Source organism: Empidonax traillii, unplaced genomic scaffold, assembly GCF_003031625.1.
Source record: "Empidonax traillii isolate 1590-97213 ecotype Southwest subspecies unplaced genomic scaffold, ASM303162v1 scaffold353:size574767, whole genome shotgun sequence".
Classification (NCBI taxonomy): Eukaryota; Metazoa; Chordata; class Aves; order Passeriformes; family Tyrannidae; genus Empidonax; species Empidonax traillii.
In genome coordinates, this window is record NW_020955546.1 from 366,930 (window position 1) to 510,336 (window position 143,407).

The 143,407-nt window shown below is 46.1% G+C and overlaps 3 protein-coding genes and 2 long non-coding RNA genes across 9 annotated transcripts; 1 reads left to right on the forward strand and 4 right to left on the reverse strand.

Moving 5' to 3' along the window:
* Nucleotides 1-24,647: 24,647 nt before the first annotated feature.
* Nucleotides 24,648-41,423, reverse strand: LOC114061727. Its single transcript, XR_003572195.1, has 3 exons — nucleotides 41,265-41,423; nucleotides 33,020-33,023; nucleotides 24,648-24,659 (listed from the first exon to the last, which is right to left on the reverse strand). It is a non-coding gene; the product is annotated as an uncharacterized LOC114061727 (long non-coding RNA).
* A 744-nt stretch (nucleotides 41,424-42,167) lies between these two features.
* KLHL3 (kelch like family member 3) lies at nucleotides 42,168-95,475 on the reverse strand. Of its 3 annotated transcripts, XM_027892463.1 has the most exons (16): nucleotides 95,439-95,475; nucleotides 87,641-87,706; nucleotides 75,191-75,307; nucleotides 72,102-72,208; nucleotides 67,402-67,523; nucleotides 59,699-59,861; nucleotides 57,308-57,417; nucleotides 53,029-53,145; nucleotides 52,113-52,262; nucleotides 49,786-49,903; nucleotides 48,888-49,085; nucleotides 47,978-48,079; nucleotides 45,323-45,451; nucleotides 43,381-43,521; nucleotides 43,044-43,187; nucleotides 42,168-42,818 (listed from the first exon to the last, which is right to left on the reverse strand). In XM_027892463.1, exons 2-16 carry the CDS (start codon nucleotides 87,679-87,681, stop codon nucleotides 42,790-42,792), a joined length of 1,788 nt encoding a protein of 595 aa, XP_027748264.1. In that variant the 5' UTR covers nucleotides 87,682-87,706; nucleotides 95,439-95,475; the 3' UTR covers nucleotides 42,168-42,789. The 3 variants fall into 3 exon arrangements, with proteins under 3 accessions (XP_027748264.1, XP_027748267.1, XP_027748266.1); XM_027892466.1 differs by lacking the exons at nucleotides 87,641-87,706; nucleotides 95,439-95,475 and adding an exon at nucleotides 83,025-83,116; XM_027892465.1 differs by lacking the exons at nucleotides 87,641-87,706; nucleotides 95,439-95,475 and adding an exon at nucleotides 82,729-82,787.
* HNRNPA0 (heterogeneous nuclear ribonucleoprotein A0) lies at nucleotides 75,285-96,641 on the reverse strand. Of its 2 annotated transcripts, none has more exons than XM_027892469.1 (3): nucleotides 95,439-96,641; nucleotides 87,641-87,706; nucleotides 75,285-75,307 (listed from the first exon to the last, which is right to left on the reverse strand). In XM_027892469.1, exons 1-2 carry the CDS (start codon nucleotides 96,280-96,282, stop codon nucleotides 87,669-87,671), a joined length of 882 nt encoding a protein of 293 aa, XP_027748270.1. In that variant the 5' UTR covers nucleotides 96,283-96,641; the 3' UTR covers nucleotides 75,285-75,307; nucleotides 87,641-87,668. The 2 variants fall into 2 exon arrangements, with proteins under 2 accessions (XP_027748270.1, XP_027748271.1); XM_027892470.1 differs by lacking the exon at nucleotides 75,285-75,307 and adding an exon at nucleotides 84,055-84,101.
* Nucleotides 96,642-102,814: 6,173 nt separating this feature from the next.
* LOC114061726 lies at nucleotides 102,815-110,853 on the reverse strand. Its single transcript, XR_003572194.1, has 3 exons — nucleotides 110,249-110,853; nucleotides 109,712-109,872; nucleotides 102,815-104,304 (listed from the first exon to the last, which is right to left on the reverse strand). It is a non-coding gene; the product is annotated as an uncharacterized LOC114061726 (long non-coding RNA).
* On the forward strand, nucleotides 104,269-109,291 carry LOC114061724 (neuropeptide Y receptor type 6-like). Of its 2 annotated transcripts, XM_027892468.1 has the most exons (4): nucleotides 104,269-104,373; nucleotides 106,524-106,601; nucleotides 106,692-106,724; nucleotides 107,720-109,291. In XM_027892468.1, the coding sequence occupies exon 4, from the start codon at nucleotides 107,735-107,737 to the stop codon at nucleotides 108,857-108,859; it is 1,125 nt and encodes a 374-aa protein (XP_027748269.1). In that variant the 5' UTR covers nucleotides 104,269-104,373; nucleotides 106,524-106,601; nucleotides 106,692-106,724; nucleotides 107,720-107,734; the 3' UTR covers nucleotides 108,860-109,291. The 2 variants fall into 2 exon arrangements, with proteins under 2 accessions (XP_027748269.1, XP_027748268.1); XM_027892467.1 differs by having other exon boundaries at nucleotides 106,692-109,289.
* Nucleotides 110,854-143,407: the final 32,554 nt, after the last annotated feature.

Genomic DNA, 143,407 nt, shown 5'->3' on the forward strand with positions numbered 1-143,407 from the left:
CTGGGGCTCTCCATGGCCAGATGCTCAAGGGCAGCAGGATTCAAGGCCTCACAAAAGTTTGCTGGCTTTTAAACACCCTGGTGGGCACCAAGCTCTTTGAAAAACCCAATCCCACCTAATCTCTTTTAAAAATGTAACACCAATTTACTTCTCCACCAGGATATGTGCAAATTAGCTCAGCTGTGGAAGATGAGCAGGAAGGCTCAGGCACAGAGTTGCCATGGGCACCTCGTGCCCCAGAAGTGATGCTATCCTGCCTCCACTGCAATCAGTGGGCATTTCAGCACCTTTTCCTCCAAGAGCAAACTTTCTGATCTTATTCACCGTGCAAATCACTCCGGTTTTCGCAAAACCAAGAATCCTCCGGGCCACCTCACAGAGCTCCGTGTATCTTCCAAAATGAGGCATCCTAAAAACCCACCAGTTAATTTTGTATCATTACTCCTCCTAATTAAAAGCTTTGTCAAGGGAATCTATTGCCTTTTTTTTTTTTTTTTTTTTTTTTTTTTTTTTTTTTTTTTTTTTTTTTTTTTTTTTTTTTTTTTTTTTTTTTTTTTTTTTTGTATTTTCTGCTCTCACGTTGCAAAATCCTTGACATTACACTGTGGCCTGTGAAGACACAGAATATTAATGCCTCCCATTCTAGAAAAAATATATTGAGTCTGCTCCACTGTTTTGACCTTTTCAGTACATTGTATTTTGATTAACTGGCCAGCTGGCTCCTGCCCCACAGGTTTGCAAGGCTACAACAGAGGGACAAAGAGGTGGGAAAGCTACCAAATCACATTTGTGATCCCCGGGAAGGGTAAAGGGGTGTGATAAAACAGCGGATCTCACAGACTGGCTGAGGCACAGCGGAAATCAGAACCAAAAGGCCCCACTGTCATCACAAACACCTTTTCCCTCTTGCTGTTCTGTATCTCTTTCTCTCAATAGCCTCTGCCGGAGCTGCCTTTCCAGAGAGCCAATTAATTCAAGTCACAAATATCTGCCCTGAATTCTTGCAGGTAATTAGCACCACAGGTTATCAACAGGAAGCTGGTACCCACAGGCACTTCAGATAATTGTGTTTCAATATTGGCACATTTCTGCTTACCACAAAAGGTCACTTCAGTTTCTCTTCTCTATTTTCTCCCTCTCTTTTGCTAAATGAATGAAAAAAATCGTTATCATTATTTTGAATGCCCTAAACAGTTGGCAAATGCTTTGGGCACTACAGGACGGACATGAGTGACATGGGCACTTCAGGTGGTTGCAAAATTATTATTTTCTAACCCTTGGCTTCAGATATAACCCTCCTCAGCACACCAGTGAATGGAAAAGGAGCACAAAATCTAGTTAAATACTCATGCTCCTGAATTCATTTCAAAGAAAAACAGTGGAAAGAATACATAATTATGATGTAGCACAACTGTTGGTCACTTTAACCAATGTCTGCAATTTAGGTAAAGCTGTATTTAGTACTGCACAAATTTGGAGGACTCTTTACCTGTTACAAGAAATTTTAGAGGGTAACCATTCATTTAATCATATGATGAATAGCTTCCACAGACTAAGCATTATACATGAAGGACTGTGTAATTACTTTGTAAATATAGGATTATATCTGTCCTTGAAACAAGAAAACAAATTAAATCAGCCTTGCAAAATTGTACTCCCCACTCAGAGTGAGTGAGTAATTCTATTGCAAAAATAGATTACAAATCATCCTCTTCTTTGCAGAATGGTCACAGTAAGAGGACAGCTGGGATGGTTTTGTGGCAGGGCCAGATAATTTCAAGGCCAGGCTGTATTAAGTGTTACATTTCAGCAACAACAAAACCTTCCCAGCAAGAAGTATTTGAGAATGTGCAATAACTTCGTAGTTGCCTCGGACTGCTGAATAAACCAGGTATTGGGAAAAAAAGTCACCAGTTTTGCCCTGCTAAGTGAGAGTTATGAACCAGAGGCATCACTGCTGGGTCAGTTTTGGGGGTGAAGAGGGAAAGCCGTAGCACTACAGCAAGAGAAAGCCAAATTTATCCCCACACAGAGAGGTTTGCACACACAATCCTGTGTGACACTGGTCTGCCAGGTACCAAAATGAATCAAAGCAATCTTGCAAATTTGCTTTCTGAATTACCAGAGACACGATCTCACATGGAGTGAGAGTGAACAATGGGAGTGCTCCAAGTTGTTTTAGTTACTGCCTTTCTATCATCGATGCATTATTGCACTTAAGAGTTCCTTTACTGTGTCATTAAAATTAATGAATTCTTAAAGACACAGAACTGGTGGGAGGTGTAACAGGGAACATTAAAATCATACTCTTGTTTCAATCCCTCACGAAACCGGAAAGCTGACCATTAATTTACTGAAGTCTGCAGAGGGCTTGAGACATCACTGCCCTTAAAAAAAAAAAAAAAAAAAAATGAAAAGGGGAAAAAAAGTGACACTAGCTCAGTAAAAGAAAGTGCAGCCACAGTGCAATTCCCAGTTGCCTTCAGGAAATCAATACTCACTTCATACGGTAGAAAACTTTTCCTTTAACCTTTACTCAAGGTACAAGAGTACAATCGATCCCGGGGTCCAGTGACCTTTCCCAGTGACACACAGAGCCCAGACCCTGCATGTCCAGCCCCTGCTTGAATGTGCCACCACAGGTGTCCTTGGGGGTACAACACACTCAGCAACAGGATGACCGTGAAGAAGGGTCAAAACTTCTTGTTTACAGCCACCCCAGAAACTCATTGCTTGCCTAAGAAAGCAACAGACCACTCAAACACAACAGATTTTTTTTTCTTTTTTTTTTTTTGTTTTCTCCCCCCCCCCCCCCCCCAACTTGCTGTTCTAAGTCATGGGAAGTTTTATGCATGATCACCTCCTGCTGTGAAAAGCAGTCAGGTACTCTTTTCCTAAAGGAATGAAGCAAAATATCAGGACAGAAGGTCACCTCAGCTCACCTACTTTGAATGAGGATTGTTTTGTTAGACCAAATTATTTTTATTTTTAACGGGGTCAGTGAGTCATTTAAGCTCCTATGTACAAAATATAAATGCTTCTCACTGCTGCCAACTGCCAGAGCAGAGTGAACATTATTCCCAACCTCACTCACACCTCAAACCTCCGGCAGGAATCCTTCAAAGCAATGCCAACTGCACCTCTTTGTGGTTCACACCTCTGCTGCTTCCCTGGGTAAAAGCACTCGTGACAAGAAGTTACCTGTTCCTTTACCATCAGATTACCAGTGGCTGATCCAGGGAGCACACCTCCTTGGCTTGAATTAAAAACTGTCTTCTGTCCAACCATGAGAGTCACTGTTGTTTAAGCAACTACTCTTCGAAGTTTCCACCTATTAATTTCCAAGTTCATAATCCCACACAGTTCACAATCTCCCACAACCCTTGGTGGTGTAAGTCAGACACAAGATGCACACCTGCACAGAGTCCAACAACAGAACTGAGCTCTGGACCCCTGTGCCCATCACGGGGGTTTCCCAGTCATAGAGAGGGTGATGCTCTTTGCTCACACAGATATGATGTGAGGGACTCAGTGGATGGTGGCAATCTGTCTGTCCACATACCTGAGAACTTCGTTTTGGTTTGCTTTTTGACTGATAACGCCTATTTGCAGTGTATTTATTTCCACCTCTAGCCCTGAGCACGTTCAGGACACTGTTGCACACGTGTCCAGGTGCCCTGGAGATGTTCAGGTGACAGAGATGTGTGTATGTGCATGCACACTGCTACAGTTACGTGATTTTCTGCTCCCCAGCTCTGGGCAAGGAGGGGGTTGGGTGTGGGTGGCATTTCTTTCTGCCTCCTGAAATGTGTCAGGATGGATGTGCTGGTGACGGTTGCCTTAGAAACCAGCCCAAGTTACAGTGCCTGGCCGGGGCAGAGCCTCTCGTGTTGCCAAGAGCAGGGAGGAGGCGAGGCAGGTACAAATGTTCTTGCTGAGAAGTGAAAGGTTTCTCTGCTCTGCACACAGCAGGAACACCACGGAATGACAGCAGCAGGAGCTCAGAGCCCACCAGCCCCTCTCCAGAGCCAGGGGGATGCAGCACCAAGCTGCTGCCAGCCAGGGTCTGACCGCCCCAGGAGGAGCCTTGTCTCTCTCTCCAGGCAGAGGAGAGCAGGGTTTTTTTCCCTAGATGAGGTTACAGCTCCTGTGCCTCACAGCTGGGAGCAACAGGATAAATTCTGCCCTTCCACCCGTCGGTAGCTCAGCCTGCCAGCTCCACTCCTCACCACTACACTGGCACAGCAGCTCTGCACTTCCAGTGTCAGTGCAGCTGCTTGCAGAGCAGGACAGGGTGGGTTTCATCTCTCCACTGCTCACTGTGGCTCTGTTCTCACAAAAAGAGTGTCCCTTCAGCTTCCTGCATCACTAGACAGGACCCTCAGCTTGGCTCCTGGTCCCCATCACCCAAAAGTGCTGCTGCAAAGCCTTTCCATGGGGTGCCAGGGCCATGGCAGCTGGTGCCTTTGGAAGCAGCCAGCTCCTCGTGGCTCTGCTTTGCCATCCCAACCTCACACTGGCAGCAGGTGGGTGAGAGGTGCTGCCTGTTCCCACCTCTCCAAGGCCAAGACCCTGCCAAGAGGGTCACCAGCAACAGAGCAACCGCTCCGATGGAAACAAGGACCCAAGTTCTTCATCCTGCTAACCAACAAACATTTTATAGGTGGGCTTTTTTTTTTTTTTTTTTTTTTTTTTTTTTTTTTTACTTTAACCAATAAAAAAGCCCCATTTAATTGAATTAGGCAAGTTTCCTTCCATCTTTTATGTGTAAACACAAATGACACGTAATGGTTGCAGATAGCTCTCCTGATGCTTATAGGAAGTGATCTACATATGCAAAGGCTACTGCTATGATCATCTGTATTTTAATTACCAGCACTGTTCTGCTAATTTCAAGATCTACTAGAAACACACAAAAATCAATGTTTGATAAATGGGAAAAGGCTTCAGTGGGTCAGGGAGGATTATTTCTGCACTTTTGCAAACTGTGCAAGAGAAGTAAACAAAGATTTTGGAAGATATTTACAGTAACATATTTGAGACTATCGCTTTAAAAAAGAGGGTTAAAATTTACATACATTTATGCCGAAACTTTCCCAAGATATTTGAAATCATATTCATTATTTTTTAAGGGAGAGGGAGAGTAAGGAAGGGAGGGGTAAGAAAATATACAAATATTTGAAACCCAACTTTAGTATGTATTTAAATCCTTTTCAAATGCAGTCTAAAGGTCTGCAGTCTATGCAACCACTGCCTTCAGTGCCATTTTTGGCAGTTCAGTGCAGTATTCAAAATCCACTTAATGCTATGAAAAGGAGCAACCTTTTTCATGAATTCTGATTTATTTAATATTGAATCCAAGTCTAACACGGCACAGAAGCAGCAAAAAAATAGGCTCGAAGCAACAGCCAAACTTCCTTTCCGCTTTGACAGGTGAACAAGCAGTTATTACATCTCTGCAGAGCCCCTTCCAGACTCCGTGGAGCTGAGTTTCCCTATTAAGAAATGCAATTTCACCCAGGTGCTGCAACAGCAAAATACGACATGTCAGGTCACGGCTAACAATGGAGACGTGAATGTGAACACAGATATAACTAACTTTTTTTTTTTTTTTCTTTCAGTGCAGCAGTAATAAAAATGGAAATCAAGTCCAAAGCTGGAGCTGCTGCCGAGCCTTGGCCAGCACTGAGTGGTGCCAGTGGCCACAGTGCTGGTCAGAGCACGTGGGGGGCACAGTGGGGGCACGGCCATGCCTGGTTTATGGAGGGTCAGGGGCACCACCAGAACACCATGGGATTGTTTTTAGGGCAGGCAGCTTTTCCCCAACAGCATGCACTGCAGCTCTTCAGAATCACAGAACTGTCTAAGTTAGAAAAGACTTTTAAGATCCTTTAAGACTGTTGAGTTCATAAAGCCAGCACTGGAAAGTCCACCAGCTTCTGCCCCCAAGAGCAGACAGTTCCTGGGCTGGCAGCAGCCCAGGGGGCAGTGACAGCAGCAGCCAAGGGGTGCCAAAGTGTAAAAAGCGACAAAGAGCTTCCCCCTCTGCAGGAGAAAGAGCTCACCCCACGATGAAGAGAAAAGGCTGATTGATTTATCTTGATATCCTGTAATGAAACTTCATAACAAATGCAGGCCAGGGTAGGGTTATCAAATAAAGCAATTATTAGATCCACGAAACAAGCAAGCAGATATATTGAGCTGAGCTCCCAAAATTAAGATGCCAGCAACGGGCAATTACTTATCCTGGCTTTTCTCTGGGGTTGAATTAAGGATAGTTAACTTCACCAGGGACATTAGTTCCTTGAAATGGTGAGGATGACTGATGTTCTGTAAGTAAATCCATTTTACTAATTCACATTCGTCTAATCTACGGACGTGTTTTGCTAACTTTTGACCAGGAGCAAGTCCCCTCTTCCTCAGTGCAGAGGGACAAATCCCCAGATGAAGCAGGGCAGCAAAGTCAGCTGTAAATCTGACCCAGAGAATTTGCACTGCATTTTTCCTATATGGATATTGCCAACAAATAAGGCTGGTGCAGAAAGGGATTTCAGTAAAGAAAAAAAAAAAAACCAACAACAAAAAAGGGTCCCTGTGATGGGGTGTCCTGCAAGACATCCCACCCCCAGCAAAGCTGCACTGGCCTGTTCAGGGCTGAGCCTGGTGTTTAAAATAAGAGGAGCTCTGCAAGGAAAGTACAGATCAAGTCACACTTGCTGGGTAAATTCAGGTCCTGAGGCTACAGTCCACTTAATGTGATAGGGGTGTGATTTGTGAAGCCTTTTCTCAAAAAGACATTTTTCCTGCTCAGATCAAAGCACCAGCTTGTCCCATCTAGCCAGGGAAGGGAAGCAATTCCTGGCTGTCATCTCCCCTGCATCCCCTCCCCTCTGCTCTTCCTGCAGAGGACACCAAGTTACAACTCTAATTTCAAAATGCCCTTCTCACTTGCCTCTTCCATCAAAGGCAGCTCCAGATGTTGTTCCTGCAGCATTGCCATGAGCACACCCAGTTGCTGATTACATGGATGAGGTGGGGGCAGAGCAAAATGGAGAAATATCTTAAAGATAATAATAATTAAAAGGATGGCTGGGAAATAGTTGTTTGAGATTGAGCAGAGTCATCTTAAAAACCAGGCAGAGGACTGGGAAAAAGACTGCTACATGTTCTCTCCTCAAGGTTGTATTCCTCTGTATTTTATCCACCACCATTGTAATTCTGTTTCTAAACCTAATAAATTTCCCATAAAAACCCTCTTTTTTCTCAGACCTGTGACTGCTGATTCAGGGAACTGTCATGTTTGTTTCCATGCCAGCACTGGTTCACACCGTACTGAAAAAAGCAAGATAAAGACTAGAAAATAAAAGGCAACTTTGTGCTTTTACCCAAAAGAAAGAGGCAGCTTAGGGGGAGTTGACAGTCTTATTTTGCTGATCATCAGTCTTTGCAACAGGCTCTGTGACCAACTAATGAAATGCAGGCTGTAAGAACCACGATTCCGCAAGAAATCTGACCTCTCCTACGCCGAAATGCAGAGATAAACATGGGATCTAGTTCTGCCCATCACCATTCCATTCACCCCTGTGGAGTGCTGATTGTCTCTGCTGTACTGTCCAGGCTGAGCACTCACACAAACGTGGGTGTTGGGGGTGGTAGGAACACAACAGGCACCTCTGCCCTACCCCAAGGACCGTGGTACACATTCCCACCAGGGATGTGACGCTTCCAGACCAGAAAAAGAGGATTGTTTTCTTTCCTTCCAGCTTTGAAACAGACTCCACCTTTACATCAGTAAGAGTTGTATTTCCTTTTGTGAGCAGAAAACAAGATCCTCCCTGACAGTGCCCGACACACATGGTACCACCAAAGGGAAAGCCTGGAGCCCCCCAACCCCCCAGCTTCTGACACTGCAGCATCGTTTCAAAGCACACAACAGCACTCCAGGCTGTGCTCTGCCTCTGGGCTTCCTTCAAAGCCTGCCAGGAGCGTTTCAGCGAAAATGCTGGGTGTTTTTTGATCCTGGCATGTGCTCAGCAGTAAGTGGTGTGACACCACCAAACTTGGTTATTTTGCCATGCAGAATCAGACATTTGCACCCCGTGTTCCCACCAGATGCCTCTCCCTGGGCAGCCTCACCTGCCTCCTGACACTCCTGCCATTCCCTCTGGTCACATTTACCTTCAAAAAAAACGCATTGATATAAGTCAGATTTCAAACATTTGTTTTCACTGGCTCTTTCTCTCTTGGGTCTGCTCTTTACATGCTTCTCTCCCCTGAACCCACCGTGTGTCACCGTGCCAAGAGAAACAATAATTAACACACGGATATTCAGAGGGCGAGAGGCTGCACAACAAGATCTGCTGTGTTTGTGCACGTTTCCTTTTTCTGAGGTTGTTTCTCTCATAACAGAAGCCTTGGAATTCTCTTTGAAGCTGTTTTAATTGGGGTAGAACTGGCTTTTACCAGCTGTAAGAGCATCACTGTTTGTCACTGAAGAGGTGCCTTTTGATTTGGTTTGTCTGTTCGCTGATACAATTCGCTAAGTGCCCAACCTCATCCTAATTTATTTATTGGCTCCTCTCAAGCAATGGCTACAAGTTAATTACAGCTTGCTTTTTGCAACACAAAATCACGGGCTAAAATGTTTTTTTTTTTATCATGATCAAATCCTTGGATTACTCCGTTAGTTGCGACTGGGCCTAATCACGAAGAGTATTCTAATTCAGTAGATAATTTCTCTGGTTTATCTTTGTGGTCACAAGCCTGGCAGAAAGTAAGGTGCAACCACTGAGTGTGCTTTGGGAGCGACATCCAATATCTGTGTGAGGTGTTCTCCATTTAAATCTACCACCACTTCCGCTATTAAAAAAGAAGCAGGGCAGCAACTCAGCCCTTTTTGTAATAATTTATAACCTCTCAGCAGCCAGGAGCACGCTGCACAGAAACTGCTGCATGATTCAGCTCCGCCCCCCACGGGCTCAACTTTTGTTGGCAGATTTGTCAATCACGTTTATGGGCTCCTTTCTGCCGCACCGTCAGGAATTCTCATCCCATTTTGATCTGTGTCATAAAAATGTACCGGGACTGATATACACCCAAGGACTTTCTGTTGATTTGTTTCTGTCGCACAAGCGGTGTCTAATTTATTTATAACTTATCTCATTCTATTAGATCACTTTGTAATCATATTTAATTTAGATTTATTCCCGACAGCTCAGGCTGGCTCCAGGCATTTAATTAAATTTTACCCTCTTAAGCCACTTAGTCAGTCTAGATTTTAAACATGATGTAGTTTTTTTCCTTGGACAGCGCTTTTCTATCCATAACCTTTGAATTGGTAATTTGTGCAGTTGCGTCTTACATGACATTTTCAAGAACTCCTTTAAAACCTGGCCTTGATGCTGTGCAGTGCCAGCACACAGGGAAAAGCCCAGGGAGAGGATGCCCAGCACCATCCAGCCCTGCTTTGATGGGAACCACACCGTTTAGTCATCACTTTACCACGAATATTAACCTGAAATTGAAATCACCGTGGCAGAAGGGATGAGGCCGGAAGTAAAGATAATAAACCTAATGAACTCTGCTATTAAATTAAAAATTCTGCTTCGTTTTGAAGGTATGAATTGAGAATTAGCATCTGTGTTTCATGAAAATCTGAGTAGGAAAATCTTGAATGCTCCTAGACTGCAATTCAATTCAAATTATTTCACTTCATGATTATTACCCCTTAGTAGATGGGTGTGAAAGTATTTAGAAAAAATACAAAATATATAACTGAAAATTAAGATTAGAAAATAACTTTAATTACAATTTCTATCAAGTGCTTTGTTTTTCTTCCCTGAATTTTTTTAATAAGCAAAAAAACCTCTGCAGGAACAGAATTCTTAATGGTTCCTTAAGAATCCTTCTTCACTTGCTGATTACTGGAATTGTCTCTCCCCTTCTGCTGGTCCTGGGAAATTATTCCAGAGAACACACTTGAAATTTCCTTTTGTCCTGCAATTTGCCTCCCTTTTGTTCCTCAGCATTGAACAAAACCCTGCTAGTTTCACGTTTGCTTTTCTCCCTCCTGCAAATCCCCCCTGTTAATTTTCTCCTGCCACTCTATCAAGTCTGATAGCATCAAAAATGCAGATAAGACCTGACCCCACAACAGCCACACACCTCTGCACACACTTTCTTGTAGCCTGGAGTTCCTAAAGCACTTGACCAACCTGCCTGTCCGTGCTCAGGGCAGAGCACACTGCAGAGACAGCTGGGCTAATCAGAATGCAAATTCAGTGATGAACTAGTCACTTAAATCCCACTAATATATCTTAATTTTTCACCCAGCAATATGATATATGGCGCCAGCGTAATTCAATCTTCTTCCATTTTTCATGAGTTAAATAAATCACCCCGAGATAGAGCCCTTCAACCTCCATATTTCACTCTCTGTGCAGATCTCCTTCAAATGGACGCAGAGGAAACTCCACATCCCACTTCATCAGCTCCAGGGAAGTTGAACTCAAGTAAAGGTTCATCCCAGGAATCTGCAGGTTGCTGGACACAGGCAGTCCCCCAGGAAAACATCCTGCCTTTGTGAGTTGCTGTTTCAGAGAAAGCACAGGGAGAACCTGTCAGTGAGGAGCTTCCCTGCTGCTGCCAGAGCCCAGGCACTGGGATAGGAGTATTTACACCCCTCCTGTAATTCTTGGCTTGTTTTTTAAAGCAGAGTGGTCGTTTCCACCCTTCCTCCTCCAGCCCAGCATATTCACAGCATCCACAGAAACGTCTGGATCATTTTAACATCAACATCTTGCCTTTGGCACTGCTGGGGAGGGGCAGCAAGTGCCACGAAGTGCACTCTCCCAAAATTGATTTCCAAAAGGTTGACGAGGGCTCTGATTTGTCCTGTGGCCCAAATCACCACCTGACAAACCTGGGCCACCCAGGATTTCTGTAATGCTGCTGCTGGATTTCAGTCATGTATCGTGGCACCTCAGGCTGCTTGAATGAAAATATCACAAAAATCTGATTTTCTTCTCACGTTTTTCACAACACATGGCATAAACACCCACTGTTACAAGCAAAGATCACAGAATGAGCCTTTGGAGGTAACAAGCACTATTGCTACCAGAGTAATCACTTGTAAATCTCAACTTTCGTAGTGGTTGCTATGGTTTAGGAATTATAAATTTATAAGAAATTTTTCTAGCATTCCATACCATAGAAATTTGTGGTCACAAAAAAGTAGAAATCAAGAAAAATACATTTAATTTACTTGTTTTCTGGCTTTCCCCTCTCTATCAGAGGTCATTTTGCTACAGAACAGTTGCTCTCCTGCCTCTGGCAGAGCTGCTTTTGGTTGTTTTCCTTTCGTCATTTATTTTCAAAGCTGCTCTATAAACTTCTTATCGATGCATTTCTAATAACCTTAACAGACTTTTATCAAGGAAAATGATAAGTTTCCACTGTCGAGAGGCCTTTCTCTGAACCTCAAGTCCTGACATTTTTTTGACAATTTATCTAAAGTCTATTGTCTTCTATTGACTTTTTTTTTCAGCTGCTTCCAGAATGACGACACTTTTTAGCTCTGACAGTTCATCTGGCTTTCAATGCTCTCTCTCTCTCTCTCTTTTGGTTTTTCCCTACCATACATAAATCTTGACAAAAAAATCCCCCACTGTACTTTGCTAACAATGCCTCACTTCGAATGTGCTCCATTAATTTCTCCGATTCTGTTGCTCTCGCTGCCTCAAAAACCAGAAACAACGAAACATTTCCACAAGTTTTTGAGGTTCTCATTTGAAATCCAATTTAGGTATGTTTTCAACATGTCAGCCTGTAGGACGGGGACCTGTTCCTTGCTCTCATCTCCCTTTGGGGATCACTAGAAGATCACGGCCCATGAGCCACAGCTGCTTTGTACCCGCTGGAGCCAGGGAGCATTGGCTGTGTCCCTTGGGCATCCCAACCCCTTTGATCCATCCAATTCCTCGTCTCCAGCTGGTTTAAGGTCTGACTCTGCACCTTCTTTGCTGCCAGCTCATTACAAAGTCCCCTCATGTTCAGCAGTGAGAGATGAAAGCATCGTTTACAGGCTTTGCTGAACTGGAACCACATGTCTATTTTCCTTCTGTAACAGACTTTTTTCTTCAATACAACTCCATTTTCCTACATGCTCTTTCATTCTTTACACACAAACGATTTGATCAAGCTTTACTCTCAGTTCTCTGCAATAAGGCGTTTCAAGATTTATTCCAAACTTATGTTGCTGCAATGTCATGTTAGGAAGCAAATTAAGTTTATTTTTGTATCACTTTCTTACAAAACTGTCTTTTCAAAGAGAGATCTCTTCTTCTAAACACCCAGGGTTTTATTCCCTTTCCAGTTCCCATCACCCTTGACTTCCTTCGTTCCTTCTGTGCCTTCACATTTTGTTCCTCACAGACTAATGAGGTTTTTTCCTTCAGAACATTCTTATAACACCCACACACCACAGTTTGGACATCAAAGCAGCTCAGATTTCCAGCTTCCCTGTCTCACACACTCTCACCAACCCAGAAGATGCTTCAGAAGCCACTAGCCCGATCCAGAATTCAGCACTATGGGCCTGTAGCCCCTCACTGCTCCCCGGCCCGAGCAACGTGGGGGCTGAACCAGGGCTTGATGTCAGTCAAGAGAAGAAGGAAGCTTTTGAACTTGTTAGACAATCTCTTCCACCTTTCTGAAACACTTTTCACCATTGCCTTCCTTGGGAAGCTTCTGGCACATCTCAAACTCCTCGCAACCCCCTGCCATGGATCTGTGCCCACTGACTGTAGCTGTATCTACACCGGTAAGAAATCCCCCTCTGCTCCATAAAGGAGTTTTTTAACTATCACTTGCAGTTGCTAATTTTAAATTCATAGTCTGTCACCGCTGAAAAACCTTCTTCAGCAACTTCTGCCACGTATGTTCTTAGCTATTACATCAAACCCTCCTCTGCTACCAAAGAACAGAACAAATAAATTCTAATCACATGTACAAACCTCCTTCCAATATTTGCCAAGCACTAAATCAACTCTTTATCTTTTCTCTTATTATTTCCCAGCATACTCTTAAAGCTCAAGAGAGCCAGAAAATGAGAGGAAAAGTGCAGAGAGTGCTAAAAGAAAAGGGGGGATGGGGGGAAATACAGATTTTTTTTTATTCAAGGGAGAAATCAGAGGTTTGAGTGATGGCTGATAACAGGCTAGTTGTGTTTAGGATGAGGAACCCAGCACCAGATTTGAATCTCATTAAAGTCTGAAGTTCAGAACTAGACCACAGCCTTGAGAAATATATTGGGTGAAAAGGTTTATTATTATCAAAGCAGAAGATGGGTAGGAATTTTATGTAGCAGATGTAAGACAGAGAAGAGACTCTGTCTTTTCTTCACATAGATCTGTTTGGCACATGCTGGCCCAGCCTCTTTCCAATTTAATCTCCCCTCGGTTTTCATTGTTACTTACTTATGGCACAGTTACAGCCCTAAAGAATTCAAGAATCAGATTCAGGGTGGAATTTTTCTACACTTCCAAATGACTTATGACCATGAGTCCCTTTGTTTTTTCATGGTAAAGGTGCTCCCAGGCACGTATGAAACCTTTAATCTGCCAGAATTAGAGGCAGCAGCAGGAGTGTGGCTGTAGTGGGTGACAAATGTCGTAGCAGCACTGGAAGCAAAGGTACTGCCTTGCTCTCAGAGCCACGTTAGCTCAGCCAGAGGCAAACTGCCTTTGCTTGCCCACACAGCTCAGCTAAACACCCCTTCAGGAGCAGAGCTGGGGAGAGAACAAGAGGTGGCCCCAAAGCCACTAGAGAAGCAATCAGATGAGAGCTGAAAGCCCCTGCTGACAGGCTGCAAAGTCAGAGAGAAACGGGATCTTTGGAATACACAAAGCCAACATGAACATAAAAGCTTTTTTCCTTACTAAAAAAAGAAAAAATAATCAAGAAACCCCACACAAGTGCAATCTCAGCATCCAGCGTGCAACTGCTCACGGACACGCGGATACTTTTGCTTTTCCGGCTCCGAATCTGAATGTTGCAGAGGAGAATATATTTAATCTGCCCTGCCAAATGTATTGCTATAAATAGGACACAAAGCTGTGAGGAACATGTAATTTTCCTTTATTTTATCTGAGCCATTCTTTGCAGTTCTCATAATTCTCCTGACTGAACCCCACCAGCTTTCTGCATCGCACGAGGATTAACAAACCCATAGTGTTCTCTGGGTTCCTGAAACATTTGGAAAAGAAGTTCACATAAACTGGCATGTTCCTAGTAGTATAAAATGGAAACTAGACAGTGTGGGAAGGTGCATGTGCTATAGGGGGCTATGGATGGGAGCAGAACCCATAGTCCTGTACTGGAGAGCACCAGTATTCCCACACATCCTGCACAAAAGGTGCACAAGAGGACACATTTATGGACAGAAAAGTAGGATGTTACTATACAGGGTGCAAGGGACCTCTACAGCAAGAAGAGCAGTTGAATTAAGGGTGTTGTGAATGAGGAGTGGTCCCAAAGCATCCAGTGGCATAGGAAAATGGTCCTCATGCTTATATTATCCTGCTCATATTTGTTATGAACTTTTGGTTCTTTAAATTCAGATTTCATATATATCATTACATAACCTTTTAATAAGCAAACAAGCTTACTCTGAAAAGCTAAGCAGCCAAATCCTGCTAATTCCTGCTAATAACTGAGATTCCATTACAAGTTCCTGAAGCTAAAAAAATTAGTCAGTAAACAAGCAAATAAGACAAGCTGAAAAACAGAGTATCACAAGCTGTTCTTTAGGGGAGTTCAGTCACTTGTAGTTACTTGTGGAAAGCAGACAAGTAGTTTTTCACTCTGTCTCACCTGATGGTCAGAGGGAAGGGGGAGGACAGAGCCACCAACTCATATTTTCAGAATGGCTCCATCCTCCTCACCAGAGCAGCAACGTGGCGCCTGCTGCAAAGTGGTGATCAATCAGAGGGAGCAAGTCCCAGCAGGACAAGGAAGAATTTTAGCAGGCTGCAAATTCAACACCATTCCTACAGGTCCTGTTACATGGCCCAAGAGGGCTCCGTTAGATCAAGTGACACAAAGCCATTAAGCATTGTATTTCCCCAGTGCAATTCCAGTAATGAAACACCTAGAGTTAGATGAGCTACCCTGGCCAGAGAATATCCAAGCTGTTGCTGCTCAGGAGCTGTGCCTGGATTGCAGGGAGTGACACGTGTGAGCCAGTGGAGATGCAGAGCCAGGGGCCAGGTCTGCAGCAGGAGGACAGAGCCCAGAGCTCACAGCAGCAGATAAGGGAGTGAAAACGGGGGGTTGTGAGGAGCACGACAGCCTGAAGGGGCTCAGCTTCCCAAGGTGCCCTTGTGGGAGAGCTGCACGCTCTCGAGGTGTCACTTTGGTGCTGATCAGAAGCGATGGGCAGGCACAGATTCCCCCCCTGAGCAGCTGAAGCGATGAGATGCGAGGGGCTGCTGAGGCAGCAGCGCTCACGCTGACACCACGGGCTGTGTGTGCACCCTGCTACTGCCAGCCTGCAGGGTGCCAGGGCGGGCTGGCACTGACAGGGTGCCACATCCCATAGCCACTCAAGTGCTAACAGACCTCGGGATCACCCCTCTGCATCGAAAGGTTCCGTTCAAACAGGCTGTGAGGTCACAGGAGAAGAGGCGAGAGGGGGATGTGCTGGCAGGGAGGGAGAGCACGCTCTGCTTGGCAGGCTCCAGGTGACTGGGCACGGGGGTTTCCCAGACACTCAGAGCCCTGGAAGACAAAGCAAAAGGGAAAAGCTGGCCATAAAATGAGTTGGCTGCGTTTGATGGGGCCCTGGACCTGGTCTACTTGAGTGGCGTCCTTGCCTGGGGCAGGGGGGGTTGGAACTTGATGATCTTTAAGGTCCCTTCCAATCCAAACCATTCTATGATATCCCTGGAGTTCAACTGTGACGAGGAAATGCAAGCAAAGGCCAAATGTGCCCAAAGTTGAGGAACAGCCCCAGCAGCTGTTTGCCAGCTTCACAGATACGAAATGCAGCTTCAGCACCCGGGAGAAAGCTTCCAGAAAGCTTCCAGAAAGTCCCTTTTTCTCAGCAATTCTGCAATTAGCTGGTTTGGCACAATAACCACCCCTGCACATCCCAAACCTTCTTTATAATAATGCCAGGAGCAAAAGCAGGCGGGTGGGTTGGCAGGGAGCCCAGGGAGAGGGGAGGCTGGAGTAGCCCCCACAGTGCTCCCTCCCCCCCTGCTCCAAACCCTCACATCCTCCCAGCACAGAAGGGCACATGATTTTCCACTTTTCATTTACGATTTATTTTTAAAAGCACCGTATAAATCCTAGTCTACATGAAGCCATTTCCACAGAAGCACTGCTTGCCAATATCTGCTTTGAATGAAACGTTTCCTCTGATTCCGTTGCTGCCAATTGCCAAACCACGAACATCTTGAAACGAGGAACCTTGCCCAGGTCCTGGGCAAGCTACTGGTGGGACACAGAGATACCAACCAAAATTAGACTGTGTGAGACAGGGAGAGAACAAAGTTATGAAGAGGTCCAGAATGCTAGAAGAGCTCCAGACACTTCTGGTCTCCCTCTCATCCACCTGCTCCCCAGAGATACTGTTAAGGTCCTGCCTCACAGCAGAGAGCTGACAGAAAACAGTAAAACTAGGAAAATTCTCATTTTTAGCCCAGGTTTATTCTGCTGAAGAGAGGCCTCCTCTATTATATTTTTTTTCAGACTTCAGGATCTGATCACATCACTTTAGAAGTTTCCTTTTTTTCCCCTGAAGATAACCCCCTGTCACTGTAATTCAAATGCTTGCACTTTAATATCAGCCACAGGCTACTTCTGGAATTATATACATACATACATATATATATATATCTATAAGAATGACACATCCAAAAAGATGAGGAAGTCAAATTATTTTCCCTGCTTTGATGTTTATTTGTGTTCTGTACTGCGGGGCACTCGTGCAATATGCACAGAAACGCCAGGAGAATGAGTGAATCCTGTTCAAGTAATTTAGAGGATGAAATGGTAAAAGAAACTGCTTTGAACATAGCCCCGATGGCACTTTGGGAAATATACTTTCTGATCTGCAAATTGTCACTTTTTCCCCAGCTTGGGCTTGTTCCCACCAGGGCAAGGCTGGCCATAAACCTGCCAGGCAGGACTGGGATGACTGGGATGGCAAAATACTTCTTTCTGTCAGGGTTAGAGAAGGCAACAGAGGAAGATTTTATACCAAGGAATTATGTACTTTGTTTTTCTTCAGAGGCCTCTGGATTTAAAAACTTCTGTAAAAAAAAAAAAAAAATCTCATCTTTGTACATAATTTACAAAATTGGTCCAAAGTTGCCAGGGGAATATGGGAGAGAGCTCTGTCCCTACACGTTGTTTGTATGAATGCCACACCAATGCCTATGGTTCAGCTAAATAAACTCAAGTATTGCAAATATTAATTGAAATCCAACCCTTGGCTAATGTGAATTAGTGATGGATTATAATGCTACATCATGATAAGCGGCTTCAAAATATTTCAAACAGATTGGGAAAGTTGTTCTCCATTAGATTATAAATACTGCTACAGATAACAAGCCATAAAAGCCCATCACTTCAAAGGGGATCTTCTGGCCATTTTCTGGCAGAGGAGCTGAAGGGGCACTGTTTGCTAAGCCAAATTTGAAAGCAGAAAGCAAATCACACCATCTAGAATTATTATTGATTCCTGAAGTTATTAACTTAAAGGATTACCTTGTTCACTTCATTTTTAAGGACAACACATTAGCTAGATATAACAAGGGATAAGATAGGCTGAGATTTTAGCTCTGAACATTAAGGGCCTTTGAAGATATGCATGAAATCCCTATAAAGACCTTTTTTTTCTCCCCAGAACAGTGCTGGGGACAGCCAGGGAAGAGCAGAGGGTTGACCTGGGCTGAGAAAAGGGGTAGGAGCTTTGACAGGAAACAACTTCATGTCTGAGACACCCAAGCGCCTCCCCATGCCTGCACAGGACACATCTTTGTTAACAGTTTGAGATAGTCATTATTGACAGACCCACTCAGGGTTACACCAGCAGCTATGCAAGGATGTAGTTAAAAAAGCAGGGACCAAAAAAAAAAAAAAATCCTTCCCAAATGAACAAATCACAGAGGATTAATGAAATGGGGCAGCCAAGGCCTCCCGAGGGAACACCAGACTAAATTAAACTTGCCATCAGCTGATCAGCATGAAGTTTTCTTCTCAGCAAAACCCATCAAAACAGATTTCATTGCAAAGCACTGCTTAGACAACCAGTTTTCATTAAAGGGTTTTTTTTTTCCTGCCTTCTCAATCAGACGAGTCAAACTCTTGCCCAGTCTCGGTGACACCTTTCACACTGACCCAGAGAGAGAAGGGTTTTTCTGACTCCCTCTCTGTGATCAGAGCTGAACTGTCATGCTGAGACCTATTTTGATTCTGAAAATAGAGATAACCCCATAAATCAACCTGAGTCTGTATTTAGTTTGTACTGTCTCATCCCTGATAACAGAGATTTCCAAAAAGTGCTTCATGAGAAGGATTACACTGCGATGTGTCTGTCCCATCCACTTGTAAGTACAACCCCCTTTCCCAAATTCCCAGTGCACTCCCTATGGGCAGCTCGTCTCAATGGCTACAAATCTCTCATATAAACCACATAACAGGTAGTGACACATTTACAGCACTTTTCATCTTTACAGCACTGTGTGCTGGTCAGTTTTTATTACACTTACCAGACAAAGTGCTTTCCTTCGTGTCCACCAGGAAAGAGATCTTTTTTTTTTTCCCAGACAAGCTTTTAGTCTGGCCATCTGTAACCGTACAATAAAGATATATACACATTTTTCCCTATTACAGTAATTGATAGAAAAAGTTAGGTCTAAGCCCATGATGTTTCTGTCTCCATTCCCAGCTAGCCCAGCACATCATTCTGAAAATGTTATTTTTATGGTGCCTTAGTACTTGGCACCATCTAGGCCTGAAGTGCTCCCCCAAGGGTTTGCATTAGGCTCAGGAAGGATGAAAGAATGAACTAACAAGATCAGAGCTGTTGCAGGTTCAGCTTTAGGGGCCACGGAAAGTAAATTTCTAGTTTGTAACACTTGCTTATTCCTCGAGTTATTAATCTCTCCAATGCAGTATTTATAGCTGGGCTGGCTGCTTCCCTTTCCCCCAAGTAAAACTGTCACTACTTTAATGCTATAATAAGAAGCTTGATTTCCTAAAGTATAACTTCAAAGGCAAACTTTCTTCTTCTGCTTGATAAAATATTAATGGGGAATAACGAAGCGCGGTGACGTCGGGCAGAACCCCAGGAACCCCACTGGGGCTCTGAAGCAGCACAGTCCCTGGCTGGCAGCTTTTGTTCTTGCAGGTTATTTAATAAAGTTGCCTGCAGGAAGCTCTCTGCCTTATTTCCCAAGTTGTGACCTGGGACCAGAAGTGTTTTCCCAGCACAATCCATTCCCTTTATAACGCACATGCCAGGTCACATCAGGAGAAGCAACTGCAGAGCAGGTTCCTTGTCCTCTGAGGGGACAAGCTGGGAGGGAGGAAGGAAGAGGCAGGAACAGGCCAGAGCAAGGTATGGCTTAAAGCCTCCCCAAGAGAGTGCAAAAAAGATGCATCCACCATCCCAGGCTGCATCTGCCAGCCAGACCCCCTTGCAGATGATACCCCAAGGTCACACACGAGCTACAGCCAAAGATGCTTTTCCCTTTCAGCTGAGGAGGGTCTGGTGGGGTTCCCTCAGCCAGTATTTGATACACAAATATATCACTTTAGTCTGTCAAATAGAGCACATGCCCCTGTCCTGTATTTTCAAGACCAGTCCATGCTCCTGCATCGAGATGAATTTGCAGGACCTGCACACAAAACTACTTGAGGAGTTCAAACATGTAGGATGGCTGGGAAGCTGTCAGGGGAAAAGAAAGCTGAAGAATAGCTCAGACAACAGCTCTTGCTGGGGGTTGGAAGCCATCAGGTGCCAATCCTGGACAGGCATCTGCATTGCACAGAGATAACAGGGGTGCTGAGCTGAGAGGGACATCATTTCAGACGAGACCTCCCTGCCTTATCGTGACTGTCCGGCTCTGATGCGAGTAGATAAATGCAGCTGTGCTCTCTGGTGACTCATTCCAATTCTCATTCAGGGTTTCAGGATTTTCTGTAACTTCTTTCTCCTGCATTGCCAAGACTTTTGTGTGAAATGGAGATGCTGTAAGGTTTGAGACAAGCAGCTCAGCCTGTGTGCTGCCTGTGGGCAAATGCAGCAGGGCCTGGGTCGAGACAGCGGGACTGGGCTATGCCTTGGTGGTGGTGCTGCTTTCACTGCTTTCCATCTCATTTCATAATGACTGCTATAACTGCTATCACAGTCCCCAAACACTCCATTTCAGCTATTTGTCAAGCACTTAGAAATGTTTTACATCTGAAGGGCACTACATGAACAAAATGGATTATTCGCTACTGGTGCCATCCCACAGGTTTAATGTCACCCCTGGCTGATCTCAATAAGCATTTCAGCACCCCAAGTCATAATTTACTAAAGGAATATCAGCTTCTGGCCTCCCTAGCAGGTCCAGTGCTCCATCCTCCTGTGATGAGCCAGAACCACCCTGTGCCACCACTGCAGCACTCACCCTCTCACGTGGGAACAGTCGAGTCGCTTATTCAGCCTCTCACGGGGGAATATTCATTAATGTTTACTGATGTAGAATGCACACACTACATTAGTCACAATCCTGTAAGTAAACATGTTTTTCATCCACACCACATTAATCTTGAGCCTATAAATAAACAGAGCACAGTCATAACTTGCTGAGATACCCCCTGCAGAAAGAGAGTTACTGTACCAGAATACAGCACAGAGCAGGACTGTGGTGTCACAGAGACCACGGCTTTGGTTATTACTGTATTATGGGAGGGTTATTTAAAGGAAAAATGGGGATTTGGAGGGGCAGGGTGGGTATATTTCTGTACTGCAGTGCTGATTTTTCGTACTGTCTGGTTTTAAGGTGTGAGCTGCTGCCCACAGCAGTTTTATAAGAACAGCTTGATAATAAATCCAGTGAAATAAAACTTGTCCCATCAAAAACACCTGAACGACTGGATCACTCACAGGGACTTTTCCTTACAAGATGAGGGATATACAGAACCATCTTGCATTCCCACAGTAACCCCTCTGCTTGCCTGTCATACTGAAGGAAAAGCATCACACTTTCCAAGTTCAATTCCCATAGGAATCACTTTACCAGCCACAGAAATGTGGCAGCTGATCAGCTGCAAACCAGCTTGGGATGGAGAGGACACTGTTCCCAAGTAAGATGACAAGGAATTATAGGGAGGCAGAGTATGGATTTGAAGGCAGTGTGAGTGGATATTGGTGCCTACCTAAAAAGCTGTAAAAATCAGTCCTTAACAATCCACTTTAGCCACTGACCAGCCAAGGAAACGCTGGCAAAGGAAGGAAAATAAAAAGAAAAACCTTTAAGTTGATGGAAAGGCACAGAAAGAAAAACCAAAAGGAAATTGAACCTGTTTAACCTCAAGCAAGTGGGCCTGGAAACTTGAAAATAATTCAATATAGGGAAAGAGAAAGGAAAAGGGAGAGGGGAAGGGATTAGTATTTAATCTGAGTCACAGTTTCACTAGTTGTGTCTTGTTCCTTAGCACAGCATTGGGCTAGACCCCAGACAATTTTATCTTTACGATAAACAACATTTTCTTTTACCACGTGATAAACCTACAGCTGAGAGTATCTTAAGTCTCACTGTCTGTATGGACCTGCATCTGCACCTGAATTATGCTCAGGAGGCCACAGAGCAGAGAGCACTGAGCCCTACTCAGATGGTTGGTAACATGATGCACTGGCTATTTTAATTAACTTTCCCGCTGGGAGCTGGCTGTTTATACACAGCCCAATAAAACGTGTTCTTAATTTTTAAGACCTTAAAGACAATGAGACAAAATCAGAGCAAACAATTTAGGCTGTCCCTAGGGATCAGGACTGCTGTGCTCCTCTTTCCCCCATGAGGAGTGACCCAACCCAACAGCACTGAAGGAGTGCAGATGATGCTATAACACAAGATTTATTTGATATACACAGTGTCTTTAAAGCATTACCTTTACACTCATCATTAATGAAGCTGATTTGGTTATTAGAGGCCTGGAAGCTGTAACAGGGGGTGATATTTATGTCCAGAACATCTGTGTGTGTGTCTGACAGGAGATGCACTCCATCAAAAGCAGACACAGGTGACTAAACCATTGGGCAAGGTGTGTTGACTTTTTATTTTATTTTACAGTAATGAAACATAACAAGAGCACCAGAGGGACACATTTTCATAAGCAGACAAGCAGATGGGTGAAGAAGTTTGACTTGCTATAAAATGCTCATAAACTGCCGAGCAGCCTGAAAGGCCCCATGGAAAGAGTTGTCTGTGCTGCACAGGGCATTCCCCTGTCAAAATTCCACATTATAAGTGACAGCCTCTCCCTTTGGCATTTCACATCCTACAGGTGATAACCCTAAAGCGTGGCTGCTGGCCAGAAGCCTTACCCTGCCAGATCACATTTTCCTCGAATTCCTCCAGATTTCCCTCTTACACAGAGTGGGGATGGGGAGGGCAGAGGTTTAAATGTGAATTGCTCATTCAATTCATTTCATTGCCTTGTGGAAATAATGTGTGTTTTTTTCAATAAATTGCATTAGAGTGCCCAAGGTTCTCTGCTTCACGTGGTCCAAAAATCCCACACAACTATCACCTGCAGATTAGGCACGTAGACCACCCTAAGTCAAACCAAACCAAACCCAGGCTCTTCCCCACCTGCACTGCACCAGTCAGACAGACAACTGTATCTTTTCCATGCCTTCAACTGGAAAAATTCATAGTTTTATGGAACACAGTGGGGTTTAGTTGTAAATCTGTTTTGGTCCATGTCTGTGTCTGGGCTGTATCTCAGACTAGAGCTGAGATCTCCTAAATCTGCTGTGCCTGTACTGCAGCTACACTGCTAGATTTTAATGGCAAAAAACTGCTTCAGAGCCTTTGTAGCTGTGATCACTGAATCCAGCCAGAATACCTGCAGTAAAGCATGAAAGCAATAAAAATGCCAACAAGCAGAAGGGAGCACTAAGTGGGGCACTCCTCTCTTCCCAGACTGCCACCCACAGCAGCCCTTAATGGCAAACCCTTCTCCTTGTGCTCACAGCACACGAAACACAAATTTAACTTATCAAAACAGCGATCAATAAGGCGTTTCTCAAATCACCTAGATTCAGGAGAAACGAGGAAAAATTAATTAGCGTTGCTTATCCCTGGGTGAGGGCTCACACTGAAGGTCTGGATCGATTCTTTTGAATGCAGACGCTGAAAGGCAGCAACACCACCCTGATGGGTGGATGGTGGCACTCCTGGAATCCAGGCAGCTCCCTAATAATGTTCCATAAGCTCTTTATTGCTCCAAAATGCTTGTCTCAGAGCAGCAACCACGGTCAGCCTGCTTCCAGGGCTGCTTCCTGTCAACAGGCCAACCTGTTGCTTTGCTTTGCTCGAGTTTTTGTCTTTGGGATTTCACATGCAAACTGATTTTCCTTGGTTATCTGTGTTCATTTGCAGGAGGCATAAGTCATCAGAAGCAGACACAGATGAACACTCCACTGCTCATCGTGGGTTTTCTTTTTAGCACTGACACAGCGTAACAAGCCAACTTGAGAAATGTGTGTTTATAACCAGTCAAGCAGACAGAAAAATCTGATTTGCTATAAAAAGCTTATAGCTGCTGAAAATCTTCAGGATTTGCTGGAAGGACTCATCTGTAACAAATCATGCCAGGGTACTAAAAGGGCTGATCCTGCTTTGTCCGACTGATGTCTCAGCATCAGTTTTACTTCAGTCATGTCAGGGCTGTACGTAAGGAGGTGCTCTGTGATGGGATAGACAGTGTGGAACAGCTGCTGCAGGGGAATGGACCAGCACAGATGTTCCAGGGGTTGTGACAGAGCAGCCCTTCTCTGAATGCACGTTAGCATTGGAGCAGATTCCCACCACATGTGCCAGCTGGGTTCATTTGAAGGGATTCTGCTCCTGGAGATGTCCCTGCAATGCAAACCAAGGCAAAAGGAAGGGGGACAGGCAGGGGAATCGCTTCAAAAACACACTGTCACCCAAACCACGCCACTGCCATAGACACAGCCACACACCCAGAGCTTTCCTGGGCAGACAGACACCTAACGAGCAGGTCCACAGTCACCACAGAGTGTTTGTTAACCCCAAACTGCTGATACCCTCCAACATCAGCCCCTGCCTCAGCTACATCATCTGAGTGATTCCAGCTCTCCAGGGCCTGAACCCCTCCAAAGGAACAGGAGACTGAGCCTCAAGTGCTCATGTCAGAAGCTGTTGTTTGCTGTTGCCTCCAGATCCAGCCCGTGCTGGAGGAGATGCTCCTGCCATCCTGGGGGCTTTCAGACCTCCCCAGCACACAGAGGCACCCCCCAGCTACCCCTCAGAGCCCTATTTCCACACCCCTTCACCTCATCTACACCCAAAGGGACTGTTTTGCTTTCTACTTGTTGCTAATCCCGTTTGCAAGCACAATTCAAATGAACTTGTCTGCAGGCTGTAACATCTCTCCATCGTCCGCAAGCAGAGCGCACAGAATATAAATCTTTTAGTCTTGACAAGCAAAAAAAAAAAAAAAAAAATCTGTTAACATTCTTCTGCACCTAAAATGAGATCTGCAGAGACACAGAAGCGTCTAAAAGCTGCCATGGGCTGTTGGTCCAGTTGAACTGGAAGCATATCAGAGGCAAAAAGCCCTTTCAAGAGAGGGGAAATGCCTCGTCTCTCCTCTGTGTGGTTTTTCTCCTGCTTCAGGGGCACACAAATTGTATCCTGATGGGGAAAAAACTGCTCTTCACTTTAGAATTTCTGGTTTTGTGAAAAGCAGTTGTTGTATTTTTGGCTCTGAGTCCCTGGAAAGCTGGATCAGAAATGGGTCAAGGTACTCCAGCTATCCAGGCTTGCAGGGCAGGTACTGTGATAAGAATAAAGTGCCTGTTCAGTATAAATGAAAACAAGAAATACCCGCTAAGAAACAGCAAAAAGAATAAGCTGTGCAGATTCACAGTGGATTTTGACATTCTAATATGACAGATATCCCTAAAAGCTCTTCAGAAGAGACTTCATCAGCCCTAAACACTTACCAGATGAAGCTGTTGGGTCCACACCTGCATGTCTGCTAAATGCCAAGTTCCCTGTGAGAATTCAGCTTCCCACTGGCGATGTGGAGAGCCCCAACACACAGCCCTGCTGTGGGAAGGCACCAAACTCACCATCATCCCCACTCAGGTAACACTCCTGCCTGCTTTCCTGAGGTTGAGGAGGGGGAGCATCACCGAAAAACATATTCCTCTGCTTTAAACCCCAGCAGTGATGACTGGAATCCATAAATCAGGTTGGAAGGTTTTTTTTTTTTTCCCCTGACTTCTGGGACTGCTGCAAGCATAATTAGGTTTTGGGTTTACAAAAAAATAGCAGCATCTGTTGCCTGCTCTGTGCACGCTGCCAGTCTGAGGGGACTGCTCCGAGCTCACTACAGCTTTTGTTCTCACAAATAGAGAAAACTTTGCCAAGCCTGGAGCAGGGCTCCTGGCCAAGGGCCTCAGAGACCCACGTTGGATGTGGGACTGGGAACAGAGGAAGGGTATTGACCTCAGAGTGCCTCATCCCTTAGTTCAATTTAATTTGATGAGCCTCAGTTTAAATTAATCCAGGGAAAACTCCCAATAACAGCTTCTGCCAACAATCCCATTACAAAATAATGCTGGCATAAAATAATCACAAACATATGCCTATCTCTCGCTTTAAAGTCGGTTCCAAGAACTTACAGGCTGGCCAAGCCCCTTGCTAATTAGCAAGGAAACATCCTCTTGTTTCTCATCCTCACCCACAACAGAGGAAAACATCACAACAATTCCACCAGAGCAACAGCATCTCCAGCAAACTGGTGAAGGGTTGGTAGAGGGGCATCTGTTGATAGTTCTCCTCCACTTTCTTAAGGAGACTCTGGGTGAGCTTCTCAGAGACAGGGGTGACCCACTGGATTATTTGGTTGTAAGCAGCACTGATTCCAACCCAGGGGACCGTGTTCTGCCAGCTCAAATGTGAATACAATTTTAGGAATACACTATGTATGAGAGTAGAGTTATCCAAATGGAAAAAAAAAAAAAAAAGCTGAATGTTTAGAGGGGGAAGAGTCAAATTACCTGCCCTACCTCATACCACAGCTCCAAATCTCTCCCAAACTGTGTCTAAAACTCGTGCAAAGTTGCCAGAGGTGTTGCCTTCATACACCAGGCTCTGCAGTCCTGCAGGTTTTCTGCTAAGGAGCTTTGATGCCAAAAATACCAAGTCTGCAGTTATATCGTTTGCCTTTTTATTTTCTTATCTACTTTTCCAAAGAAGTAGAGGAAAGAAACGCTTAAAATAAATTGATGAAGGACTAATTAAGAAGTGCCTTGAACTAAAAAGAGTAAAAAGCCATTAAGTGGACATGTTGAGCAAAAATGTTATAATGATATGCTACATCTGTATGATTAAGAAGTTAAAATGAACTATGAAAGGAAGGTAGTTTTAAGGCAAAATAATGGAACTATTTCCAGCACATTTCAAACAAAAGGCTGGTAACATGAGTTGTCAAACATTTCTGAGATCAAAAGACAAAAACCCTACCTCCTGGGAAGTTTAAAAAAGTGAAAAGAAACACTTCTGCTTGCAGGAAGGAGGGTAGCAGGCACCAGAAATGAACATTTCTTTCTCTCAAGCAAGTGCTCCTGGGCCAGCAGAGTTAGATCCAGAGGAGACCACGGGGGATTCACAGCTGCAGGTTAACAGAAAGCCACCACAGCTCAATCCCCTCTCGTGTTCTGCAGAAAATGGGAAAAATAGTCAACACCCCAACCACGCTGTGCTGAGACAGGCAGCTCTGGGCTAGAAAAACTTGGTTTTCCTTAATGTGGCACACTCCTGTCACTGCTTTGATGCTCCCTCGATGCAAAATGGTGAGGAGATAAAACATTTTGAGAACAGCCTGAAATCCCCCCCCAGTGCCTCGGCTCTTGGAGTGCTTCTCAGTGCAAACTCCTCTGTAATTAACTCCTCCATTAGCAGCCATCAGGCTACTCTGTGGATACAACCACCTCCTGGTCATCTCCAACTGCTAATCTGGCAATTTTGTCAGGGACCATCTAGATAAAATTAATTGTGGAGTCAGGGTGTAAGTGTTCCCGAGTGGCTGTGTTTTGATAAAGCACTTCTTCACCTCTCTCTCAGCCTAATCTTGTTTAACCCTCCGGTATCAGCCATGAGAAGACACATCAAGTCCAGCAATATCTTTTGGGTTTGTTTTTCAGGGGACTGAAATACTGCCATAAACAGCAACCACAGCCCAGGCTGGGAAGCCTGCTGGCTCAAATACCCACGGGCTGCAGAGGAATTTCACGTGTAAAGTAAATGCAAGATCGAGCACAGCCATCGCTGCGACAACGGCACTTACAAAGGCACTTCGTGCTGCAGAAATAACTTGGGAGCTGCACGAGGAACAGAAGAACAGGCAGTTTATGGTGCAATTAAATGGAGACTCTGCATTGCTTCACACGTTGCTTGGACTGGAAGGGCTACCAAGACTACCCACTTTCTACCAGAAGACCAAGAAGTACCAAGGTATCCTGAGTTTACCAGTAGATTACTACTGGATTTATAATAGCGACTACAAAATTACCTGAATTAATATAAATCCCAGGCCAGCTGATGATTGCTCAGAGATTTAGGAGGTAGCATGACTACTTAGAGGGATTTTACTGTAAGCAAACTTTATGAGGCCACACAGAGTCAAAAACAGAGCCCTGAAAAAGGACTGGGAAAATAAATATATGTATAGCATCGAGCATCTAAATGAGGAATTCCATAAAGCAAACAGCAATAAAGACCTTTAGAACACATTAGGCAAGTGTTAAATGAGGGTAAATATTGTTGCTAGTTTACAGCAAACAACTGATAGGCTTTAGGAGGCCTGTGAGGGAAATATAAACCCACTTCGATCTGGTGTGTACAAACAGCAAAAAAAAAAAAGCATTTGCAAGCAAAATTTTGTTCATGCCTGTAGTATCACAACCAGCAGCTGCACTGGCTAATCTGATCAGGAGTGGCTTCGTTTTGTGCATCCAAAATGAGCTTTCAGGTAACAATTTTCCCAGAGACACCTGTGTGACAAACGCTTGGTTCGTACCAGTCTGCTACTCGTTTTAAAATGGTTTTATCTTAAAGCCACTCTCGTCTCCAGCCTAGAAAGGTCCTTTTGCAAGCCTATCTCTGCAAAACTGATGCCATCTTGTGGTGGAAGAAGCCTCGGTCTGCTGATGGATTCAGTCTCTTTAAACAGCCCAAGATAATCCTTGACTAACTCGGTGTTACAGGAACAGTGACTGCTCTGCAAACTGACGTCTCTCCTCCCAACCTTCAAACTGCATTTCTATTGAACTGTAAATGGTTATTCCAGCACTGTGAAATTAGCTCGAGTGTGAGCTCTTAGAAATTGGAAGTGCATGCAGATTTCTGCCTGGTTCGTAGCTGAGGTACCAGGTGCCTCCAGGGACAGCCCAAACCAAGGCTACAGCTTCCAGAACCACCCCCCTTTCACAGTAAACAACTCCATTTCTTCTCTTTTGCTGAGCCTTTCTCTCACAAACTCCCTACTTTCAGACATCTCCACTCCTGCCCTGCTTTTGGCTTCTTCCAAAGGGTACAGGTAGAATAGAGGGAATGGGAATTACTTGCAGAGTAACTCCAGAGCACTGAGCTTGGGTTACCATCAGTGGGAACCTTCCTGGCTTCACTAAAATTCACTGACCAAGAGCCTGCAGCTCCAACCCAGGCTCTCCCCATCACCCCTGCTGTGCCCTGTACCAGGGATGACATCTCCAAACACCATCCCTTCGTCTGCCTTGGAAAGATCCCACCTTCCCCAAGGATCCCCTCCTGCGTTTCAGGTTGCAGAAACACCATGTTTTCCTGGGCAACAAATGCAGCTAATCAGATCTACCTGCTCTGCAAAAGATATGGAGCAAGGGGGAATCTCACTGTGTTCTCTTTTCCTCTTATTTAATTTGCTGTTCCTTTATTAAGTGTTGGATTTTGGTTCGTATAAAGGTAAAAAATACTATCACACAAATCTTAATCTTATAACAGCAGCCTCCCTTGAATTACTTGATAATTAACCTTTAGGCATAACACTCATCTTGTTCAGTTATACCTTCATTATCATCAGATTCATTAATTTCATCCTCTGTGTGCTAAAACACTGCATGGTTAAAGGCAGCATTTAGCAATTTTTACAGTCTTGGTGAGGTTTTCCCTTCTCTACTGGAGAGTTTTGAGAAGCATTATTGCGCCACGAGGATCAAGAAATAATTTTTCCTTTGAATCCTTGAAATATTCATGTAATAGTTAAATTATACTAATATTAGTACTTAATTATTTGATTGCAATTTCAGTACATGCTGAGCATAGTGAACTGCCTTGAGATGGACCCTGAAGGAGAGCTTTGCCAGGGCATGGCTGGGTGAGCATCCTCCCTGCACGGCTGGAAAAGCTGGGATCTGCTGCTGTAGGGGCTGCTTGGCCCCTGGGGCGAGAGTTTTGCTTGCTGAAACACTGCTGTCAGCAGCTGAGTTGGCTAATCCTCCTGTGAGTCAGGGCCTTGTAAGCAACCTGTCTCTTTTGATCCCACAGTTGTTCTTGGCAGTGCCTCGCATTGCCAGGCTGCACATGATTCCCCCATCTTCCAATCCCACTGTTACTGTTTTAAATAAACCCCTCTGGAAGGTGTCCAAGAGATCAGACAGACAGACAGACAGAGGGAAGTAGAGGATGGAAACCATGGAGGTGATGAGCTCCAGAGGAGCTCTGTCCAAGTGACACAGGTCATGAATCCAAGACACAGCAAAGTCACCACATCAAGGCTGGCACAGTCCTTCCAGCCCTTCCAGGGTAAGCTCATCAAATTATCATTCATTATAGCCATGACTGAGTAAAATGGGGTGTCACACCATTTATCTTTGAAACACTGAACAGCACCTGCTTGCAGAGCGTGGCTTTGATGAGATTCCCCCACCCTCCCCTACCCTTCCAGATGCCCTTCAAGAACTAGCACATGAAAATGAAGAGTCTCAGCCTACTCCTGTATCAGCTTATAAAAACTCCAGTACAGCACCATCAGAAGAAAAAGGTACTGTGTGAACAGAACATTATCAGACCATTTCACTGCCACACAGAACATGCCTGTGCTCTGTGACCATTAAGAAGAACAAGCACACAGTTTATAAAAATACCTGTACATGTTCCAGCTGGAGGCACAGTGACCAGAACAGCTCAGGTATCAAGCACAGGGATTTTTTGTTGTTGTTGTTGTTAGATTACTTAATTAAATGTTGTGCTATAAGCACAGTATTTCAGTTTCTCAGTAAATCGACATCTTTGGCAAGAGGTAGAGATTAATGCAACACCACTTGTAGGTGAGAAGTGATACAGCAGAGAGACATTCCCCTGCCATACTGAATATATTTGGTAAAGAAAGGAATTAAGTGAATACACATGCAAATACAGGCAGGCCAATTTAATACTGGCCTTCAAACTCAAGTGCTAACATTTGTACAGCTTATGCTTTGCACATCTCTGTGTACTTTTAAGCTACAGCTTCATTCAACAGGACAAGTATGAGTTGCACTAGAAGGGCAGCAGAAGTGTCTCTCTGGACACAGGAGCACAGATACAGGATGGGAAGTGGAACTGAAAATGTATTTGATGAAAGAAAGATTTGTAGGTATTATTTTAAGTTTATAATACCTGTTTTAGAGAAGAAAGATAATTCAAATAAGACTGAATTCTGAAAAAGACACAACAGAGACAGAATCTGGCAATTCAAAGGTGTCCCACCACTTGGTTATGCTTGTTTTCCTCTCCCATCCCTTTAGAAAGCCAACCTCAGACACCTGGCATGTCACAAAACAGCACTTTCTCAAGGTCTTTTGGGGGTTTCTCATGGCTGGTTGGGGACAGCATTTAACTGAGATAGGGAGGAGCGAGCTGTGCTGATGTGCTCAAGCCCTCAGCTCCTCAGCAAGGTGGCATCCAGGTGGCATCATATACCAGGCATGACTCCTACAGGGAATTTGTCTTTCTCCTTAAAAATAAAGAAATAAAGAAACAATCCCGACTTCTCAGCTATTTACAAATCTGCAGTCCCATGAAGTGCTTGTGAAGCCTCCTGCTATCCTTACACTGCTTTGATCTGGGCTTTGGACCAGCTTTTAATGACACTTCTGAGTGACTGGTGGTGGGCTGGCACTGCTGCAACAGAGATGAGAACAGGGTTTGGCTCTGGACTTCATGACTGCAGAATCATGCCCAGCAAATTAAATTAAATTAAGTCATACTGAAGCCTGTGACCACTTAGGAAGCATTAAAATGTCAATTAATTAAAGCTGGATTTACCAAAGGTGATGAAGCAAACCCTCATCTGTTAATCTGTCGAAATCTGATACTGAAGTTTCCTGAACAGTTTAGGGGATGTTTTAAGTTGATCAGACAATGGAGAAGGTTACTTTTTTTTTTTCCACATTTCATGTAAAGCTGTTTTCTGACCCACAGAGAAAAAAAGGGCTTCAGAAAGTAAGTGATTACCTCAAGAAGCCACGATGTGACCAGGTTCCTCTAATAATGCCATCCATAAATCACAGGATTTGGGGAGTCAGTTGTAGCTTCATGAGATAACAAATGTCAAGGAAAAATATTTAATTGAAAGGGCTCAATTAGTACTAAAACTGTCTAATGTACAGCATTTAAAGTAACTGATCCTGATTCTTTTACATTTCCTTGGGATCAAAACCAGACAAACTCTCATTAAATGCGACAGGGACACTGAAGAGGAAAAGGTGTTTTCTAGGGAGAGCAGAATTAGAGGAATCTGCTCCTGATTTGTTTAAATGGCAATTATAAAATGAGATAACTGCAGAAAGACACCGATTTCAGAAGTGAAGACCTGCTCCTTACCAGCCACGTTAAGAACCGGTGGCATGTGCATGTCTCATCTCACATATCTTTTAAAAAAAAAAAAAAAAAAACTAATTAAAAACATGGCATAGTGTCAAGCTTTTGTGTAAGTCTAACTCTCATTTCCATAAACTAATAGAAGCTTTTCTGGTTCATCAGCAAGGCAGTGACAGCACAGGCAATCATTCCCTTCTTGGACAGTGCTCACTCCGGGTTGTGATAGAAGAGGGAGATGCCAACAACCTCTTGGGCCTCATTTCTTGAGTTTCAGATCAAAAAGCCCTCAAGGTAGGAGGCAGAGAAAAGCAAATAAGGGACTCTGATTTCCACCAAGACTCATTCTTTGCCCTGCAACCACCTGTACACGCCCAACCAAATCCCACTCTCTGACCTCCGGAAATTACTGAATGCTGCTTACAGAGCTGAGTAGTTTGTAGGTAATGCCACTGAGACTGGAAATTTAAATGTTGCTTCCATTAGATTTGAAGCCCAGAACTCAGCAGATGGAGAGCAGCATTCACTCACCCTTCCTTGTCACCTGCAACCAAGGATCAGCACAGGCTTTGGCAGGATTCAATCCTGTAAATACAGGAGGCAAAAGACCAATTTTTTTCCCAGGCATCCCTTGGCATGTCCCTGATGGAGAGACAGTCTCAACCTCCTTTTTCTTTTCTCTATCCGTAGGAGATGACTTCTGCTTTGAGGTCTTTGAGGGGATTGGAATTAGCAGAGAATCAGACTGTGAAGGGGGGTAAATCATAGAATTGTTTAGGCTGGAAAAGCTCTTGGAGTTCATCAAGCCCAACTGTTTCCCCAGCACTGCCAAGGCCACCACTAACCCACGTCCCCAGGTCCACATCCACAAGTCTGTTAAATCCCTCCAGGGAGAGTGACTCCAACTGTCCTGTGCAGCTTGTGCCAGTGTTTGACAGTCTTTTCCATGAAGACATTTTCCCTAATATCCCCTCTAAACCTTCCATGGAACAACTTGAGGCTGCTTCCTCTTGTCCTGTCCCTTGTTCCCTGGGAGCAAAGCCCAATTCCCTCCTGGCTCCCCTCTCCTGTCAGGGAGTTGCAGAGCCAGAAGGTCCCCCCTGAGCCTCCTTTTGCCCAGGCTGAGCCCCACCAGCTCCCTCAACTGTTCCTCATCAGATTTGTGCTCTAGACCCTTCCCCAGCTCCTTTGTCCTTCTCTGGACACACTCCTGCACCTCAGCATCTTTCTTGTTGTGAGGTTTCCAAAATGAACACAGTTCAGTCCACAGCACAGTTCAGGACACCCCTAAGAGGTCACAAGCAATCAATATATGCTTAATTAAGGCTACAACTCCACAGTGCACAGCTTTTGACCCTAAGATCAACCTAAAGGCTTCCCCCTCCCAGCAGCTGGGGCTCAGCTCACTTCTGCTTCAGACACCTCATGCTGGAAAAGAGGTGACAAACTACGTGGCTTAAAAAAAAATGTCCCTTAAAAACTCCAGCTTCTTGCCTGCAGCTTATTTTTAATGTATTTCAACAGATGAGGGGCTCAGATATGATGAAGCTGAAGAACAGAGCAGGAAGGGTTTCTGTCACAGGGCATTTGATCCAAAGCTATCTGGAAAATGCAGCACAAGTGCTGGAACTGTGAAGTTGCAGCGCTTGAGAAGAAAATGTTAATTTTTCCTCCAAAAAAAAAAAAAAATGCTGTTTTCAGGAAGTCGCCCTGCACTGAGAATGTCTCTTGCTAGCCAGGCTTGTGCTCATTTATTTGGCTGTGCTGACCCCCAGAGTCCGGTGCTCTGCACGGCACATCCCAGCCCAGAATCCATCGGGTCACTCCCCTGCTTTCCACACACCGACACTAATTCAAGGACATGGAATTTTTTCTGGAGTGATTGCTCCCACAGGCTGGGGATGATTGCACCCTGCCAGCACCAGAGACAACACACATTTACCCCACGGTGACTCAAATTGCAGCTTGTGTGAGAAGCTGCAGAATTAACTGGATAAGGAGGGGGGAAATTACACAGTCATTACGATGCAGCAGGTAGGGAAACTCATGGGGAAGCTGCCTGATTATATCTGATGTCTCCAGACACACACCTGGCAAAAACCGAATTAAGCACCCACTGGGCCACAAAGGAATCCTTTATTTCTGCTGCTTGAGTCCAGGGGGAGCTGATACTTCATTTTATTTTATATTATACATTTTAGAACTTTCCAATGACGTTTTTCTGAAATAACTGTTTGTCATGTTAACTATCAAACATACCAATCAGACATCATTAAAGGCACAGAAAACAGAGGTGGATTAATTTGGGTTAATTAATGATTGCTGCATAAGATAAATTGTTCAGATTACAGCCACAATGTTAAAATCACTGTGATGGAGACCAAAACTTCTCTAGCACAAGAGGACACATTTTTTTATTGGGAAAAAACCCCACTTCAAAAAGTGAAGTGTCTTTCTCTTGCACATACCACTAAAAAAAAACCCATATAGCTTCCTTCACCCAAATTCAGGTCTCGTTGTGGATGAGGGTTTAAGGCTTGTTATCTATGCAAGTTTAATATACCCACATACTTTTTTAACTTTTAAAGCTCAATGACACCTTCAGCCCAGGAAAACAAAAATAAATTAATTTGTCTTCAGGTAAGAGGCATTTTTCACAACTCAGATGGGAATTGTCCTCCCTCTCACCCCTTCACAAATGACAACCTGATAAATCTCTTATAATCTCTATATACCCTCCTGTGAAGACGGGATCTTTATTCTTGGCTGTGCTCTACACCCTCTGCCTTTCTCTGCTCCACCCTTTGGACTGACATTTGTCACCTCAGCTGCTGCTGTAGCTCAGGGGACATTTGTAGGCAGGGACATTGTCCCCAAATCCCCCTTTGTCACCAGCATGGAGCACTCCCAGGTGGAGGCACAGAGTGCTCCCCATCTACAGAGCTGGTTGGCACTGATAGTGCACACACAGGGGACAAAGGGAAAGTGCTGAAGCATTAAAAAAAAAAAAAAAAAAAAAAAAAAAAAAAAACAAACAAAAAAAAAACCAGAAGGTTAAAAAAAGAGTCATAATAAATGGCATCCTGGAAAGGAACCAGAGAGTGGTGTTACTTGATCTATCATCCAGGACCGTTTACTAGTGAGAAACCCTGCGTGAGCAAACAGGTTGATGGCACTGATGGATTATCCATGCTGGGGACAGCCCACTGGGAGCCAAACCAGGACTCCCACCTGAACTGAGCTGGATCCCTCAGCAGTGGCACCTGGGCTGCAGCCAGACCTCAGTGCATCCCACCATCAGCAGGATGGCAGCAGGGAGACCCACATTCCTTCAGTCAGCACCTGAGGCTGCAATATTTTTCCATAAACAAGTGTGTTAAATGCCAGCACTAGTCAAATATAGAACAGCCACTGAGGAAAAGATCCAGCTCCAAGGACAGGCTAAGCCAAGGTGGTGTATCCTCAATGCATCATCTCCTTGTAGGAAAACATCCCCTACACTTAAGGGAGGGGTCCCAGAACTTTCTGTTTTTCCAGCATAAACTTTGGGAATACAGAGAGGAAGCACAATGGAGAAAACAAGACTCAGCCTCACTGTGACCTCGCCCAGGTACCACCACCCACAGAACACCTCACACGAGGGTCCTGCCCAGCAACAGGGGCTGCACCCACCTCTCTCCAAACAACAAACCATCCCTGGGACACAGGGCTAAGAGCTCCCACCACTTCGTACCTGCCATTTCTCCTGCAGCTCCATCCTCACTCTGCTCAGCCGGCAGGGCTTTGGTGTCCCTTTCCACGACTTCCACCGCTGCAACCTCCACAGAAACTGCTCCCTGTTTTCAGCTCGTGGGACGAGTTGTTTGGGACCAGCAAGGAGTATAAGGCACTTCTTGCAGAGAAAAAGCAGGACACAACCCAGAACAGTGACCAAAGCTCCCCTGGGGAGGGAGGGGAGGGGTGGATGCAAGCGAGGCAGCAACACCTGTGCTTGAACCAACTGATCCCAATTAAGGTTAAGTTATCAAGCAGGTGCTTCTGCTTTAAGTAATTTGCTTCCAGAGGGTTTCCCACTATTTTATTATTTAACAAAGCATATAAAAACAATGGTTTCATTTTGTGTTAGATAAGCCAGGTTATTCCCAGTGTCACGTAGGCTTTCAAAAAAAGAAGCGTGTTTTACATTCGAGATACAGATATTAGAAATAGCTTATGTAACCAGTCACTTGAGTGAATTTTGAGCCATTACCACTTCTTTCAGACAAGCCTGCTCGTGCTACCCTCTCTTGCAGGCTGTTAAACCTCCCTTTTGCTTGGGTTGTCCATGGGATGGGACTGGACCATGACACACCCTGCAGCCTTTGCTGCTTCCAAAGTCAGAGATAAAGGGAGATTTTAAGAACTGCAGAGGGGAAGAAAATGCCCTGGTGCTGTGACCACTAAATTACATTCCTGCATTTGTCCAGTGGGACAAACTCACCACTGGGTGAGACAACATTGTGGAAAGAGGATAATGTAAAGAAGCATAAGAAATACATAGAAAAGTAATATTTAAACCACTTATGGTTAGAAAAGAAGAACAGATCCTTTGGGACAGGTGTTGTACATGTTTAAAAGGGCCCTTTTAGAAGATTTACTGATTTAAAAAAAAAAAAAAAAGGATGCTCTAGCATTTAAGACCTGTAATTCACTGAGCAATATGCTGAGCAGAAGCTGGGGAGGTCTGCAGTGAAAGAAGAAGGCTCATATTCTGTAAATGGAGGCCAAATCAGATGCACTGAGTGAGCCTCAGCAGCTGTGCCAATTAAATCTCATTCAATTTGCTGAACAAGAACGTTGACATTAATCACTTTGGCAAATTTCGTGGAATATTTCGTGTCACTAAGTAGTTAAGTGATTTTGTGCTTGTTTACAGTGCAGAATAACATTCTGTGAGGCAATATCATCAGTCACTGAGCAACTGTGGGATGCTTTGGGAGCCCTGGGTGGTTCATGGCAGTGTGTCTGCAGTGGTCTTTTCCCTCTCACAGGCTTTTTCAGAAGCATCCAACAGATTTTATTTTTTGTAATTGCAAATACTTCCCCTTCTGAGGTGAATGAGGCGAAGTGGCAGCCACTACTATGAGGTCCCTGTCCTGCCAAGGGTAAAATCTGGGGTGGAACACACGCCAAAAGGTTAAAATGTAGGCTACAAAAAGAAACAACAATAGCAGGGGGAAAAAAAAATCAGACAGCAAAATCAAGGCAGTGAGATTTTTTTTTTCCCTGTTTTGCAAAGGCTTTTCTTCAGCTGCAGGTTCACAGATTTATAAGTTTATCAGTTTAAATGTGAATAAAAAGGAGCCACCTGTGCAGGAGAAAAGTCATTTTGAAGTAAAATAAGGAATAATTGTGAAGTCCTCCAGCTGCACAGAGCAGCCCACAATATGTCATTATCTGCTCATCAGGTAATTAAATTTCAGGATCCCACATGGTAAATTTTATGTCATACATTGGTATTAACAGATGAGGCACAAGGAACATTTCTGGAAAACCAGAGAGCTCAGTGAGATGTATTGTAAGCATAAGGCAAAATGAGTTGGGCAACTTGTTTAATGTATTACTTTATGGTGTTATTAAGAAATATTGAGCCCATGAGGATAAACTCTCCTTTTTCATGTTTTCTCTCTTCCCAATTGCATTCCCTAAAAGGTTCTGCCTTCTGCCATCTGAAGGCAGAAAGCAGAAAGCCCTGAACCAAGGGCTTTCCCACCCCCAAAAGAAATGCTCTTCTCCTGCACCCCAGAAGGAAAACAGCTTTTAAATTCCCTTGGAAAAGGAACAGAGCAGAGTCTGAGACAGGATCAGGGCAGCATCTCCTCTCAGCATCAGCACGTGTGGGTACCACTACCCCAGGCCAAAGGGCACCAAGTAAATCCAGGGTTTTTATCTGCTGTGATTAAAGAGGGGGAAAATAAAGTCAATTGGAGTGATGAGATTGTTCCTTGCTGTCAGAAGCCAATGAAATCAAAACAGACCCTGAAAAGTTTCATTAGTTCAGGTTTTATTCAAATTAAATGATGGGGAACTACAGTGTGATTTTCTTTCATAATAGAAATATGAATGTTTCTTGAGTCATTCGTCGCAAGCTGGACAAGACAGCTGTCAAGAGAATTACTTTGCAAAGTCCTTGGTCCTCCACACTCATGCAAAACAATATCTTTAATTTAAAAAACAAGGTTAAACAGCCTACCAACTCATTATGGTATACTGCCAACTACTGAACCAAGAAAGCCTCTTTTACAAAACCAAAACATTTCACACCCAGGTAAATTATTTCACAATCGTTCATTACTCTTAAGGGTCTTCTTATACATAAAATATACAAATAAAAATTCTCAATATTTATTTATTTATTGTCACGGTAGAGGAAAATAATTTATAAACCCATAAACAAGATAAGAGCAGATGAAAAAAAAAAAAAAGTGAATTAGCCCATATTCAGACTGTAATGCCTAGCACACTCCCAGCACTGCAGCTTTGAGCAACAAGTTATGCTCATGTGAATGTGACTTGGGGGCACGATGTTATACCAAGGGGGCGACTGCTTCGATAATATGTTAGTAACAATCCCAAAGGCTAATCTAGCTGTTGAACCATCGTGTCAGCTTGGTGAACAGGCATTGGGTATTAAGGGTTTTGGTCTCCAAGCACTGCAAACCGAAGAGCAGTGCTGAGCTTTCGTGGTGGTGTCACCCAAACGCTGCCAAGTGTATTCGTGGTAATTACACGCTGCACACATCTGTACAAAGGAAGTGTTTGGGTAAACTGAACGAAGTGAAAATTGGGTTTAATCACCCCCAATTTGTCTATTAGGCACGAATGGAAAAGATGGACTTGATTCAAACTTTTCCAAACAACAGATCGCTTGAGGCGAATCTATCCTGCCCAGTGGGGTGTGCACCCACAGGGGATGCTCTTGGGGTTTTGGGGGGGGCACATCCCCAGGGTGCACCCTCTGCAACAGCAAAGCCACCTTTGGGAAAACCCAAGGCCAGAAAATCCCAAAGGGGGTCAAGCACAAGGCGATCCCAAAAAGAGGGGACAACAGCAGCTGAGGAAAGCCTTCATATTCACAAAGGATCAATGCGAGGAAGCAGCCCAGGTTTGGTGTGTAAAGTTTTACCAATCCTCCTGCAATAACTGGGCTGGTTTTGGCAGCCTAGGGGCTTGTGCCTGCACTGTTTTGGGCAGAGCATCTCCATCTTCAAGCAGCTCACACAGGAGCCAAGAAAGAGAACGGTCGAGTGACAGCTTGTCCCCCAAACCTACCGGGAACCAATCATGTGGCACAAGGAAATAAATCAGAGTATTGAAATCGTTGCAAAATAACAATCTAAGAGCGTACTGGTGGCTGAGGTAATGGGTTTGAATTTATCTCCTAATGTGGAGCCCAGTGCTGCCCTTCTCATAGGTTAGAATCAACACAAGAGCTATCCCAGATCTCAGTTCCAACACGGCATTTCTCGTGCAGAGAACGTACAGAGTCACACCCACACCAGCAAAAACCACACTGGAGTGCACGAATCGGATCCAGAATTTTAACAGAAGTGTCATTGACCACCATAAAAAGCAATCAAAAAAAAAATTCTTTAAAATCTGTCTTATAAAAATATGTACAGTAAAATTTGTTAGCGCTAACGCTACGTTTTCAGTCCTAGAAAAAGGCAATCTGTAAAGGGTCTGGCTCAGGTGCTCAGGATGAACGATACAAACACGAAACCACAGGCCAAAGAAAAATTCCAAAAGCATTTCTGGAGCTGGGGGGGGGGGGGGGGGGGGTGTTACAGCTGGTTCATCACATTTTAGGGTTGCTGGTATTGCATAGCTGGAAAACGAGGTCACTTGACTTGCATAACACTGCAACTGTTTGAGAAGGAGAGAAGGAAACGTGTCGTTTGCCATCGAGGAGAACTGGCTGCAGCTGGGAACAGCATCACTCGTCCCTGGCAAAGGCTGGGAGTCCTAGCCCTGTCCAGCAAGCCACAGGTCTAGGCCAGCAGTGGGCAAAAATGCCATTTTACAATAGCAGAAAAACACCTAAACCTCTTTTCCTCATAAGGAAAGTATCTTGTGAATAGATGGACAGCAGGGGATAAAATTATCCCACCTTCAGGCATATCCACTTTCTACATCTGACAACCACAGCAGATTTCAAACTTGCTCCTCTCCAGCAGTACCTACTGGATTTTATCTCCAGCCCACAGAAACTCAAGAGTCCCTGAATAATATTTGCTTTTGCTCCAGTGAAGCCACAGGTGTGAAAAGGTTGGCTGGGGACTGTTCCCAACTGCTGAGCTGTGGTGGGGCTCTGCAGCAGCTTACAGAGTAGTTTATTTAGCTTTATGTCTGTACAGATCTGTCCAGCCTTGTCCAGTCACCTCAGCCTAACAAGAGATGCTCCCTCTGACCAAAACCTGTCCTGTTTTATCCTTTATTCCCACAGGCTGCATCAAAAGGAACCACTTTTGGGCCAGGGAATTTGAGTCTGTCCAAACTGGGGCCTTATCACCTTCCTCATGTCACTGTAAAGATGCACCTCAGGACACTGATCCACAGGCAGTGGCACTCAGGGATACATTCCTGCCAGGATACATTCCTGCCACCCTCAGTGGCTTTGACAGTAAGCAAAACCTCAGAGAAGAGCAGCATGTCATCCAATTATTTTGGCACATCTCATTGCAGATCGTAAAACCCAAAGCAAAATGTTTAAAGGGTATTAGAGAGATGAATAATTTTTTTTTTTTTTTAATTATTGTTTTCAAGATTTCTGAGCTGGCATGCAATGGAAGGGTAGACATCAAGAATAATACTGCCTTTTCTTTGGACAGCTTGCCTCTGTGAAAACAAGAACACCCAAAGAGGAGCGGGAGCTACCTAACATCCCCCAGCAAGGCCAGTCCCTCTGTGGAGGGGGTGACACAGCAAAGGTAGGTGCTGTTTCCCCCACAGTGAACCCACCTTACAAGGACTGTTTCAACTCAAAAAACCAAAGATCTACATATTTACAGAAGTAACCCACTCCTCTACTAAAGCTGCGCAAGATGATGTAGCGTGGATCCCTCTGAAAGAAACTTTCAAATATTTTTCTTTTCCACTGTTGAAGGTCATGAGGAGCCTTTCTGATAACAGATCTATGGAGACAGAAACCAGTAGAAAAACACTGGCCAGCTGCCCACAACAAAAAGCCTCAGTAGATCTACAGGAGAGAAACAAACAAACAAAAACCAACAAAACAAAAACCCAACCAACCAACCAACCAAACCAAAAAAACAACAACAAATAACAAGAAAAAGACTAGAGAAAATATTTTTCCTCACTAGCTCCCTTTAGCTGGGAAGCTTCTGAGAGCCCACTCCCTGCCAGAGCTCACAAGGAGACACAACAAAGGATTTTGAAGTCAAACATCTTCTTAAATGGAAAACTTAGAAGAATTTGGTGTATAAGCAAGACAGCTCTCCTACAGCTGGAGCTACATTTGTCTGTTTTGAAAATTTTTGAAAAATGAGTTCTTCATACTAATAGAGGAATGCCTTCAGTAAGGGCAAGATTAAAATAGCAATTACAGTGACAGTGATTAGTTAATCTCCATGCTCTGGAAGCATTAAAACACTGCAGGTATTTCACTTGGCTCATTAATCCCTGCTTGGGTGACAGAGGGTTCTCTCTGTATGGAATGTCTCCACAATAATGGCACCATAAGGTATTTTTTTTTAACATCTAAATGCTCTATTATGAAATGGCATTGAGAAGCTGGACAGAGCTAGAACAGGGGATTTCAGCACAGCTGAAACGTGTGGGTCAGGAATACTTTCTCTTCAAGCAACATTTGTTTCACAGGAGCAACAAACCCTGTGGGAGCAGCACGTGTTTTGTGGGGCTGGGAGGTTTTATGTGGCTCAGGGGCTGAGACTGCAGCCCCGAGGGGAAGGCACTGCCCAGCAGGTCCCGTCAGGTACAGCACACAGCATTCATGGCAAGTAGAAAAATCACAAGGTATTTATTTCCACCATAGGACAAGCATTTCAGGGGTACATACAGGCAGTCCAGTGGCACGTACAAACGTATGACTGAGACAGCGTCACACTCGAGCCAGAGCACCCTGTTCCAGTCCATTTCTGCTGACTGTTTTTCTCAGTTGGAACTCAAGAGGTTTCCACTGCCAGTAGTGAAGTCCACCCTCCAGGCACAGTGAGTAAGTAGTTCAGCCAACAATGTGCACGGAGCATCAGTAGTGAGGAAATCCAGGAATGTTCACGTTTACTCACGTGCCCAAACGTAGCAGTTTTGTTTCAAACAGGTAATTCCGTGCCTGCAGTCCAAGCACAGCGTTTATCTCGGGACACGCCACTGAGAAGAACGGTTGATTGCACCACAGAAAACAAGCAACACCTCGTGTCTAGCATGGAACATGTCCCCCAGAGGGCTTTTCACTTGGCTATGCAACCCACCACGGGGTGGATGATGCTTGGAACGTATCACTTGTCATGCTAAGACGTTGACGGCAATGAGATGGGTCAAGTCAGAGGTCGGTCACCTTCCCAACGCCACCTAGCTGGATCCGCTTCACTTCTGCTCCTCACATTGGCTTGATTGTGTGTCACAAGGGTTTGTGAATCACAGCCACACCTGTTGTAAGGATGGACAAACAGACACAGTTACTGCTGGCTGGCTCAGATCACCCTGCAAAGCCAAAGACCAGCAGCAGGCCAGCAGACAGAGACGTCAGCTATTTCTACTGAGACCAACATCAAACACACACACAAAAAAAAGTAAGATTAAAGCTTCAGGAAGCACAGCCCTCAAGTTTATGCACGAGCCCAGCTGTTGCCAGCTCTCCCACTGGTTGCCTACCTGCATAACTCCTCCCTGTGCTCATGCTGGTCGGCAGCAACGTCCACTTGTCCGTGCTGGGGTTGTAATATTCCACCGAGGCCAAATTGCAGGAGCCGTCGTCGCCTCCCACCACGTAGAGCAGACCATTCACCGCACACACACCTCAAAGCAGAGCACAGGCGGTCAGACACGGGCTAACTCACCCCCCAGAGAACATCTCATGCCACATTCCGATCCATTCCCAAGCAGATGCTCTGTCTTCCACTTTTGTCACTCACGGCACCGGCACATTCACTGCGTCAAAAACCTCACAGGCAACTGACCCAAACACTGCAGGAAGGTGTGTCGTGGTTACCTGCATTCCTCCTACACATGTTCATGTCTGCCACTTGCTTCCAGGTGTTTGTGCCTGGATCATAGACTTCCACGCTCTTCCTGACCAGGGGACCGTCGTGGCCACCGGTGGCGTAGAGGAGCCCGCTGAGAACACCCACACCTGCCAAGAGAGCCCAAAGTCAGCATTTAGGGTGGAAAAAAAATCTGCTCATTTTTTTGAACGCTTCCAGGGTTTGCTGGACCAGCTTGGGATTCTCTCTCTCCCCCTCCTGGAAGGAACATCCTGTCTGTGTGTGCCCTGCCTGTCTCACTGCCCAGGGAGGTAGTTTTAGGTGGAAAAGCTTTTAGAGCATTTCTGAGTCTTTTACTCTCTTACTTGCTTAAATTAGTTTACTAATTAAATTATTTCTTAGAAGTATAAAATAAAAGAGCTGAATATAGTCAAACGCCAAGGTGCTGCTAACCCAGGCTGCTGGGCTCAGATGTAGTAGGCTTTACTCACCACTGAAGAGACTTCCCATTTTCCAGTGAACTGGGAGACACCTTGTACAGCTCAGGAGCCAGGATTTATTCTGGGGCTTTTTCTGCCCTTCCCAAGTGATGTTGGACTGTCTCAACCAGACCAAGGATTTGGCCCAGTAAGGTGGATATTTATGGCAGTTAAAGATTAATTATGTGTTTGCCAGAGGTGAACCGTTAATCTCAATGCCATGCTGGGATCTCAGTACCTCTTGGTACAGAGTGAGATGTCTGGTCAAAACCAAACCCAGCAGCAGCAAGTTAAGAGAGTCTAGAGAAGGGAGAGGTGATGGTGATAGACCTGTCCCCAAAGAGTGGTGTGGCTGGTGGAGCTTTAATTCATCAGTTGGTCGCAGTTACATTCTGGCCTGTTTTGGGGTGAGGGGGGAGCAGTAATGCTCTAATTGTTTCCTTCCCCACCTTGTGTTGCCATCCTGCAGCTGGAGCACGGCAGCTGCTGTGGTTTGTGCTCCTGCTGGCCATGGCAAGCCTCAGAGCAGTGTGACACATCATATTTTTGGCACGGGATACACCACCAGGGGATGTTCTGGTGGCACAGCAGCTGCTGAGCCCGAGTGGTGCTCCCATCCTCTCCTTTCCCAGGACAGAACAGACCCTTGCCCAGAACAGACCCTTGCACGGAGACCAAGTTGAAAACCTGTCATTGATTCTGTGATTCTACTAAACCCAGACAGTGCCTGCACATCCCCACAGCCTGGACTGGGGCCACCCCAGGGAGTTGGGGACACCTGTCCTGGTCCCCACTAGATGTCAGCACGGGGACAGCAGTGCCGGCAGCGCCGAGCACAGTGTCATTTCTGGAGCTGAGCAGCAGATCGTGCTTAACATTATGTACTAAGTTAGAAACCATCAAGACTAGAATATAATGCTTTTATAACATCTTTTCCTCTAATCCTCCAGATCAGCTCTTGCCAGCAAAAAATACACTAAAAATTAGCTTAGCAGGGGCAATCTGAGATGAATTTTGGTCTGCACATCACCCAGTGATGCAAAGGTCTGCAAAGCACCCCCTGGATGCTTGCAGGAAGATCCAAAATGAAAATCCATCCAACAGCCCCCCCAGTGATAGCAGAGAGGGAGGTGTAGCTTGGCTCTCCCGTGCTCAGCTGACCCTGCAGCTGGTGATTTGGGGGGAGGGAACTCTTTGCTTACAAGTGAGACACATCTGTCAGCAGAACTACTTAGAGACACCAAGCATTATTTCATTCATCCAGAAATCACTCACAATTTGGCGGATTTTGTCGAAATCAGGAGAGCTGCTGAGAGCTTCCAAGCAATTACGGTTTTACCCCCTCCCCGTGGGCAGGAGGGCAAATAACAGGCTGCACTTGCCAGCGCAGCCACATTTTTAACTTCCCTTCCAAGAGCAGAGGAGAACCAGGCGCTCATCTGCTCTTCAGAACACATCTGGGAGCCAGTACCTGCCCCGCTGCGCCGAGTGCTCATGTCAGCCACGTAGGTCCATTCGTTGGTGGCGGGGTTGTACTGCTCCACGGTACTAAGGCACTGACGGGACGCTCCATCGTAGCCCCCCACGGCGTAGAGCTTCCCTGGAACACACACACACACACGGGCATTGGCGTCCTGGCCACCACTGGCTCGTGCTACCATCACAGCTGACAGCCCCAGGTGAGGATCCTGCCCGGGGGAGGCCCTGGGAGAGGTGCCTGAACCCACTGGGATGTCTGGGGAGGATCTGGAATGGACTCCCAGACCAGTGTGGCTGTTTGTGAAGCTGGTAAAGCTGTCAGCTAAGACAAGGGCACAGCACAGCAGCTCAATTAGAAGCCAGCAGCCCAGAGGGTTTTCCAAATTACTTGTTGGCCCAGGAGAAGAGGCAGCACCAAAGCGTGTTCTGCTGATGGAGCGTTTCCTCCCTTTCAGGTGCCACAAGGCAAGGTGTGCTGTCAACAGCCAGCACTGCACATTAATTACGGTGTCACATGAGCAACAAATATGCAATAGCCTCCTACAATAATGTAATACCTGCAAGGAAACTTAGACCTGATTTTGGAGAACTTGGGCCAAATCAAAACCCAGCAATGCTGCCAGCACAGCTGAGACCAGCCTGGTCACTCGTGCCAGGTGATGACAAGACAGCAGATGCCCCAGGACACCCTCACAGCACAGTGTGTCCAACCCTCCCTACCTCCCCTCAGGGCAAGATGAGTAACAGAGACTTTCTGAGACCAGGGGAGCACAATCAGATATCCTGGGACTGCATCACACATGAAACAAGGCTGATGCTCCACCTTGTCCTCTGTTCCCGGGCCTGACTGATACTCTGTCCTTGTCTCCCTGTATCATCTATCAGCCTGTTTTGCATTTAGGCAGTAAACTCCCTGAGCAGAGAGGAATTCTCCTTACTGAAACAGCCAGCACAAAGGCATTCTAGATCAAGTCCAGGTTTCTTAGATGCTACAACCAACAACCATTAATAAAGCTCAACAGATATGTAGAAAAATTCTAACCTGAACAAAACCCAGAAATAAGACCAGTTTTCAATCCATAACAGCAGAGCCTGGCCACAAAGGAGCTGTGCAACTCTTTGCATGCACAAGACTCCCTCCAACAGCTTTTGCGTTCTCCTGTTTCTGGATGTTTGTAAGGCTCCAAGAACAACCTGGCTCTTTTTTTTCTCCCTCAGGTTTACTCATGGCCTCCTTCTGCATCTTCCTGTCTCAGTAAACATATTTGTGTTGTTGGTCTGACCCACCTGGTGTTAGTCAATGAATCAGGCAAGAGTGCCAGACCAAGCAAGGCAAGATCAAGTTCCCTGGCTGGCATCAATTCTTAGGTATTTTCAGTATCCACAGAAATCAGGTCAATTTTTGCCACATTCAGACAAGCCCTGTGGATTAACTGAAGGCTGCAGCTTATTCCCTACACCAATATGATCAACTCTTGTCCCAGTCACATGCCCTCTTTTTTTTTTAATTATGGACTTCAACATGTGCAAGACTTATTTGCACTTTCAAACAAAGCAAAGAAAAAGGATTTCCGAAGTCTCCAGTAGAAAATCTGCCCATAGAAATTAATCTCTCAGGTCCATACTCAATATTTGTTCTGCATTCAAACCCCTTCAGCAAATCCCAGCAGCCCAGCACTTCTCGAACGTGAGTCAACTTTGAAGGAGATGGTTCTTAAATATGCAAATTTAAGTTAACAACACTATTTATTCTGACTTTATCTCCTCCTCTCTTCTCACTTAAACATCTTTCATGTTCATAAACGCATTTCATGTTCGTAAAAGTCAAATACATTCCATGTATTTCCCATGTTCACAAACACATTCCCATGTATTATATGTCACAAACAGGCCAAACCAAACCACTGCAAAGCATGGTCTGTAACAGGGCTCGTGCCAGTGGCTGCTCTGAACTGCACTGATTGGAAAGTGCTGAAGACAAGGTTAAATAAAACCTTACACTCGCTTCAGAACAGATTTGGTAAAGGAAGAAATTTCGTTCTCCTGGATCCAAACCAAGCTGCTCAGTCCCAGCTCCCTGCAGTGTGGTGCTGACACAGAGGTGCCAGCAGCTGCCACCCTCCTCCCAGGCACCCTCCGCAGCACCAGCCTGTGCTGCTGCCAGTCCCTGCTCACTTAAGAGCCAGAGCAGAGCATGCCTGATGTCAATAAACACAGGTTTTAGTATTCCTGCCAACCCACCAGCTTGGGGCTGTGGGACAAACTGTGTTCCTGTTTCTGAGCAGATTTTCCGTGATGGGAATTCCATCCACGCGGCGCCTGCCGGGAGCGACGGCAGCCACTGCACAGCAGCACCGGCTCTCACCAGCCACAGGCAGCCCGGGAAGAATAAGTTTCCCAGGAACCTGCCCACACCTAATGGCACTCACAGGAGGCACGGGCTGGTCTGAGGCTCTTGGAAAGCTACACGTGATTTTTCACTAAGATAAAGAAGAGAATGGAAAAAGTTGCGGCAATTACATCATATAAAATCAATCTTTCCCAACTAGTCGAGTTCTTGCAGTTCCCTCCTAGTGGACTTAACCATTCAGGCTTCTGTTTGGCACAGGAACGTTTGCTTGATGGAAATGGCTGCTGATTTTCTTACCCTCCACAACTCCAACTCCAACACTGCTTCTTCTTGTGTTCATGGGAGCCACAAAAAACCACTCATTGGTTTTATAGCTATAGGCCTCAACTGATGCCAGACCTAGTTAAAAAGGGGATACACAGGTTTTCTAATTAAAAAAAAAGAGAAGAAAAAAAGATTGGTGTTGCACTTTCATCTGCCTTCCGCCTCCTCCCAAGCCCGTAATTCCCGCCACGCTCCTGCAATCCCATTTCCTAATCCCTTGCCTTCCAGGCTGGGATGAGCATGTCAGTGCCACTCCTTCAGCTTCAGCAGCTGGAAAAATGTTACCCCATCACCCCTGCCCTGGGACTGTTGCCTCTCTGAGGAGACACTGAGGTGGAGCAGAGTCCAGATTCCATGCCCCAAAAGCCCCACATCCTTTCAAGCATCACAAAATGTCCATGTAAAGCTTTAAAAATTCCCCCAGACCCTGCTGCACCGTACTCATCAGCAGCTGAAACAGTTCAGGGCTTAACCAAGTGGCAAAGCTGTACAGCAGAGGCAGAGGTGTGAATCTAAACATGCAGTTATGCCAAGACAAATCCCAGGCGCGCACACCCTGTAACGTGCCTTGCTGGTGTTTTATTCATGTCGCTATGAAAAATTTAACTGAAACAAGGAAAAAAAAAATCCCTTTTCAGTCTGGAAAAAGCGTATTCATACAGAGAACGAGACTAAGAAAATAACTAGAGTGAGATTCTCTGCAATTGCTGATGGCTCAGAACCTGCACGTGGTCGGTTACAACACGCAGCAAACCCCATTTCTGGGACAGGGACCTCACCAAAGCTCTGCAATCTTTGCGGGGCCTCTGCAAACGTTGTTTTGTTTGTTTGTTTGTTTTTTTTTCAGGTCAGGCACTGCCTGGTTTTCGCTCAGCCAACCTACCAGTGCTGCCATCAAAGCCGCCCACTGCGTACAGGAGGTCATTGAGCACCGCTGCCCCCAGAGTGCTCCGTCTCTCCTGCATGCTGGCTATGGATGTCCACTGGTCCTTCACGCCGTCGTACACGTCCACCGTCCGCACCCGCAGGGACCCATTGAAGCCCCCGACGGCATAAACGTTGCCAGCCATGAACACCACCCCTGGCAAGAGAGGAGGGAGGTTTTACAGCGGTTTCACAAGCAGTTTTGGGAGCAGACGCCTGCCAGGGTGTGGAACGCAGCCGGGAACATGGGCACGGCTTTGGCGGCTTCGGCAGGTTAAGAGCGTTGAAGCCGAGCGTGGTAAAACACACGAGTCATACGGGGGGTGAAACGCACACAAAACCACGGCAGCAGAAGGCACAGATGGATTTCACACCTGATTGAGTAATTCTGTGAGCCAGAGGGAACACCAAATGGTGATCCACACTCTTGTCAGATGTTTTCAGAGGAACGCTCCCAACTCAAAGATCTGCTCGCCGTCACCCACTCCTCGGCACCAAGAGGGACTGACTCAGCTCCTTTGATCTCCACTAGGAGACCAGCAAGGCAAACTGGATCCCTGTGGGCTGCCAAGCCAGGGGGATGGGAGGAGGAGGAGAGGAAACACTGATGGAGGAGCAGCCAGGAAAGAGAGATGATGAAGGGGAGACAGTGGCTATGGAAGGTGGGCAGGCAGAGAGAGGTTCATCCACCCGAACGAGAAGGGAAAAACATCTGTAGGGAAAGAAATGGCAAAACCAAAGAGCTGTTTGAGGTCAGGGGCACAAAGGAAGGCTGAAGGGATGGCTAAAACGATCCATCCAGTGCTGAAGAGCTGCATTAGGGAAACAAAGAAGGTGGCAGCAAAAGGTCCCGTTACCTGCTCTGCATCTCCGTGAGGGAAGCTCAGCCACCTGGTCCCAGCGCTCCTCCTCAAAATCATAGCACTCCACACTGCGAATGGCTTTGGGGGCTTGCCCACCCACCACGATCATCACCTGGGGAGGGAAGAAAAGAGCTGGAAAACCTCAGACAACCCTGAGCAGCTGCTCCCTGCAGAGAAACCATCACCACAACCTGGTCAAGAGCAGCTGCCAAAATACATGGGGCAGGCCAAGTAGAAGCCTCTGCAGCAGCACTTATGTCAGTCAATTCTATTTCAAGGGGGAACAATTTATCTCCAATTTAATGCATGTTAAATATGGCTGCCCCATTTACCCTTCCTCACCATGTCCAAGGTGGGCAACCTGCCCAATTTCCCCTTGAAATACAAAACCCTTTTGGCACCAAAGCACAGGAAAGACCCACTGTAAAAGTATTTTAAAGTGAAGAAGATTCCAGCAGAATTTCCACTGCCAGTCCACTGTTTAGTCATTATCTCCATGGGGGTGCTAAAAATAATCACTGCCACTTAGCAAATAAAACCTGACAGCTGTGTTGCCACCTGTGGGGAGGTGACACTCAGGGAAATCACCACCTGGGGTGCTCAGCTGCTGAAGGAAGTGATTTGTCAGCTTCATTAAGGCTTTTGTCTGCCACAGGTACTGATGCAAATTCAGGAATTAAACCCTAAATTCCTTTCAGATAAGGAAGAGCTGCATGAAGGTGATCAAGGGCAACCTCAGGAGCGCAAGAACCGCTCTGCTGAGTCAGGCTAAGGGTTCATCCAGCCCCAGACTCCACCCCCAGCAACAGCAAGTGGTGGACACTGGTGAAAAAGTGAGAAGGCCAGAAGATCTGGACAGCATGCAGTGTGGTTCTTCCCAAACTTGCCATGTCTGCTGCCAGAAGACAAACCTCCCATGGGGTTCAGGCCCCAGGAGATGGGAAACTGGCTTTAGCCTCTGCAAGGCAGCTGAGAGTAGCTGAGGGGATAAGATTGTCACTTGAGGTCACTTGGGTAACGAGCTCAACTCCAAGCACAGTTCCTTTAAAAGCAGAGAGCTGGACAGCAACTTCAAGAACTTGAAGAGTATGAAAATAATAACCTGTTTGATCTACAAAGATGAGAACATGACATTAGAAAGCAAATCGAGTGTAAATTAACAGCCTGACTACCAATTGTGTAACAGTCTCCCATGGAAAGCTGCAGAGCTTCACACGATTACAGAATTAAGAGATTTGGCGGCAGACGATAATCCCTCATCAGCAGGACCAACAGGCCAGATGAAAGTTTCTCAGTAAAAGGATTGCTGAAAGATCATCACCTTCTTCCCTTTCTCCACAGTTCAAAAGAAGGGAGGAGAGACCTGCAGAAGATTTGGGTTTGTGCTCACGGGTCGTACTACAGAGGCTGTTGAGAACCTCTGAACTCACTGGTTTGCTGTTCCTTTTATCCCCCACTACTTTAATGTCCCTTGAACAAGGGACATGTCAGCCCTTCATGACAGCTGTGTTCTACCAACTTCATCTCAGTGAGAGCAGAAAGGACACAACACGCTGACTCATATAGCAGAACTACAATTTCTCAATGGACAGTCCAATATCTAAACATCACAAACAGCACAGATCTCATGCACCATCCCACAGACCAGCCTCCACACCATTTGTGCTTAGAAAAATCACACGGTGTGATTCTGATGTCTTAGAATCTCCAAAATGCTTATGAACAACTCCAGCGACAGTCTGTCGAGAGAGATTGTGCCAAACTGTGTTTATCTCTGGGGCACAGGGAAAATAGTTTCTGTGGTTGTTTTTTTTTTCCTTCTTCACTAATAAAGTGGTGGCCAGAGTGGTGGCCTGCAGGACAAATGGGGGGAGCAACACGGATTATTTATTCAGTTGCTGCTTTGAGTCTATTGAAATTCGCTTCAGACTTCCTGCCCCACGGGGCTGGGTGCTGTTGTTTTCCTGATTTCCTGGCTTCTGACTATGGATACAGGAAACAAAAAGACACCTACTGTGACCCTCCTCAGCAGGGCTCCACCACACCTCAGCCAGCCCTCCCAGCGCTGCAGCCTCTCCGCGGGTCAGCGAGTCACAAAACCGCCTGTGGCTGACAAAATGCTTCGGCCTCCCCTAACAAGCCAGCTAAGCTCAGCCAGCTTAATTATGTATCCTTGCTGGGCACAGGCAATGCCAGAAGAGGGAGTAAAACACTTCAAAGCACGATCATGGAGTTGGTAAGATGTAGCACGGCAAGGCAAAGACAGAAAATGCCACCCATAAAGGCGAGGGAGGTGACACGAAGTGACGAGTTCTGCTTACCTTTGGCAAGCTCACAGGAGTCCTGGGCTTTGTTCTGGGATTCTTTATCAGTTGCCTTTGATCCAGAGGAAGCAAATGATATTTCATGGCCTCGATAAGGAAGTCTTTACAGGTGTTGTTATTCTTGATTAAAGCTTCTTCTTCGACTGTCTGAGAACACGCACACACACACGAAAGGTCATTTAAACTCCATTACCTGGAGGCACAGGTCACAAGGAGCTTTGTGGAAAGAACATGAAACCTGGAACTTCCCTTCCAAAGCACCAACATTAAACAAACAAACAAACAAAAAAAATGCAGAAGACAAACATAGACTGACAGCTCTTCCCAAAGAAAGACATCCAAGCTTCTCACTGTTTTTCCAAGACCACTCACAAAGAGAGAGAGTATTTTATCACCCTCTGCCAGACACTTAACTCAGCAGAGGAGAGCTGGGCACAAAATAAGTAATTTCTTTGATGTGAGTCAGAATTTTTAAGGAGAGGCAGCATTTTTTATTCCATCAGAAGATACAGCTGAGAGGGGAAAAAAAAAAAAAGGCACATGATGGGTTCATCTTGTGAATGCCAATTTTATGCCAACTGTATTGATTTTTTTAGGCACATGATAAAAGAATTGTAGTTAAAGAGCCCACATGCCAACCCCTTCTTCAGGGATTCTCAGCTCATTATCAAGGCCCAGATCCCAGGAATTAACTTAGGAAGAACAGCTCGATGCTTCCCCCAGAAGCATTTACAAGAAGGTTTCTGACTGAGAGCATTGATTTCAGAGTCCAAACAGTTTTTGCTTTTATTCCTCTGTTTACAGACTCAGCAACACCCCAAATTACCCATCTCAGGCACAAACAGCCAAGCCATTGATTAAGGAGCCACCAGCAGCTTAAGTGCAATTTCTAATGACTTATTTGCAGACTGACCTGTACCAGGTAATCTCTGGGCAAAAGGGGCAGGCGAACATGCTCCATCAGTTTAGCCATGTGCTCCAAGCGAGATTCCTTCTCGTAATTTATCCAAGAGATAACTGCTTCGAACACCTACACAGACAAACTACAATTAAAGGGGGAAGGGAGAACTGGCTTGCACAGTCACCTACCCAAAATCAGAAGCACTGTGATTTTGCAGTGTGGAAGGAAGGAGGTGCAAGACCTCTATCAAACAGATCGAGTCGTGACTATGCACAGAGCACCACTGTGGCAAAGAGCTGAGCTGACCATGCATGTTAACAAGCAACTTCCCATCTAGATGTGCTGTATCACTCCCAGAGCTAAGTGCATGTCCAGGGCAATCATATACCTCTCGGACATTAGGGCTGGAAGGCAGCCAGGAAACTTAATGAGCCTGCTGACATTTGCACTGGACATTATTCATGAAACCAGCCACAACAATTACTCCTGATAACAGAGATCTCTCTCCCCAAGGAGCCTGGCCACACAGTAAGTCACTGCACTCATATTTAATCACTGCACCAGTTCCACCCCAGAAGCCAAGCAGTCTTGAGGACAAGTTCCCCACGCACCCAGGACAAGCCCTGCCTGCAGCCATGGGGGCTCTGCACTCCGCTGCTAAAAATACTCGGATACTCCAGCTGGGAAACAAGAGCGCACTGGGCTTCTGGTCTGAACCAAATTCTAGTTGTACTTCCAGATCCAACTGGTTGAGATAAGCATCCAGAGCCGGGCCCCGTGACGAGGTGCTCACAAACAGCCCATGGGCAGGCGCCAGCAGAGCCCTGCGATGCACAGGCAGAAGCGTCCTATGTGGGCTCCGGTATGAATATGCATGTGCTTATGTAACTGTGAGCCTCACTCACAGAGGAAAGGCCTAAAAATGTCATCAGGAGTGGGAAAGGCTCTCTGAACACACAGCAAGGCAGGGTAGAGGGGCTGGTGCAGTCTCAGAGGCCGCACAGCAGGATCTGGATCGCTGCAGTGGAGTTTCCCCACAGGGGCAGAATTAAATTCTGATCTGCAGCTCAGATCTCCAGACAGCATCCCCCAAGTGCTCTCACTGCCCTGGGGGCTGAGCAGAACCCTTTCCCACAGACCCTTTCTTTTTTTCCCCAAAAAAAGCATCACTAGCCCTTCATCCCAGCGCACTGGGTAAGTGCTCTTGGTCTCAGCTTCCCTCCGGGGTCACCAACCGGTCAGGCCAATTTGCACAGATAATTTTTTTCTTTCTTTCCATCCCTCCCACCACTTCCCAAGAAACCATTTTGCTTGGTCCAAGGTCACCAATTTGACTAAACCAACCAGAACTGAGGGCACCATCTCTCGGCTGTGCCCTGTGGTTGCCGGCAAAGGTGTCTGCAGGAGGTCCCGGCAGACACATCCTCCCCTCGAAGAAGAGGCAGAGCAGAGAGGGGTTTCTTCCTCTTGGGCTGAACTTTATACTTTTAAAGAGCAGTAAAGCACCAGCCTCATTTCCTGTGCCACCAAAGCCCCTGCTGAACTGTTTGGAATTCAGGACACTTCGATGAGGATTTAAGCAACACGACAGGGGAGCCGTGTAATCAAACCCCAGCAAATGCTGGGGAGAAGAACTACTGCAGAGCCTTAAAGCATTTTAAAGTTCAAATAAATAGGCAAACAAGCAATTTAACTTCGGCTATGGGGCCTTTAAAGTAGAAACTGGGTTGCTGTGAGATCTTTTTAATTGCAAATGACTGTGGAAGGAGGATAAAGCAAATGTTTAGCCGACAAACAGGATTTTCATTAACCTCTTCTGCACTAAGGCTGAGCTACAGAGCAGGTCACAGGGCTGGGACAGCCCATCTGGACAAGATGACACTGAACAAGTCTCAAGGAAGGTGAGGCAAATGTGCACTAGGAACAAACTGGAGACCACTCCTGAGTTAGGCAAACACTGATGCTTTCCTGCTGTGCCTACCCTAAAAAATATCAACATTTTTTTAAAAAAAAATCAGATTCTAGTACCTTCCGTCGGCTCCGACTCCTAAATTTATGAGAAGAGGGGGGAAAAACTTAACCCAAGACAGCAATATCTCCATTTAAAGGCCACATCAGTTTCCACTAGTGCTGTGCCCTCCTTCCATGAGCTGTGCCCACTGCAGACCCCAAGCAGCTGCTGCTCCCCCAGGAGCCAGGATCCTGCTGCCAGGGTGGGATGGACCAAAGCAGTTTTACCCACACGGCTTGATTTGGAGCTGAGGTAGCAGCTGGCACCTGCCTGGCTGTGGGAGCAGTCCCAAACTTGGGAGAAGTAAATTTCCAACTCTGTGGAGTAGAAGGGTAAAAGCCTGGAATATCCCCTCCCTGCACACTACCCATGGAAAGAGCCAGCCCAGATGTTTTCCCAGTTATTGGAGATTCCCAGGAGCCAAACCATGCATCAGCTTCTGCTGCATGTCAGCAACATGAGTCAAAGAGCCAGTTACTGGACTCCGTGTAGAATCCACAATCCAAAAATCCCAACCCTTTTAAAAATTTCTTTAGCCACTGCTGTGAGCTGGCAGGAGCCCATTCTCAAGGGCTGAAAGCCCCTCCATTTCCCACATCTTTAGTTAATGCAAATAAAGGTGATTTTTATAGGAATTTTTTTAGCTTGCAGTGTCATAATTAAAGAGCCAATTAGAAAACATTAATAAAACTGTCTTCCAAGTACTCAGTTATAACAAAAAGAGCAGGCAGGGACCAAAGCAAATCCTTGCCCTGTGCTAAAAAGGTCTGTACAAGTGCAGAGGTTGATACAACAAGGGAGAGAGGAAAGAAAGGAGGAGAATCTTGGAATGATGGGGAAATTGAACTGTTTGCCTACTTAAAAAACATCTTGTTGCTTCCAAAGAGTTCTCCCTCCATCACCTGTGCACATGGATACATCTGTGTATGCGTAGACTGGCATACACACACACTTGCATTTACTTTTATATATTTTTTTTATAATATATATCTCAAGCCTTAGCAAATAGGAAGAACATAGGTGAGGAAAATGGCTTGTCTGTCATAAAGTTAACATGGAACAGCAGCCTAAGAGCCCGTCCTCAATTTCCAGCACTTCTTTGGACTCCATAAACATTTCATGTTTATGTTCCATTCCCATTTTCTGCCTCTCTGCCATTATTCAGCTCTGTTGTTCTGAACATACAGCTTATGCTTACATTTCCTTCCACTGCCCTGCTCCCTCAACTTTTACAATCAGCTAAAGAAATACTGGGTTTGATTGTATAAAGCTCAGATGAGGGAAGGGAGCACTTTGATTCCTCTGGGCACAAGGCCAACAAAAGCTTTTTTTTTTTTTTTAACAATGCTGCACAGGACTGGAAAAAATTGGTTACTAAACTTGCACTTCCCTTTGCAGGCTGCTGGGGCTCGTCCAAAGCTGTTCTGCTGTGAGTTGGTGCCACTTTCCCCTCTCTGGCCCTGCCTTTGTGTCACCTCTGAGCACCCCACGGAGCCGGCTCAGCATCTGAACGGAGCATCCCCTGTGTCCCCTCCTCCCGTGGAGTGGGTTTTCTGGGAAGTTCTACCATCCCTGTGTGCCCCAGCACCCAGAGGGGCTCAGCAGGAGGAGAGCACACACCTGGATGTGCAGCAGCACCAACATGCCCAGGGCCAGCCTCGTCCCACCCAAACAAGGGTCCTGAAGGTACAAACCCCATCATCCCCAAGCTCTCCTGTAGCCTCCCACAAGGCACCATTTACATCAACCTCCTCCCCAGGACTCCAGACCATACAAGATGTGCTGAGCATTTCAAAACAGTATCAACCAGTGCCTTTTCCCCCCCCTCTTCCATTAAAAACACTGATGATGTTAGAAAAACGTTTGTTTCCTTCCTTCCTTCCTTCCTTTTAGTTGTTCCACCCAACATGCAACAGCAGCCAATACTCCTCTCTGGCTTAATGAAATTCACCTTTTCTGAGGTTTGGCAGCAGGTCATGAGTGCTTTACACAACAGCACATGGGAGTTTCCTAGTTTTCCAGGGAGAGAAGGTATTTGGTTCTGACCCCTAGGGCTGTTGGAAGTGATATAGATCTGAGAATCATTCCTTCCTTCAAAGAACAACCAAATGAAGGTCATTTTTATGTGTTTTTAGGATTTGCATAATTTTAATTTTCCTTTTCACATGATCTCTGTTGCAGAATGGCCCCTAAAGAGCATACCATGAGAACACTCCTGGTGTAAGATCTAGACACATTCCAGCATTCTTACATTCGCTCTTGCTACACAATTTACTGTACCTTTTCTTCAGAGGACACCGTGAGCTTGTCGCTTGATATTAAACTGCAAACCTGGTCCAGACTAAGGCTGAGAAATTCTTCTCCTAGCATCACCTCAGGGAAGTGCTGCTCTGTTCAACAAATGAAAAGGGGGAACAGAAAATTATAATGAAATCCATGTTTTCAGTCAATGGAAGGACGGCAGCAACTCTACAAGTTCCTTTCTCTCCCTTTTCTGCCTCCAGATCCCTCCATGCTGTAACTCTGGGAACCACTTGAAAACAAAATGCATGTCACTGATCATAACCCCAAACTGGAAGAATTATGACTGAGGATCATCAAATCTGTCATGCTTTACATCGAGCCAAAAGGCACAGGAAAGAATTACTTTCCAAAAAATAATTTCTAGGTCAACTGTGTCATTAGCCAGTTGTAGGCAATTTTGGTTTTTGCATGCATTTCTTACATAGACTGCCAATTTAATCTCACCTGCCATTTCTAAGTCCCATTTATCTTGGGCTGAAATACAGAAACATGAAGCTCAGACTCTTTATCTGCAGGAGCTTTTTTCGAGCTCTAATCCTGCAGCTTTGAGAAGTTCAGACTCACTTATCCAAAAATCTCCCCCAGCAGCAAGATCTGCCTCGAGTATTCACATCTGCAAAGTGCTCTGCCTGACAAAAAAGCAGCACCATGGGGCCATGAGCTGGCTTATCTTCTGGAGAGGAGCCCTTTGGAGTTGGCACCTGAGCGACCCTCTCACCAGAGCTGGACTCTGGACTTGGACTTGCCCAGTCACAGACCCTACTTGGCGTAATGGGGACTAAAATCCCACAGCTAAGCCAAAGGCTCTGACTGAAAATAGCAGTATGTGGATAAAGTTTAATACTCTGTTGTGCTGGAAGTATATAAAAGATCTAATGAACTCTTCTGGCCTGAAACACTTGAGAGGCAGGAAACACTCCTCACACAGTCAGCTGGAGGCACTCTGACTTCTGGACAACATCTCACAGTCATTCATTCTGGACAGTTAAAATATATTTGATCTCTTGTTATTAGCTGCAAGCAAGTAAGAACATTTACTGATTTTAATAAAGTAACTGGTGCCCGCATCAAGAAGGCTCCTCCACCCACTGAAGTGATCCACTGGCCAGAACTAAGCATTTGTCAAGTAAGTGATCTCCTGTAGACATGGAGTCTTGAGCTTGGGGACCTTCTGCCTTGGTTTAAGGCTGTTACATAAACAACATAGTGAAAAGAATTTTAATGGCATTTTTATTAATGGAGTTCCATTAACATTACATGGACTGCTGTACTAACTGGGACTTATGAAGGCCAATAAAACAACAAAGCAGACTTTCTAATTGCCAAACAACCAAATAAATATACAGTGAATGCACTGCTTGTTGGGTTAAAGATTAAACAGGGCCTGGAAGCAAGGATAATGAGATATTACAAGCAGGCTTTTATACAATTAACCATTCCTTCCAGGGTACCTTTTCCTCCAGGGGATAATACAGCCAGAGCTGCTGAAAAGGTTTTACTTTTATTTGCAGGAGAATAGGGGAGGACTCAGTGGGCACATTTTTATTCCACTGAGCCTACTTATGGTCCTATTAAGGACAAAGCCATTGACAAGGACAATTTTGCAGGACAGAGCAGGTGCCCTGGGAGACAGCAGGTGTATTTATCCCCATACAAATTATCAGACAAGCAGAAAAACAAACTGAGTGGAGAAAACCACCAGCTTTCTCCCAAGCAGAGGTCAAGGGCAGCTCTGCCAGAGAAGACTGGAAAGTACTGGGGAGTTCAGAGCTTGGGGCTGCCTGAAACAGCTTTACATTTACAGTGTAGAGGAGAAATGCTGGGAGCCATTGCCTGCCCCTCCTCATTGCAACCAAACACATCCACTCCCAAGGAAACATGAGCCTTTCCACCCGTGGGGTAAGTGCACAGATCAGAGCCTCAGACTGCCTGGCAGTTTTAGCTGAGTGCTCCCACTCCCACCCACAAGATTTCATTTTGCCCAGTGCCATTTATTCCTAGAATGGAAATCCCCGGCGTTGCCTGCTGGGCAGGGTCCATGGGGAGGACACCAGCGTGCCAACACTAACCTGTCGAACAGGCACACAAACAGCTTGCTGGGATCACACTCAGGAACCCCTCTGTGGGCTGAGATCCACAGGATCAGGGTTTTTTTTTACCTCACGAGGAGCTCCCCCCGTGACCAAACCACGTTTCACAACTCGCAGCGCGACACAAAAGTCACAGGTCTAGAACCCCGTAAAAGCATTCCCTTCCCTGTTCCAACCCCACAAGCGTGAAGTGACCAGCCAGGGCATGCAGATCTCGCTCAGACCACAGTTTGCTGCAACTGGGAGCAGGTGTGACCCCGGAGAAGGGCTCCCTCACCTGCGTAGGCATTGGCCTGCTGCAGCAGCTCGGAGCAGGCGTGCACGTCGGCGAAAGCTCGGATGCCCAGGCAGTTCGTGGGGTGCAGCTGGGACTGAAGGAAGTCACAGCAGTTTTTCCTAACGTCCATCAGCTGCAACAAACTAGCAGCCGGCAGCAAAACCTGCAGAGGCGAGAAAGGGGAATTATTAGAGCGGGCGGCAAAGGGCGTTTGATTCACAGCTTGAGCAAATTGGATGCAATTCCCCTTTCGGGATCCCTCGCGGGGTAGGAGAGGGGAGGTTAAAGGCTCAGCTCTATCCATATGCAGAAGATGCCCATTCAAGCTCTGAGAAATGGAAATAGCTATCCCATGCTGGGCTAAAAGCGGAGCTCTTCTCCTCACATTCTCTCCCCACAAGGCCTCGAGGTAGGCAGAGAGACGACAAGACAAAAGAAACCACGGGTGCACCTGAATTTCTGGCTTTGCTGCAGGTAGGTCCTGCACCACAGGTTTATTGTTTTTCCCCTGAAGAGCTTTTATACTATTTATAAGTGTTGCCATCAGATTCAAAGCCCACAGCAGCCCAGCACTCCTCAAAACCTTGAACTTTCTTATTTCCAACAAAACCATACTGGCCTGTGAGCAGGGTGCCCAAAGGGCTGTGTAAGAGGGGAAGTTCCCAGAAGCTCAGGTAGGTTTTAGTGACAGCAAGACTGCCAGGAAAGATGGGGCCAGCTACACAAATTAACAGCCCTCGTTTCCACTCACGCAGAATGCTGTGGACACTTGTGGTTCATTCCGAAAATACGTTACTGCTTTGCACCTCCAAAATTAAGTGCAGAAAATGGAGACAGAAGTGGATCAGGATTGTGGCATCTGCTGCAAAAAAACACCTTTGAGGCCAGTAAGAAGGACAGGAAGTAGAAAACAAAGTCAATTGGGACGTTACAGCCCGTGACATCAGCTACTTCCTTTCTTATGTGGAACAGCAACTGCAGACGTGTCTTATTCCAGACCCTGCATAGCTCTGGCTGCTTCACACATGTCCTTCCAACTGGGCATCTGTGCTCACCATCTGAGCACACATTTCCGGGAAATTACTTCCACCTCAAAAAAAAAACCCAAGCAGCTGTTAAACAAAACAAGTAGGTTACCAGCATTCACCTCCCTGGATCTGGACGCCAGGGAAGGGAGAGAGGTGACCCCTCCCTGTCCCTGCCACCACAGTCCCATTCCACATCAGGGTAGGACACTCACAACCTGCCCCAGGTCTTTCTAAGCCACAGATGCATTCCAGCTCCATCCCAGCTGGACAGCAGCCAAGCAGCCACCCCAACGGGCAACAATAAAAAGAGAAATCAATTAACCCGGGAGCCTGTTTTGGCCCAAGGCCTCCTGATGCCAGGAGGAGATTAGTTTGGGGGTTTGATTAAATCAAGATAGCAATATTCTAGGTTTTTGAAACCTAGCTGTGGACCACGTTCTGATTAGCTGAATGAGAGGTGAGCACCTGAGCTGCATAAGGGTTTTGGGCAGAGGAGTCAGATTCCCTGGGCACAGACTATACAGAGCTTCCTCTGTGCACCCCCATCCATCCAGCCTTTGGGAAAGGGGCATTACCACACAGTACTTCTCAGAAGTAGGATATAAAAAGCCTATCAAGAGATGAGTGGATTTTCTCTTTCCCATTTCCCAGCTGAGCGTCTCGACACTCCTCTTGTTTTTACCAGGGAAGGCGAAAAGCAAGCAGAGGATTTCCGCAAGAACAAAGTCTGTTTCCTTTAGAAATAACAAGAGGAAATGCCCTGCCTAAACATGCAGCAGGACCAAACTGCAGCCCCATTAACATCCAGGCAAGTTACTCACTTGGGTCTGGATTTGGCTCTCAGTATTTGAACTCCAACAGCCGTGAACGATTTACAGAGAGCTGGCTCCTGTGCCAGATCTGCCTCCATACCAAAACCCACTCATTTCTTGAAACTATGTCAAAATCATCTGCTATTACTACTGAGACTGACTGCTTGGCTAAATAATTTATCTCATCTATGGGGAGTGTGTATATATATATATACACATAACCATAACCATCTAGATCACCAGCTGTGCTCTGCAGACTCGTACCAGTTTCAAATTTTACACAATACTGCCTGTGCAATTACTTCCACAGACCTTTGATGTCTCTAAACTAGAAACATCTTTCAGCCAAAAGTGCTCTGTGTCACTCTAAGGTTTATTCATCAATGCTGGACTGCAGAGACTGGGGTTAGTTCCCTACACAGCCTTCCAGGTACCCCTGGCCAAAAGTTAACTTACACCACTCCTGCTCTGCAGAACTGGGAAAGGAGCGTTTCCCCAGGGCAGGGGATGTATCAAAGCTTATAAGCAGCTTTGACAATTCAGTCAAATTAGAAGCCAAACAAGAGTACTGGCTGTAATCCTCAGCTGCACATCCAGGGACACAGCTGGGACTGCACATCTGCCCAAACAGGGAGACAGCTCCCAAGCACCCTCCCAGGGGAACCCGTGACCAGAGAAATTAATGGATTTAGCGTTTGCAAGGCAGGTGAAGTGCACAGTTCTAAGTGAACTGCTCTAAGCTGCACAAGTAGTGGAGATAAAACTGCATTAGTGAAATGTGGCTTTTGAGTGCAAGGATGGCAATTAGGCTTTATTACTCCCCAACTGCTCCCAGGCAGCACAAGGGGAAGGACAATGGTGCTTCCACTTAAATGCTCCACCTGGGGTGAAGTGGCCCAGGCAGAGGCACGTGGGACAGGATCAGGGAGCCACAAAGCCTCCCCAGGAGCAGGAATGCCAGAAGCAGGCATGAGAAGGACATGGGATACAGAGATGAGAGAGAAAACGGGGGAGCTGCTGGCAACTTCCCTCCTGATCTACATTCTCCAACTTCAGACACACCGTTCCTCGGTTAAACAGTGGAATAAAAATGCAGAGGCACCTCCATAAGGCCCAGCATAGTCCTCTGGTGCCACATCCACGACTTTCTCCTGACCTCTCTATTAGTCCAAGCCAATTTATAAGACTTTCCATAGGTCTAAGGAAGGTTCCCCAACCCAGAGGAGTCAGGGGACCAGCACCCCCAGCCCTCCAGGGCAATCCATGGCAAGGAGTTTTGGCTGCAGGGAGGAAGACAGCCCTGATTTATTGCTGAAAGGTGCTCTGCCTCACCCTGGGCTTGCACCTACTACAGTTCCAGCTTTTGGAGTGCACAGGGGGAAGGGTGATGAACTGACCCACTTATCACCCCTTTATCATCAAAACTACATCTGCCACACAACTCTCCTTCCTTGCTGTGAAGTCCTGAGTCCGTAGGGAGAGCTGAGGTGCAGGAGTACACTTCTGAAATGGAAATAGCACAGTTCCTAGCAAAGCTTTTTTCCTCTTTTCTCAAGTCATTCGGTATGACAATTACTGTGCCTGCAAAGCTGACAGTTTCAATATCTGCTTCCTCCAGACAGCTAATTTGAGATCTCGTTCTTTCTGCACGATCCATATCTCAAACTGTGGCTGTGCACAAGGACACCTCTCACACGTGGTAACACTGCACAGCATCCATAAGAATTTAACTGGGAAGTCAGGTTAATCAGGACTTTTTGCAGGGAATCATTACAACCTGAATGAAAATGACTTTCTTAATTGGGAGGGCAATTCTCAGGCTGCTTGCAAGAAATGAAGTGTCATCTTCATTAAGGATGTCTGGGACACACTGAGGAGGGACTGTATTCACTGTCTAGAAGAGGTCCAGGTTTGTTCACAGGACCATCTTAGAGAATGAGGAGCCTCCTCCCAAATCTTCTCATCCTCTGTTCAAGGGCACCACATTCAGCTTCCCCATCACTGGACTTTGCTCCCATCACTCTCAGCTGGCAGGTTTGACATGAGAGTTGGACAGCAGCAGTGCAGCCACTTCACCTGCAAAATCAAGACCTAACTGAAAAATTCGAGTAACTGATGTGTTAAAACCACCAGCTGCTCCACACAGGTAGGGAGCAGCAGGCCCTGTGGTCTGACACGTCTTCCATGGAAGTCAACCAGGGCTGCACAGGAGCATCCATCAACTTCCCCACAGCACTCACTTTAGTTTTCCTTCCTTTCACAGAATCTGCATGACACAACTTCCTTCTAAATAAGTGTATCAAGCCCAACCTTCAGATGAATGAGGTCTGTGTGTCATGCATATGAATCTTTACAACCAACCTTGATGTGGGATGCAACAGAGGAGGAACGACAGAAGGCAGCAGGGACAGAAATCCCAGGGTAGATTTTGCTGGAAGTACAACGTGACTGCAGTAAAGACAGAAATTCTCTCTCTGCTCCATGCCTTCCAAACAAGTGGGAGGTTAAATCCCAAATGCATGTTCAGAGGTAAAATGCTGCTCAGCACAGAAGCCTCTTTGTCATTCATCATCCCTGAGCCCTCCTACTGCTTCATCTACACTGCCTTGCAATCTCCCTCTAAGAATGAAGTTCCAGAGGATGAAGCAGGATTGCATTTGCTGGGGCAGTTCTCACCTACGTACACCCAGCAGGGTTAGAACAGAGTATCCCCTCCACATGGGCTCAGTGCTCTCCTTCACAGAGCTAAGGTGGGCTGAAAATCCTCTTTGCCTGCACATTTGGGGCGTAATCTTGAGGAGAAATTGGATGAACACCCCCCCCCTCAGGAACTCACTTCATGGATGATGACTGGAACTGACTGTAAAGGCTTGGCCCCTTGTACACACATATCCTTCCTCACATGAGAAACAAAACAAAAAGCACGATGTCATTTCATTGTACAGTCAGCTACAGAAATACGAGCTTAGAAAAAAAGGGAGTCGCACTTCCTGAACTCATCCCAGGCCTATAAAAGCCAAAAAAAAACCCCACCAGGTTTCTATTAGAAAAGAAATAACAAAAATACTGTAAAAAAAGCTTCTTGTTGTGAAGTGCTGGGCACTGCTCAGCATTCGAGCAGGCTTGGGAACATTCATTCCTGCACTGCATGGTACCTTTGCTGCTCATCTTCTTCTCATTTCTATTCTGCTCTCATCTTGTTTTGCTCACTGACAAGGTAGTGTCTTTTCACTTATTCACAAGTTCTGGTAGCTTGGCTGCATCTGCTCAGTTAATGCCACTGAGCAATCTTGGGTTTTTTTTTTTGTAGTTTCTACAGTGAAACTACCCGGCACCTATACCCCGAAATTGCTTCTTCCACGTACTGAGGAAGTTTGAAAAACTCCTTTAAAAAAGCACCTTTGCCCTGCCCTAGAGAACCAGAGTGCATGGAATGGCAATAACAGACCCCAGGAGATTCCTGCTGGGAAAAGAGAAAGTCTCACTGTGCTCAAGCAAGGCTGTGAAGGAACATTGTGAAACAGCAAGACAGGCACTGCTGAGGTGTCCTTGGGTGGGTGGGTGGGTGGATGGATGGATGGATGGATGGATGGATGACCCAAAGCTGTGCAGCAGGAGGACGTGGTGATTCAAGGGACCAAACTCTCCTCCTAAGCTTGACATTGATGATCTAAACCAGAGACTGCAAAGAGCTTAATTTTTGTTGTTCCTGTTTTTTGCCTTCACTGATGAGAAACTATCTAACACATCACAGAATGTTCATTTCTGTAAACTTTTCTTCTTTTGGCTGCAGGTGAATATTAACCTGTTTATGGTCTTTTGTTCAGAGTAAAACACCCAGAGACTGGATCTCTTTCTATTGGTTTCATCCCAAAATTATATTAAATTCCATAAAACATTCCAGCACAAACATTTTAAACATAATAAAATTTAAACTAGTCAGTTAATCTCACGGTAGAACAGCTTCATTTTTTAGCTCCCATGAATTAATTTACCTCTAGCCTAAAGAGTTATTCACGGAGTGGTTATTGAAATAAATCCTGCGATAAAAGAACCTTAGTATTCAAAACTTATCTTGCTGTCTGAGAGATGAAAGCCAGAAATACAGACAGGGATCTTACTTTAACTCCTTGTAATCCCTGGGCCGCAGAGGGAAGGTTTCACTAAGACAACTTTCCACTTGCTTGGAAAAGAGAACACCTGGACTTTTCACAGACCTTCTGGGCAGGCCCAGTCAGAGCAGGACAGAGCCAGCTCTCCAGCCTGCTCCAGCTCCCACAGCCCTGCTCACACACAGGTGCAGCTGGAGCACCGAAATGCTCTCCTGGGAACGCAGCCAGAGCAGGCACAGGCCCTTCCCAAGCTCCATTCAAGGCAGGCTGACTGGGGCCAGATGGTATCCCGAGCTCCACACATCCCACGTGCAGAGTGGGTGCTGCTGAGCCACCCAACAACCAGCAGCGTGGAAGGAAAGCACACATTTCAGAAAGCACACGGATTTGGCCTTCATATTTCCCACAGAAGAAGGGACCAGCCCTAGAGCGTGTAAATGCTGTTTTTCCTCCCACAACGGGAGATCCCAGAGGTCCAAGGAGCTCCACCCCAGGTCCCCACTGAGAAATGTTGTATGTCAGCTCCTGATGGCCCTGATTGTACAGAGTCCCTGAGTGTGGGTCACACAGCAGCCACCCACAGCTGCGTTTGAGTCTCGGCTCCTTTGCTGCAGTGGCACCTTGAAGGTCTCCTCGCTGATGGTCCTGTAGGACAACCAGGCTCCACACTCCTACCAATCTGACAACTGCCAGGTTGAGAGCCCAGCAGAAAGTCAGGTTTGTAAAAGAAGGGGCAAGAAAAGGCCCCCCACAGACTTGGGTCACGAAGCATGGCAAAGGCTTGGGCTGCACGGTGGGCACAGCTCAGGGTTTTTCAGGAGCAACTGGTCAGCCAGAACATGCACTCTCCCCGAGGGATCGGAGCAGAAGAGCTCACAGCAAGAACCTCATTTCAAGCAGAACCAGTCTGATTTTGCCATGTTAATTAGGTCAAGAGAATGCACGCAGCAGCACTGCTTCTCTCTCTCCAGCATCATGGACACAGATTTGTTACCCTGGCCTATGTCCAGGGGACAGAGAGGAAGACAAGGGGCTCAAACTGCCCCTTGCAAACAAAAACACAGACCAACCAAAAAGCACATTCGCACACAAGCTCCCAGCATCCCTTCCAGAAATCAGTGCCTAAGTGCAGAGCCTTTTTCTTACCACAAATACAAGCAGAGTCAAAGAAAGAGCTTGACCAGCAGCCACAGCCACGTGACACGGTGAAACACTCTCTTCCTGAGCACCCTGCTTTATCTCTAGGCTGCCTTTCAATTGCTCTTTCCACTCCTGGACAAACATTTACCTCACAGAAATTCAAGACAGAGTGCACACACAGAAATAAAAAGGAAGAACGCCCTCCTTTGAACAATATATTCCACTCAAAGCTCTGCCAAACAACTCAAACTACCTAGAAGAATTTAAAAACTAACAGCCAGATTCCCCTGCCATGGCCTTAAAACTCACTGCTTGTTTGAGTCTATTCTGACCTCCGACAGACTGACCCACAAGTCAGCACAGCTTCTTGGAAGGCAAATGCCTGCTCTTGTTATAAGAGCCCAGCACAAAAGCTAAATGCAACATGACTTAAGTGCAGGGAAAACACTAAAGTGCCTCAAGACTAAACAGAGGCTGGGAGTAGATCTTTTCAAGCTCAACCTTTTACTTTCTGCAGCCTGAGGAGATCCCTCACCCCCAAAAGGAACCTGTGCCTTTGAGTTTCAAGCTCTTCCCTTGGCTCTCCATGGGAAGTGCTGGACCAGACCTACCTGCACGTTCTCCTCCGTGACCTCGATCTCAGCGGTGTAGATGTAATCAATCAGCTTCCTCAGGGTCTGGCCATCAACATCTTTTATCTCGATCTTCTTGGCCTTACTTTCAGACATGTCTCCTGAAATCCATTCCAAAAGGACAGTTACAGTTTGCTCTGCACAGCCTTGCTCCCCACACATCCAAGCATGTTCTCCTGCTGGCTGACCACAAGACTGCCTGGCACTACCCCTGACCACTGAAGAACAACCAGGGAGATTCCCAGAAGCCTCCTAATGCCAGCTGAAAAGTAACACTGAGATCACTAACGTAAAACAAAAAGAGTCAATAAACGCAACAAGCTCAATTTCTTGACAGAAAAGAACTTGCCATGGCTGTCCTGCATTCAAACAAACATAGAGGTTAAAAAAAACCCAACCAACCAACCAGTACGTCCCTCAGCAGTACAGGGATAGACTCAAAGAAACTGTGGACAAGTCACCTTTTTTATATATTTATTGTAAGTATTTTTAATTTTTTTAATATACATACATATGGGTAGATGAGTGTGTTGCAACAGCTACATTGGAGTGTTTTGTGGTATACCCTACAGCAAAAGCAGTGCAGTGTTACCCTCCTGATTTAGGAAGAAGCTGAAACCTGCTCAGGAAAACAAGCAGTTCTATCCAGCGTGCAGCCAGCTGCTCTCCTAAATTACCCTGCTCAGATACACCTTGTGCGAAGCATCCACGCAGGAACACGTATTCCTCATCTCTCACTTTCCCAGCCTCGCACCTTTGGATCCAAACTTTATCCTTCCCCCAAATCCGTACCTCAAAACCAGGCAGAACGAGGGGAATAATCTCCCCTCTGGATATAAAAGCAAAACCACGTATCCGTATAAGAGCCTATTCACGACCCACCTCCACACCCCCTGCGTGGCAGGAGGACGACAGAGGAACAAAATCATGCTGGGGGGACAAGAAAGGACTCCCCAGGGCCCCTCCAGCATCCACGCACACCGTGACCTCACCCGGGGTTTAATCACCAAGGTCTTGAGGGGACCACGGAAAAGAAAGAGCAAAATCCCAAGCAGAAAGAAAACGATAGGTGGGAAAACAAAGCTAAACAAAGGAGAGCACGAAGAAATGTCAGCTCTTAAACCTGGGCATGAATAATCACTGCTCTCAGAAATCCGGTGACTCAGTGCTGCTGTGGCATTAAGTGGGAAAACGTTTCCTGCAGCCTATAGGAGAGGTAATCACAGCCCACACCTCTGAGCAGCGCTTGGCAAGACGTGGCTGGGCACATCAAGTGCACAGAGTCAGATGTTGAAGGTGGGTCCAGGCTTGAGCAAAACCTGGATCCTGCAAAGTGAACTTTGCTGACTTCACTTACGCCAATTAGCAGGTAAATAGCAGGAGTGGGATGAGATCGTAAGTGTTAGAGGAGTCAGAGGCCCCAAGAAGTGAAATAATATTTGCCCCAAATTCAATTTTTAAAATTAAATAATAAAGTGTTATTCAGAGAAGCCCATGAATACAAATGTATAAGAACAAAGGGACGAGTGACCTACATTTGGGAGCCCTTCAAAGCAGGCAGGACTTTTTAATTGACAAAATGTCATCTTCACACACACTTCCTCCCCCAAAAACATCCCAAACGTCTCCAGAGATGAGAGGGAGTTTCTGAGAACAGGTCAGTCCCCGTCAGCCTTGTGGTGCTGGAGGTGACTGTGAGGAGCACCCACCAAACCCCCTCTGCAGAGAGAGGATGAGCAGAGCACCCAGAGCCCTGTGGGACCTGCGGTGCAGGGAGGAGGCTCAGCCTTGCACACCCAGGGATCGATGCAGAAACAGCTTGGAGGGACCAATCTGATAACATCATCAGTCCTTGCGGTGTGCATGTGACACAGGCAACAAAAATAAAAGCTGTGTGGGCTTCCACACCCACCAGCAAGCTGCCAGCCCTGCATACCAACAGCCCCCGCTGCCTCTGCTCTGGCGCCAGCCCAGGCACCACCAGGGGGGATCTCGCGTGCCAGGTCCCACTCGGAGCAAGGGAGCTCCTCCCACTTGTCAGTGGGTGGACATGTCTCCAGTGCTGGGGAGTGAGGAAGAACGTGGAGACGCCACGAGTGAACCGAGGCAGGGGTTGGTGCAGACCAGGAGCAGCGAGCACAGAGCCGGGGCAAAAGCAGCCTGTGGGGCACAGCTGCCAGCGGTGGGTCAATGAAGGCATCTCACCCCACATCCCTTCAGGAAACAAAATCCCACAAGCTCCAACTCCTAGGATGTCTCTCATGTGTGAGAGGCTGTGGTTATGTTGTCTGATGCTCCTTCAGCGTTTCCAGAGTTCCAAAGGTATCTCACAGGAGCAGTCCCAGCAGCCTCACTGAAGTATTTGCTGCCCTTTCTCAAATGACTGTTTTCTTCTACATAGACAGAAATTACTGTTCCAAATTATCCCCACAGAAGGGTGACAATGAGGACCATCAGCTACCATCCAAAATGCTCTAGAAAGCCAATACAAAAAGGGACATTCAGCTGGGAAGTGCTGGGTCCCATCTCCCCTTCAGCAGTGGAAGATAAGAATGGAAGATGTGCCTGCCCATTTTCAGGCTTCCCAAGGCTGTTTCAAAGAGGAATGGCTAACCAGAGGACAGAAGATGGTTTAGGAAAGACTCCAAGGTCATCACAAGATCATTCATGACACCAAAGTCAGGCTCAGCTGACAGGGACAGGGCCTGCAGAGCAAGCAGCAGGCGAAGGTGGATGAGCAGCAGGTCTCAGTTTGGTTTCCACTGTTCACAGCTTCACGCTGATCACTCACTCCCAGCGTGGCTGCTGGCACTGCTGGGGGACCCCTCCAGCCCCCCCCCAGCCCCAGAAAGCTGCTCCTCCAGTGGGAACTCAGCGTGCACAGGCAGCTCCTGCAGACACTCCACGGGGTGGCTGTCCCTGAGCCACTGGCTACATCCCTGATGCAAAAATGCAGTGCAAAAAAAAATCGAGTCACGACAACCAACTCATGTCGGAGCTGTGATTTTGAAGTGTCCCTTTGCAGGGAGGGAACCCCCACACAGCTGGAAGGAGATCACACGCTCCATCTTCACAAAAGAGAGATGCAGACCTTAGGAATCTGGGACTGGCTAGACTGAAAGCAAAGGGAGAACTGGTCTCTGCCTGACCCTCTGCCCCCGGGGACATGTCAGGGGGAGGGGACAGGCAGCTGCCCAGGCTGTCACCCAGCCCAGGGGAGCTGCAGAGCAGCCACATGACCGTGGTTAGCTGATTACTGTTTAACTCACAGCGTGAGGGATTACATGGCCCAGAGAATTCCTGCATGGAAACATGAGCAGCCCTGCACCACCACCTTCCCGCTCTGGTGACCTCCAAGGATCAGAGGGTTTTTCCAAGAGTTTTCCTTTACTAAACGTCTCACCAGGGACGAGCATCACAAACCCTTGCAAGTCCTGCTCGAGGAGTTACTCCTGAGCAGCATTTGCTCCTCTGCCTCACCACCACAGCCAACACCAACCTCAGGGTGCAGCACCAGTGCCCTATAAAACACAAATGCTCTCCACCTGAGCTCACCACACTGATAAAGCCACCACATCTCATCTCACATTCAGACATCTGTTCACACCTGAGGTTTTCCCCCCGTCTCAGTTACCGAAGGGGAAAAAAGCTTCCCCAAATGACAAGCTCTTTCCTGAGAAACGCTGTGTTCTGCTTCCAGCAAAGCAAATTAAACTAGGTCTAATCTCAAGGCTTTTGAAAGGAAGAAGCAAGCCCTAGACTACAAGCAAAGGAACATGAAACAGGGGCAAAACCCCTGGAGCTCACTTATGTTGGAGCTCAGGGACAGTAACACCCATTCCCTGGGGTGTAAAATCATTTTCTTTGTATTTGGTTAAGTCAGTTCTTATCCTGGAGAGGAGGGCAAGGAAAAGGAAGGAAGCTAAGGAGTTTCTGACCAGACTCATTTTACTAGAATGACTTAAATAAGCTGGTCACTCCCCTGCCTCAGTATTGGCACGGCTTTCTTTGCTGCCCTGCCTGGGCACAGCCTTCAAGGAGCACCTGCTACAGTGATCAGGCCATCAGAGCAAGAATTTTGTCCTCCTCTTCCCTTCTGCCCTTACCAAAACATACCAGACTGCAGCAACACACCCTGCCAAAAAACAGGGCTGCTAAAACACACTGGGATACAGAGAACAACAGTGTTATTTCAGGCAGCAGAAAAAAAAAAGTGCCATGGGAGATTAAACATCTGTGACTGCCAAATCAGTATCAGCAGGGCTGAGCCTTGAAACTACAGGTCCTGTGCCAGCTACTCCTTTGATGTGCACCATGAACATTCAGGGCACTGCACACGTGCTTGATGTTAATGATGTTTTCATGACCCAAGGTCTTGTTAGGGGGGATAAAAATAACCCAAAAAGCAAGTGAGCCACACCCCAGAGTAACCTTACATGCTACCCACTCACCCCACAGCCACACAACCACCCCACACCCATGCAGATGCCTCAAGGAATTCATCGAGGATGACCAGCATCATCCATGAGGTTCAGCAAGCCGCAGACCTATCTGCATCATTTCTCCCTTAAGGAAACCCTCTGCCTGTGCTGCAGCTCCTGACAGAGACCCAGCCTGAGGCCTCGGGGTTGCAATGGCCTGTTCAAGCCCGGAGCAGGGTGTGCTGTCCAAGGGAGTACCTGTAAACATGGCACAGAAATAGGGGCTGCAGGCTGCCAGGACCACGCGGTGGGCTTCCATCTCCACGGTCTCAGCCACAATCACCACATCACACAGGAGCCTCTTGCTGCAAAAAACACCAGGAAAGGCACAATCATTTCAGAATTCCCAGTCAGGCAAAAAGCTACATCAGTATAAGCCTGAAAAAGTGGAAGAACCCACCACTCCAGACACAGCACCTGAGCTTCTGCCAAATCCCACTGCAAGGTCCTCTAATCCTTCAGCTACCAGCTCCTGTCACTGTTTGCCTACAGAGGAAAGCCTCAATCCTCTTGATGCTGCAGCTCTGCCTGTGGTTCTGGTTTTTCCCAGGAAAAAAAAATGGAAGCCAAACTAGGCATACACACTGCCCAGAGAATGAAGGATAAGGGGCTCCTTCCACCTCTCAGACATGTAGGGCTTGGAGAAGGCACAGAAGAGCTTAAGAGTTTGGGCACCACCTGGAGCCAGGCTCTAGCAGATCTGCAAGAGAAGGGAACACCAGCAGCACTTTGGTCTTTCCACAGGGGAAGGGTAGAGTGGAAAATGCAGTGATTTCTGGACTTCCTCCCATGCTTGGCCCTAAAGAACGTGACCACCAAAACATGTCCCGGCACTGATGAGCACAGAGGCTGCCTCAGCCATCTATCAGAGAGGAGGTGTCAATCACTGGAGTTTATCCATGGGCCTGAGGACTTCCTTCACCTCATGAATTAGTCTGGGATTAAGAATCACTGGGATAAAGAACTGGGTCCCAGACAGAAACCGAAAAAAAAAACACTTCTAAGCTCCCCCACTGACTCATTGTGCAGCTTTGGAAAAGTCACTTCATTAAGGAGTGACCTTTTCTACTCGCCCCACGTCTGTCCTTTGAGGATTCATTAGTTAATGTTTGCACAGAGCTTCGCAGATGCCGACAGCAAGAAGTGCTCAGCCTCCCAATAAGTTGGTTTAAGATGCTTAAGCATACAAATGCAAACTAGGGGTGTTCTTTTCAAATGCCAAGCCCGAGAAAAGATCAGTGTCTGTAAATCTAGATGTTGCCTTCTCTTCAGAAACACTTATCTCCACATGGAACTTTGTCTTTAGGAACCTGCATTATCAAATAAACACCCACAGAGTTTCTAATGGACTAGGTATGCCTCTTCTCATCCTTATATTGAAATATGTGAACAAAATAGATGTGAAACAGAGGTTTAAGTTAGAAAATAGGAAGAAAGTAGGAACTGGTAGTCTCTTATGTTCAGCCCAGTTTGGAAGGGGTAAGGGCAATGAGGGGAGCTCTTTACGAGCCTCTTAATGGAAGCTTCCTCACATCCTTCAGCTTATGTAAAAGGTTCTCTGTTCAATTCCTCTTTGGACTACAGTCCTCTAAAGTACCACTCATAAAATTAATTTCATCTACACTGGAAAGCTAAAACCCTAAGCGACACTCAGGGACGTGGTTTAGTGGGGAACGTGGCAGTGCTGGGGTAACAGTTGGACTCAATGGTCTTACAGGTCTTTTCCAACCTGAACAATTCTATGGTTCTATATTGTAAATAGGCTAAAGGCTTAGCAAGATCTGTCTAGACCCTCTGTATGGCATTTCTGGATGCATGTGAAGGGAGGCACTATTATTCAAGGTACCTATTAACACTGATTGTTGACAGCTTAACAGATCACAAGCTCAATGCACATACAATAGATGTGAAAACTGTACATTCCAAAACAGCAGCAGGAGCCGACAAAAAAAACCGAGTACTCAGAAGATGAAAACATGAGACAGGTGCTTAAGGGCAGCTTTCAGTCTTCTGTGTTTTGTTGCTTCAGTATTGCACAAGATCTAGCTAACCACAGGCACTGAGACATTGTCCATCTCCAGTTATTCCCACTATGCTTCAATTAACAAGGAATAATAGAAGCACAATAGATTTCTGAATATAGCTGCACAAACCTTTATTTTCAGATCCTTTGCTTTCAGTACAAAGAAAGGACCAGAGGGATGCCAGTTAAAAGTAAAAAGGAAAAAAATTACAGCATACTCCGCTTCATGTAACTGTTACAATATTTCCATTGTCTGTTCCTATGCAACAGAGAATCACTGTCAGATATCTGTGAAAAGAAACATTTTCAATCCTTCTCCACACCAGAGAACGTGTATATTAGGACAACCACTTAATCCACTGAGGAGAGGTAGCTATTCAAGCACCTTTGAGTACTCTGAGTGTGCGTGGAGAGTAAAGAGTGTTATCTGCTCTCATCACACCATCTCGAGAGCGAGGGAGCACGTACATTCGTGTGTAGAGCACTCATACTTTCCACAGGAATTCTTCCAAAAATCTGGTTCCTAAATCTATCTGAATGGTAAAGAACTCCAGTGAGCTTCTCTTTGGTTTGTGGGATAACAGCAATGAAGAAACAACTCGTGTTGAACCACTGCCACCACATTGCTGATGTGATGACAGCAGTTCTTGAAGGATCTGTTCGCAGATATTTTTTCAGCCTCCATTCTCCCTGCACCCACACAGCTGTGGAGAGACCAAGGTGTTCTCTTTTAACTTTTTTTTCAATTTGAGAGTAGAGAACTGACATTCTTCCTGAGCACTTGCTTTTTTTATTTTCACCCTTTACTTTGGAGTGCTAAGCCCAGACTGAGTGATGCTGCCAGTTAAAGAGACTAAGAACACTACATTAATAATCTTTGGTCTGTAACTATGCGTAGGTGTCTCGATGTCTATAATGTTCTATTATTGGGTTTCAGACCATTATCTCAGTTAAGAACATAGTTTACAGCTGAATTTGCCATAAGTAATGGAAAAGACTAAATGAATCCTCATCTACAAATGAAAGCTATTGCTCAGATAACATTTCTGAGCCACAGCTGGCTCCTTCCACTTGGAAGACAGAGGTCTGAGGCTTGGGAGAGCAAACCATCACAAAAGGGCTGTATTTTACCTTCCCACTTGTTGATTAATCCTCTACATGCAACCACCAGCTGTAACAAAGATGGCACAGACCATTTTCCGAGTCTCCCAATCAGCACAAATCTGCTAAACCACAGAGGGTGCCCAGTAAGTCAAAAATGTACCTCCGTAATTCGTTCATGACCTTGAATGCCTTTCTCATGTGAGAGGGATTGACTGTCACTGTGCGCTGGTCCTTTTCATCTTCAGCTGCCTCAGAGGAACGGGGGCTCTGCTTAATGCTAAAAACAGGGACAAAAATAAATTAAAAAAAAAAGGAGTAGAAAGTTTGATTCAATGGCAGTTTTTAAAATGAGCATCCTAAACCCGCAGCACAGGGCATTAAACATGGAGTCATTCACATGTCTGTTAGTCTTCTGCATGGATGTTGAAAGCCAACACAGCCCACATTTCAGTCAGCAGGGAAGAAAAGAAAAAAGTGCCAAACACTTGAGGACAAACCCCCAGTCTAACAGGCTTCAGGCCAGGAAAGCAGTATAGGTTGAAATTCAAGCCAGAACATAACTGCCTCACTGAATAGATATAGACTTCAGCACTGGGAACTACAAGGGTACCATGCATTTTTTAACATCCATGTAGAGAAAGAGAAGTTCAGCCTTCAATGTCCCATCTGAAAAAGGCAAGCACACAATACATGACTTGTATCTTCCATAGAGGTAAGTAGAAAAGGACTATTAAAACTCCCTGCCCAGCTTCCAAAGCATTAGCTTTACTGAGGCCACACCCCATTTCCATTTTAGAAATAGGTCTATTTATTGCCACTGAAACATATGGAATGAATTATTAAACCTTCCTACCAGAACCACCAGCTCTGCAGTCAATGTCAAACCAGCAGCACCCAGCGCTGTGCCGTGTCTAACCAGGCCAGCAGGTGCCTAAGGCACACACGTGTCCTCCTGACTTTGCTGGGAGCTCTGGCTCTTTGCACAGAATCGACAGCGGGTCGATATCTCCACCTCCCCCATCTGAGAGCGCGTGGAATCACTCGGAGCTGAAGGTTTCCACCTAGGATAGAAGCAGCACTTCCAGGCTGGTCCCTGCTCTGCTCACGCCCACGGCTCACCCCTCAAACCCTCAGCAGGCAAAGGCAAATAAAACAAGCCAAGGAGGGTTGTCCACATCAAATCCAACTCCAAGAGAATGGCAGACTCTGGGAGGCAACTCCATCACCACCATGTGCCCGACACGAGACCTTCTCAGAGCTTTCCTTCCAAAGGAAACACCTCTGTCCCCTCCTCCCTGCCACCTTTCTTAGTTGGGTTCGTATCATGATAAACCAGCAGTCTGGGCAGCTCACCATCCTGGCTCTACCAGTGACCAGAAGGTGATGTCTGAGGAAGGGCACACAGCCAGGGAAGTGTGGAAGGATCCTCCCCAGAACAGCCCACCAGCCCCTGCCAAGGTGTGCCTGCATGCACATATCTACCTGTATACATGTATACTCATACCCAACGACTTTCCCCTTTGAAAAACACATTATTCACTATTTACAACCCCCTTGCTGAACGTTACATCCTCCCCACTGCCTGCCCCTGACAGGTGACTGTCACCATCACTGTGTCCCTTGAGGGCACAGGAAGCTCTTCACCCCCGAGCCTGTCTTTGGTGGGCTGCACTGTCCTTCCTCTCAGAGCAAGAGGCTGAGCAGCAGCCAAGCTGCACACAGCTCAAGCACACCCCTGCATACTGAGCAGCCTCCCGCTTTGTGCCTGAGACAAAGGTTAATGCCAAAAAACCAGCCAAGTCCAATTCTTTCACTTTGCTGAGCAAGTGAAATATTTTCAGTCATAAGTGAAGCCGCGAGGCTGAGCACAACATCACTCAGCACATGTCCCAGGGAGGGAGACAACTTCCCAGACTCCGTTCCAGTTGTCATCCAATTAGCTCAGTGTGGCTGGATTAAAAGGCAAAAAAAAAAAAAAAAAAAAAATCAGGAAGGAGAATATCTCATGTAAAATGTTCAGTACTCAGGGGACTGGTGCCAGGCAATGACACAACCAGCTTTTCTATCCCTGGAGAACGCTGAACTCATTCTGTGCTGCACGTACTGCCAGAGGTGTCCACGGGCACGGAGCAGCACTGGCACTCGGCTCTTCCCCAAGCCTGCACTCTCCAGTGAGGAAGCCTCCTGGCTCCAGGGGCACGGCCTAATTCAGTTAAGCCTTGCTGCTGTGTCTATCAAAAATCGCGGTGGAAATCTTAGGCCAAGTGAAGTCTGACAACAGCTTTGAACACCCCAGCAGAAACCCTTGAGTTTTAAGCAGCTGAACCTGCCCCTGTGGCAGGACAGAGCCAAGGAGGGGGAAACGAGGCTCTGGAAGTGCAAATGACTTCACCGACCTTTCAGTTTCCCAAGCTGAAACAGGTACAGGAAGCAAACAAAGTGAACAAAAAAGAAAGGAAAACAAAATTTAAAAAAAAAAAAAAAAAAAAAAAAAAAAAAAAAAAAAAAAAAAAAAAAAAAAAAAAAAAAAAAAAAAAAAAAAAAAAAAAAAAAAAAAAAAAAAAAAAAAAAAAAAAAAAAAAAAAAAAAAAAAAAGAAAGTGAAACCAAAAGGCAGCGTCAGGGACGGCCGTACCCATCGCTCCAGGGCAGGGCAGCAGGACACTGCTCTGCGTCACCACAGACACGCCTCACGGATCCCAAATCAAGGGATGCACGCAAAAAAGTCACGGGGGTTCTTTAATAAGAAGAAGCACACCACTCAGATTTATTTATTAGCACCCCAATGCTGGGGACCAAAGATTCTTTGTGTTCAAACTTTTCCGCTGGCAGAAGACACAGTTCAAAGGATACAGCAAGTTTCACTGAACACCAAAGCAAATGTCAGATCAACTCCACCAACATTTGGCTGTGTGTTTTAAAAGCAAAAAAAACCTCGCTTCAGAATTTTGGGAAAAGATCAATCCGTTCTTCCCAAAAAGCAGGAAAGGTAATTTTTTTTTAAAAGCATCCAAAAAGACATCCTGAGCTTTATTAACAGGGGCGGATTTCACAATTTGCCAAAGGCTTACCATAAAAAAAAAATCCTGCAGATCGTCTGGTTAAAAACTTGCTTCAAAAAAGATCAAGATATGCTATTTAAAGTTTTTTTTCCAAATGACTCACATAAAAAAAAAAAAAAATAGATTTGAAAAATTAATGGCCAGGAGCCTTTAACTCATCTTTGAGACAAACTCAGCTTCCGTGGAACTGTGTTCCAGTAACGGACGGAGGATGGTTTTATCTGGGAGAGAGATTTTACACCTCCCTGCACACACTCTCAGAGATCACTGACACATTTCCAACGCAAAAATGCAAGAACCTGAATGCTCCACGCAAATGCAACCTGCCACAAAGCAAAAGCTGCCCCTGAGAATAAACCAGCGCACTGCACAGCCTTTCTCTGAGATGTTTTTTTTCCCCCCACGAGGCTAAGAATTATCACCTTTATTACACTGTTGTAATTTCAATGGATCGAAGCAAAGGAGGAATGGGGTCCTCTGATCAAAGGTATCAGAGGAGACCACCCAGACATGCTGGAGCCCCTGAACCCCATGACCACGGGGACACCCCCCCAGCACCTTCCCGCTTGCCAAGCTCATGTCCTGCTCCACCAGCAGGACTCGCGAGTCAGCTGCCAGCAGCAATTTGTTCTATTCCTGGGCTCTCCAAGGCCATGCACTGAGTGAATGGACAAATGATTTAATTTCCCTGGGCCAGACGAGCATCCTCTTTATGGACACAGCAGGATTCTCCTAAAATAAGCAGAGAGGCTCTTAGTTTCAGACAGTGCCCACCCCACTGCCGCCTCCTGCAGGGCCTTTCAACCGTGTCCCCAAGTAGAATGAATGAACCCTGATTTGAGGGTCCCCAGTTAATCCAGGGAAGTTAATCAGTACCCCATTAACACCACGTTCCTCCTCTCCAGGACCCCCTAGCAGAGCTGAGCTCAGGCTTCCCGGGGCTCACAGCCCAGCTCCTGCCTGAGCATTCCCACATTCCAACAGACAGGAAGGTATTTTAAAAACCCATAACCCACCGTTCTGCTGCCTGCATGTATCAACTATAAAGTTGGGTTGCCTTAGTTACCAGCAGTAATTACAGATGTCTTTGTAGATTATGTGAAAGAATAAAAGCCTTCCTCAGAGATAAACTGTCCCCTGGCAAGATTATTGCCGTGCAGAGAGCTGGTAAACCCCAGGAACAAAAATCCCAGCTCTGCCAAATCCAATTCCAACCCTGGCTTTATGGGAGCCAGGAGTTCACCCTGAAGGAAGGGTAGATCTCAAATGCACTCTCCTTCAGAGCAGGGAAGGACAAGCTTCTGCTCGTGTTTCTGGAAGAACAGGAGCTGGGCTCAGCTCCCAACCCAACGGGGCACCACAGAGGTCCTGCTCTACCAGGCTCCCACACTGGAGAGGTGATGGGACTCCAGACACGTCCAGCCCAGCCTCATCCCACTGTACATCACTGGGGGGGGTCTCTGGGAGCTGCTCTAATCTCCTGCCACAGCAGCACAGGCTGAGTTCTGCTCTCCTGGTTGTCCCCCAACACCTCGGAGCTTCGGCACCACAAGCTCGGCCAAAGACTCAGCTGGGCTCAGCAACCTGCCCTCCCACAGCACAGGCAATCCACCATCTCCACAGGGGCTTCATATCCTTATATTAACTTAAAAATGACTGCTAACTGTAAATTTTCTAAGCCTGTGGAGCTTCTTTGTGGTATATGTTACAATCATCACCATAAAATGTTAATCTCCAGTTTCTGAGAGGTTTGACATCGCTCTGATCTAAAAACGTGACAGAAGCCCAATAGCAGATAGCAGTGTTCAAAATTTAAATGCCTCTACCAAGATAAATGGAGACCAAAATATTCATTTAGTCTTAGCAAAAGGAAAAAATCATTTTAGCTTAACTGGCCTTATTCTCTGCTTGGAATCAATGGCCAAAATCACAGCACACATACATTATGTCCAGTAGTTTTATTCCTTGAGTCAGGCAGACACAGTGAGAAAAATATGTCAGTGTAACAGCATAGTTATAAAAATCTCAATTTCTGAAACTGTCTTTAGGTCTGTACAAAGACAGTAAAAAAAATGTGACCGAAGGAATTCACACACTGAGCAGGCTTTAGAGAGGATTTCAGAGAAATGCATTATCATTAAAACATATGGGAGGCAGCAAAATGGAAAGGATTATTTTTCTTTTAATAGCAATATTATTTTCCTATCTTGTTGAATTTTTTCGGTGCCTACATCAACAGGGGGACATTAGCTCAGAAAACCACACAATTGGCAAGGAGCAGATCCCCAAAAGGATTTTCATATCAAAGGAGACCTCAGGGGAAAAGCAGACTTTGGGAACTACTGAGAAGAAAAGTCTTTGCTGACAGTAATGGAAACAACACAAAATAACTCAAATATGACAATACCATTTGCTTTCAAAGGCAAATATTGTGCTTCTCAAACAAATAACACAAACACACTACCTCCACTCAAATATAAAAATACAGGTGTTTTAGTGTTTTAACAAAAACAAAAATTAACATTCCAGGGAGGTTTTTTCTGTTCAAACTCAAACACATCTTGCAAATTCAGAACCAGAACATCATGCCTGACCATTGCCTTGCACAATCTCTCCATAAAATGAAAACCCCTATCAGCACAGCAAAAGAAAACCAGGATTCTGAAATATTTCACTGCCAAATGTGAATATTTCAGGTTAAATCCCCCTTGCCCCCAGCTGCCTCTGCCCGTGTGCAACGACATGGGCACATGATACCACTGAACAACCTGGATGTGCAAGTTAACAGGATATTTGAGTCCTGGCAGGCCCGGGACAAGAGTCAGAGGTGATATGAGCACCATCAACCTGTTCCTCACCGACTACAAAAATGGAAAACGTGGTAATATTAAAAAACCAGGGGGAATTCTGCCATCACAAAAGTCACAGAGTGTAAAACGTGAGGACTAATCTGCCTGACACAGATCTGAGTCGAAATGAGGGGCAAAAGCACAGGAACGAGCACAGACCCAGCCCGGGGTGCTCGCCCACCGAGGTCATTTTTGAACACCCCCTCCCAGGACTTGCCCCGAGCAGGCACAGCAGTTTCAGTACAGCCCCACACAACGTGCCCTTTCCAAGCACAAAGCAGGTGAATATTTCCAGCTTTCCTTGCCAAGAGTCAAACCCCACACCATTACTGCCTGTGACCAGTTCAGGACCGCCTCCCTCTTCCCCAAAACTAGAAATGCAAGCAGCAATTTGGGTAATCATTCCTCACTTCCAGAGGCAGAGAACGTGCTGATGGGGACAGTCCTTCGTGCCCTAAAAACAGATGGTCTGCAAAAACAGGATAAGGCAAAATAATCCAGGTACTTTCCCGGTGACTTTTTCACTGCTGTATTCCCAGCAAAAGGCCTTCAGTCAAAAGGAGACCATTGCTGGTAACCATCAAAAAAAAAAGGTAATAAGCAACAGTGCCAAGGATGATCCCAGCCTGGGGTATCAAAACAGCTCTGCTCCACTTCCTCAAACACAGACTCACTCATATAAATAAAGAAAAAAAAGGAAGGAAATCCCATTCCACGAGCTGGCATCTAGCATGACAAACTAAGATTTCAACACACTTAAAGTAACTGATATCTGGATTAATATCCAGAGGTGGCTGTTCACACCCCTAGAGGAAGCAGAAGCCCCACAACGTAATTTAAAGGGAAACATGGCAGGATGAAAGTTTTGTTTTGCACATTATATACACAAACAATTGCATCACTTGAGTCACAGAAGGGTAGAAAGCTGCCCTTTGGAGCTTGGAAAACAACTCCCACAGGCTGCTGTGAATGTTTTGCCTCAATAGAAGGAAAATTTCCAGAATTTGGGGGTTGACTCTAACTTAATTTTTTCAATGCATCATATTTAAACAAAACTTCTGTCAAGCACTGACGATCAGTCCTACCGGCAGGTCAAGCCCCCTCGCTATTCCCCCACTCACTGCAAGGTCACCAGCACAAAAGGAAGCACTCAGCATATCCTGTTTTTAAAAAAATATTGCAAAAAAAACCCCCCAAACAGGCTTAACGTTTAGTTTGAAGCAGCACAAGAAGCTGCCAAAGGCACCTGACAGAGGGGAAGAACAAGGGCAGACCTGAAACACTGAACGTCTCTCTGGATCCGTGAGGTCCCTGAGCAGCAATAACATCCTTTATGGGTTCAGCGGGCATTAGGTCGACTGTGTAAACACTTCTGCAGATTTTGGAGCAGAATATCTGCCTTGCTGGAAATAAAGTCTACATGGCCCAGCTACCGTGGGAGGGAGCCGGGGGATTCCCTGCGCTGACCCAACACCCGGCAGGGCACGGCTTCCACACACGCAGGCAAGAAAACCGACCCCCAAAGGCTTCGCGGACGTTACAGATTTTCATTCATGACTCAAAAAAGCAGCAAATATCAGCGGGTCCGTCTTCGGCGGAATGCCGAAGTCGGCTGTCCGAGCTTCCAGCCACAAGCAGGGCAGACACAGACCCGGCGTTTCGCGAGGCACGGCGGCCGCTCACCCCCCTGCCCGGCATCCCACCCTCCTGCTCGGCATCCCACCCCCCTGCTCGGCACCTCCATTTTAGCAAACCCTCCCCCCCCGCGCCGGGACCTGCTTCCCTCACCTCCTTAATTCGCACCCGAAACACATCCCACGGAAACCCCTCCGCTGCCTCGCTGCGGGCACACGGGGCGACACCGCCTGTCACCATGACATTGCAACATCCAGGAATAGCTCGGCGGGCGCCCATCGCAGGCGGCATTCCTGCAAGCGGGAAGCAGGGGCGGGGGGGAGGAAATCCCCTCCGGCCGCGTCCCGCGCAGCGCTCCCCACACCCCGCGGAAGGTGCGCTCCGGGTGCATCCCCATCCCTATCCCCATCCCCATCCCCGGGCGCGCACAAAGGGCCGGCGGTACCCACCTCTCGTCCTCCATGGTGCGGGGCGGCGGCGGGGCCGGCTCAGCGCCCCGGGCCCGGCATGGCTGCGAGCAGAGCCCCCGCCCCGGGCCGCTTCCTGCGGGAGGGAGCGGAGCGCTGCGAGCCGGGCGCGCCCCGCCGCCCGCACCGCACCGACTGCGGCCCCGCCACCGCCTCCTCCCGCAGCCCCCTCCCTCCTCCTTCCCTCCCTCCCTCCCTCCCCCGGCGGGGCTTGCGAGCGTCTCCGGGCAACGGCGGCGCCGCCCCGCACCGCCCCGAGCCGGCCCCGCACCGCCCCGCACCGGAGCAGCGGAGCAGCCCCCGCGCCGCTGGCGGAGGGGCGAGCGGGGCGCCCCAAAATCGCCTCAGTGCCCGCGATGTGCGGGGCCGGAGGAAAAGTTTCAGCGGCTGAGCAGCCCCAGGGCCCGCACGGGGCAGCGCGGGAGAGGAGCGCTGGGCACCGGCACCTTCTCCAGGAAGGACAGGGTGCCAGCCCCGACAAGTGTCCCCACAGCTTCCAGTTCCCCAGTTTATCAAAACCTCACAGTCCTTTGTGCAAATCTAGCAGGCCAAATAACGCCCTGCACAGGCAATAAGGGTCCTTCTGAACTGCAGGTGCTGTTTAGCCTAAAGCCCTGAACTAAATCACATTTGCCCTCCTTATTACAATTGGTACTTGGTGCAGAGGCTTTGACTTGAATCTTTTTTCCCCTCTCAGTTTATTAAGAGAATTTTTCAGTTGTTCTCTGTAGCAGTGAGGCCCTAGAGGTTAATTGTAATAGAGACAAGAAACAGTTGCTTTCTTCGTTACTTTTCCATTCACAAAATGTTTTCATGCAAAAGAAAGAGGTAAGTATCAAGAGATTTCTCTTGCAAGATGCCATTTCATCTCTTTTGTAAATAAAATTACCTTCCTCCTCTATGTTTCTCCTAAGCCATGTCCTCAGCCTAACTTTCATACATCTTTTAAAATGTATCAGCAGTGATGGTTGAACAGATGCAATTGCAGCTTCCATAGGAGGTTTTCAAAGACAGTCATCACCCTCATTCTTCAGATAAGAAAACTTAACACATCTGAAACTTTAGGGACATCATCAAAGTCACGTGGGGGATGGAGACACCAGAGTCCTGTTGTTTAAACACCGCTTGGCAGTCTCCCCATAGACAGAAAAAATACAGATAAAGCCAAGAAGTCAAACCTCACACAGGATTCGGGCAAAATTCCTTCATTTTCACATCAGAATCCTGTTAAGCTATCATTTTAACACACCCAAATCCTCAAGGACTTCCCAGTGTCCGGCCTTACACACCTGATGCACAACATGCAAAACTGCAAGATACAAGCTCAAACTAGAAGAAAAAGAACTATACTAAAAATAGTAGAATTTACCTCAAAAATGAGGGCCAAAGCTTGTTTCCATTGAGTAAGTCCCTCAGTAACCATAAAAAGTCCAGAGACAAGAGCAGGTCCTGAAATTGCTGCAAAGTGCCTGTGTATTTTTATTAACACATAGTTTTTCAGTAACAAAATATTAAGCTTTTACCATAAAAATCTACATCTCACTCCGGTCAGCATGGGAGTTAAGAACCAAAATTGAACCAAAACAGAAATACTTTCTTATGTGCACTGACCCACTGGTTGTGTACCACTGGATTCTACAAATCCTGACAGCAACCACAGAAAGGTAAATCCCACTGACAGACAAGAGCAAACCAGTAAATAGTCCCTGCTGGAATGGGACAAAAACATGTCCAAGTAATCATCAGAGATTATCTTTAGAGCAGCCTTGCAAAATAATCAGGACTGGGTAACAACCTCAAGACAGAAACCTCTTGCTTGTTTTTAAGTGCAAAGATTGGTCTCCTGAAAAAGCATCCAGCTAAAAGGAATAAGTAACACCTGATGGGTGGAATTTTTCCAGCCTCTTTCTAAAATTCCTAGTCCCAAGTAGTCCTAAATTCCTCCTACATCTAATCTACCTTCAGTCACTGACAACCATATAACTGCTGCTCAGAGCAGAAAGATCCACAGAGCTCCTGTTCCAGCCAGTCCCACCATCCCTTGGCCCTATAAAACCTTTCCAGATTCCTGCAACAATCTTCAGACCTACAGTGGAAGACCAAACCCCTCAACTCCAACGAACCACAGGGAGAGGACATCAAAGCATTGCCAGTGTCCCCATGGCAGCAAGGAATTTCTTCAATAAAAATGGCAGGAAGGGAGGGAATAAAAACAATTCCTGCCAGTCTGATCCAAAACTACCTACTGGCCTTAAGTCCAGCAGCTGGTTTAGCCCTGAGGTTGTAAGAAAAGGACATTGAGTACTGACAAGAATTTAATTCTGTGAAGAGCCCCAATACATTTGGAAAACATCCTGCCAATCTCCACAGCTTCTGCAGAATCCAAACCTCATCAAGGTGGGAAAAACCCTTCCCAGCTCTGCAAGGCCAAGTGCAAGAGCCCTGCACCACAGGGTCATGTGGATTAACCACAACACAAACAATGATTTGGGAACCCCTCGCTTCACTGTTCATACCTGTTTCCAGGTATATACCAATACACAGGTTCCACAGGTCCACATCATAAGCAATTTCCTATCTTTAGCATCTCTCCTGCTTAGCTGCATAATCCCCTCCACCAAATTATTAACCAGCTTTCTTGGAAAAAAAAAATATATGGTTTTGGTATTGAAGAGCTGGGAAAGGTGTACATAAAACACTGCATTCATGGAAGCTTCCAAAGTTGCATCTTCCCAGCCTAAATTATTTTTCAATTTGTTGGTTTTATTAATGTATATATATTTATCTTTGAGTGACCAAGCTGATCTGACCCTGAAGCTGGTCCTGTTTTAAGGGGTGTTTGAACCAGATCATCTCCAGGAAGTCCCCTCCAACTAAACTTATTTTGTCATTCTAATTAGGTATTCATTCAGAGAGATCTGCACTTAGACCATGTGTTTTCTGGGAAGAGGTTCATTAAGGAAATTAATATAAGAAAAGCAATGTAAGGTGTCTTGAAATATCTGCTTTGGTATCTCCTGGGTGAACTGAAGTCACTCAGAGGTGGTGCTCAGGCACTGCCCTGGCTCCCAAAGGACCAGGAGAGAAGTCCTGAAGGCACCTGCTGCCCAACCAGTGCTCGAATTCAGAGCAGGCTCTCACATAACAACCAAAACAGCAGCTAAAATTTACCTACTGCAGCAACTCCCGGGGATTCAGGTTATCACCAGGCTCAAAAGGAAGCTCTAGAGGAGACCTTCTCGGTAAGGACCTTCCGAGAGCTAGCATCAGTGATGATCTGGCAGCTGAAGCAGCAGGAGACTCCCGAAGCACTGGTTTCTAAATGTGGTTCACAGAGCAGAGGGCTGGAGCACCTCCCCAGCACCGTCCCCTTGGGATCGCTCCCCAGGCGGGGATGCTGCAGGAGCCACCGGCACCTCCAGAGGAGCTCCGGACTGTTGCCCTCTGCTGGTGCACGTCCCCTTCCCACACTCCCGCCTGCCACTCCTACAAAAATAGTAGTTTTATTCCAACAGCTTCATAATAAACCACCTTTAGAGTAAAAAACCCCTGCTCATCTTCACCAAAAAAAGCAGGAACCCACCAGCTGTAAACCTCCTTCCTGCTGCTCCTCTGACTCTTCCCTGCAGCCTAAGCCACGGATGTCACCCGCAGTCACCTGTGGCAGAGGCACAGACTTCCTGCCCTGCAGTCATATTATGTGTTTATCAGAAACCCGCAGCAAGGTTTGCTGGTAGATTTTATCGTTCAGAATGGAGCGCTCAAAAGGGAAAAAAAAAAAAAAACAGCATTCAGGAAGAAAGCTGTAAAAACAACTGTTGTGGGTGCTGGAGCAAAGGCAAAGGCTGGTATTCAGGTGCCTAAATATCAGCAAGTTTCTCTGCCTCTCCTCAGAGTTTGTCTCTCTACTGATGTGTACAGTTCTCACCACAGGCTGAACATGAGGACTTGAGAAAAAGTTTAGGCTATGGTCTAAAAAGCGGGATTTTTTTTCCCCTTTTTTTTTTTTTTTTGTGTAAGATATCATTTTAATGTGATTCTTTGTCTTTAAAACATAACCTTTAATTCTTCCACTACTACCTTCTGTAATAAGGGGAAATTGCCCATATGCTTCATGAAGATGTATGGCTTAATTAACATTTGTATCTTTTAACTCAGAGACACCAGCATAAACAAACCTGTTCTCATTCAGGATCTCACAACCATAACCCAAGTCTCTTTACTATTATTCCCTGTACACTCATTGCCTCGCTCTCTTCTTGAAATTTTTTTTTAAATATTTGATTTCTTGTTCTTTGCAAAAGCCAAGAAACACAGTCCACCACCACTGTGTGGTAACACAACCTGCTGCAACACCAGCACAAATCATGCACCTGTCACACACAAACATTTAGGGAAGCTTGTTTCTGCAGGCACATTATTTTACCTGAACAGCCAAAAGCTGTCTCAGGCAGCATGTCTTCCCCACAGGTAACAGATTCCCTTCATTATCCTGTTCGGTATTTTCTGGACAAACCCCTTTTTCTGCCCAATCTGCATAGCATGTTCAGAGTGGGAACTGTATGGAAAGGGCTCAGCTGGGGTTTCTGTTCACTTACTGGACTTTTGTGGTGTGCTTTTCAGGGCTCAGCTTTCCCATCCTCTCATCCAGGCAGAAGTGCACCCTGTGAGGGAGGAAGAAAACACACTTTGAGAAGGCATCAGGGTGCATGTGGCATCAGCTCATTGCAGCACTTTTGGAACAGAGCAGCACCAGCAATGAAACAAGCCCAGCTCCTCCTTCCCAAGGTGATTGTTTCTCAGCTCCCTCTCATCTGACTCCCCAACACACCGAAAATGAGAGCTCCCCGTTGCCACCAGCTGCACATAAACCCATGGCAACATTTCCAAAACACACGTGCTGCTGATTCATCACCAAGCTCGTGCCTCAAAGAAGCTGTAAGAGTCAAATTGACAGTGCAGAGTGGAAGCCCAGACTCGAGCTGGTGCCGGGTGAGGAAAAGCAAACTCCCCACACAGCACCTAAATGACGTAATTAGAGGAAGATAATTCACCCACTTTTAGGACTGCAGGAAATAACAGACAGGTGGGCGTAAAGGGAAAGGCACAGCGATGCACACCAGGTCACCGACTGAACAGGCTGGAACTCCTCGTGCTCCTGGGGATCTCTCTTTTCCAGGATGTATCTCCATGAAAATACCAGTAGAAAGCTGGCACTCCTCTTGCAGAACACACTTCGCTGCACACGCTGTGCAAGAGGCACCGACCACAACCACCCTGCAGTCCTGCAGTGATCTCAGGAGAGAAATCCTGAATTTGCCATCAGGATCCAAAGGAGCTCTCTCCAGTAAAGGGAGCATCATTATTCCAGCAGTGGTGGACAGAAAACAATTAAACAAGCCCAAATGAAGTCCTACAGTGAAGGACTTTGGCCAAATTTGTTACCCAGTAAACTTAATAGATTACTAAAATCTGAAGAGGTACCAGATAACCACAAGGAGGGAAGTGGGAATTTAGCTTTAGAGATCCTTTACAACACTGCCACAGGAACAACCAACAGAGCCAGAAAACAGAAGACATCCTACTGAGGAGGGAGGGGACCTGGAGGATGAAATAGGAGTAAACTCTTTCAAAACACAGCTGATAGCGCTGTGCTTGTATACAATAAGCAGGTAAGCACAGCCTCCCCCCAGGGCCGTGCCCTGCCCATGCTGCAATCTGTTCATCAGGGTGTGTGGTTGGGAGAGGAGGCTGCCCACTGGAGCTGTGTCAGTGTGCAGCAAAGAAAACAAGATTATTGATCCACAGAGAACGAGCAAAAAGCACGTGAACCTCCAATCCCAAACACCACTCGTGCATTTTATCCAGCATTGCTTTAATCCAAATCCCCGCTGGAAACAGGGACAGGACTCCTGATCTTTCTTCTCCCCAGTCAGTGCCTGCAGTGACTACACTCATCCTTCCTTCCCCCCCGGGAGGTTTTGTAGAAAGCAAATTTTCTCACAGAATAGAAAAACTCCATTACAAAGCTACAAAAAGCAACAAAAGCTACAGAAATGACAGAAGAGACTGAGATGATATTCATCTTTTACGTTGACTAGATTACAGCCTAACAGTGTGTTTTCAGATGTGTAGCTTCGCATGTCTTTCACTTCAATGAGCATCCCCGGGAGAGAGGGGCTTCCGTGAGACAAACCAGTTGGCAATTCCCTGCTACAAAGTAGCATTTGAAAAAATGAAGTATTTTCAGATTTGTCAGCTCGTTCTGCTGCTAAGGAATTTTTCTGCAATGTTAATCAGTGATTTGTACTTCGATGGTGGTGAGCAAATGTGCATCTTGACACATTTCCAGTCAGAAAAGTAATCCCTTTCTAAATTGGCATCGAATCCTTACTGCATTACTCATGAAAAGAGATATTTTTAGCAGTTTGATGAATATATGTACCAAAATTGCACATAGCTCAACACAGTCCAGGTTTTTTTTCTTTTTTTTAAGAGCTGTTCTTTCAGATCTGTGTTATTTTCCACTTGCAAAAGCATTTAGGAATGAGACTGTCCGCATCAGGCTAAGAGGGTCGATATCCAGATGCCTCAGACAGATGGCATTATTAGTCTGCCTGGGCTTGACATCTCGTTTTCAAAGTTAAGGAGCTTTGCTTACTTGGATGGCTGACAATCTGAGAATAGCCCCAGCTCTAAGCCCCACGTTTACACCAACAGCAACAGGCAACGCTGCAGCTTTGCCTAACAGATTTGGAGAAAATAAAGGTACACCAAGATTAACCACACTGAGAACATACTTGAAAAAATAGTCTTTAGGATTCCTACTGGCAAAGGACAAACCATGGACAGAGAACTGAACTTGAATTTTATTTCTTATGCTGGCTGTTGTTTTGGTTTTTTTTCTTTTGCTACTTTCTTTCTTTTTGAACTGTTCCATCTTTTTAGCTGTTCAGGTTATTGAGTAGATAGAGCTATAGGAAACAAAAAAAATCTGAAGTATCTCTTCTGCACTGAACTACAGCTTTACAGCTCTTGTTCTTTCAGTGTTCCCACCACCCATTTTCCCGGTAAGATGTTTTTAAGGGGAATACAGATATGATTAAAACACTCTGAGAACAACACAAACAAGAGGTTATCAGTTCAAAAACTACTATTCCCTCCCATTTATATGTAACAGAAACTGTTAAGAGTTCTGGGAGCAGAGAAGGTAAAAAGACTAGGATTTGTCAAAGGAATTTCCAGGAGGAAAGCACCCAAACTCCATCAGCCCCTTTACAAGCCCTAGTCACAGAGGTAAAGGATAGAAAATTCCTAAGGAAAAACAGCAGAGAGACTTTCAGCCTGTTATGAGAAATACACATCTGACACTCATCAACAGCAATACTTACATTACAGCACAAATAAATACTCATTAAGGTAGGTGGAAGTAGAGGTAATGTCTGTGTGTACACACACACATGCCAGAAATAATAGAGTAGTAACACTTCAATAGACCTAAAAAATGCCCATCAACAAAAGCAAATAGTGCTTGTCCAGGCTGGCTCAGATCTCCCTGTGGTGTGCTTGCATCGTGAAATACATTTTCAAGTGAAGCAGGGATACAACTGTTTTATTCATATTAGAAATACAAAAATAACAAGCAGAAAACTCATCCTTGAGGGATGCATACACCAGATCACAGAATCAATTAAGCAAAACATGTTAAATAAGTCATTGTTTTGTAAACCACGCCTCTGGCTAAGGTGAAAGACTGAAATTTGGGGTGTTACACTTTCTATCACCTAACATTAATCCAAGGTATTAATGCACAGACAGTTTGGCAAACGTACTGAAAATGCCTTCTTCCTCTAATTGCTCTGGAAGCCAAGGTCTGGAACAATGTAAACCACAGAAATGTGGTACCAACTGTTGATTATGTGATAAACACTAATCCGTAACAGCTACAACAGGACAGGCAATCCTAATCTAAAGGCTTGGCTAAACTGCCTTCTATCAGGAAACCAACCTTCTCCCCGACAAAACCCCGTTCTCACAGAGCACACGGTGCTCTGTTCGCTGCCTGCACGTCACAGGGGTGTCCTTCAGGTTATTTCTTTGAGATTAATTAACAATTTAAGCCAAGCTTTTGCATTTTTTGGAATGAACATTCTGAGGCACACAGAAAAAAGCAGACTGTTTTCAGACTTGAATGGGAGGTTGGGGTCCTCAGCACCGTTCCAGCTCAGACCCTTTCCAGCAGGAGTAGGAATGCCATTATTTTGGGACAACAGGATCAGCTGACAGGGCAGGATAATAAACCAGTGTTCTGATCTGCACCAGCCACTTAGGTCTTTTAATGCTAAATGAAAGCAAAATTTGCTTTATAGAAGGGATCTAAGTTGGGGGAGGGGGCAGCACACCATAAAGCATTTGAGAACTTTGAATTTTTAGACATCTTAAGTATTTCTGCTTCACAGGGTGTTAAGTACACGTTCAGGAAGTACCTGACAGAGTTCAGGCACCTCCTGTCAGTGCCCAGCTCTGCACACCCCCATCTCCTGCAGCTCTGGGCTCCTGTGAGCGGAGCTGAGAGCCCCAGAGCCAGTGCTGGAGCCTGAACTGCAGCTGCTCAACTCGCAGCTATTGCAACACCCAACACAAACCCCAAAGCTTGCTCAGCTCTGGAGGGCAGGGGCTGTCCACCCAAGCACACTACAGAGCCTGCAGGGCAAGACACAGCTTTTATTCTGCAAGTCTGTCACACTGTCAGTGACCCACAGAGATTTGCTGCCACCGAAGCTGTTCTAAAAATCACCTTTTCGTCACCTACTGTCAAACAAACACGTGGGAGATACTTCCACCGACTTGTGCAAGTGTCATTACATTATGTATGCAGGTGTTTCAGCATGTTTCTTTTTAATGCAGTAGAAGCAAGTGTTATAAAAGTGTGAGTTAGGCTAATTTTATTAGCCAAATAAAACGTACAAGTCATACAAGAAGTAGAATCAAGAACAAATTATACTCTGGAGTAGACACGAACACCCACTGCTATTAAAAAACTACATGTACATCACAACACAGTCTGAAAAGTTTGATGTGGGGAATTTCTTTTTGGTCATGCAGATTACAAAAATAAAAAGAACTTCTGTGTTTTAAGAAAACTACTGCACTTTTACTTTACTAAATGCTAGAAGTAAACCAGTTGCTCTCTATTCTATTTCTCACAGGTGACACCAGCACAACCCATTATTCGGTTCTGAACAGAAGGACATTAAATTATTAGATAATTTCAGACATAGGGACTTCAGAACTCAACTACAAACTAAGGGACAGCAAACTAAAGCTACTTTATTTCTATCTCCGTGACCATCCTAAAGCAACTGTGAAGTCACGAACTTTTACATGCCAGCTCCAACACCTCATTTCATCTCAGTTCTTCCCACACACCTCTGTGAAGACAAATCCCCCCCAGGGGGACAGAAAATCATTAAATACCTTTAAATAAATAAGCAAGGCTTTATCAACAAATCTGGTTACCAGGAACTGTGTTAGGAACAGCTCTGTTATTCAAAGGCAGTCTCTAAGTCACTGTGTCTTCAATGCTACCCAACACAGATTTGCATCTTTCTACACTCCAGCATCACCTGCAGTGTCAGTTCCTGCTCCAGAGAGACCCGAGGTCAGAGCAGAGCAAATGCCACTTACTCGAGACACCACAGAACACTGGCAAACAGGTGACAACCTTTTCAGGGAGAGACAAGGCATTCCCAAACACAGGTGCAATTTCTGGGATCAGCTCTCAGCAGACATGAGTCCTACAAGGACTATTGCACAGAGACAACCAAACAGCACATTGATCAGTACACGAGTTCCCAAACTGTCAGATTTCACACACAAAGTCACTCTTTTATAAAAAACCTACTCGTTTCTAGTATCAACATATTCTGCCACAGCACCTAACACCTGAAAATCCCATAAAGCTGTAGTTGGTGCACAAACCTTTACCTTCCCAAGTCAAACGACAAGCCACACCACAACAGTGAATTTAACCATTTCTCTCCAAACCAGGCTGCTCCTTGACAAGGTTAAGGCAACTCACCACTGCGAGGGACTAAATCAAACCCTCACAACAGAGGCTGACAAGCTTTTCGGACAGAAAAATTACAACACAGTTGCAAATGGCAAGTTATCTGGAACCTATTTATAAAAGCTAAGCTAAGCCAAAGGAACCAGTCCTGCTCTGAGAGCCATAAACTACCACAGTCAAGAGGAAACTCAGCTCTTGGTTTAAATCCTGATGATACCAAAAGGTTGTCCTGTTTATTAAAGCACAGGTCTTTAGGTTGATGCAGTTTCAACTTCTAACAGCAACAGAAAGACTCATTTCAATTAAAATTAGCACCAGATTCAATTGACAACAGACAGCAACAGTACCTTGGAATTCCCTGCGAAATCCTTCAGCCCACAAGCACAAAGCCCTAGACAGTTAACCTCCCACTGGGATCAGTGGGAATCATATGCCTAATATCTTGCATTTCTGGAGCAAAGCAAAAAGCAGGTTTTACGATGCAGTCCCATGAAGCATCAGCATAAATGTCTAAGTGCTCAGAAACCTGAAGTCAAAGCAACTTTGTACTTTCAGAATCCATGCCCCGTGTCATATATACTCTCACTCAAGCATATAAGGAATTCAAATCTTTTATTTGATATCCATAAACCCATAAACGTTGCTATTCTATATTTCTATGCAGGAAGGCAGTTTTCCCCTAAAACATTATGCTTTTTAATAAACAACAAACTTTTAATTCTATTGCGTGAAAGGGCTACAAATATACATTTGTTAATCAAGCAGACTACACAGATATTTTTTGCTTTACAACTGGCACCTATGTTGCTGGTACACTTGCTGGCTCAGTTCTCAGAGCACTTTGCCCACTTTGCCCACGGGCAACTGCAATTATTATTAAAAAAAATTACGTGCTGAGGCAGGTATTGCAAATTCATTCCTTTTTTTGTTTGTTTGTTTGTTTTCCCAGTCAGTACTCACAGAGCCCACCTTTATTCACGTGCAGATGTCACTGCACTCTACACCAGTCGATCTGGGGGCATAAAATGACTTTCAAAAGTCTGGTACAATTGTTAGCAAACCACTTTTGCTCCCCCTCGTCCCGGTTTTAAGGAAGCTACCATCCCGACAGCAGATGGAGCTGCCAGAATTCGCCGGGAAGTTTAAGGAAGGACAACAGTTCCGAGTGAAGTCTGTTAACCTGGTACTATGAAAACAAGTACGTGTTAAATAGAAGGGACAAATGTCGACCCTTTTTTCCCTGGAAGGAATCACACACAGGCAAATCCATAAGAGGACTTGAAAACTAAGCAATCGGAAATTCTGAACATTTTATATGAATGAAGCACATGCTTAACACAAACTATTTCTTCAAAACTACACAGTACATACGTTGATGGAAAAAAATTGACCAACCATGTCAGCACGTCAAACTGCCTTGTACAAGATGGTGGATGCACACAAACTAAGTGAGAACGAGTAATTTAAAAAACAGACCACATCCACGGATTAGTACTTCAAAAATTTCTCTGTCAAGTGTCTGAAAGCCACTAGCAAAAAAGTCAGTTAGGACCTTTACTGGCAACAAAATATTTACTCTAAGTACACAGAGGTTTTTAAAGCAGAAGAACGCTTGCTTCAAACCTAGAAAAGCCTGAAAACCGTACGGAATTGATCCTAGGAAAAAAAATTAGACGTGTAAAAGTCAATGAACACAATGATTTATTTAAAAAATAAAAAACGTAAAAACCATTTTTTTTTCCTCCTTTACAGAAATGTTAAAAGTCAGTCATGGGATCCGAGTAGCTTTTGTAGAAAAAAACGTAGTAGCCAGGTATCCAGTCCATACAACAAAGGAAATTCCCCCCCATTCCTCCCCAGTTTTTACTCCAGATCAGCAAGACACTTCCCACCCCGCACCCTCCCCCCAAAAAAACAAATGAAAACAAGACATTTTTCGTTGCTAGTATAAAAACGACCAAGGTCCAAGTAATAATAAAAAAATAGAGTCCATCAATGACTGTAACACAAAGTATGTGTATGTGGGGCCCAGTCCATCTTCAGAGAGAACGAAGTGGCACAGGCAGCAGAGGCGACCCTCAGGGGGCATTTAGGAGCCGCTCCCACAGCAGGGAGGCATTTAAAAGGAGCTGCCGTTCGGCGGGTTGAGGGGAGAAACCATCGAGAAGCTGCCCCGTATCGAAGGGAGGGCTCTCCACGCCCCCCTCCTCAATGGGTATGGGCACTCCGAGGTCAGAACGAGCCGCCCCCGTAGCCTCCCCCACCGTAACCTCCTCTGTACGGTCCACTGTTACTGCGGCCCCCCCAGTTGCCGCCCCCTCCTCCACCTCCTCCGCCGCTCTTCATGGGGCCGTAGGAGGACTGGTGCTGGCTGTAGCTGCCGAACCCGCCGTACCCGTTGCCGTAGTCGCCGCCGCCCCCTCCGCCGCCGCCTCCGTAGGACCCTCCGCCGTAGGAGCCGTACCCGCCGCCTCCTCCCCCGCCGTAGCCGCCGTAGCTGTTGTAGCCGCCGCCCCCTTTGGAGAGCCCGTTGTGATCCCGGTTACCGGAGCCGCCGCCGCCCCGGCCCCTTCCTCCTCCTCCTCTGCCTCCCCGCGAGGGTCTGGAGGAGCCGCCGCCGCCCCCGCCCGCCTGGATGTCCTCCTTGGGCACGGCCTTCTTGACCTCCACGCGGTGGCCCTGGATCGGGTGGAACTTGACCACGGCCGCCTTGTCGGCGGCGTCGTGGTTCTGGAAGTAGACGAAGCCGAAGCCGCGCTTTTTCCCGCTCTGCTTGTCGGCGATGATCTCGGCCTTCTCCACGGGGCCGAACTGGCTGAAGTGCTGCACCAGGTCCCCTTCGCCCACGTCCCCCTTGAGGCCGCCCACGAACAGCTTCTTCACCTTGGCGTGCGCGCCGGGCTTGGCCGAGTCCTCCCGGGACACGGCCCGCTTCAGCTCCACCGCGTTCCCGTCCACCGCGTGGGGGGACGCGGCCATGGCGGCGTCCGCCTCCTCCACCGCCGAGTAGGTGACGAAGCCGAAGCAGCGGGAGCGCTTGGTCTGCGGGTTGAGCACGACCACGCAGTCGGTGAGGGTGCCGTAGGCCGCGAAGTGCTCCCGCAGCCCGGCCTCCGTGGTCTGCACGTTCAGCCCGCCGATGAACAGCTTGCACAGCTGCGAGTTCTCCATGCTGCTGCCGCCGCCGCCGCTGCCGCCGCGCCTGGGCCTGGCCCCGAGACTCCTCCTCCTGTTCGGGGGCAGCAGCTCCGGAGGTTTTTTCCCCTCTTGCTCCGTCTTGCCGCCTCTTTCCCCCGCCGCGAGCAGCGCGACCTCAGGGCTGCGGCGGCCGCCGGCGGTGGTGGTGGTGGGTCCCCAGGCGCGGCGCGGCGCCTCCGCTCCCGCCTCAGCGGCCCGGCAGCGCGGTCGGGGCCTCGCCGGTGCCGCCGCTCCCGCGGAAAGGCGGGCGGGGGGTGGGGGCGAGCGCAGGGCGCGCACAAAATGGCGGCGTCGGCTTCTCGGGAGCGCGGCCGGGCCACTGGCGCCCACACAAAGGGGCCGCCGGGAGCCCCGCCCCCCGCGCCCGCCCTGCTCTCCGCCATGGCCAATGGGGGCGCACCTCCGGAGCAGCCGGCCAATCAGCCTTAAGAGGGCGGGACTATAGGCTCGACCGACGCGCCCTCAGACCAATCAGAGGGCTCAGCGCTCGTCACGGCTCCCGGGGGGTGCGCCCCTTGACGGACGGGGCTGGTGGCCAATCGGGGCGGGCGGCGCGGCCCGGCGCGCGCTCCCTGGGCGGGCGGCCCCGCCCCGCGGCGCGCGGGGGGTCGCGCGGGAGGGTTTGAACCGGGGACCGTTGGAGCCCTGAGGGGGGACCCGCCCGGCCCCGCGCGGAGCCCCCGGCGGGGAAACGGGGGAGCCCTGGAGGGATTTAGCAGAAGGGTGGATGTGGCACTTGGGGACACGGGTTGGTAGTGGCCTTGGCAGCGCCGGGCGGAACGGTGGGACTCGGTGAGCTGGGAGGGCTTTTCCAACCTAAACCATTCTGTGATTCTTTCTCACTTTTCCGGCTCCTGTTTCCTCCCCCTGTTTCCCAGTCCTCTTTCCAGCTCTATCACTGCCTCCTCATCCTTAAATCTCTGCAAAGGAGGTATTTTCTCAGAGGCATAATTAGAGTTCAAGGGTATGTGAGCCCTATGAAATTACTAATAGCAAGATCAATTTCCTTTTTTTTTTTTTCCTTTAATATTACCTTAAACACTGACAGCATGAAAACTGCAGCACTACTTTCAAACTCAGGGATGAAGCAGAGCTGCAACATCTCCCTGACAGACATGAGTTGGAAATGCTCCCTTGGAGGCTGGCAGACACAAGTGTAACACTGACTGTGCTGGAAGGTTGGTTAACCACAGCCCCAGAGGAAGTCCAGAAAGGCTGAACATGATGTCACAGGTTTAAATCCATTTATCTCAATGCATGAACGGACACAATCACTTTAGCTAGTAGAGAAGAGAACATGCTCGTAGTGTCACTGAAGTATTTGTGGTTTAAAAATAAATATATCCTACTCTATTAAATAAAAAGCTTCTTCCCAGAGGCCCTCTGCAGGCTCCACACAATTACAGGAAACAAAAAGCTATATTTTGCCTACTAGTTATTGTAAAAACTGTGTGGCCCTTGGCCAGAAAACTTTGTGTGTTTTATGTAGAAAATAATCCATGAGGGTTTTGCAGACCCGTAATGATTTACAGCAAAAAAGGAAGAAAAATTAGGAGGATCTTCTCTTGCCCTCAGTGGACAACAAAGAAAGAGAAGGCTTGTTTGCAGCTCATTTTCACTGCCTGAGAGAGACAGACAGACAAGCAGGCCAAGGAAGAGATCAAAGAAAGGAGTCGCTGCTTGCATCAGGAGGAGGACATGGGGGTCTTTAAGATGTGAGTAAATCAGTAGGAAAAACAAGTCACTAACACAACTCAAGTGCAGCCCAAATGCTTCCTTTTCATTTGCATGACTTTGATTAATGAAGGGAAAACGCCTTTTAGACAAACATTCCCATCTCTTACAGGTGAAAATGTCTCCTCTGATACTACAGAAAGGCCAAACTCCACTTGACCCGGTGTCCTCCTGTGGCCCTGGGGGTGCAGGTTTCCTAGACAGCTAAGCATCAGTTTCTTCGGAGTCTCCCAGACTTTCATACTTCCCAGGTCATCTGAGCTGTTGCAGAGACTCCAAGCGGAGTCTCCAGTTCCTGTCGGATTCCTGCCTGCTGAGGCATCCAGTCACCTGATCTGTGCAGCGAGGCACTTGTTAGACACAGTCCTGGGAACCAGGTGGGTTTCCCTGCTCCTGGAATGGGCCTTTTCCGCCATATCTTCCAACTGTTCCTAACTGTAAATGAGTAATTGCATAACCCTCTCCCATGTATTTAAAAATTCCTGGGAAAGCACCATGCAAAAGAAATATGTGCTTTTCCCCTTCTGACAGGGCAGTTGCATCATAACATCATTTCAGTTCTGATAGCAACTTGGAGAATAAAATAAAAATCATTGTATAAGCACCTGAAGTTTCTAAATTTAGGCACTTCCTCAGATAAAAGCCCCGCCTGTGTCATCCACCTAAAGGAAATGTATTTCTCAAACCAGAAGCACTGGCCAAATAATGCCTTGTGATAAATGTCACCATGGGATATTTTAATTAGAGTGTTAGAAAGAAACCACACCGTTTTCACGCATTCAACTTTTCAGTTATTCCAGTAGAAATCATACTGTCTAGAGTCCACAGGAGGGCATCACTGCTTAAGAGATCATAAACCAGACATCTGAACAGTCCCTTTCCACCACTAGGCTTCCTATGGTACTATATATTCATATTAAAAGATGATACAAAACAAGTTATGAAAGAATTCTTTATATCAGTTTTTGTCACTAAAGAAACATACTCTTGTCATGCCCTTTAATGGGTCCAAACTGCCAAGATAGGAAAAGAACAATGAAGTTTTGGAAAAGAGCAGGAGGGGCAATAGAAGAAGATTAGTCAAAAGTACCTCTTGTAAATATTTTATCTAAGCCTTCATGTAAATACAAAATCATATTCTTTTAACTTCTTTCAACATCTTTATCCAAACCATCACATGGATAAAACATCCAGCAGCACTGCAAGCTTCCCCACCCTGGCACCTTGGTTTAGCTACAGATGTGAAAACTTGTGGAAGATCTACAGCTGTCTTTGAGAGAGCTCTTGCCTTTGATAAAAAGGTTTATCTTTCACTCTGTTGAGCTGTTTTTACTTAAATCTGCATGAACATCAAACCTGTGATCTTACTTTGGAGACTCCAGTGAATTAGCAATGGTTGGGAGAGGGGTTTTTGTTGAAAAATGTTGATTAAAAAGCACTGAGAGGCAACTGGATAGTCCTTTGCCTCCCTAAAGTTTGAACATGACACTCCTCAGGATAAAAATCTCTGCCCTGTGTGAATTCGGATGGGGAATAAAACACTACCCCTCTCTTGTATCTGCTTAATGCAAAATAAGATATCTACAGATAAAAAGGTAACTACAGAATAACCCACAGGAACTATTTCTTCAGTAAGTGGTATCAAAGTTTTATCAACAGAACAAAATCTTCCCTGAGCTCTTTGTAAGGGGAATTTGCTGAAGACAGAAACACACCTTTGTGAAGGGTGAAGTGGAAAATCATTGGAGAATTGAATTTGCATCCTTTTCTTTGGACTTATATTACCATCTTTCCTTAAATCCTGCCCTCCCTCCTCTTGCCTCTGAAGTTCAATTTCTCTTTTCCTCTTTCATCTTTTCACTCTTCTGTAATAATGCTTGATTTCCTTTCTTCTCTTTCCTAAAATTTGGTATAAAAGCTGGTCATAATTTGAAGCGATAGGATGAAAGTAAGGCAGGAAAATACAGTCTGAAAAGTCAAGGTTCTTGTGAAGGATCAAAGAACATAGCAATGCCATGACAGATGTGAGAGGGGAGATCTTTCACTGTATCTTAGTCCAGGATCATAAGTTTTGCCAAGGGAAGACCTGGAGCCAGCAGCAATCTCAGCCACGCTCTGATCTTTCTCATCTGCAAATCCTTCATTATGTATTTTCCAGCTGAATTAAAATCCACTTGCCTTTTTTTTTTTTTTTCCCTTAGCTATTCCTAGACTCCATCTATTTCTCATTCCACAGAACCTCTGTAGGGTGGTTTTGTGGAGCTTTTGCATGACTGACATTTAGCTTTGTTTGAACACAGCAGGCAGAGTTGTGCCATGAAGCTCAGTAAGTACCTGCCTGGAATTAGCTGTAAGACATCCGTGCTATTCAAGAAATTTTGAAATGAGGTGGTGGGAAGTGAGCCTCCCTAGACACAAAACAGCAATCTAGAATTCATATTTTGAGTTCAGAAAATCAAAACTGCTATTAACAATTTGGAACATGCTGGAAAATTGGAACAGATTGAGATTAACAGGAAAAAACCTTTTGATTATGTAAGTATTTCTTAATTAACAATTAGGACACTGGAAGATGTTATGGCATGAGAACAGCAGGGTTTGGTGCTTGCAGTGTTGTTATAAAAAGACTGTAGAATGGGGAAAAAACAAACCAGAAATACAAATTATCATATTCCCCCCAAGTCTGTGAGCTATTGAAATAATTCATTTTTTGGCAGAGATCACTTTGGGTAAAAATCAGCTGGAGAAGTTCTAGAAAGCTACAAAGAAGTGAATCAGGGCTTGGGAAGTGGAATCCATTATAAAATATGAATTAAAACAGTCACACTCTTATTATGATTACTCACATATTTTATCTGTTTTTCAGTGATAACAGTGACTTAGCTGACCCAGAAAATCAAGATGCTAACCTTCCAGCCAGGAAGTGTATCCATCTCCATCTCTGTGTCAACTGAATAAGGTCCAGAAATCAGCCAACAGTTCATGGCATGACATAATTTTAAAAATGAATATGCCATTATAAGTAACTCATTTATAGTTAAATCAGATTTTCAAACAGTTGACTTTTCATTCTAGGCATGAGCTAATTGAGACTCAGAATTAAGAATCAGAATGAGGACGTTGCAAAGCAGTCCTCTAGAGCTATGCAGCATAATGGAGTGAAACCTAAACTCCAGGTAGTGAACATGAATGCTTTTTGTCCTAATTTTTTTTCCAGTTAGGAAAAAAAAAAATCTAAATGGTGGAGCAGTGCTCAAACTTACACATATACATCTTTGGAGAAAAAATTACAGCACATACTTAGCTGATATTCAGGTGTTGCTAGTTCGGTCACATTACAGGATATTTACTGAAGATCCCTTACCAGGGTGTTGATCTCTCCCCAAACCAGGGAAATGTGCAGGGCCTGTGTTTTTCCTCCATCACAGCACATTATCTTACTTTCCTGGCATTAACCGGCACATCCGACGCTACCACAGGAGATTTCCAATTATTGTTGTTTATTTTTCTGGGCCTCTTTGAAGTGCTATAAAGAATGGTGCTCATTGGGAGGAAATATTCCAGGAGAAAGACTTGGGGGTGTTGGTTGACCAGAAGCTCAACAGGAGCTGGGAATGTGTGTCTGCAGCCCAGAGAGCCAAACGTGTCCTGGGGGTGTTCATCCTGCAGGAGAGAAGGCTCAGGGGAGACCTCAGAGCCCCTTCCAGTGCCTAAAGGAGCTCTAGGAGAGCTGGAGAGGGACTGGGGACAAGTCCCTGCAGTGACAGGATAAGGGAATGGCTTCAGACTTCCCAGAGGGAAGGGTTAGATGGGATATTGGGAAGGAATTCTTCCTCGTGAGGGTGGGCAGGCCCTGGCACAGGTTGCCCAGAGAAGCTGTGGCTTCCCCATCCCTGGAAGTGTCCAAGGCCAGGTTGGACGGGGCTTGGAGCAACCTGGGCTGGTGGAAGGTGTCCCTGCCCATGGCAGGGAAGGGAACTGGATGATCTTTAAGGTCCCTTCCAACCCTTAACACTCTGTGATTCTGTCACCCTTCAAGGATGTCACAGGTCACTGAACCAGCTCTTGGCTGATCTGCTGTTAAAGAACTCTTTCCCCTGGGAAGCTGAGAACTTGCACATCTGTACTAAATCTTGCTTTCTGAAGAAGGGGCCACACCGGGTAGGAACAAGCACTTCTGCACAGCTACATGGGAGAAGCAACTAAGCAACAGCAAAAGCTTAGAGTGATCAACCATCAGCAAAGATTCCCTCTGGGCAAGGGATCATGTAAATGCCAAAGCAAAAGGTGAACTCGAAGGACTGAGACGCTAGAGAATTTTTCACCAACGCGTTGTTGTCAACGCAACAGAAGTTACTACAAACTTAGACTTTAAAAACCTATTATAGCACTTCACCCATCACTTAGTACTGAGCAATTTAGAACAACATGATCATTGATGAAAAGCAAACACAATTCTGGTAGCCATTAACCTTTTTTTTGCAAACAGACGCTCCAGCATTTGACTGAAAACAATGCACCACGATCCCTCCTCCACAGCTACAGGTCCCACTCAGCACACTTACCTTTGACATCAGGCTTGAACACACCAGCAGCAGCTACACCCATGAGCCTCTGATGCTGGATGTGATCTAACTCACAACAGGTGTCAGCACAATTAAATCCACACATGGCAGCAGGTTGATGGGACTGTAAACCCCAGGGGTCCCACGTGAAACGCTCCAGCTTTTCCACAGAGGAAGGACCGCGTAGAGCTATATTAGAAACAGAGGTGTATGTAAATAAGCAAACTGACCTTTGAAATTCTTAAATAGAATCAGAACATCTTTTAATTTTGTTGACTTATTCCCTTTACAAACACATAATGCGTTTTTATGGCTTGTTCTGATGCCTGCCTGGCACGCTGCATGTTCTAGTCCTGATTCACTTCCTTGGGCTACAGTACAACGAGAAGCAGAATTTCTGAAGTACTTTGGCAAAGCTTTGTTTTTATAGTATTTTTGACATAATCAAAACCAGCAAGTTCTAGAAATGCTTTAGAAAAGTGTATTCACGTTGCTTGATTGTAGCATTTTTGGTAAAAATGTCAGAATTGCCAGAGCACACCTAGAATAAAAAGCAATAGGCTAAAGGGAAGGAAATTTTAGGGAGAGGTGTTAAGGAGTCTTCCTAACACTAAATTAGGCCCTTGAGTACCTAACGTAGGATTATTACAGGTGGTTAAAAAACAGGCTGGACAAACACACCATGAATAGATAGAAATAGATGAGAAGCAGGAGGTTTGCCTGGGTGATCACACAGGTTCCCTCCACCCCACCCCTAGTGTCTGCAAATACAGCAGCATGACAACCAACAATATTTTCAGGTAATTAGTTCCAAACTGCAGTTTCATGAGTATTGCTCATCCCAACCCTCCTCCTACTACTTTTCAAAAATCATTCTCTCAAAAAAAAAACCAGATTGAGGTATTAGGGGTTAAGTGGAGCCAGGTACAAATTCAAGAGTTTATTCAGCAACTTACCAGAGAGCACATCCTAAGAAAAACAGTTCCTTTCCCATCCCACAAATGTCCACTCTAAATATTTAATAGGGAAATGCTGAATTGAATGCTAATATTTGTAAATAAGTGACTACAAAATGTATGGACTTTTACTGGAAAAAATAATAAAAATAAAGCCCCTTTTCACCGTGTGCTAATGCAATGTGTCACACCTTGCTTTTCAGGAATATTTTTATATCTGTGGAGTATAAGCTAAAATATCAATTTAAAGTGAAAATCTGATTATCTTAATTGCAATAAAGCCAATGACACACCTAATAGGGTGTGCACGCTCTTTCCAAGCAGGCTAATGTACAATCATATCAGTTAAGAAAGCAATATGCCATCTGCAGATATTTATATATGAAATCCAACATAGGGAAAACATTTATACTACAGAACAGATTAAATAATTGAAAATGAAATTGCAAGATAAGGTGTTTGACAAGGTGGAGGGAAACTGCTCGGTGGAGGAAAATCCATCCCCATGACTACTGGTCCTTCCTCCTCCCTGCTCACTGCTGCTCATCTCTCCTTGGATTCCAGAGCTTGTTTTATTCCTCAGCAGCCTCCCTGCAGCCTGGTGGATTCAGTGCACTTGGAAACTGGGGGATCTGTGGTTTGTTTCAGGAAGACAAGAAGGGAGAGTTTAAGTATCACTTTAGCAGCAGATGGCTTTGCTCTGGATTCTGTTACACACAAAGAAGATGGTTTTGCTGGCTCTGTAAGCACAAAAAGGGAAGAGGAAAATTGTTAAAGGCAGAGTGGATATGACTTGAATTTTTCAGCAGGTAAGAAGTCAGAAAATCTGTATAACTCTGGCAAAAGTTACTGAAATATATCTTTTAAAGCGTTCTGTTATTTTGTACCTCCTATATTTAAAATTGAATGGGAAATGTCCTCCACATGTTGTCTGTGCAATACTTTGGAACTTAATAAACAATGTTTGTAATTGAAACATTTACTGGGCACCTTGAAGGGATGGGACTATTCATCTTCATCACAGGTAAGAAAATACTTAGGAAAGAAAGCCTTTTTAAAACTCACTTTATTTTAGACCTTTCTTTTGCTTAGGAACATTTCAGTAATGTTTCTGCAGAGAGAGGAATGAAACAACTAGGCTGAGGGGTTTCTAACAGCTTCTAGTGTTAAACTCTCACTGTGGTAGAGAATCTTTTTCAAAATGCATGAATTAGAGGTTGAAGTAATTAGTTCTTTCTATTAAACACTTCAATTCTGACATCAGTTGTAGCTGTGGTCCAAGGACACTGATTCCACTAAATTTTTTAGCTTTAAAAATGCCAGTGTTTATTACAATATTGTTCAACATTCAGTAAGTATTAGAGTAACTTATTTTTTTAATGCTGTGAATACTCCAGTTGTTTAACAAGACAGGTGTAGTGGTTTTATTGCCAAGGAAATGTTTAAATTGCCTTGCAGAATGGCAGGTACTAAAGGCTGTACTTTTTAACTCCCAGCACAAACCAAACAGTGAAAAGAAATTACACTTTTTCCTGAGAAAAGGACAGTGTAGATGGAGAGTGTGCCTAAAACTGAAGTAGTGAGTGAACTCATTAGGTCAGTACAGGGACTGTTCCCAAATGCCAGGGAAGCCCTACCAGCCACTCTGAATTCTCGGGAGAGGACATTCAGCACTTGCTATCAAACTGTGTGGTGCAACCATGGATAAATAAGCAAGCTTAGCAAATAGTGCATAAAATATTACCAACTTGGCTCAGCCTCATGGCCTTTGAGCTCCCACAGCTTCTCCTGCTCACATAAAAAGCAGGGAAGAGCAGAGGTTGCCTTTGAAGGGATCTGCTGCCAGGCCAGCTCCCCTGCTGACACCTGACCTCTTCCCAAGGGCCAGGGCTCAGGTCTGTGCCAGGTGACCACCACAGGCACTGCAAAGGGAAGGATCAGTCTGGGATCAGCAGCCAGACTTTAGACCCTCAACCTCTCCAGGGGCAGCAAAGCTCATCGGGGCAACAACTGCCACTGTTGGTGGTAAATGGACCATTTACTGCCTCTTGCTCTCCCAGCACACTCATCCTTCAGGGGGACAAATCCAGCCAGGCAATCAGTGCTGCTCCAGGGAAAAGTGGTTTGCAGTGAATTCCAGGGAAGAGGTGCTGTTGCCCAGTCACTGAGGGTGACTGTGCTCGATCCACAGCCCCTGTCCTTGCTCCTGGACTCATTAGGAGAAGAGTTTTTGGAGGCTGGAACACACACAGTGGGGTACCCAGCTCTTGTTCTTGCCCTGCTGGAGTAGGGACACCTGCAAGGGACTACAAAATCTATCTGAGCCACCAGACTGTGAATGGCTTTTGCAGACTGACTGTGCAGGTTTCCATGCCAGGTGCATTATTTAGGGAGATTACAGGGCTTAATGCCAGCCCTGACCACAAATTAAGTAATAATTGGGACATCAGGGCCACATAGAGTCACAAAAATCCACAGCCTCTTCCCACTCCAACATGAGCATGCTGGTTGAAAGGGGTATTTTAATTAGAATGAGAGTGGTCATAGATGCTCCAAAGGGGGTTGTGTTGTCTTTTATCTGTTGTTTTGTTTTGATTTTTTTTTTTTTTTAGAATCTTAATTTGAAGCATCCAAACTTAATGTCAAGTAGAAGTATCAGGACAAAGCAGTCCAGGATATAATTCTGGCTGGAATATTCTTTGAGTGTCTGGGGGCAAGCAGTTACAGAATCATCATTCCCATTTTAACCCTGGATTTGGTGTTTAATCTCATGCAAGCAACACATTTTTTTTTATTCCTTAGTGATTAGATAATGGCTATAATTCCTATGAAAAGGTTGACAAATCTTCTACACATAAGCAGATTATTTCTAGTAATAATAAAACATCTACCCAATCTTTCTTCTTTTTGTGCACCCTCTTTTACTTCCCACTGCTCCTTCATTCTCCTGTCTCCACAGGATCTCAGCACTATTACTAGGGGTGAAGAACCATCTCCTTCCAGCCAGTTTTCCAATAACTTCAAAAAAAGAATTAAGGTGAGTTAAAGTTGAGGTTTGGAAGGTATATGTGTAGAACATGCTTATTTTAAAAGTTACTCATTTCATCCTTTTTGTTTTCTTTTCCAGGTTGGAAATAACCCCTTTCTGGCCAGAGAGCTGGTGAGCCTTTAATTTAAGATTTAACTTTTTCACTTGGTGATACATTCAACCCCATCAAGATATTCTGCTGAACCTAATTCTTCCCAGTAATATTAGTTTTATAACAGAACTGTGCTAAAATCAGATTTTTTTGCTTGACTCCTGTTTAAGTTGGAGCTGAAAGAAGAATCAACTCTGTGTCTCTTGGGTACATGCTGCAAAAAAATTTAAGGGCATCATTTGTCAAGCTTGTACAACAGTGAACAGTGTGTAGGGAAATGAAACAACCCTTGGTAACTCCTGACAGAGAAATGACTTCGTGTACAACTACGATGTGATCTGTGTTTGGTCTACATTTTTCTCAAGTTAGATTGAGGAAAAAGGCCGTGCTTCCTTCAGTGCATCAGCAGAACAGGAAACTGCCTCAAAAATATCATTCCTAGAGGTGTTGTATACCACCTGAGCCCAAGCACACATAATTTTGATCAGTTCAGGAGGATTTGGTGTATTAGCTCACACTGCTTTGTAGGTTTGAAGACAATATAAGTGTGATGTCTAAGCTAGCAATGTGGTGGCAGGACCCAGCTCTTCTTTCCTGATTATACAAAAGCAACTAATTATCCTCACCGGAATTCACTGACCTTGCTAAATCTTCAGCGGAGACAGACCTTAAAATATTTGATTCTGAAAAGCAAACTTTATCCACAGTTGGTAGAAGAGGATTTGTATGAAAATGCCCACACAAGTTTAACCAGAGCTGCTGTCACTGCTGTTTCTTGTACACCACAGTCCCAGGTCTCTGTCAGAGCAGAACCTCAGAAAGCTGACATCCACCTCCATCCACAGGTAATTATAACCCCACTAATAACCACTCACTTTGCCAGTACTGTGATTAATCACATTAGATTTGCTCAAAACCTGAAGGACACCGACTGGAGTAACAGACCCACAGTAATCACTGCTTTGAAAAGCTCCATGCCAAGTATATTCTAAATAACACGAGGTTTTGTCCATAGGTTGGGAGATGCTTCATGATGGATAAAGCCATTCAGCACCCCAGTGAGATCCTGCCCAACCAATCTGTCTCCAACTTTAGCTTTTCTCAGTTTCTGAACTTTGACACATGCCAGCTTTCCTTCCTTGCAGAGTTCTTGCTTATTACAGCTTACACCTTAGTTTTACTAGTGGGGCTTTTTGGGAATCTTTGCTTGATTATTGTAATAAAGAGGAGGAAAGAAGCTCAAAATGTTACCAACATTTTGATCGCCAACCTCTCTTTATCAGATGTCTTGATCTGTATCATGTGCATCCCTGTCACGGTTGCATACACCTTAATGGACCACTGGATATTTGGGGAAGCAATGTGTAAAATGGGTTCTTTCATACAAAGTTTATCTGTCACGGTCTCCATTTTCTCCCTTGTGCTCATTGCTGTTGAGAGGTATCAGTTAATTGTGAACCCACGTGGCTGGAAGCCCAACATTTCACACGCTTACTGGGGAATTCTTTTCATCTGGGGGCTCTCCCTCGTAATATCCCTTCCTTTTTTAATATTTCACCAGTTGACAGATGAGCCCTTCAAACACCTGTCTTTCCACAGTGATTTCTACAAGAACAAGGTGGCTTGCATCGAAGCGTGGCCCTCTCTCACAGAGAGGCTGATTTTCACCACCAGCCTGCTGGTTTTCCAGTACTGCTTCCCCCTGGGGTTTATTTTCATCTGCTACCTCAGGATATTTGTGTGTCTTCGAAGGAGACGCTTTAAGATAGACAGGATGAGGGAGAACGAGAGCAGGCTGGGTGAAAACAAAAGGATTAACATGATGCTGGTGTCAATTGTTGTGACTTTTGCAGCTTGCTGGTTGCCTCTCAATATATTCAACGTGGTTTTTGACTGGAACTACGAGGCACTGATGAGCTGCAATCACAACCTGGCATTTACCATCTGCCACCTCGTGGCCATGGTCTCAACATGTATCAACCCCATCTTCTATGGATTTCTGAACAGGAACTTTCAGAAGGATTTGATAGTATTAGCTCACCACTGCACATGCTCAGCATCCCAGGAGGAATATGAGAATATTGCCCTTTCAAATCTGCAGACTGATGCATCTAAGGGGTCTCTGAAATTAAATAATCCCCGTGTGGATATATAAAACAATCCAACAGCAGCTTCCAAAATTTTGTGTTTTGTTGCAGGTGGCCTCTTTCTGTAGGTCTTGGTCACGTTACCACCAAGTTTAGAGGGAGTTTTTGCCATTTAGTTCAGCAAAACCAGGATTATGCTCCCACAGGCATACTCTTAACAGGTCCTTAATGATAGTATTAATGCTAATAAACCACTTCCAAGAGTCAGAAAGATCAATAATAAGGAATTATAAACAGTATTAACATCTTACTTTTTTAATCCACAGTTTCAAAGTGACTGGCATCCAACCTTGGCTCCAAAAAATCATTTCCATTTCAACCACTGATGGGATGTCCTCCCTAAACCCCAGCTTCCAAGTAAACCCTGAACACTGGGGTGTTCCTGACTTCAGCATCCTTTCTCATAGTTCTCTGGCCTTTTGATTTTCCTACCCTACACTGATCCCAGCCCTGATTACAGGTCCTTGAACTTATCCTAAGCCTCCACCATCTTCCTTTCAACCCCAGCATGCAGCTTATTTTGGTTTGGTACCAGTCCAGCCCAGAAATTGTATTTTAACAAGGGGAAAGGTTGGAGTTGGAATTCTTTTTTTTTTTTTTTTTTTTTTTTTTTATGAGCACTAAAACAGTTGAAAAGTTGATTTGCTGCAAAGATGTCTTCACTCAGATTGTTCTTGCTGTTCAAGATGAAATACATATTTAGCATTTCTCCTAAAAGCATTGCATTCTCCAAACCACCAGTACACATCATTGCTTTTGCTCTTACCATCACCACTGGTCCCTACAACAGACCTTTTAGAATCTCCATTATCAAACAAACACACTATGAATTCAGAGTATATTTTGCTTTAGCTACTTACCCAGAGCTCTCTTTGAGCAGATAATTGGGTTTGCATTTTCACTGCAGCAATATCTTTCTCCACATTTGTGCACTAGCACAAGGGCACACTTGAGCAGATGTGGTCATTTCTGTCCAGCTGTGTTTGAAAACAGTTTCTTTTGTAGCACAGTGCATAGAAACCTAAAGGTGTAATGCTGAACACAGCTTTTTTCAGACTAAAACATTTTAAAAAACACTTTCCAGTGTAGGATGAAAAAAATAACCAGACTTAATTGTCATCCATGATACAGTTTATATTGGGCTATTTAAATACAATACTTAAAACACTTTAGTCCATCAACTCACCTTGCTTCCTCTTGTTCAATATAATTAATTACTTGTATTGCTAAAGAATCCTTTCTTCTTTTCTTTGGAGTTTTTTAAAACCCTTAACACTTGCACATAAAATTCCTTGCAACGTGTTCCCTGACTTTAGCAATTTACCAATGCCCCACTTAAAAAAATTAACATCTATATTACAACGAGCTCCTTGCTGATTCAGCTGTGATGAACTTACCCTCAGGCCATAAAATTCTCTGGGAGAGGGACCATCATTTTCCGCAGTCAAGCAGTTCTTAAAGGATTCCTTCAGGCCACAGTCCTCTTGCTCCAGCACTCGTTCAGACTGGCTGCATCACTCTGCTCATCAGAGGAGCCTCAGGAGCTCTTGCAGATGCTCTGGGTTGTCAAGTGCTCCCTGATTCACCCTGAGCAAAAAGACCTTGCTGAACTCCATCAGTGCCCGAGCCCACTGCAGTCACCAGGGCAGCCCTGCTCACAGGGGCGAGAAAGGCAGAATTAGCAACACAGTAATCAAGAGTGACAGCTACGGAGTAGTTTTGGCATCATTTAGTATTTTTTTTCTAATTAGATCCCTTATCACACCTGTGCACTGGAGTGCATAAACCAGAACTTCAACACCTGCCTTGTGCATCATAGAAAAGAAACCAGGAGACAGATAAATGCCTTATAAAGGCCAGTGATCACACTGATGAGAGTACCTTGGTGTTAATTAGTTCCATTGACTCCACCCCTCGGTCACTGGGCTCCCTCTGTTGCTGGTTCACACTGTCTGCTTGTTTAGCAAATGGGTGTTTAAGTTAAAAGCAGCAACTTGCAATCGATAACCACCCTGAGCACGGCCCAAGGGGCTGGTGTGTGCCTTGGTGAAGGACAGGTGCTGGTGCTGGAGACTCCAGGGTAATAAGGAGAGTCACTACTTTCATTGCACTTGCTTAAATGAGAGCAAATCTGATTCAGGAACTTCACTTTTCTTGGAGATTCCAGTGCCCATACAGATAGTCACCTAATACTGCCAGAAGTATTCATTCACTGAACAGATCATTTTAACAAATCCTGGTGGCATTCCTGGGCTATCAGCTGGGTTTCCCTGAGTTTGGAATGCAGATCTCTGTCACTGTCTTCCTCATATTTAAGTAGTTTACAGCTTCAGGGCCCATGCTGAAAGCAATTTGCGAGCACAGGACATTCAGAGTTTAATTTATTAATATTAGCACAACAGTTCATATTACTCTCAGTGCTCTCAGAAGCATCTCAGAGAATATTTGGTGTTTGAATCAGGCTCAGCTGAGATTCCCATGTGTGAACTTGGCCTAAGTGGCTCCCATGCCAGCATTCCCATCCCTCAGGCACACCCAAGTGTGCTTAGTTTAACAGCAAAGGTGGGTTTAGTATCACGTCTCAAGTGGTTTAAATACAGCCCCAAAATTAACGCTGGTTTAAATTATGTGATGCTGATGGACGGTCTCCCTTCACTGTCTCTCCCTAGAAGTGCTTGGGCAGTGCATTAGACAGGTACAAAAAAGATTGCCATCGCTTTTTGTGACACCCACGGTCTGCTCACGACATCCTGATCAGACTCAAGCAATCAATTTTTCCCTTCCAGTCTGAATCTTGGCACAAGAGGGTTCTTCATTAGCAGGTGGGAGCATTCTGAGCAGTGACTTCCTCGGAATCAAACATGAACAATCACACTTGTGCCTTGATTTCTTCTTCTCATTTCTTCCTGACACTTTCATTTGACTCAAGTGCTGATGCTCCATTTCTGTCCTGAGCATTCAGTTATCAAGTATCTCTTCCTGATGCTGCACTTACAAAAATCATCGTTAACTGAACAGAGGATCATCACGGTATTGAAGGCTCTCAGTACATCCAGTGGCTTCATGTGCATCCTGATGCTGAATTTCCAGGCAAGTCAGTAGCAGTGAACTGACTTTGACAGGAATAGGACATAGCAAGTAGACAAAATTCTAACAGGCTTTCTCACCAGAGAGTTGTGACTTGATCACAGAATCATGGAATGTTCTGAGTTGGAAGAGACACACAAGGATCATCAAGTCCCGGCTGGAGGACTGTGAGCTTCCTCAGGGGAGCAGCAACACGGATTTAATTATTGAAAACTAGAGGGAGAACCTGAACTCCCAAATGGTATCCCAATGTACAAACAAACTCTTGGGTTGTTTGGTGTTTTTTTTTTTTTAAACTCCATCAGAGCTTTGTTCACGTGGTCCAGTTGTGCAGACCAGACTAATATAATTATAAACAACCTTGTAAATGGACATACCCTTACCTGTCTGTGTATTTTATGGTTGATTGGTTTAACTGTGAGCACATATAACTAGGCTGAGGTACTTGGGAACTGGCATTCATTGTGAAAATGATTCTGTTGAGCAGAGAGATCGATTGATTATTGACTGTAATTCTGTCTGTGGGCAAAGGCAGTACCAGTGCTGTGTGTGATTTAAAGACTTTGATTGCTCCCATCAACTGACAAATAAACATTGCCCTGTGTAAAGCTGCCACTGTGCCCAGCTGGTAAATTGTGCTGTCTGTAACGGGGGAAGGACAGTTCTCACGTCCCCAAAGGCCAAGAATCACCAAGAGGTCAAAGAAAAATGCAAAGCCTGCTGCAGATGGAAAGGGTGGGCACAGAGCAGACAAGACAGGGCTGAAGGGCACAAAGGCACTCGGGAGGGGACTTGACCAGAGCACAGATGGAGGGGAGGACACAGAGCCTGCTCTGGGGAAGAGGAGTGACCTGCAGAGATGCCCTGGCACCCCCAGAGGGGTACAAATTACACCCCAGAGATACCACTGTGCCAAGGTGACCCTCTAAAGCATCAGCATGAGCCAAGAGGAGAGGAATAAAAGACACAAAGAAAAATTAAAAAGCAACAGGATATGTGACAAATGAGGAAAAAAAAATTTAAAATGGCCAGCTTGATGAAAGGAGAGAGAAAATTTGAAAGCTGAGGGGTACAAGGTAGAGGAGAAAAAAAAATGAAATTAGGGAGAGAAAAATAGACAAAAGTAGATATGGAAAAACAATTCAAAATGAGAGGAGAGCAAATCTATAGCAAAGCTTTGAGAAACCTCACAATGAAGGGTCAGATGGACAGCAGATGTACTTAGTGGAACCTCATAGACTCCATAAACACAAAACTGTCCTTTCAATTCTATGCTAATAAGACACTTAGAAATATTCCACAGTGGCAACCTTAGAATTATCTTGTCTGGTGTCACTCATTTTTAAACAAGGTTCCTTTGGTTTCCATGCAAATGCACTGACTGATGCCTTTTATTTTATTTCATTTCATTTCATAGGCTTCTCCATTAGTCACAGGCTATTTACATAATGTGATGGAATTGGCACCTGTGTGGAGCTGTTCTCTGAGCAGAATTCACCCTCAGACCCAGTGAGGAAAACTGGTTAATTTGTGCAGATGTCAGGGCTGTAACAGCTCCATGAATCAGTTCTTCCAACCAGGAATGGCTACGAGAGTCACAGGAAGCTCTCCAAGTTTGGGTTCCCACTAAAGAGAATCTCTCAACCCCCCTGGCCAGCTCCATTTTTAGGCTGGAGGCTTCTGCAGGGCTTAATTCCAAATTCCACGAAGCCAGAGCTTCATGGCCCAGAGTTCCCAGGCACTCCTGCAGTGACTCTGCACAGCCTCCACCTCCACAGGCTCCCAGGGCACCCTTCCACTTCCCAACACATCCAAGTCTCTCCCACCCTCAATACAGGCCAACAGATTTTCCTATTAACAAGCCACAAAAACACTGCTTTTGGGGCTAAAATCACTTGGATGGTATAGTTGTGTCAGATAATTCCATGCTTTAATTTCTACCTCAAAGCCATCTCAGGATTTGCCATCATGACAACCACTAAAAGCCATCCCATGACTGTAGTCTGACCATATTCCCGTATTTCCTCAAGTAGTTGGCCAGTGGAAACTGCTTAATCTTCATCAGTATATTGGTTTTTGGGGTGGTGTTTGTGTTTTGTTTGCTTTTCATATAAGTGCAATGACTCTTCTTACACATGAGATGTAAACCTAGGCAAGAATTAAATTCAAGAAGTTTTGTATAGATCACAAGAAGAAGGGAGATCCCAGAACAGCCTCTCCAAGCCAGCTGTTCCATTCTCCTGGAATTTCCTCAACAAAACTATCTAGCTGTCCTCCCCTTTTACACAACTGCAAGGACCTGACAGCAACTGCAGCCTCGCAGTCCTTACCCATTGCCATCGCCTCTCGGGCAGATTCCACTGCTAAATGAGCTCTCTTTGGCTGCAGGATCAATGGCAAACAGCGTGGATTTTGGGAAGAGGCTTGACTCTGAAGTGGCAGGGAAGGAGCTGGACAGAACAGAGCCGAGAGAAGCTCAGTGGAGCTCAGACCCTGGAAGAGACTTGGGACAACTCTGCAAAAAAATGGAGAGACAGGTTACAAGTCTCAGAGCAGATTGTAACAGCATGTAAACATTCATCTATGTTTAACTCAACACACCATCAGCCAACTGGGCTGTCAGAGAAAAAATTGTATTTGAGCATCGTGTCTTCACAGGACACTTTCACAGAGACCAAAAGGCACAGGAACCATTTAATATTTAACTTGCACAGGAGGGAAATTCACACGGACACTGCAAAGAGCAGGAGGAGCCTGGGCCACTGCAGTGCTCCAGCTGTGCCGCAGGACGGGCTCTTCACATCCTCATGGGTGGCTCAAAGTTTATTCTCTTTTGAGGAGCTCCAAAGCAAAGGTCAGAGGGACCTCGCCACACCCACAGGGTAAACCTTTAGGAGGATAATTAGTCAGCAAATAATCTCTTCTAAGATATCCAAGCCACTATTTCACTATTTGTAAAGAATATCCTTATCAGTCGACCCAGCAAGGCTGTCAGCATGGCATGATACCCCATCCAGCACTCACTTTTGTGCATTTCAGGTGCCTTTAAGTCTCTTATTACTTCCAGCTCTTTATTCCCAGACCCTTCTGACTGTGTGAGCAGGTTAAGTTCTCACTTACACCAAATGCAATGTGCACTCCTGCCCTGCACAGAAATCAGACTAAGTGATCCAAGAGAGCCAAATCTCCATCACCCCCAACCTTTGAGTGCTGCAGAACCTGCCAAAGAGGGTCGGGTACGAGGGCATAACCGTCTTTTGAGGTGCTCTTTATTAACTCAAACCAGCTCAAATTTTGCCCTGTGTTTAGGCCTGCCAACAAAACCATCGTCACACTGCACTGAATCATCAGCTGGAGTGAGGGAAGTCCCGTGATGACGAGATTGCTGGTTTCTAATTAAAGATGAACTTGTGAGACTCCTTTAAAAGTTGGCCACAGGGTTAGCATTGAATCCAAAAGCAAAATCCGAGTTGACTGAAAGGTCAGCAAACCCAGGGAGATAATTACTGCTTGATGTTCCAGGAAACCCAAGCCCTGACACTGAGTTTAAAAAAAGGAAAAAAAATGCCTTTGATGAACGATAACAAAAACTTTCTTTCTTCCCGTCTCCATCATGCAAACAGATCAGGCAGGGAGATACTGAGGGCATTATGCAAGAAAATTGTGGGAGTCCAAGTATCCTGTTGAACCTCACATCTCTATTCACTGAAATATGCAAAAAAAAAAAAATCAAATATTTCAAGGGAAAAGTAAATTTTTTTGGTGTTAGTATAATTTGATTACCTGACTAATCAATTTTCAGAGTTGATTAGCTTTTGCTTTGAGCCCTTGCCTCTTTCTAAAGGAAAATATACAGTGTACTAAGATTTTAGGAGTCCTCAAGTCGTGTGAAAAGGCTGAGGTGAGTGTTGAAATACTTTCAGTGTGATTTTGCAGGGAGGAGACCTGCAGCAGCTTTACAAAAAACGTCTGAGAATAGCAACAGCAAGCTATGAGCAGAAATAATTTACGAACAAAGAAAAATTATGAACAGTCAAATTAATATAATCAAGGGTTACTGTACATGTGCTGCTAAGAAATAATAGCTGCTTCTTGTTGTCTTGAAAAAGCTCAAAAAACTCAGCTGCTAACTTGATAATTAAGTAGAATTTAAAACTATACAGAATGACTGAACCCTTGAGGACAGGAAGGGGCATCTTGAGATCATCGAGTCTCACCACCCCACCCCACCCCCCCCATATGATAAAATGCTTTTTCTGATGTCTAATCATAAATTTACCTAATTAAAACTTCAACAGAAGTCTGCTCCTGGGACAGCTGGCCGTGGAAGGGCCACGTGGGTGTGCACATCAGCAGTGCTGGCTTGTGGCTGAACCTCTGCTGACCCTGCTGGTGCTGCTCCAGTTCAGGATCTCCCCAGTCTGGGGGAATTTTTTTTTTTTTTCTCTTTTTTTGTTCACGTTGCTGATGAACTGGGAGCTGAAGTCTCTCAGAAAAACCAGAATCCCCCAGTGGGGGCCACTTCAGCTGCCAGCATGGATGGACTTCTGGCTGGACTTCTGCCAGCCACAGAAACCCAACACCAGTGGTGAGCAGGCGTGCCATGGAGCTGCTGATGAAGCAGGTAGGAGCCTGGTAGGTCTGGGCAGGTGTGCAAGCAAAAAGCAATTTTTTTTCCCCAGTTTTTTTCAACCAGGGCTGAAATCAATAGAAATCAGTTTCCTGCCCACTTCATCCATGGGGTCCTGATGGGTTTGGAAGTAAATATTTCAGTACATGGCACAGATAGAGAAAAAGAGACCAGCAGAACCCAGAGATCCTGCAAATTACTGCCATCTCCATTTTATATGAAATATATCTAGAGGATGCTTGTCAAATTTGATCTTCCTGAATGTGTGTCAACCTTTTATACTGACTTCATTCGTTTTACCTTGAGAGCAATTGAGCTGGTCCCCGAGGCAGGTATTACTCACATGCCACCTTTAACAATCAGATTAGCACTGTGTTTACTCTGAAAGCTGCAGCCTTGGTGCTCAGCACTGAAATGAGATCTCCTGAGCAGAGCACACAGCCTGGCCCCCAGTTCCAGCCCTGTCTTGGAGAGGACCATGCTCACCATATGGTGCTCCTGCTACGCCTCTGCCGTTTCTGGCTTCCAGCACTGGAACTGTGACGGAAAGATTTAAATATAAGGCTTTGATCCTGCCAAGATGTCTGCTCACCACACCACAGACCTTTTTTTCTGGTAGTTGAACTGTGCTGTGCACCCTTCAGTGATCCTCCATGTTACAGGTTCACATTCCTTAGACCTCCTTTTACCCACGTGGCTTTCCCTCCTGCTCCTCTTACAAACCCGTGTGCCCGGGTTTGAACATGCTTCGACTCTGACATTATTTACCTGGATGCAAAGAATGCAAACTTATACTCCAGGCAATCAAATGAGTCCTACAGTCCTGGAAAACCTCGTCCCACCATTTACCCAACACTCACCATCAGCACAAGGTGCCGCTTCTGCAGCACAGACAGGCACAGACAGACAGACACCCCAAGGACCAGCCAGTCCTGTGCCCACCACCCCCATCCACCCCTCTGGGCACAGCTTCCACATAAAGCCCAGGGGAAAACCAGGTACTGACAACTCTTTCTTAACTAAAGGTGCCCACATCCCAGTGTCAGCCTTAGGTAACACTGAAAATAAAATTACAGTTTACTTAAGGCATTATTTTCTAAATAAATTGCTCTGAAGAATTTTTGGTAGACTGAACACTCCTTTCAAAACAAATTATTAGGGCTGTATAAAACCCATTCTTTTTAATCCACTGCTCAGCATTTAGATTAATCTCCTGACTAGTTTTAACATCTCAGCAGTCATCCTCCTGCAAAAATGAACGCTTTTGCAGCCCTAGTCAAAAAAAAAAGCCTTGAAAGGCTCCAGAATTCCCAGGGGGTGACAGAGGTACAAAGGAATCTCCTTCTCACAGCGCCAAACCTTCTTAAATCCTGCCGGCTGCAACCAAGACAAATCTGGCTCATGCAGCACTCACTTCATGCACTGAGTGCACCAAAAAGGAGCCATTTGGTGTGCAGGATCAAAGGTAGGAAATCTGTCATTATCTGGGATGGTTATGGAGACAGGAAAGTCTCACCCAGGCAGAGTTTCCAAAAATGCGTGCGGGGAATGGATTGCTCCTGTCTCAAAGCTCGTCACTTGTTCCTAAAATCCTCTGGTGCTCAGCTTGGTCTACCTGGATTTTCAGTTTCTCTCTCCCTCCTCCTCTCTACCACTCCCTGACTCAGTGGGAAACAGCAGAGGTGACATTTCTCACAGGATTTAGCAAGAACATCTACATGATGCAACAACAGAGCACCAGGATTTTTAACAACCCGTAATTCAGGTTAACCAATCAGGACGCAATGAAAATCAAAGGTTTGATTTCGGAGGGAAAAAAAAACCCAAACAAACAAAAATCCCAAACTGAAAAACAATCAATTAAACAAACAAACAAAAAAAACCCAGCCCAAACCAAAATAAAACACCAAGGAACCTTGGAAATTGAGCAGTTATATACACATAAACATTCTCTCAGCCTGCTTGCACCTGTAGTATCAGGGCTTGGTTGGCACAGCTACATCACCTGGAAGTCTCCAGTTTGGACCAACATCCTTGCAATCTCAAACCCAGCCACAGAAACCCAACACACTGAGCTTGAGCTGTCTGAGGGAAATCAGTGTACTGCCAGCATAATAAGTCAACTTCCCCCACACAAGCCTTTTGCTCTTTAAATACGTTTTAAATGTGAAGTTGTTGGATAACACAAAGAATACACGTTGGCAGATCAATTCCCTCATTTTAAGCATAACAAAAGGTCAGGACAAACTCAACCCTAGATCCCTGCCCAGGGTGACTCACTCTGCTTTGAATCCCAGCAGTGCCTGTGAGGACCAAGAACCTTTTTCTGCACATTCCTGGAGCGCCTGCAATGTTTCCTGCACCAGCATTGTGTCAACTCCCCTTCCCAAACAACCCAAATTACCACACCTTACACCAGCACTGCTATAAACAGTGTTCAGACATGGTATCTTCAATGAATTTATGCAGCTGCATTTAGACGAAACCCTAAGAGAATCCAGACCTGCTTTGTGCCCGAGCTCTCTGCTGAGCTCCAACATCACCCTCACAGTTCTGTGAGTAAATCTACAATTTCTACATATTTTTCTCCTGTTGGCCTCCATGGAAATAAGAAGAGCCTGAATTTATGGAACAATCAGATTTTTTCTTTGCTCAGCTCTGAAAAGAAGGAAGGAAAAATAACCAAAAGTCTCTCCCCGTCTCACTCTTTTATTGTATTGACATTTTGTGGTGTTATCTCCGGAGCCCCAGTCACAAGGGTTGGTGGAATTACTTCAGTCCATAATAATTACTTGCCCACATCATAAAGCTATTATGGCCCAATCTGCCATTATTACTCATCCTTGTTTGGCCAAGGCAGCAGCTTGTGTTGGTCACATCTGTAGTGCAGCCTGGGCTGGGCAGCTCAGATAACAGCAAGTACCTGCACAAGGCATATCTTCAACTGGGAGAATTCACTTCTTCTGAAAAATCAGCAAATCAGCAAAAGCTTAAGAGGAGTGGTTACTTTAGTGCCATATTTCCCACTAGTCTTTTATGGCTACAAACTATTTTTGCATTGCAGAAAATCAAGGCAGTCTCGTGCTTAGATTGTACCTAATTAATTTTTCATACTAAAAACCTCCTCCTTGCCAGATGGCTAATGTGTGGCCATTTAGAAACCAGAAGGTATCAGTCAGAAAAAAAAAAAAACACCAAAACCCTCAGCTTTGTTCACTGAGCCCCTTTTTTACTTATGGCCTATATTGTACCATATACCTTTGAATGGGGAAGTCTTTTAAGAGAAGAACAGATCTTTATGATTTTAATGCCCCTCTCTATCCTTCAGAATTGTTCTTTCTCACTTCAAGCCATCGCTCTCCAGGGTAAAATACAGGAGCACAGAATATTAACCTCGGAGTTATCTTTCATTAGGGTAGAAGATCTTTGTGTCACCATCATCATCATCATCATCATCATCATCATCATCTAACCAGGGGCCACTGAGAAAGAGGCACAGGGGAACCCAGAGCCTGGGTCTGCTGCGGCTTCTTTTGGCACCCCAAAGGTACAGTTTGCTGGCAAAGGGAGAGCATCCCCCCCTCAGGACAGCTGAGCAAGGGACAGAGAGCACTGCAAAATCCAGCACCAGCACAATCCAACCCCCTGTTTGCCAGTGCCTGGGCAGAGAGGAGCACAGCCCCATCTCCTTCCTGCACAGGTGAAGCCTGGGCTTACACCAGCAGGGCAAAGGCATTTCCCTCCTGTTTATTCCAGCTACCTGCTGGCTAACATTTGACAGAATGTCACAGGGAAAGGAAAAAAGTGCTCCTAATTATAGTCCTTCTGTCGTTCAACTCAGGGGTTTTATTGGAAGAGAAAAAGCATGGAGAGCAGCTAATCAGCTGCTCCTGACAAATGAAGGTCTGGAGATTGATTTTTCAAGTGATTAGTGGTGCAAACACACATTTTCACAAATCAGAATCTTTTGCATTTTTATCCAACATTTTCACTGACCAAGGAATGATCAGAGAGGGACAGTTAACAGCCAAGACCATCCTCAAATACCCAGTGGCTTCATTACCACAGCACACAGATTTGACAACCTGGATTGCAGCTTTGTTTCCACAGACCCAAGAGCTTCGCAGGTTCCACCTGCTGCTAAACTAGAAGCCAAAGCTGTTGCTCTACATCTGCACATATGATTCTTTCAGGACAAAACATCACTTGCTGGACAAAATGCCATTCAGCCTCACCCCAGCCATTCACCATCTCCAGCGGCATTCAGCACCACCACTCCCATGCTCGAGTTAGGAGCTCTAATGACAGCAGCTGCCAGCAGCTTGGGGGCTGAAATAGGAGCTGGAATGGCTCAGAGACAGATGACACACCCTGAAGGGAGCTAACAATAAGCATGGTGGCATCAGACAGCCCCTGTATCTGCTGTGCTTCTCTCTGTACGTGCCAGTCCCTGGAGGTACCGAGCACTTGCAGCCCACTGTGCTGCTGGGGCTGGGGGCACCAGGTGACAAGCACTCACCAAAAACTCCTCCAGGCAAAGGCAGGCCACAAAAAACCACTGTCAGAAGACCAGTTGTACAGAACAATAGCTAGATTCAACTTTAACCTCCAAAATCCCACACCTCCACTTCCCAGCCTGTGGCACTGACAGGAGAATCAAGCACTGGCAATAACCATGAGATGCTTTCCCAAACTCTGAATGACACTGGACACTGGTGCAATGTCTCCAGTCGGGGATGTTTCTCCTCTCCCTTATGCAGCTTTAAAATCATAAAAGTATAAATTAACGCATATGGGACCTGAGAGTAAAGGCTGATACCTCGTGCTTGCACAGGCTCAGAGACAATTTCACTGCAGTTCTCAGTGGAGTTAAATCATGCACTGTGGGCCCGTGGTGTTATCAAGATATGAGAAGGAATGCATTACATAAATATGTATTTATCATAGGGAAGGGAACAGCTGAGACCAATTTTCATTTTTGCCTCTACACTTAGATATGCTTTGTAGATATTTTCCTCCAGCAAATGACTCAATCCATCACAATTAAAGCAACACAATATAATCTTTCCTTTGATTTAATTGCTTCCCTTCTACCGAATATACGAGTTCAAAAGACATTCAAAGCAATATTTAAAATAGAAAGATTATTTTCAAAATTAGCACAAATCTCCTAATGGGTTCAGAATTACATGCTGGGAGTCTTGCAATGCACTGGGTCTTGCTACTTAATTTTAAATGATTTCCAAGGTATGCCAGCATGAATCTGAGTTGATATTTCCCAAGGAGCCCTAATGGACTTGAATATTCAAATCTCTGAGAAGATCAGTCTGCTTTTCCAAGGGCTGCTGCAAACACCCTCCTTCCCCCACGTGCTCGGGGCAGAGCTGCTCCCCTCAGATCCAGGGCAGCACCCACAGCCCACGGGAGGAGCAAGCCCTGTGTCCTCCCCAGGCAGCAGCATCTTGGGTACTTATCCAGGAGCAAGGCCATGGGGGATGTCACAAATGGGAGACACCAAGGAGAAACTCAGACGGGGTCTGTTGCTCTGGCAAAGACACTCGTGGAGAGGCAAGGGCTGGCTACAAAACCAGGCCACATGCCCCAGAAACTTTGCTCGTAGCAGATTCGACCTGACAACTTAAAAGCTTTCACTAATAATTCCATAAGCTTGCCCCAGGTCAAACATACGGATGTGTTTGTTAGACAACAAACCAGAGCTGTGCTCAGAGCACCACAAGGCAAGCAGAGAAGAGCAATTCAACATCAACTCAGTCAATGAATGCCATTTTTTCTCTCCTTTCCTATCTTGCATCTCCTGCCTTTGTTTTCCACCCCTTTCCCTTCCTGTACCTGCTGAAGGTTTCATTTCATGTCCAGGCTCTGCTGTGGAGAATTTGTGCCAAAGCTTCTCAGGCAAAAGAACTGAGGACTTGTGAGACTGCTGGGCCAGGTTCAAGCAGGGACCACAATTCCTGGTCACTGCTGTCACACCCCCAGACATGGCCCTGGCCAGGGGAGCTGACAGAGCAGCTCAGCCCACCCTACAACTCCCCCAAGCCTGTGCCAGCCCCTGAGGGGGTGTCTGTGCCCGTCTGGACGACAAGGAGCTCTGTCCCATCCAGCACCCACCAAGCAGAAATCAAACCCACAGCGGGAAAAGGAATTACAGGAGGAATTACAGCCACCAGCTGCCTATAAAGTTGCTTATATTAAAAATAATAATAATAACAACAAGAAAACACCTCTGCTTGAGCTGAATTTTACGGCTGAAATGCTCAGCACTGTTTCACCTGCACTGGAATTACCTGTGGTTTGCTGAGCAGCACAGAGTGCTGGTGCCATCTGCTGTCCTGGCAGGCACAGGCACGTCGGGTAACAGCATCACAGAGGAAAATGACTGGATTAATCCGTGTCTGGCATAAATGAAAATCCCTCAGATGCCTGAGGGTCTCCTGTGGCAGTTTAGGGATAAACGGGGTTTTAGACAAGATTTATTTACATGGGTAATATCACAAGCAAATCCTTGCCGACGCAGTCCTTGGTGCTGCTTGAGATTAGACACGACGCCCTTCTAGAAGCAAAGAGAGGGATGGAAACAGAGAGAGACACTTACTTTTAGGACACACAAAACCAGCTTCATATATAAAACCCAGAGAGAAACCCTGCCTGCTCTCATCCAGCTCCTCCACCAAAGGCACTTGCAGAGGCTCACAACCCCCATCTGGAAAACTTCTCAACCTGCAGCCAGACCTGACACAGCCAGCAGGTCTCAAGACACTGGTGTGGGTTTCACAGGGGAGGTTATCATTTTGCTGGGTCCCAATTCAGCTGCTTTGTATGAGAGTCATTTCCACTGTCCTTCTGGAGAGCTATTTATACTCACCATTGGGCTCTGCCTTAAGCACTTAAGCCCTGCTGTCTAGCCAGAAAACAGCCTTCCCACCAGCGCCTCTTCCTCCCCGTACCAGTCCCTAAACTCCAATCAAAGGTGCCACACGCAGAAGGCAGGTGGAATATTTCTGCCAGAGCACAGGTAACGTAAATTGAAATGTCCTTGCTTGTGGGCGCTAAACCCTGCAAGCCTGAGGGCCAGAGGTGCTGGTGTGTCCATCAAGGGAGCTGCAGCTGTTGGGGTGGCATCCTGAGCATGCAGGGGGAGCTCCTGCCAGAGCTAAAAACAGCAGGAGCGAAGTGCCAGCGATCCACGAGCTGCACGTGGTGTGGCTGTCCCTGGCTGAGACAAACCAAGGGAAAAGGCTCTGCTTGGAGACACTTTCTCAGTAATTTAACTCCACCTCCCCAGCACCAAAGGGCAAACCCGACTGTAGGGGCCACTGTCACTATGGAAAATGGGACGAGAGGTCACGATGAACTCAGTATTTTCTGCTTTAGCGAGTGGGATGCTCTGAGGGAGGCCAGGATAAAAGATTCCTCCCTGGAAATGTCTCGGCTGTAGCTGCATAAAACTCAGACCCACATCCAGGGGGGAAACTCACATAAAATTCTGGCGTATCTTGCAGAGCTGTATCATGATGCAACCTGCAGAGGCTTGTCAGGACCCAGCTGGGGGCACATCAGTGCGCTGTCTCTACATATATCAGGGCAAGTGCCCTGCCCAGGCCTGGCAAACATCCAACAATGCTCACCACTCCTCAAATTGCCTATAGACAAGCCTGTATGGCCCAGACTGGCACAAGGCTTAAGTTACAGTGGAAAATATATCAGATATGTCAAAATATCTGAAATTCAATCCGAGGGAATGCAGCCAGAAAGCAGCTTTAGGAGAGCTGTAAGAGCACCCAATAAAAGGGGTGCCTTGGGGCAGCATCTTGTGACATCTCTGTTGCAACACTGCAAGGGAACTTTAATTTGAGGCTTGCCAGTCTCCCCATTAAAACACTGCTCCTGGGATCCAGCACGTGGAGAGCAAGCAGGCAGCTCTGCTAAGTTGCTTTCAGAAGTTAATACTGACAGATGACTGAGGGTATCTGCCAGCAATGCCACTTCTGTTCTGCAGTAACACAGCTCCAAATTGCTCATGCTCCTCTGCAGGCCTTTCCCACCACACTTGCTCAATCCCCTCGAAGTCTGCAAATACGCACCAGCACAATTTAGAAGAGTATTTGGCTAACGGGGTCAGAGATAACCTGAATTTACAAGATACCCATGATAAGCACCTAGGCTAAAACTACGGATCTGTTTGGCTCACCGAGAACATCAGATCTTAAATGGAACAACAGTGTCAGGAGAAAGGTCAAACACATCCTGTTGTCCAAACACAGCCCTCACATAAACCTGAAATGCTGCTCTGAAGCCAGAGGAACCATATCAACACAAATTTGGGGTTGGAACAGCGTACTATCAAAAATTAGGGCAGCCCAACAACTGCTGGTGTCAGATTTGGTTCGGTTTAATCAGTCAGACTTGGCTGAGTGTACTGGTGAGTCCAGTTTCAGACAGGTTTGGCTGAGTGTAACCAGCCCAACTTGGCTGATTCTTCCCATGTTTACCACCCACGTGGAGACCTCGGTGTGGGGAGACAGGAGGGAAGGCTTGGGAACCTCTCAGCACACACTCACAGCCCCTCCACCACCCTGGGAGCCCAGGCAGGCTGTGACATCTCCTGGCAGCGGCACCTCTGTGTGGCTGGGATTTCCAGAGTCTCTCCTCTGCTCACAGATGGTTGTGTTTAACTCAAAGTCACCTTCCCTGCACTTCCCTGGGGTTTTTACCAGAGATGGGCACCCCCATCCTCACACCCTCCCTGCCACAGGTGGGTGTCCTGCCTGCTCAGAGTCCTCCCTGCCAGGAACTCGCCCCAGCCAGCTCTGACTGCCACAGGTAACCCTTCTTTGGGAAACACCTGCTGGGGCCTGACAGCCCGCCTGGAGCTTCTCTCTCTCCCAAAATCCACGGCACTGCCAAGCTCCCTCCCCACCCCCAGCTCACTGTGAACACCAGTGTATGCCCAGTGTATCCTGTATTCTCATACAGGAATGCATTCTCATCCAGGAAAAAAAAAAAAAAAAAAAAAAAAAAATTAAAAATTCACTCTTCATCTGCCTCAGAGTTTGATGGGGTATAAATTGAAATGTCACTTCAGAGGCCCCTGTCAAAGCACTTCAGGAAGAAGGGCCTCAGCATTTGTGGCCTTCACAGCAGCTGCTTTTCCATTTTGGGAAGGGTTTAAGATGGTTGGAATAGCCAGTCTCTTCCCACCACCCCTGCATTGAAGCCAGCGTCAAAAGTTCATCTGATAATTACGCCATCAAGAGGTGAATAATTGTTTAAATTCCTTGGGCTGGATTTTCTAGCAAGGGGGCCCAAGTGAATCCCACTGATTTGTGGCAGAGTTGCTTGTCCAGAGGAGGAGGGGAGCATCCCTACACCTTAGTCTCTGCTGGAGAGCAGGATCCACCCACCCCTGAGCACTGATGGCCTTGATGCGATTTGCAGTGACTCCAAAAAAATGCTAAAGGCATTAATAACAGTGGCAGGAGAGATGCTCTAGCCACAAGTAATTTACACCCTTTTACACAGCTTCTGGGACACAGCATGGATGAAGCAGGAAGGTAACTGGAAAAATGTAGGAGCTTGTGCAGTCACGAAACTGTTGAAGGCTGACAAAGCCAGGCCTGAACAGTCTGACCCCACTGCTGGAGTGGGAGACAAGAACCAATTTGTAGACACTTCCAGAGTGATGGGGATCTGCCTCCTACCCTTTATATATCCACACAGAGCAATTCCTCCCAGCAAGCTTTTAACTGGTGTTTGGGAGCACAGGAATCTCCACCTACACTTGCAGCAATGACACTGGGCACAGACACAACCCTCCACTTCACAAGTGCCCTCACTCCTGCTCCTCCCCTACACAGCACCTCACTGAACAATGCACCTGGCTTGAAATCGAAGTGTTTAATGGCACTCTACCATCAACAGGACATCACTTCACCTCCCATCAGCTTCACACAGCTCTTCCACCAAGTCTGCAGGATGCTGACACCAAACTGTTCAAGCCAGTTCAAGCCAGGCAAATGCTGGCTCCACCAAACCCAAACTGTCTCCCTGCATTCCTCAGCGTTTGGGGAGAAGCTCAGGTTTTCTTTACACCCCAAGAGAAAAGGAAAATTCTTTACATTCCAGATCTGTATAAGAGAGTCCTGTTCCTAATGAAGTTTTTCTACCCTACTCTTTCAATGTAGAGAGCCACAATCAACCTGAGCTGGGGTCTTTCCAGCACTGAGGACTATTAGCATTTCAAATTATCAGCAGCCACGGATCTGGCCACTGTTGTATCTCACAGCGCTGGACCTGTTTTGTTCCAGCTAATGGTGCCACTCTGCTGACTTCCAAACAGGCTGGAGGGAATAAATTGCTGCAGTTTATTCCCATACAGCTGACATTCCCGCCATGCCATCACTCACAAGCAGGGATCTGAACATTAGAAATGTAACCCACCACCCCAGACAGCCTTCAGACCTCAGAGGGGAGCTGGTGGAGAGGAGACTTGCAGCTTCAAGACTCAGCACTGACTCAAGCTGCTGGCAAACCCAAAACCTGATGGCTTACAGAGGTGAGTAACACTTTAATTTCTAGCATATAAATCACGTTCTCAGGATGCTTGAGGGCTTTTCAAGGGTAGGGAGAAGAGGGAGGGATATGATTTTGAATTTCAGATAGCAGCATTCCCCTGGCTGGCACACCAAGCCCTGCTCTTACCTGTGGGCTCATCAAGGGTATCCTGACAAGCCAGGAGCTCCAACCCCCACAGCATGCTTGGCTCAGTCCTCCTGCCTGCATGAGCAGCTCTTACCCAGGAAGATTGTGGTCCCCAAAGCAAGAGAGGACTCCACTGCCAACCAGAGCATCCCAGCTCCAGGGGGTGAAGCCACGGTGAGCTCTGCACCCCTGAACACCTCACTTCATTCATGAGGTACTTTGCAAGCAGCTAATCCATCAAAGCTTCATTTAGTTCCTGTGTTGAGAGAAGAGGCAAACAGTCCTCTCACCTGAAATGTGGGCTTGGTTGTGCAGCAGAACATCCACAGAGCTGGGCTCCACAGCCTCCTCCTATACAGGGTCTCACTGACAGGCTAAAGAGAAAAGAGATAGAGTTGCTACGGGGAAGAAAGTGGCCAGAAAATATAATGTAACTTCTCAGTGAGAGTCTTTTCACAGCACTGGGAACTGTAGGCAATGGAGGTGACCAGAACCACAGGAGTGGGATTTGGATTTAGCCTTTCACCCTGCTCCACCTTTCAGCAGCACAGGCTGCTCTGGTTCTCTCACAGCACATCATTTACAGCCTCAAAAGTTCACTGTCCAGCAAACTGACTCACATTGTGCCACCAAAACACATCACCTGGCTATCCCTCTGCAGCAGCCAAGGAGGAAGAACAGCCCCTGCAATGAGGCAGCAGCAGAGAGTAACCTCAGGTGATGGGCAGAGCTGGGCAGTGCCCTCCTCTCCTATCCCAGCAGGGCAGGACCCAGAGCCCAGGCCCTCCTGAAAGGAGCTTTATTCCCTCTGGTGCCTGGATAACAACTATTTTTTTTCATGTTTTGCTTTTGAGTTGTATTAATTAGTAGATTTTGCTTTGTCCATAACACTGTTGTCTCCCAGAGAAATTCCTCACTGTTGTTGCAAAAGGCAGCAAAAAAATTCAGTGAAGTGTGTTCACTGCCTGAGAGAGCTACTTTGTCCATTTACCACAAATACTATTGGCAAGAATTGCAACTCACCTCTACCTCTGTTGCTGATTCGACCTATAACATTTTAAATGCATTCACTGACCAGCTCTCTAGGCAGAAGCAAACTTTTTTTTTTCCTTTTTTTGGCAGGGAGGGCAGGCAGAGACAATGCCCTGGCTCTCCTGTGCCTCCCACTGCCCACATGCCTTCCTATCACCATTTGCTGATTTCCAAAGGCTGCAGAGGGCAGGAGACAGCCCCTCACTGGGTGCCAGGGCTGCTGCAGGCTCTGGTTGCAGCCCAGGCTGGAGTTCACAGCCACCAGGACACAGCCACATTTGTGACATATTTCCAGAGCAGCTGGATGCAAACTAGATGAGGCATTTTTGGGTTTGTGAGACTTTCCAATAATTAAGCAATATCAATTACCTACAGGACACCTGAACTAGAGTTTGGCACACATGCTACCTCTGCCACTCTCTAGCAGACAGAAAATTCAAGCCCTGCTGTATTTTTCAGGTTTTTCTACCCAGAAAATTTGTGCCTCAGCTGCCAAAAAAGATGGCAATCTGAGCACCCACTGAGATCACTAAATGTGCTCTTGGGTAATTAGCATGATGTCTAGCACATCAACAGCCTACCAGCAGTTTAGGCTCAGACCACTGCTGGCTTTCAGTAGATGATAAACTTTTCACTATAGAAAACTTTTTCATGAGAGGGGGACAGAGAGAACAAGACCAGAAAACCTTTTCCCCAGTTGTAAACAGAAGCAGGTACCTGCTGGCACGTAATGGATTACAGGATGAAAAAAAAAAAAAAAAAAGTCCTGGCTCCCTTTTCTAAGGAAATGGCACTAAAATCTAAGAGTTTGGGCAGTGAACATCTAGGGTTACAAAGCTACAGCTCTGATTTATAGGGAGTCAAGTGCAAGCTAAAACCAGGCCTTTGGGTGGAAATGAACATATTTGCTCCAGCGCTCGGGTTGCTCGGCAGGCCCCCAGTTTTGTGTGACAGCAGCTGCTTCCATATCAAATGCTGTCCACGCAGTTAAAATTAGACTGGTCCTATTTCTGGCAGGGTTGGGGCTGCACAGCCACTACCCCCACCCCTCTGTGTGTGGGCTCCTTGCAGTGGGCAGGTCACTGCCCGGCATCAGCCACGCACACGGGGCTCTGTGGGAGCCTGAATGCCACGGAGATTCATCCAAACTAACCTTTCCCCCTCCTTGGACATGGGGGATGACACATGTCCCTGTCACAAGAGCTTCAACACTCCTGTCTTGATGCTTCCCAGAGACAGACAATAACCACTGGAGCAGGAGTGCATTTATTCCTCATTCAAGAAACATCTGTGCCAGCGATTTAATTTTATGCAACGCTTTCTGCCAGCCCGATTTTCTATGAAATGGCTTGGGGTTTGTAAAATTATTTCCCCATAAAAAACCCCCTTTGACTGTACAGTGACAGATCAATTTAGGCAACTTGAACAATGATGGTTTGGGGAATTGGAACTTTTAACTGCTTCCCAGTCTGCACCTCAGTTCTACAGACATGCCTCTGAAGTGCTTAGCTATATCCTAATTATTTGCACTTTTTAAATGCATGATTAAAATGCATGATTTCTGTGTAAAAGCTCCGAGGTCAGAATAGTTTTCTCCACCATGTTTTACAGTGCAACAGCTAGGTCCCTGCTTTGAGCTTCATGGTGACACAGCAACACATGCAGAGGGTTGACAGTGCTCTGACCACTGTTCTTCTTCCAGACTTGATTATGTGCTGCACTCTGGCTCCCCAGCAGTTTTGGATAATTACATGAGCTGCTGGTGAATCAGAGCTCTTGGTGCAGACTCAAATTCTCTTTTAGATGCTAAAGCTGCCCCAACTTCTCTGGTGAAGAGATCAGAGAAAGGACCTGGACCACAGGACTGAGAACAAGTATTTAAGAGATCCTAGCTCTGCCCCAGTGCACAGTAGCCCTCCAACCTCTGCAAGACCCACACAGGGCCAAAATGACTGAAAATGCCTTCCTTGTGCTGACATCACTTCCAGCTGCACCCCCTGCTCCCTCGCTGCCACCCTCCCACAGAGCACTAACAACCTGCTCTAGCACCATTTTAAAGCCACTGGAGATAACTCTGCTGCTCAAGGGGAGCAATTAAAATCAGATAGCTAAAATCATGAGGGTTTGGGACAGAAAAATCTCTTCTTCCGTTTGGGTAGTTACTGGCATAGTAAAGACATCCCGTGCTATGTTGGATGCCGTCACAGCCGCAGTTCCTACAGTGCCGATCACCAAAGTTCCTCCTTCCCGGGGGAGGGACACACGCAGCAGGTGAGGTCTGTGGCCAGCAGGGATCAGAACACGCCGCGCTCTTGCCCGAAGTGCAAACGTGACGATGCGGCCACAGAAACAGCGAGTCATCCTCGGGGCTCCGGATAGCAAAGCCGTGAGTCACACACAGCCACGTGCGCTGGCCACACAACCCCGGTGTTCTCTTCTCCTAAGCCTGCTGGAATGACAGCCAGGAAGGTGAGCCTGGGGCTGTCAGGGCTTCTCGCCCTCCTCTTTGACCCTGTGAACTTAATCCTGCCTGTGACACACAGCAGGGTCTCCGCTGTGTTATCCACTGCAGGTACCCGTGGGGGGGATAGGGAAAGCATCCTCCAGCAGCAGGCAGTGAAAGGCGGGGCTGGAATTTGATTCATCCCCTCCTCACACACAGCTTGGGTTGGTTGTACAGGCTGGAGGAGGAACTGATGGCTCAGATGGCTCATGGGTTTGTACCTGACCAGTGCAGCCCAGCCTTGCCCCAGTGCACCTGCTCAGCATTAACACAGGGCCTGGGGATGTTTCCCCACAGCTTTCGGGAAAGAATTCAGCCTAGCTTTGTTACAGCATCCTGATTGCAGAAATAGCATTTCCAGGTTCTTGGAATAACATTCTTTCCATGGCACTGAATACTTGTCCTTAGGGTTCACACAAAGGACCCCCGACTTCCACCAAGCACGGCCACTGGGTGTGCCTGTGCAGTGTGAATGCCAAAGGTACCCACAGCAGAGAGCAGACAGGTGGCACAGGATGCCCAGGCACTCCTCAGATACTACTACCTCTACTCTCACCTGCACATACTCTTCCGGTTACAGCTGTGGGCACCACAGTCCTCATGCACTCCATGCCCCGGGACCTGCAGTCCTCACGTGTCGGGCAGCCTGGCCTCAAAATCCTTCCCCATCTCTGTAATGCTCTGGTATGCAAAGGAGTGGGGCAGAGTTGGGGATTTTTTAATAAGGAAGAAAGGAAGCAGATGACCAGGATTTCTGTTTGACACGAATCTACTTACTTTAACAAGTATGGAGGCTCACGGTTTCAAGTGGAAGCTTAGCATCTCTTAAAATAAGCCCTAGGCGTCTTTTCATGGCGGTGCTTAAAAGGGGATTTAGTCACTTGGTTCTAGGAACTCCAGTTTGACTTAAGTGTCCAATATCTGTCGGCAGTTCAGCTGTTACCCAAGTAAGGGGAGGGAAAGCCAGGATTTTCCAGCCCTGAGAAACAGCTGTAGTCAGTAAGAGGCATGTAATGCGAAGGATAAAATTAATTCCCTCTCAGCCCCGGTGTGTGAGCTTTTCCCAGCCGCTGGATGAAGGGCCTGTTGCTCCCAGCCTGTCCCACTGCAGTGCCTCTCACTAGGCGGCCCCCGAGCCTCACCAGGGACCTCTGCTCCCCTCCCAGAGCACCTTCAAGGCAACCAAAAGGTGATTTGAAGGGAGAGATGTTGAGGCCCCATCTCTGAGCTTGGACTGGGATATGTGCCCATGAGCAGAAACCCCCCCGAGGATGTGCCCCCCTTCAGGCTGCCCGTGGGCACCAACATCCCCCACGTGAGCCCTACACAGGGGGTGTTTGCAAAACATCCCATATCATCAGGGACGTGCCTTGATTAATTCCAAAATTAAGCTTTTCCTCTGCTCTCTCCTGTATTAAGGCTCCCACTGCCCAAACACCATTACACTCTCAGTGGGGAATGTTCTTTTCTTTTTCTCTGTAAAATGGACAAACTCATCTTAAACTTAGCAAAGGCTTTGAAGCGTGGAGCACATCACACACATTTCAGCAGCCATGCTGTTCTCCACGCTCGACAGTCTTTGTTAATTCCAGAGGGGGCCTGTCCTTGAAAGCCAGCTCACCTTCTCCCCCCTGCTCCCCAAAATGTATGAAAATGCCCACAGGAGTGTCAGACACAACTTTTGAGATGCAAATCTCCGGCCTGCCCGATGGGAAGCATTAAAAACTGAATTCCCAGAAAATGAGCCTTTGAAATAGGGCTCTCTGGTGCTCCATGTTCTCAAAATACACTACCAAGAAATGGTCTTTCAAACATACTCAGTGTTCAGCTGCATTTCTGCAGTTTAGAAAGACTCTCACAGCAAGTTTCACACCCAACCATGATTCTGCAGCCTCTGTGAATACCTTGTCAATGGCTACAATAACCTCCTGCAGCTACTTGGTTATTTTCAGCATATCCCAGCTGACGCAAACCTGCTCCGCTCCCCACCTGAAGAGAGGACATTTTAAGAAATCGTTGCCACAAATCACAAATTTCCCTGAGATCCAACCGGCCTTCTCGGGATCCTTGGGGCGTAGGAAGGGAAACAAACAATATCCCTCTTTTCTCGCTTCCCGCAGAAGTCTCGTTATTCACACCCCAGGAGCAACAGAGAAGCCACGTTCTAATCACGTATTCACGCCACCGAGTAGCTCACAACTAGAAAGCTCACTGCTGAAGTGGTGACAATCCCCCTGTTTAGCCATATGGCACAGAAGGAACACAGCTCCAGACAGAGCTTTCTCCAGCCCACGGCCTTTGGGAAAGCCTCATTCCCACCAGAGCTGTGTTCATATAACTGTTCAGTCCTGTAGTGCCATAAGACATCCAAGTGTCTAGCACACACTCCCAAAGCCTGAAGGAGTAGCACCATCAGGTAGGTGCAGATGGCTTGCAAATTGGAGCACTTTCAGACTGACTGAAGGTTGTTATCCTATATATCTATTCAAGCCTGTTTTCTAAGCAAAAGACATGCTGGTACATTAATGTGATGATGCAGTCTAGCTCTGCCTGACTTGTAAGTGTCAATTTTTAAATGTTCTCCTCCCCCCTCTACGCACTCTCTTTGCAATGCAGTGTATTTCAGATCCAGCAGATACTCATCTTGTTCCTAAAAGAGATTTAATGCGTTTTCCATGATCTAAACACCTGACAAAAGGGCTCCATGCAGCTTTAATACTTTCCCAGCCCTGTGTTAAATTTGTCCTGGTGTTGCAAATGGCATAATTCTGCAGCCATGTCAACTATTCAGGTAATTCCAGAATGTCGTCATTATGGTTTGTGTCAACAGCGTGATCTGTATGTACCTTGTAATCATTCTGGTGTTGGGTTGCAAAGGTCCTTGGGCTCTCCATTTGGCTGAGTCTAATTCTGTCCCCTTCACAAAGATCTAGAGTTACACCAAGTAAAGGTTGACATTTACATGAGACACTGGGACTGCTGGAATGACTCACCAAGGTAAAACCTGGGCTAGATATTCTTTCAAGGGCATAAATTGTATGGTGATGACTTTTCATGGCTGCATAAAACCACAGAAATGGTTTGAGTTGGAAGGGACCTCGAATATCCTCGATTTCCACTCCCAGCCATGAGCAGGGACACCTTCCACTGTCCCAGGTTGCTCCAAGCCCTGTCCAGCCTGGCCTTGGACACTTCCATGGATGGGGCTCCTCTGGGCAGCCTGTGCCAGGCCCTCACCACTCTCCCACGGAAGAAGGTCTGAGACAACCTGCTGTAGGGAGTCTCCTTGCTGAGCAAGGCAAAGGACAGGGGGACATGTCACACACATTGCTCAGCAGGACAGGGGGTCAGGATCTCAGGAGTCTGAGAACAGACAGTGGCAGAAACCTGGAGCATCACTCATAAAGAAAAGGAGAGAAAATAGATATCTCAGAGTGACCTTCCAGGGTCTTCTTGGAAGATGAATGACCTCCTCTCATTTTCACTGTGAAGCTGGACAGCCACACACAGGGGACAGCTCTGTCCTGGCACAGAAGCTCACTATTTCCATCATGTGAAACCAATCAGTAGCATCAGGGCTGCTCAGCACTGCAGCAAGTGTCCAAATGCTCTCAGGACATTTACTCTCCCAAACCCACTCTGCCCTCTAAAGCAGCACCAGCCACCACGTTCAGCATGCCTGAAAGTCTCCTGGTTTACCAAATATCCTAAGCCCTGATGTCATTAAGTCTCAACCAAAACCAGGAAATTCAGACTAAAACAGTGACTGTTCCAGCAGTGAAGGTCACAAGCCTTTTATCTGTTCCCATGAACTCTCCTTTACCCAAATCCAAGTGAAAGCATCCAACACACTCACAAGAAGCAAACTGTGAAGTGGAAGGACCACACAACAGGAGATGAGGACAGAGCATCCAACACGAACCAGAGTGTGAAGGATGAGTTTCTCTACAAACCAGAGGGTGCTGCAGCAAAGTGGATTTCCAAGCACACACAGACTGTCCCACTGATGGGGTCTCCTCTCAACTGAACTCACAGGATCTGCTCCAACAAGAGGTCAGCCCAGCCCTCCTCAAGCCCTGGCAGCTGCAGCAGCCCACGTATGGCTGCCTGCATTTACTGTGTGAGCACTGCCTGCCCCGTGTGCTGCGGGGCATCAGTCCAGGCACACTTGCAACACTGACAGGCATCATCTTTGGCCGTGGCCTCTGCCACGTCAGAAGGTCTTAGCAGCAATCACGGCATCGAGGAACTAATGCCACGCAACTGAGTAACTGTCTTGAGCACAAATTCACGAGCTAGTGCTATTCCTGCTCAGTGCTAAAGTTCAGTGCCCCTTTTATCATGCTGGAAACTTGTCAGGAGCTGTTTTTATTCAGTTCAGTAGAGCAGCCTCTCTCCAAGGTCTCCCTCCTCACCACAGATACAGTGCATCCAACCTTTCTGAGCAAGCTTCCTGCAATTCCTCACCGTGCCTTGGTCTTAAACCACAGACTGCCACAGTCCCCTCCTACCATTGCACATACTCTTGGTAAGAGGCACCTCCGTGCCTGATTCCAGACTGGTCATGGATTGGAAAAAGAGTGGAACATGAAGAGTGGTGCAGTCTTTTGTTGGACAAAAAAAAGAGGAGGTGATGATCCTCCAGCTCAGTTTTGTTAATGCTGTCTCAGGCACACGGAACGACCTTTAAGGCAGATATGTCAGCCCAGGAACTCCTTTCATTAATCTGCACATGCCTGGTTTTTCATCACCCTTTTCCTCCGGAGGCAAAACAGAAAAAAACAAATCATCCAATTCTACAGGCCCCGAAAACTGACTGTACCAACTGTTACCTGACAGACGGGAAGGCGTCAGTGCAACCAGCATCCCAGGAATCTGTGCTGCAGTCCAGCCAGGATTGGTTTGCTCTGGGAACCCGGGGCAACTCAATAACATTGGCTTCCCAGGCCCTGCTCCCACACCCAAGGGTTTGGGATTGTCCAGCAGCCATTGCATCACGGCACAGCCCCGCTGATGGCCTCATGACATAACCTTGGACAGGAGCCACCCCTGAGCTGCTTGAGACATAAATCAAGAGCGACAGATAGAACTAGGAAGGCCATGGGTGGTCCAAGAACATGGGTGACTGTCCCTGGGGCCCTGTGCTCGGAGCCCAGGGTGACACTGCAGGTTTGAGTGGGACACACAGTGATATGTTCTCATTTCAACCAGGCAAATCCACCCAGACTGCAAAACATCCATCACTGTAATCAGGTGTGACTGTTTTGGAGAGCGACAGGAAGCAGAAAAGAGAGAGATCTTAAATTATTTGTACCAAATAGCTATGCAAAGCCTCTGAGGAGTTCAGATGCACATACTGATTTTATTTGGTAAGATGAGTAATTTGAAGCCTACTGACATCTTCAGGGTAACTAATTCCTATTCTATTGAGGTGCCTCCATGTCTCCACACAAGGTACCCATCTGTAACTCCACAAATATGACTCCAAGACAGTGGGAGTGTCAGCTAAAGCATCCCAAAATTGCAGTTACTCTACCTAATGTGTCACAAAGGCTGTAAGTACCAAACAGAACCACATGAAACCAGGAGCAAAAACTCATGCATTCTTCAGACTTAGAGCACTGTTAGAGTGCAGAAGAACAACTGCCTAAAGAGAGTTAAGGTGCCAAGCCATGACCACTCACACCTGGTTCTTCACAAACACAAAGCAAAGCTGCCACAAAGGCAGTGGTTAAGCAAGGAGCCTACAGGGGAACATTACAGGGGCCTTAGCAACTGATCATTAAACAGCAAATAATAGCTCTGCAGCCATCTGCCAATCCCTCCAGGTGCTGTCTGCATGGCCACAGACACAGGAGCTGGCAACGCACGACATCAGCCACCAGACGGCACAGAATTCGATGCTGCGGGCACTGAGAGAGGGAGAGGGTGAAAGCTGGATTAATGGATGGGGAACACAAATCCAAGGGTGCCCTTCAGCAAGCCAGCAGCTCACCAGGATTGCGTCACAGCCAGCAGAGGAGCAGGGCGCACCCACGGCTCCTGCAGCCGGCAGAACGCCGGCTCAGCCCTTCCCAGGCCTTCTCCTTGCTGGCAAACACGGCTCAGCTCCCTCCCCACAGCAACAGCTCGAGGCAGGCAGGCGTAGGAGCGCTGTCTCCATGTCTCACACGTGCTGCTGTCTCTCACGAGCTCCACATTTCCAACATTCACTCCAGAAGCAGAGTGAGTGCCAACAGCGCTGCTGCTGCTGCTCCCGCAAGGTACTTGTCAAGCCCGGCCCTCGTCCTTACACAGCTGGGCCCAGGAGAGGCAGGATCATCTTCAGCAGGGAAAATCCATCTCCCCCTAGTAAAAGGGAAGTAAAAATGAAATCTGTAAACCTTGTTACCACAATGAGCTAATGAGATCTCAAGAACTACTTTTTTTGTGTCAATCCAGTACATGCTACAGTCCTTATGCAGAGGAATCCTGCACCTGGTTAATGAGGCACCATTTTCACTTTCACTAGAGTAACAAGGGTTTTCTTTAGGCTCTTCCAACCAAATGCAGGAAAACCCTAACTCCACCATGGAGCCAGGTTCCAGAGCTGACTTGGGTCTTTTACCGAGGTCTTTGTCAATAATCTTGATGTCTCCATGTTCTGGAGGTAACCCTCAAATATTCAAGGTGTTTCTATTTTCTCTGGCACCCACTCTCCAACCAGCACATGCTCAGTTCACAGAACAGAGTCATCTCTGTGTTGCAAGGAGAAGGAGATAGTTCTGAACACACACTGCTTTATGTTTGTGTCTCCAGGTTCTTAGGGTAAATCCGAAGGCTAAGCCTCCTTGCAAGTCTCAGCATCCTGTCAGAGCCAGAGGAATGTCACAGTAAGTATAAACACTATTGGATCAAGTATACTCATCCTCCTGAAGCCTTTGATTCCCCCCTGCCTTGTTTATTTTTCCACACACACTGGGAAAAAGCAGAAAGCCACCAGTGTTTTGCTGTCCACTGGTTCCTCAGCCAGTGCAGTCTCCAGCAGCCAGAGTTACACCACTTTAATTCAACCTTATCTACTGACCTTCAAAGAGCAGGTTGCACATGTTTTAAATTATTATTTACAGCATTCTAGAAATATTTTGCAAGGATCAGCTCAAGCTCATCTTCAGCATGAGTGACGAAGAGGAAAGGGCCATCATGAGTATCAAGATGTGGACCCCAAGCTCTGGAAAAGGGCTTTCTGGCTTGGAACATTTCCCAGTCAGAATTGCCAAGAGAACTGATGGAGCAGGTGACAGGGCTGGAGATGCTCAAGGAGCACAGTTATACTTCAAAGATTCACTTCAGAAGAGGTAGTTGGTTTAGGACACACACTTGGCCAAGAGCTGGGGAGGTCAGAACACTTAGAGGCAGACTCACACCTTAACTCGGGTCAGGCTGGGAGGGAAGGAGTTGAAAACTTGGGTTATTTCAGAGAAAAGGTTCTAAAAAAAAAAGACCAGTGTCACAGCAAAACAAACCCAAGCACTTCATTTGCACACTTATATGCAAGACACAGGGTTTCAAAGCTAAATGAGACAGATGTGAGTGCACATCGACACTCCACCATGGCACAATGACATATCTTCCACTGCAAATATTTGATCACCTTAAAACTGCCTTTCTTGCTTAACCAGAGGCCTCACTGCAACCTCTGTGTCAGCTGAGCTGTAAAACAGGGTGTCAGGACAGAGTCCCAGAGATCCTGCTCATTTCTCTACATTCAGCCTCACTGTAGGTGCCACAGAAATCACACGAGCCAGGGAGCACCAGACCTGGGATCAGCTAAACCAGGTCAGGATCTCTGTAGGAGGGGACAGCTACTGGCAAGCAGCACTGATCTTCACACAGAGATTGCAACATGTGTGCCTTAAAGCTCTAAGCAACACTCACTGGTTATCAGCCCCTCTTCCTGTTAGCTTGATGCTCACAGGCCAAGGAGTTATTTCCTCTTGAAACACTTGAATGGAGGCTCTCCATGGGGTATTAATCAGCCTGGGACATGAACAACAGACAAAACACTCTGAATCTTCCTCTCTTTCAAACTAAAGTGCCAACCACACAGCCAGGTTTATGCCTAAGGAAAATTCAAGCTGTAAAAAGCCCCTTTCTTTGCCATCCAGATGCAGAGTCCCTCGGGGAGCCTGACTGGGTCTGCCTATGGAAGCACACCTGTGTTCACAAAGGTAAAGAGCACAGGCTGGTTGAGCAACACAGCTTGCTGCCAGCTCTAGATTTTGGGGGTTTCTTGTTCCATCAGAAGCTATTTCTAGGTTGCAATACCAGTTTGTGTTCGATTCAAAAAAGCCAACGTAGTTTGTTGGTGATGCCATCAAATTAATGCCTTAATTGGTAAATGATCCAGACAGATAGGACTGTGTGAATGCATCATTTGTTTCCTGCAAAGGAGGCTGAAGTGGAAACCTTTCTCATAGTAACTTATAATGTTACATCCACTGGAATAGATGTCTTTTCCTGCATTTGTATCTTTAGTTACCTGCACAAGTGGGGCTTTAACGAGCGCTGGTGAAAAAACCTCCCCTCACAACCCACTGCAAATGCATGTGGAATTAAACCAACCATTGCAAGTAAAACAAAAATAGAGGCATGAGATCATCTTCTTCCCTGAAGGATGTATCATTTCCTAATAATTGCTTTAACGGGGAAATACTTAGACCAGACATTTAACACAAATATTTTCTCCTCCAGGGCCTGCAAAACATAAGGGCTACAAAGGGTCAGCTGGTGGTGTTTGAATGTCGAATTCACTCTACACCCACCTTACAGGTCCACTGGTACAGAGAATATGATCAAATCAGAGACTCTGCTGATTTCCGAATACTGCGGAAAAGTAGGTGTTGCTACATCTGCTTGATGTCATTTTACTGGGACAGTGACAGGACAGGAAGAAGAACTGCTATAAAAATCGGGAGATTGTACATGTTCATAGAGGCAGAGTTGAGTTCACAAGTATCAGATGACCTGAAGTCACAGGCTGGACAGAGCCTGCGCTTCCCTTGGCAGGGCACGAGAGGGTCAGGCACAAGGGGAGGAGATTCCACGCTGTTAGTTATTAATGACAGTCCTACTGAGCCACAGAGGCATTGTCACCACCTACGAGAACCACTGATGGACTCAGGGGGAAAAAAATATATATCACCTGATTTTAAACAAGTTCTGATTCTCCCAGGCATGAGGCCAGAGCTCCAGTGCACCAAATTCACAGCAACTACCCCCAAAGTCAGAGGAGCTCTTTCTGTGTCACCTCAGTGGAGAGGTGTTTGTACCTCCAGGTTCCCCAGCCAACCCTGAGCTTTCCCTAGCCAGCTGATATTTCTTTTGATGGAGACAAAGGGAGATGGCTCCTTTGTAACCAGTGTGACAGCTGAGGTGGGGAAGGGACTGAGGGCTGAAGGTCTTTTTTTCTGTTCTGGCCTTATAAACATTCACACTTTTTCTCTCTTATTTTTTGAGCAGAGGCTTGTTCATCAGCAGTTCCTGGTAAGTACACTGTGCATTTTGGGTTAGACATTTCACCAGTTAATTACCTCACTCTCAGGATTTCCCACCAAGATAAAATAACAGTGTCCAAAGGATGGTCAGAAGACAACAGTCAGAGTCAGGTCAAGAGCTTTCAAGTTCTTACTTTTGACAAAAGCACCCAAAAGGCCCTGAGCTTTTTCTCAACACAGTGAAAAAGGTATTGGTCTTCTTGAATTAAGTCAGTGAAGGGTACCCTGGGCTGAGGGAAAATATATCCACCATTCTGACTTATAATCTTGTGTGGGGTTTAAACTTGTGCAAGAGAAGATAGAATTTAGCCCCTGCAAAAAACCCAAACCCACCCAACCAAAAAAAAATCACAAAAACCCACTACAATAAATGTGCCCCGTTTCATTAACATCACAGGAAGAAAGAATCTTCCTTCATTTTTTTGTTCCTTCTGAATCCCTTAACATCCTATGCCCTGTACATCACTTTTTTTGCACTTTATTGATGCCAAGCCCCGTCATTAAGTCCCAGTCCTCCTGCAAGAAGCAATTCCTCCAGGTTAACATCTGCCTCTCTGGTACAGCAGCATGCCTGAATTTGTCATTTCAGAGGAAGTCTGCACCCTGGTTATTACAGAAGCTTTTCCAGAAGACTCTGGAATATTTAAATGTGTTGCTGAAAATGAATTTGGATCTGCAGCATCCAGTGCACACCTCTCTGTTTCCACAGGTAAGCACAGGGATCTCTGTGTTGAGCAACAAAGCACACAAGAATTTGCTGCAGCTCAGCACCAGGCAGAACCACAGCTGTTTGCCAATCAGAAGCCAGACCCAAACAATTTTGTAGGCTCAAAAAAAAAAGAGAAATGCCCCAGAAATGCAATCTGCTTGGGTACCTCTCAAAACTGGATGCAAGTTGTTCCGTGTTTCTGCTTTTGATCCCTCTTCTACCCGGGTCAAGGACGACAAGGTGGAGGTGATGTTCCCTTTCACAGAGGAGTCTCATCCCTGAGATTCATCCCTTCAGGGATTCCAGCGTGGCCCAACACATGAGCTGTGTCTGTACCTTGTTTATTGTAACACCTGAGCTGCTTGGGTGGTGCTGAAGTCCACCTGCAAACAGAACAGCACTTTGCATGTACCCCAAGCTCACCAGCCCTGGTGAGAAGGCAGGTTTGGCTAATGCAGCTGGGCAGGTTTTGGTCTCTGCAGAGCCCAGGCGGGCTGAGTTCTCACCCACCTGCTCAGCCATTCCATTCTCCTGCCCCCCTGTTACTGCATGTGTCGTGTTGGTGAACCACCACCGCTTCCTACCTGACTTGGGGACAATTCTTCTTCCAGGAGCAAAAGAGCTGGAGAGCTTTGCAGGCGCTGCCCACAGGCCAGCTGTGCAGGTCACCATGAAGAAACCCACCTTCCCCAGGAGCAGCCAGGCAGCAGCCAAGGACCGAGGGGCATCTGGCCTCCCATCCTACAGCCCAGAGAGCCCGGGGCTGGGGGGTAGAGCAGCAGCCACCAGCTTTGGTCAGATGAACTCCACGGGCCAGGCTGAAGATTTTCGTGGAGCTTATGAGGACTCACCTCGGGCTTCCCCTCTGCGGTAAGACAAAGGAAAAACATCACATCCTGGGTTAGTTTTTTACAACATTTAGGGGATGAAATCTGCAGTGATTCAGCTGCAAAGCTCCAGTGTCCCTTACCCAGGCCCACACCTGAGCTGTGTGACAAGGACAGTGGAGTGAAAACTGTCCCATGGCATGGCAGGAACACTCCCCACCCTGGAGATGGAGATTTCCCCACAGTAATAAAATGTTGCATCTTATAACAAGACTTGATCCAGTTTCCATCCCAAATGCAGCTCTCAAGTCACTGTGCCCTTATTGCATTATCAGTTATCAGGTCTGATTTTTCCAGAGAAGAAGAACAAGTTAAAACAAACATATTGGCAGTTCCATCCCCATTTCTGTAGGGTTTCTCAGGGGTTTAGAGGCAGAAAGGTGACCTCAAATGGTGGCAGTTCAGATCAGATGCCCAAGCCCAGCAGAGGAGTTCCCTCAGCCCTGTTTGTGGCAGTGGGAGCTCCGAGGCAGACGTGTGCCTCCTCTCCCAGCTGAATTCCAGCCTGGAACTGCACTGATCCTGTTACAGCGTGTGTGTAAATGGCTGTCCGTGACAGGGAGCATTCCCTGTGCTACAGATTATTTTTGGATGTGCTCAGCCATTTTAACTAAACCAGTTATTTTAACAATTCTGAAAACACCACCCCCTCCTCCAAATTTCACTAGAGGAGAGATCATGTTTCAGCATGGATGTGTCCATGCACTGGAATTATTTTGAGTAAAACTGGGTTTGCTTCAATAGCCTGCAGATCAGCAAGGGGAGGCTCTCAGTTTGGCTTCAAGCCCTTCCATGAAATCCAGGCTTGATCCAGGGAAATCAGCTGGGACACTAAGCAGGTCCCACTGCATGAAAGAATATAACATGCCATCAAAATCAGCTATGTAATAGCTTTTTAAAATATAAAACATCAACAAGTATATAGAGTACATTGTTTTTGATTGACAGCAGTGTTGAACCAGACTTTGGACACATCTCAAGATGCAGAGTGAAACTATTAAAATATACCCATCTATGAGCATTTAAATATCTTTAAACCCAACAGACTTATTGCCACGTGCTTTGAAACATCATTATGAATGGGACAGCATTGTAAATGTTGCTGTTACCTCAAACTCAGCAATCATGGCTAATGACTGGCTGTAAAATAAGTCTTTTTAGTCAGATTTAGCATGTAACTCTCTCATGTAACATGTGTGGTTGCAACTGTACTACCAAAGGCCGTGATGGCAGAACAAAGCCATTACTGAGAATAACTATAAAATGAAGTAAATCCTTTTACTTGTGCTTCTCCCAGTTATTGCTCAGTAACAGCCACTCCCCAAAAGCCAGAAAATGCCATTCAAGAAGACTGTCACTATTGCTCTCTGAGCCCTTTATACCTGCAGATTACAGTGTGTCCTTCTCAACAGCCTTAAAGAAGCAGAACAAAATCTCTGCTGATTATTGACTT

What these genes read in the sequence shown, in the direction of transcription:
- HNRNPA0 (XM_027892469.1), bottom strand. Translation starts at nt 96,282, where the DNA reads ATGGAGAACTCGCAGCTGTGCAAGCTGTTCATCGGCGGGCTGAACGTG. An exon ending in CATGAAGAGCGGCGGAGGAG is followed by an intron (nt 87,707 to 95,438) that starts GTGGAGGAGGGG and finishes CCTCCCTCACAG; the next exon opens with GGTGCACTTCTGCCTGGATG.
- KLHL3 (XM_027892463.1), bottom strand. Translation starts at nt 87,681, where the DNA reads ATGGGAAAGCTGAGCCCTGAAAAGCACACCACAAAAGTCCA. An exon ending in TTTCTGTGCCATGTTTACAG is followed by an intron (nt 67,524 to 72,101) that starts GTACTCCCTTGG and finishes AATGGATTTCAG; the next exon opens with GAGACATGTCTGAAAGTAAG. An exon ending in CACTCGGCGCAGCGGGGCAG is followed by an intron (nt 43,522 to 45,322) that starts GTACTGGCTCCC and finishes CTCTCTTGGCAG; the next exon opens with GTGTGGGTGTTCTCAGCGGG.
- LOC114061724 (XM_027892468.1), top strand. Translation starts at nt 107,735, where the DNA reads ATGATGGATAAAGCCATTCAGCACCCCAGTGAGATCCTGCCCAACCAA.